At 32.8% G+C, this 120,058-nt stretch overlaps 5 protein-coding genes across 13 annotated transcripts; 4 read left to right on the forward strand and 1 right to left on the reverse strand.

The window, feature by feature from the left end:
• Window positions 1-5,126: 5,126 nt before the first annotated feature.
• LOC139486162 (multimerin-2-like) lies at window positions 5,127-7,552 on the reverse strand. The gene is made up of 3 exons (XM_071270938.1): window positions 6,688-7,552; window positions 5,874-6,062; window positions 5,127-5,589 (listed from the first exon to the last, which is right to left on the reverse strand). Exons 1-3 carry the CDS (start codon window positions 6,995-6,997, stop codon window positions 5,201-5,203), a joined length of 888 nt encoding a protein of 295 aa, XP_071127039.1. The 5' UTR covers window positions 6,998-7,552; the 3' UTR covers window positions 5,127-5,200.
• A 5,807-nt stretch (window positions 7,553-13,359) lies between these two features.
• LOC139486163 (L-fucose dehydrogenase-like) lies at window positions 13,360-33,815 on the forward strand. Its single transcript, XM_071270939.1, has 10 exons — window positions 13,360-13,409; window positions 21,986-22,085; window positions 22,489-22,527; window positions 23,194-23,294; window positions 24,006-24,072; window positions 25,369-25,460; window positions 30,818-30,922; window positions 31,746-31,813; window positions 32,464-32,560; window positions 33,182-33,815. Exons 2-10 carry the CDS (start codon window positions 21,998-22,000, stop codon window positions 33,326-33,328), a joined length of 804 nt encoding a protein of 267 aa, XP_071127040.1. The 5' UTR covers window positions 13,360-13,409; window positions 21,986-21,997; the 3' UTR covers window positions 33,329-33,815.
• Window positions 33,816-40,846: 7,031 nt separating this feature from the next.
• LOC139486164 (carbonyl reductase [NADPH] 1-like) lies at window positions 40,847-48,219 on the forward strand. Of its 3 annotated transcripts, XM_071270942.1 has the most exons (9): window positions 40,883-40,940; window positions 42,864-42,888; window positions 43,052-43,108; window positions 44,230-44,408; window positions 44,964-45,076; window positions 45,741-45,869; window positions 46,232-46,373; window positions 47,501-47,564; window positions 47,910-48,219. In XM_071270942.1, exons 1-9 carry the CDS (start codon window positions 40,920-40,922, stop codon window positions 48,005-48,007), a joined length of 828 nt encoding a protein of 275 aa, XP_071127043.1. In that variant the 5' UTR covers window positions 40,883-40,919; the 3' UTR covers window positions 48,008-48,219. The 3 variants fall into 3 exon arrangements, with proteins under 3 accessions (XP_071127042.1, XP_071127043.1, XP_071127041.1); XM_071270941.1 differs by lacking the exon at window positions 43,052-43,108 and having other exon boundaries at window positions 40,847-40,940; window positions 42,864-42,945; XM_071270940.1 differs by lacking the exons at window positions 40,883-40,940; window positions 42,864-42,888 and having other exon boundaries at window positions 42,989-43,108.
• Window positions 48,220-55,347: 7,128 nt separating this feature from the next.
• Window positions 55,348-97,018, forward strand: LOC139486165 (carbonyl reductase [NADPH] 1-like). 7 transcript variants are annotated; one of them, XM_071270944.1, is made up of 8 exons: window positions 55,348-55,507; window positions 63,111-63,192; window positions 64,569-64,747; window positions 65,387-65,499; window positions 66,466-66,594; window positions 67,014-67,155; window positions 68,921-68,984; window positions 69,788-69,973. In XM_071270944.1, exons 1-8 carry the CDS (start codon window positions 55,487-55,489, stop codon window positions 69,883-69,885), a joined length of 828 nt encoding a protein of 275 aa, XP_071127045.1. In that variant the 5' UTR covers window positions 55,348-55,486; the 3' UTR covers window positions 69,886-69,973. The 7 variants fall into 7 exon arrangements, with proteins under 7 accessions (XP_071127045.1, XP_071127044.1, XP_071127048.1 ...); XM_071270943.1 differs by lacking the exon at window positions 68,921-68,984 and adding an exon at window positions 69,041-69,104 and having other exon boundaries at window positions 55,349-55,507; XM_071270947.1 differs by lacking the exons at window positions 63,111-63,192; window positions 64,569-64,747; window positions 65,387-65,499; ... (2 more) ...; window positions 68,921-68,984; window positions 69,788-69,973 and adding exons at window positions 88,374-88,455; window positions 89,926-90,104; window positions 90,781-90,893; ... (2 more) ...; window positions 94,029-94,092; window positions 96,831-97,018 and having other exon boundaries at window positions 55,353-55,507.
• A 16,326-nt stretch (window positions 97,019-113,344) lies between these two features.
• LOC139484304 (uncharacterized) lies at window positions 113,345-117,067 on the forward strand. Its single transcript, XM_071268040.1, has 6 exons — window positions 113,345-113,443; window positions 113,733-113,870; window positions 114,777-114,917; window positions 115,446-115,554; window positions 115,975-115,983; window positions 117,043-117,067. Exons 1-6 carry the CDS (start codon window positions 113,392-113,394, stop codon window positions 117,065-117,067), a joined length of 474 nt encoding a protein of 157 aa, XP_071124141.1. The 5' UTR covers window positions 113,345-113,391.
• Window positions 117,068-120,058: the final 2,991 nt, after the last annotated feature.

Below are 120,058 nucleotides of genomic sequence, written 5' to 3' on the forward strand. Positions count from 1 at the left end.
TTTTATTGTGTTCATTTTGCAAAATACATATATTTGGTGCACTGTCTGTTACTGTGTGAAATGTGTGGAGTGAATTAAGAAAAAAATTGAGGTGTGATCAATTTTGGTTTAGGAGGGAGCAGTGTTCTAGGATTCCCATTACCCGTTACCCGGGGTAAGTGGATTAGGACAACAGGTAAGTCATTTTTTAGCCTTTGTCACCCGGTGGTAAGTCAATTTTCAAGTTCGGGGAAGCCGAAAAACTCTTGAAATTTCCCGGTCCTCTTCAATTTTCCCATATCTGCTTTTTATTTTTATTAAATCACGAGAAAAAACTTTGATAAAAGATCGAAGATTTTGTCGATGTCTATCGGCGCTTTTATTCAAGCACTCGTTTACTAGGTGTAATCAAGCGCAAAAGAGACCACATTCTTCTCCTATCATTCTAAAAGTCGGTCACGGTGTCGGTAAAATCGGAAAATCCGGATTGATAACTGGTGCTTAAATCGGGACATAAACGATTTTTTTTCTTGTCATCAGAGGAAAATAAACTTACAGTTGCATTTAGTATAGCTCTTAATAAATGACATAGTAATAACTATAACATATTTGTCAAATTTAGTAAGAAATCGGGTTTTTTTAAATTTTGTACAAAATTCAATCGTATCCGAATCCAGCTTTGTTCAGACAAACTTCACAACACATAATTTAAAGCATGTCATAAAAGTTTTTTGAGCGGCCACCAGACCCCCGCCGTCCGCATTGGTTGGCGGATTTAACTTTTAGATGTGGGTAAGTAATTTTTTTATTGATCTTACCCGTGGTAAGTCAAGGTGCCAAAAAAATCCTAGAACACTGGGGAGGGGATGGGGTGTCATCACCAAATCTCAATATTTAAATGGTTTTCTTTACAGTTGTCTTTAATCCCTTGTTGTTGGTCCTGTTCATCTAAATTGTCACCTTTCCATCTTTGATTATATAGGTTATATAAGAGAGAAAGAGAAACTTTACCTAAATTGTTTAATATTATGAAACCATATATATGGGTCAATCATTGTCAATTGAGGGCATTTTTTGTTATTTGTGATCCATATCCTGCCTTCACTTTTTTTTTCTCATTCCAAAATCAAATAGTTTATTTTATGATGTTATGGTTGCTGTTTATGTGTTTATTTATATAGTTAATTGTTGAGATATTATAAGTCAAAAGTGGATATGAGTAAAAATTTGAGATGCAATAGAACATGTTGTATGTAGATGAAACTGTGGTGAGAGTTGTGTGTGTTGTTTTGTTAATGTCTGTTTTTATGAGAAGAATGCTGAATTATTAAATTGGTATAAAATATGAATGCTTGCCATATTTGTGAGTCATAAATTGTGACTAATTGTAAATATAGAATTGATAAAATGATGGGAAAGCAAGTAATTATCTTTATTATCATTCTGCCTATGATTTCAACAGCTGATGATGAGGAAGCTAGCCATGTAAAATAACTCTATGAAATTGAGGAACAATCTTCAAGATTAAAATCACTTTTAAACTCTGTATCACAACCAACTTGAACTATAGAATCGAAGATTATTGCTATGATTGCCAATGAGACAATTATACACAAGAAACAAAATGACATAGATGTCAGCTATTAAAAGCCTTCAACACTGAACAAAACCCAGAATGCATAGCAATCTAGAAAGGCACAGGTAATGTCAAAATGTATAACAACTGATACTAGAAAAAAAAGATATATATATTGATTAAAGTGAATTGTTTCTCTCTGTATTACACCCCAGTTCTATTATACTTAATAGAAAACTTCATAGTCTAGGAATAACAATTGATTTTGACCACAGGCTGTGACAAGTGGGGTTTCTAGAAACCCCTGCTTCTAAATTTCTGGATTGATATTCCAGCAGACTCTTATTCCAATGAGTACTAAGTGTGCACCACTACAGGCCAACTTGTTTTTGTACTATAAAGCAGAACTCATACAGAAATTTCATCAAGACAAAAGAAATAACACCTGGCAAAGTTTGTTTATGTCACTTCAATGTACAATATAAGGTCAATGTCAGAAAAATATAAACTTTTTTGTATGAGGTTAAGAAACTGGGGAAGGGCAAGGTTCTATCGAGCCTTCCCCAGTTTTGCGCAGGGTACAAAAATGTTTATATTTTTTTACCTTGATCTAATATTGTTTTTATACTGCAACTTAAATTAATACATTGATAGCTTTTTAAATCGTATTAAACTTATTTTCATCCCTTAATGGACCCCTGTAGAATTGTGGAGAAAGTTTTCATGATGGATTTGACATTACAATTTCCTCGATATTTACACAGATGGATGATTTCTGACTAGAATCTATGACAAGTATGATCAATTTAACTTTCCAATGATTATCTTCATATTTCTCAGCAACTATATTGTCTTTAATAGCTTCATATTATCTCCGTATACTTGTATATGTTTACACACAAAAAAACTTTGTTATCAGAGATTTGCTCATAACAGATGAAAATTGCCAACAGATTTATGAGAGAAAAATTGAGATCTTAACATTCATAAGATTTTACGGTCTTCATCATCAGGCCATTGGTTAATAACCTTACACACTCCTGATGCAAGAATGTAAAACTTCGATGTTTTGGTTTGGAAACTACCAGATTTCTCGAAAATAACAAGTCGTTTCTGATCAATGAAGAAAGGAGATTTAACCGTAATAGCCATACGCAGAAGTGTTTTCTACCTCAGGAATAGATTACCTTAGCTGTATTTGGCAAAACTTTTTGGAATTTTTGGTCCTCAGTACTCTTCAACTTCGTACTTTATATGGCCTTTTAATTTGTTTTTGATTCGAGCATCACTGATAAAATTGAGAATGGAAATGGGGAATGTGTCAAAGAGACAACAACCCGACCAAATAAAAAACAACAGCAGAAGGTCACCAACAGGTCTTAAATGCAACGAGAAATTCTCGCACACGGAGGCGTCCTTCAGCTGGCCCCTAAACAAATATATAATAGTTCAGTGATAATGAACACCATACTAAACTCCAAATTGTACACAAGAAACTAAAAGTTAAAATAATACAAGACTAACAAAGGCCAGAGGCTCCTGACTTGGGACAGGCGCAAAAATGCGGCGGGGTTAAACATGTTTTTGAGATCTCAACCCTCCCCCTATACCTGTAGCCAATGCAGAAAAGAAAACGCATAACAATACGCACATTAAAATTCAGTTCAAGAGAAGTCCGAGTCTGATGTCAGAAGATGTAACCAAAGAAAATAAACAAAATGACAATAATACATAAATAACATCAGACTAATAGCAGTTAACTGACATGCCAGCTCCAGACTTCAATTAAACTGATTGAAAAATTATGTCTTCATCATATGAATATCAGGCACAATCCTCCCCGTGAGGGCTTTAGATATCATACCATCGTAACATATATGAGAAGAACATAAACCGTGTCATGCCAACAACTGGTTTATTAATAATAAATGTGTTTAGTTCCGATGCAAAGACCCTATAAGTGAATCAATATTAACGCCAAAATATGCAATCGTTAATGACCTGACCAAAGTATCGTAAAAAAACCAACTCTGACTCAATGCATTTTTAACCTATTGCAATTAAATGTTGAATGTTATTTATATATTAAAACATCCGCATGCATATAATTGCGTTTGGTTTCCCCAGTCCTTACGATAGATAGATAGATAATTTTATTAACCAATCAAGGTGCCCAAAATTTGAGCTATACAATCAAATGAATTACAAAATAAAGCACAGAAAATGATTAGAATGATTAAAGTACATTTAAACAAAAAACCACATGAATACACATTTACACTAATTAACCTGATATAAACCAAGTTATTGACAAAACATAGTTGTTATGGGTGCCACTGTGACCTGGAGAAATTACATAAATCTTTATAGTTCTAGGTCTATGGGAGACAACTCCTGATCAATTTTATTTCCTATATATATATATCTATATATATTTTTCTTCTATTTTTTTTTCAAACAACAATATTTTCTATAATTTTTTTTCGTTCTTCAAAAAGGGAGTGCAATAAATTAGATAAGTTTGAAGTAACAAACAAATTTTCAGATGAAAGAATCCAAACAAATTTCATTTCATCAGATAATCTTGAAATTTTTTTGAATTTTGAATTTAAATTAGATAGATGTTGAGATCGAGTATCTTTTAGAACAGGACATTTTAAAAGAAAATGAAGTTCGTCTTCAACTGCGTTCTTACATAGCTTACACTTTCTGTCTTCAGCTTTAATTCCAATATACCTCCCTCTTTCGATTTCAAGATCATGACAGCTAGCTACGATATGAAGATGACGGAAGGCGGTTTTCCTGGTATACAGGGGCTACTGTTTACAAATGAGCTACTTCGTCACGTGTTGAGTTGAAGTCATCCCTTCATTTTGTACGGACGTCGATGACCGTTATTAAAAATATCTGCCCAACAGAAGACCTAGGATATGTTCCATTTTTTGTTTACCCAAATTGTAACATTGCCAAATACGACTTATCATCAAACTAACGTAGGACGAGTAACTCAACGAACATGATTTCTTATCAGCAATGGAAGTAAATACATAAATTTTGTTAATCAGTAAGTTCGAGTATTTGTTGATGCAATATCATAGGAATAAACTCGACGTTTTATGTGCTTGTATTTGAGTATTTTCTTGTACTTTATTAAATAATCGAGATTTAAAATGGAAGGGTTGATTTTTTTCAAAAAAATGTCAAACCCCGTCAATATAATCGAGACCTAAGCAAATGTCATACAAGTGAGACTTAGCTAGCCATAAAACCAGGTTTAATGTTAAATACACTATTATTTGATTTTACATAGTAAGTAAATGCTCTACCACGTCAGGAATATGACAGTTTGTTTCAATTAGTTTAATGTATTTGACAAACAATGTTTGAGCTTATGATTTTGCCGTTTGTCTTTCCGTTGGGAATATTCCTTGAAGTTCGGTATTTTTGTCATTATACTTTTCACATATGAATGTACCAACTTTACTTCTATGATCTGTAGGTGCCTATTCTTGTTAATGTGTTACTGCCTTGTCCAAATTTACTGTATGGTTTATCATTAAAGAAAAATACAATTAAAATGACATTTATTCATTAAAATGACATTTATTCAGTAAATATTGATTTAAAAATTTGGTCGAATTTTTATCAACCTGATATTAAATATCCAGAAAAATAGCTGTTTTTATTTGCATGAATTCTTGCAGCTATGCTCCTGTGTTGAATGTACACCCGGTCGCCTTTTTTAAGATTCATCAAAATGAGCGAAGTTTCAGTGTTCCAATGTCCTCCACTACTCGTTGTGCCATATGAGTAAATGCTTCCATTTTTCATAACCAAATAATAAAATTCGTATCCCGCAAACCCCATTATAGTACAGGACATTTGATAAATTCCTTGCTTTGGAGCTGTGAACACTCCTCTCGAAGGGTTAAAGGCACCCCCTTTATTTATCCTCACATCAGCAAATTTGAGTACCTCACTGCCAACTGCATACAGGTCATTCTTTAGGAATGCAAAGAACGCTATTGAACTTCCTGAAAAAATAGTTATATTCGTAGTAACAATAACACACAATGTAATGTAGTATCATGTTCACATGGTTCATTCAATAACAACGTTACACGCAATGTCTTTGCATCAATATTTCAACTACTGAGTTTATTGTTGTTTGTTGATTTAAAAAAAAATCAATTGTGTAAAGAGAAATGAAGAAAACAACTTATATCATACAAACTCTTATAATATTGAGCGATTCTTTTGAAACTTTTTTTTAAAGTTTTTGTGTGCCTCTATATTTTTTATTAGTCAATATACTCACTTCTTAAATTCGTCATCTGCGATTGAATCTGTCGAACATTTTGCTGAATTGTGCGTACTTTATTTTCGAGTTGTCCATACTTTGCTTTCTTAACCATTCCATTTTTAATGACATCTATCTCTTTCCGAAACGAATCGAGTTCTTTTCCATTTTTCGCTGCAATGGACTCTATCTTCTTCAAACCATTTTCTGCGAGAGAAAAAAGCAACTAAATTTGACGTGTTAATGAATACAGGTCTAAATTGTTAATTGAATAACATCATCAGTACTATATGGAAAACAAAGACGAATCACACTTCTATTTTTTGGTGTGTGGCTGGGCTGTCAAAAACCCCCGTATAAATATATTGAGGTCTTTGTGAAATCACGAGCCATCTTTACAATTTCATGGCAAAGTATAATAACCCATTCACATATTTCTCGGTTATCACATTCGTATGTATACAATTCCATACATCTTTATTTGATTTAAAAGGATAAAACAGCATACATTTTGATTTCCCGTTCTACAGTTTATCTTGGGTTGTTGATAACTTTTAAAATTCAAAAAGGAGAGTCCCTAATCAAATGGCAAAATCAAAAGCTCAAACACATCAAACGAATGGACAACCGTTAAAAGTTCCTGACTTTGTACAGATATTTTCTTACAAAATGGCGGATTAAACCTGGGTATATATCAAGCTAAACCTCTCACTTGTATGATTGTCGCATATAATGTTAATAACTAATCTATACAAACCAATTGGCGATGATTTATGAGTTATGTCATTTCAATATTATATTTTTTAAACATAATAAGAATCGGAATACTTACTTTTAAAATCTTCCATCTGCTTAATCAATGTATCATTATCATCTTGAAGTTTAGAAGTTTCAAAATTTGATCCAAGTTTCGCAAGTTTATTTTGCAGAATACTGTTTTTTTCCTCAGCGGTTTTTCTGTTTTCGTCAACAGCTTCTCGTAATTTTCCCAATTTTTTACCTATTGCGCTGAACTGTTGTAGGATGAACCACGTCATAGGATCACTCTTCCCATCTTTGCTCAATCGTTTGACCTTTGAATGATCAGGGTTCGAAAAAGTAAATTGGACGAAAAACAAAACGATCAAAGCGGAAATCTTCATGTCGACTAACAACACAAAAATGAATTAACAAAGCGAATCATGATATTTTACTAAATACCTGTTCGCGTGAGAAAAGCAACCTTGGAACAAATATACCAGAAAATCGAAGGTATCAAAATGCTGCCTGTTCGTTATTCAATAACTTGAACCATTGATCCTACGTAGAAATCGTAGAGTTATATTAAATCTCAAGAGCCTGCATCGCTCACCTGTAATGTTTTGCGTACATCTTTTATCAATGAGTATTTTTGCTTTTCTATGTATATTTAGGAGGCTACGAAATGCCATTCAAACGTTCTTTGTTTCTTTCATATTTTCTTCAAAAGCAAAAACAAAATGAATTTAACCCCTTTATTCCATTATAGTCATAGTGGCTATGTTTCTTGACGTACAAGGGGGAAAATACAGAAATGTAAATTAGATACTCTTAATTCATTCAGCCTTTTTGGTTGAATATATTTAGCTGACATGTTTCAAAGGAGAATGTTTTTAAAGTAAGCCAACGAGATGAACAAATTATGAAACATGTATTTTAAAGGCAATAACTTCTTAAAAGGGATCAATTGATAATATTGGTCATCCAAACGTATTTGTAGGTCTTACTTTGCTGAACATTAATGTTGTTGACGGTTTGTCTTTACATTCAATAATATTCAAGATAATATTGAATAACTGCAAAATTTCTCTTTGATCTATTTTTAGCCATGGCGGCCATGTTTCTCGATGGATCAAATCTTCGCATACAGTTTATAAACCAAACACCCTGAGGCACATTAAGTTAAAGTAGTTTCATAGAAGAAGATTCTTGAAATAGTTTACGACTACAGACGATGACAGACGACGACGACGGACGATAAGTGATGACATAAGCTCACATGGGGCCTTTCGGGTCTGGTGATCTAAAAAGATATGTTCATTTATTCAATTTGATTTAATTTTATATATCAATGGAGCGAACATTTATATTTCATTTGATTTTGATATTTCGTTATTTTACCATCTTCTAAAGCACAGTTATACATATATTAAAACTTCAAAATTAATATAAAATTAATGTAAACTGAAAACATGTATTGGTAAAATACATGGCTATATCAAATAAAAATATACCAATAAAGTATAATATTACACCAGAAAACAACAGTTTGAACATATCATAATACGTAATATAGATTTATGGATCGATCTTCCGTTTCTGTATCCTTAGAAGCACTGTTGATCCGTTTTGTATGTTATAGTCTCCCAGAGAATGATTATTTCCCAATTGTTGTCCTGCGAATAGAAGGCACTGTTGGTCAACTGGAATACCTTCCCTGTTCATGACCTTTTCTTTTATAGATTCTATCGTGTTTGACGACTCAACATCCAATCTGCATGTGTGACCAGAAATCAATTTTAGAAATATCTAATAAAGAGTAAACATAATAATATAAATTCAAATTTATAAGATTGGGATCCTAACAATAAATAAATATAAATACAGAATGTATAATTATAGATAATATACTAATGGTTTACCGGTATGTGCACATAATTAATATGATCTGAAGGAGTATGCGTCAAGCTTGCATACACATAAAAACATGGCAGAAATGTATAACATAGATTTAAAACTTTAAATGAGAAACTTCTATTCATATAACTAGGTAAGAAGCTTGAGTTTTCATCTGTTTTCTTGCTAGTATTGATGAGGTTAATATTATCTATTACATTTTAGATTTTTTAGATATTTCATGACACGGCCCACGACATTGACCGACATAATGAACTGTGGTGTACATCTGCGGATATTTAAAACTCGAATCAGAAGCATGAGTGAAGAGATCGTGTGTTTGTCCCATGCCTAGTCAAACCAAATACTTGAATTATTATTTACTGCTTTTCCGCTAATCATTTGGTATCTAGGAGTAAGATCCTAGACTGGTCAGCTCAGAGTAAAAGCAATGTGCCGGGTTGAGTAACATGTATTTATGCTGACTGAACACTACCCCTTGGAAACTAGCACGTTAAAGGACCCGACTCAGTGTGTCGCCAAAGTCCAAAGCAGTGTTTATATTCTTATCACATTAACATGTTCTCGTCCCCAATTCGTCTTTGATTTGCCGGTGGACGTTAAACACCCATTAATCAACATCAATAGAAAATACAAACCATCATTGCCATTACCAATACTACAAACAAAAAGAAAAAAATCTTAACATATTAATTTTTTTCATGCATTATAAACACTGACTTATCATGTAAACTACGGTTTGATATAAATACCGAAAGCGACTTTTCATCGGATGTTAAAAAATGTATTTCTGTTTATGTATTTCTATATAATCTCTTGTTGTTTCTTGCATTAACCCCAACCTAATCCTAGTGCATCTTAACAACAATGTTATAGTTACGCTAACTGCTTAGTGACTGTATTAATACGTTTGTAATATAAGTAAACGTATCACAGACTGCAAGCTTACTATCTATAAATTATATTTTCTTACTAGTAAAAACGAGCATGTAACCCGATTGTGTGAAATTCGGATGAAATTCACGACGAGATACAAGGAACACACAATACCGAAGATGTCACAAACACAAGTCTGTTCTAAAGAAAACCAGGTCGTCTTTTTACTTTACTCCATAGAACTGACGTAAAATGCGAACAGAGGCTCTACATCTATAATACTAAAATTACGAGGTCCAATTTGTCAGCCGTCATCACGTAAAAACGACGAATCACAGAATTCAACTTTATATATAACTAATATAGTACAAAGGTGTAGATTAAAAATTACACCACTCCAGGCCCTTTTGTTTTCCACGTAATTTATATTGCCAATAATGAAGAAGTTCCGGGTCGAATCCGTTACCGATACCAATAGTATATTCACCTGTTACCTATTTACCTTATCTGTACGTTCCGCATCTGACAGGCGCACCACCAAACGGTGTATTCAGGATTAATATGCTATATACACGGGTCATAACCACAGGGTTGACACTACTAAATTGTCAAATTGTTACCTATTGTAGTATTTTAATCAGTTAGACTTTCTAAGATAACAATACGAATACTAAAAATCTGGACTAAAAATAAGGCGTATAGGTACAGTTTTCAATTTGTTAGTGGGCATGACGTAAAACAGCGAGGCAAATAATTCAACTTTACTTATAACTTATATAGGACAATGCTGTTGATTAAAAAATACTCCATTCCAGGACCTTTTGTTTTCCAAATAATTAATATTACCAATAATTGATAAGTTCCAGTTCGACGGGTTCAAACAGAAAGACTTGAAAGCAGAGAAAAACTGTGTATCTTATAATCGGCATGACTTTAACAAATGACCATACTAATACTAAAATAAGGCTTGCGCATAGTTATATATACTTTAATTCAATCACGGACCCGTGATATCACGGGTGTGTTCTAGTATAAACTAACAGTACACATAAAAATACAGGAATCAGAAGCATTTAATTTCACCGTGATTATAATTCCTAAGTTTAAACTACACATTAATTTAAGATGATCAGAAACAAAACATAACATTAATTCGAAATAGAGCTGTAAGTATGAACTATACATTATGACATTGTTAGTCCGTATAAGACTCATCAATTCAAAATTTTAAAAAGTTTAGAAATTTTAGATTTTTTTAAATTTTGGTCTAAGTTTTTTTTAAATATCAAAATTTCAAATTTTCAAATTTTTAATTGATAAGTGTTACACGGACCATTGTTGTCAGAAGCTCAAACTTTAACCTTCTCGCACTATCATTGTAAGCAGAAACTCTACGTTTAAGCTAAACATGATATCAATGAGTTATAAGCTTAAGATAATTTCAATGTATCAAGAAACTCTAAGAATAACTAGACATGATTTCCTTGTGATCAGAAGCTCTATGAATACTACTATAACAGAAGCTCCAAGTATAAACTACACTTACGACACTATTCTCATAAGCTCTAAGTATAAACTACACAGCCACCAATGGGGCGTCAACACAGCGACACTGCAGATGCTGTCAAAATGCTCAGAGGCTCTAAGTATAAACTACACATAATGTCATTGTAGTCAGAAGCTCTCATACTGTCACTATAAACAGAAGCTCTAACTTTAAACTAAACGCATTGTGACTCACTATGAACAAACGCTCTTTAGTATAAACTACACATAATTTGATAAGTTTCTGAAGATAAGCGACGGGAGCCAATTGTGGAGCAGGAACTGCTTCCTCTTGAGGAGCACCTGGAGATCACCACTGTTTATGGTATGATTTATCCCCTATTTCTTGTCTTATGCAACAATATAAATGCATCCTTAATAAAAGTCAGTTATTATATTCCCTTTATCTTTTTATACTCACATTTTATTGTCCCTTGTTTGCTTCGTAACAATCTTTTACGTCAAATCAATCATAAATGAGGGCCTGAATGGGGTTTACAAAATAGAATTATGGACAAGAAAGTACAGAATGAAGAGCAAAAGGATAAAGAAAAGAGAAAAATTGGTAAAACAATCTAGAATAGAGAATAATTGGGTATTTAGATATAAAAATTCAGAATAATTGGCAAAAACATTCATAATAGAGAAAAATGGACTTAATAATGAAATAATATAAAAATGAAGAGCCCCCTCCACCAAGACCGTAATATATATGCGGTTTTTATTTGATCGTTTTGATTCCGTTTTGTTCGACACGATAATAATCATTTCCTGTAATCTTGTGTAAATAAAAACCTTATAAGACAATATATGAAAAAAATCTGAATTATTAAGTATTCAACGTTTCTTTATTAACCTGATACTTTTATAACGCTTATATATACATGTAGTAGTCTCAGGTTGAAGTCATCATTTTTTCAAGAGTCAGCAACCAAACGACCAGTAAATTTCAATTTTATATTTTAACTTTTTCGTCCGATGTTTGTTTTTATGGATGATTGCTATTTTATCTTAAAGTTTCAAATGTCTTTTTGTCATTGTTTCGTTTCACTTATCTTGAATCGCGGTTTTCTGATTGTTTGGCTTACTTGACGATAAGCAATATTGTATTTCCCTTCTTTATGGACCTTATAGTGACCGAGTTATCTACTTACAACATATAGGTCAGAAAATTTAGAGCTTAAAGTTAAAACTTTTTGCACTATCACAATTCTAATGATTATATGGAACCAAGTCCATGTACATGTCCAAGAACAAAAGTACGAATATAGTCCCAGAGGTGTAGCATCTAAATTTATATTGGTACGGCAGGACATTATGATGGGTCGCGAAGTGACTCATTCCACATCTCGGATGTGGTGATTCGTGGGGGGGGGGGGTTCGGCCTCCGACAAAATTTTGATAAAAAGTGCAAAATCCAGCGTTCTGGTAATCTCCTAACACACAAATTTCGTGCCTCAAAACCCCAGTTTTTGGATAAACAAATTGACATATGACTTCTTTTTTTCTAAATCAACAAAATATAGAAAAAGTGAGAATTTAAAACATGAAATGGGTTCAAAAGGCAATAATTAAACTTTATAAAAAAAGTAAAATATCTTAGCTAAATATACTACTTAAACTTTGTGTCAGACACAAACAAACATAACTTGTTTTAGGTAAAGAAGGTAAAGTTTAGTTATGTCACAATTAATGTAGGAAATGCATGGTCCACCTCACGTACTGAGAATCTTAGTTCAGCATACCCCTACACCACTGGCATCGTTTGAAATATACAGAATTTTAATTACTTAATATACTCAAGACGTGAAAAAAAAACATATGAAGATTCTCCAAGCTTGTTTTCTTTCAGAAATTATTTGTTCGGATGATACATTTTTGTTGCCAAAAACATGATTTTTACGCATATACATATATAGGAGGAATTTTCTATTGAAACATACATGTTCCTTAATCTAAACAAAAGTGTTTTTAATTTCAACATTCCCGAACACTTTCAAAACCATGTCTTGTTACATCTTTTTGCAAAATAAATAAAGGATATTTTAGCGGTTTTTGCAACTTTTACGATAAAATCTTTTAGAAATGACTACGGATTTGTAGCGCATTTCAAGTTTTTGATTGCGCTGGTACACTTAAAATTTCATTTTTAACTAGTGTATAAATTCGAACAATTATTTTAATTAATCTTCAAAAACTCACTGCACAGTTATTGAAAAAAGTGATAATTCTCTCCAAAATAATGAATTTCTATGCACTTCTTTTGGAAAATATTCTTTAAAATTCGAAGAAAAGAAAGATTTATACAGAAAAAAATAAATGCATGTCAGAAAGAGGCGACTTAACTATAAACTGACAATGATAGAAGTTTGATGCACATTTAATCACATTGCTGGTATTCTGAGGATTAAATTGAGCCCTCAACTACATTTGTACATCAGCAAATGGCGCAAAAATATATTAAAATTTGCTTCACAGGTAAGTTGTACCGATGTGGAAGGGAAAGGGTTAATAATGTAGGGAATAAGCAAAATCACAAACATACTGAACTCCGAGGAAAATTCAAAACGGAAAGTCCCTAATCAAATTGCAAAAATCAAATGATAAAATACATCAAACTTATGGACACCAACTGTCATATCCCTGACTTGGTACAGGCATTTTCAAATGTAGAAAAATTGTAGCAAATGGTGGATTGAAGCTGGTTTTATAGCGCTAAACCTCTCACTTGTACGACATTCGAATCAAATTCCATTATATTAACATCGTGTGTGAACAAAGTGTCACAAATAAGGGTACAACAACAACACAAACCCAACCAACAACTGGGATTGATTTCAGGTGTTCCTGAAGAGTAGGTATATCCTGCTCCATTTGTGGCACCCGTCATGAAAGTTTTTTTGTATATATAGAAAAATAAGACCCAGATATTTCAGGGGGGAAAGTTGGTAATCGGGGAAAAAATACAAAGAGTTGGATGCGTTTTGGGAATATAATTGAATAGCATTTTCCTATAGCGTAAAACGGACTTGTAACTCGTCTAAGACCAGCCCTGGCTTCAGCAACTAATTGTTTGATTTTTATAAAAAGAAAATTACTGTCAGTGGCCAAAATAACTAGAGGCTCTCAAGAGCCTGTGTCGCTCACCTGTATGTACTTTGGTTTTTGAAATCATATAAAAAATGATAAAAATTCATAAAAGATACTTGAATAGTGATTGAGGCCAAATTTGGTTTAACATTCCATTCTGTGGTTCTATGAAAGAAGATATTTGTATGTATTTCTCATAGGGTCCTATGTTAAACTAAGTCCCCCGCTGGCAGCCATCTTGGGTGATGGATCGGCTACAAAGTAACAACACTTGGTCAACATCTCATAAGAAACATTCATGCTATGTTTGGTTTCATTCCATTCAGTGGTTCTCTAGAAGAAGACATTTGTATGTGTTTCACATAGGGTCTTATGTTAAACTAAGTCCCCCGCTGGCGGCCAACGTGGATTATTGATCCGCTACAAAGTAACAACACTTGATCAACACCTCATAAAGAACATTCATGCTATGTTTGGTTTTTTTCCATTTAGTGGTTCTCTAAAAGAAGATATTTGTATGTATTTCCGATAGGGTCCTATGTTAAACAAAGTCCCCCGCTGACGGCCATCTTGGATGATGGATCGACTACAAAGTAACAACACTTAGCCAGCCAGCACCTAATAAGGAACATTCATGCCATGTTTGGTTCCATTCCATTCAGTGGTTCTCTAGAAGAAGTTCAAAATGTAAAAAGTTAACGACAACGACGACGGACGACATGCGACAGACGTCAAGTGATGAGAATAGCTCACTTGGTCCTTCGGTCCAGGTGAGCTAAAAATGAGTCACTGATGCTGGTCTATCATTATGTACTTTTTTCTTTTGTGATCATGCAAAGGTTGGTACGTCTACTATGTGACTGTTGGATTTACATCCCCGGCGTATATTCGTAACACTGGCTTTCAGATTTTAGCGTCACAGAACGCTAAATGCTTTCTGCTTTTTTTTTCGAACATCAGCAGATTGTAAATTTGTAGAGTGTTAAACTCCAAAATTACAGAAAATAACATACAACTAAGTGCCATACACTGAACATTTGAATAGGTGGTCTTTTACTTTTCTGCATTGGCTAGAGGTATAGGGGGAGGGTTGAGATCTCATAAACATGTTTAACTCCGCCGCATTTTTGCGCCTGTCCCAAGTCAGGAGCCTCTGGCCTTTGTTAGTCTTGTATTATTTTAACTTTTAGTTTCTTGTGTTCAATTTGGAGTTTGGTGTTCATTATCACTGAACTATTATATATTTGTTTAGGGACCAGCTGAAGGACGCCTCCGGGTGCGGGAATTTCTCGCTGCATTGAAGACTTGTTGGTGACCTTCTGCTGTTGTCTTCTCTATGGTCGGGTTGTTGTCTCTTTGACACATTCCCCATTTCCATTCTCAATTTTATTTTTGTTTTAAATTTACTTTATAAAGCGATTACTAAGTGTTAAATGAAGAACAAATTTCCAATACAATAAAGAGAAAAATTACAAGAGAAAATTACCCCCATTCTGTTTTTTGTATGTTGTGTTCAAAATGAAACATTCTTTGCAAACACTCTTTAACCTCTTAAAAGGAAAATAAAAGGCATGTAACAAAGCACATGAGCAAAAACGAAATACAAACTTACCATTGCACAATGATGGGATGTATAAGTACCGAACCACGTCAAATGGATATTACCAAAAATTGGGTAATTGACTAAACAGTAAAAGTGTGTATGGTGTTGCTGTAATCGGTTTATATTCCCATCGTCCTGGTGACGAAGCATAACGTGCAGATTAACCACGATGTGCATATGCGTTGATCTGTCCCGGTCTCGGGTAGATCGGTCCGAAATAAGATTGGGACAACTCGCCTATCGTCTGTTAATGATTACTTAAACTTTATGGTGGTTGCAATGTGACAGACAATATTTTTGTTGCAAAAAGTAAAAATAACAAATACACCGAACTCCGTATGACAGTCAGGGGCGGATGCAGGAATTTTCGAAAGGGGGGGTGCTAACCCAAGGGCACCCAGGGCAAAGGGGGGGGGGGGTGCAAAACATATGTCCCGATACAAATGCATTGATCGGCAAAAATAAAGGGGGGTGCGCACCCCCGGAACCCCCGCCCCCCCCCCCCCTGGATCCGCCACTGACAGTCCACAGGCACAGTAGAATAAAATTCCATGCTTGCCTCACAACGTTTGTTTCTTCATTGGGAAGTGTTAACTTTATAGTTCTTTCAATATTATTGATATTTAAACCAAAACAATCAGTGTGGAAAGCCATAGATGGTGCTATTGATTGTGCAATGACTGTTCATGATCTTGATCTATTAAATTCTTTTGTTAGATTAGATTTATCAGTAAAACAATGCCGTATACTTTGATTGATACCAGGTCGACATGTTCGATACCTCGTGTAACCTATACCGCATATATATAACAGTTATACGCGTTATCGAATTTATTAATGAATCAATGTATGTTGTATAATATTATTAATTCGTATATTTTAACAAATTTGATTCGTTTAGGGATAGTCACATGTTAAACTATATTTTCGAAGGTAGAGAGAAAACGACGGATAGCAAAAAGCATATTGACCGACAAAAAGCATATTGCACGGTTATTTTTAGAATATCTAAAAACCGATATACTTTGTGACGTCTTGTAATGAATTTCAGGATATTGTTTAACGTTTTGAAACAAATGATATCTGTGATCGATTATTTGACGAAAAAAAATCTTCAAATACATAAGATGTCCAAAAAAAAAAGTAAATGAAATAACAACTAATATGTTGTTATTGTCAAGGAGACAATGTAATATCTATAAAGTTCCAACAAACCTAAATGACGATTTTGATACAAACATGGTCGGAAATTAATAATATAACAAATATAGCCTTTGTATGAGGTCAATACAGGATATATCGACCCAAAGAAGTATATCGACCTCGGACTTCGTCCTCAGTCAATATACTTCTTTCAGGTCAATATATCCTTGTATCGACCTCATACAAAGGCTATATTTGTAAATTGCTATGACTTCCATATGGGATTTTCTATCTGTAAAACAACAGTATTATTTTCTGTATATAATATTTTCTACGCCCCTACAGAAGAAAGTAGAAAATTCTTGTTTCATATAAAATTCTTTTTTAACATATAATTTTGTAATTGAGAGTTTTATATAGTCTATTCATCTATAAATATATCTTACATTGATACCAGTGGATTATCGGATTTATCTAATTGGAATAACAATGTAACAATCTGTTTCTCTACCATGTCTACTGATTAAAAAATACATTTACATTTTTTGTTAAACCAAAACCCCTTTCGAATGCCTTCCACATTTCACAAAAGTTGTCAATTTCATTAACTTACTTTATTGAAAAGCACTTTACGCGAGACTTTACGCCCATATGTTAGCACATTTTTGAGCTGATAAAGATTATGACCATTAAATTCATCTAATCATCTTCTGAGATCCACGAGGGAGGCAAAAACGTACCCATTTTAATATATATGAAACATTCACTGAAATTTAGTACCTATAGTTATATAAATATTTAAGAAACAATGACCTATATTTATATACAATATTTAAAATATGACCCATGCTTATATGTCTTATATATATAAGCACTCAGTAACTCATCATCACTCCCTGATAATTCATGAATATACCAGCTACCCTTAAGTTTTTATATATGAATTGACATCGTTTGGTGCACATTTGGGAACTTATTTGAAAGGTGAACTTTCAAATGAATTGATTCAATTTAATATTAATTGACCATTAATAATGTACGATTCTCAATACCGGTAGCATATTTATATAAATAATTCATTTAAAGTTTATATAAAAACAAGCTCTAAAAACTACTTTGAAAATTTGATACATGATAAGATACAAAACATTGATGAAAAAAGTAAACTTTATTTATATAAGAATCTTAAACAAAATTTACGTTTTGAAGACTATTTAAGAACATCAAACTTTACATATAGAAAATTAATAACAAAACTAAGAATTAGTGACCATAATTTAAATATAGAAAAAGGCAGACATACTAATATTCCTAGAGAGCAGAGATTATGCCTTAAATGTAAAACATTAGAAAACGAAAAACATTTTATATTAGATTGTAAATTAAATATTGAACTAAGAAATAACTTTTTTAACAATTTGGATTTTAATTTTTCTGTTAAAGATTTATCTGATGAAGAAAAGTTGATTTTTATACTCAATCCATCAACACCCTCACAAGTAAATAAATTGGGGTCATACATCAAAAGGTCATTAGAACTGAGGACAGGGGACACTGGAATATTTACTGTAAATGAATGATTGTGTATATATATATATGTGAAATATAGTTATATTGTTTATTATTTTGTATGTCACAAACTTAATGTTTAAAGTTTACATGGCAATAAATATTTGAATTGAATTGAATTGATATATATGATATGTAGATCATACCCCAAATCAATATACAGTTATCAAACGTAAATGCATTTTAATATAGGATGTCATTAAAAAGGAGGCCCATTTTTATATAAAATCTCGCAAAATTATGACCCATATTTTTGGCACATCCCCGTATACCCAATAATAGGAAGTTACCCCCCCCCCCCTGTGCTGAGGTCACCGACAACCACACGTTGATTAAATTTATTTGTACAATGAGTGCATGTGTGCAGAAAGGTATAAATTGTCAAATTATTCGAGACGGAATTCATTTTATCTATGCTAATTTCGTGACCGATATCTTACTCGTCTCAAATAGTTATGTAATTTGGGTTCACAAATAATGTAATAAATCTATATTTATATTTGACATAAGAATATACATGTAGCTGACATAAACAGGTAAATAAACTCATAGATACCAGGACTAAATTTTGTATATACGCCAGACGCGCGTTTCGTCTACAAAAGACTCATCAGTGACGCTCGAATCCAGCTAAGGTAATCTATGCCTGAGGTAGAAATGCCTTAGTTTTTCAAAAATTCTAAAAATTCTAAATTTTTTAAACAGTTTATTTATAAATATATGCACATTCGTAGTACACAATAATTCAAAATAAATTGCTACATATTTTATTTTGCAAATAATGTTTAATTATAAATATTAGGTGCTTTGCAATATTTATTATAAGTTATTTTTCTTTGACCAATTTAACATGAATATTTACTAGTATTTAGACATTGTCGAAAGTCGGTGACCTTTGAGGGCTTTGACTTCAAACTAACATATAATTATTTAGACAGTCAAACATTTTCTACACTGTCTAAATAACCATGTTTAGCCTTGTAGTTGGGTCAAAGTTTAATATCATGTTTATGCGGTTATGATTTAAAGGAAAAAAATCCACATCAAAATGATAGAAAGTAGGACGAGTTTGCAAACCGGTAAAATTGCTCGATTTTTCAGGAATTCCTTGTGGGATAGAATATTCATTTTCATTCTGCTATACATAATTGGACAGACGAATAATTTATTGACCTTATCATATATTTCGGATAGTTTTCCCCACCTAATCACATATTTTCAAAATGACAACCCCATCACGCGGTTTATAGGGAGTACCAACCTGGCAAGTTACTGATGCAGATCTTGTGCACAATGCCATTAAAAAAAAACAAGAAAGAAAAAAAAAACAAAAAAAAAAACAACAAAAAACAATGCCCTTACTTTGTAAACGGCTATCGGAAACACAGAACCTTGAGAGAAGGATACCCATTTTCTTAATATTTCTTTTGTATTTTAATTTTATCCAGTAAAATTAATTATCTAAATCATTAAACTAGAGGCTCTCAAGAGCCTGTGTCGCTCATCTGTATCTACTGTGGTTTGTTGTTGTCCATTAGTTTTAACATATTTATTTATAGTGGATTGGGAAACAAGTTTTGCAACTTATATTAATCCCTTTCCACTTTGCGGATGCGAGTGCTGCTTTGTAGCGGCATTAGCCTGCTCTTTTTCGAAATCTACAAGGGTGTCTTTAACGTGCAAGAGATATTGCTCTGTCTTAACACGGGTCAGCCATTTATCGTCCCCTTCCGACGGACTATCATCGTTTCCTCGAGACCATACCCGCAAATGGTGTCAAGGGAGAGCCGAAATTTCAGTTCCTGAAATTTTCATCCCAGACAGAAATCGAACCAGGAACCTTTGTGTTAGTCCATTTGTTTCATGTGTTTTGTCATTTGATTTTGTCATTTGATTTTGCCATTTGATTAGGGACTTTCCGATTGAATTTTCACCGGAGTTCAGTATTTTTTGTGATTTTACTTTTTGGAAATCATGAAAAATAAGATTTAAATCATAATAAATAGTATATATATAAGATACCCTAATAATGATTGAGGCCACGTTTGATTTAATTTGGCCAAGTATGTCAAATTGACTCTAAAGGGCAATAACTTCTTTTAAAGGGGTCAACTAAAAATTATTGTCATATCGACTTATTTGTAGATCATACTTTGCTAAACGTTATCACTGTTTACAGTTTATTCTATCTATAATGCTATTTAAAAAAACTGAAAATTTTTCTGAAAAATTACCAATTAAGGAGCAGAAACCCTGGCAAAAAGAGGTTGTCTGATTCGTCTAGAAATCTCAGGGCAGATAGCTCGTAATCTGGTGAACATTTTTACCCCGATGTCAAATTTGCTCTAAATGCTTTAGTTTCAGAGATATGAGCCAAAAACTGCATTTTACCCCTATGTTCTATTTCTAACCATGTCGGCCATGTTGGTTGGCAGGCGGGGTCATCGGACATTTTACCCCTATGTTCTATTTCTAACCATGTCGGCCATGTTGGTTGGCAGGCGGGGTCATCGGACATATTTTAAAACTAAATACCCTAATGATGATTATGGCCAAGTTTGGTTAACTTTGGATGAGTAGTTTCAGTGGTTTTTTTTAAATGGATGGTCGTTTCCCTAGCGCCTGTGATCGAAAACCAAATACTTTGAAGCATTATAATAACTTATGAAAACTATTTTACGAAGGAAATATGGTATTGCAAAAGAGAAGTTAGTTTTCGCTAGATACCAGATGCTCTTCAACTTTGAACTTGTTTTGGCTTTCGAACTGTTTTTTATCTGAGCGTCACTGGTTAGTCCTGTGTGGACGAAACGTGTGTCTGGCGTATTAAATTTTATACCTGGTACCTTTTGATATAGCTATTATTCGTGTGTTTCTCTGTCCTATATGTTATCCCATTTATTTGAATTGAAGTCATGTCATGTTATGTTATCTATCATTGTAATGTTATATTTAACATTGCCATAAAAGCGGGAGGTTTGACTAGCCACAAAACCAGGTTTAACTCACCATTTTGTTTTCTTAAAATATCCTATACCAAGTCAGGAAATTGGCCATTGTTATATTATATTTCGTTTCTGTGTGTGTTACATTAGTGTTGTGCTTCTGTTGTGTCGTAGTTCTCCTCTTATATTTGATGTGTTTCCCTCAGTTTTAGTTTGTAACCCAGATTTGTTTTTTTCTCAATCAATTTTCGAACAGCAGTATACTTCTGGAAACCGTGTATATTTTTAATATTAGGTTAGTTGGGAGCTTCGCTCTTACCCCATATGGAATTTACTGACCCCATATATCCCGTATTAGGTCACTAGCACATTATGTCACTAATAATATCTGTGTTCCCTTTGAGAAAAATATGCAATTAAAAAGAAGGAAAATTATATGTACAAATTCATGAGATGGACTTTCTGCACTCAAATTATTAAGCCGAAATCTAGATCAAATGAACAGAAAAAATATATTGGGTGTATATATATAATATAAAAAAGAAGATGTGGTATGATGGTCAATGAGACAACTCTCCAAAAATGACCAAATTGACAAAGACATTAACAACTATAGGTCACCGTACGGCCTTCAACAATGAGCAAAGCCCATACCGCATATAAGCTTATAATGATGTTTGCGTTCTTGCATTCTTTAATTTAAGTATTCCAAGGATATGGCAGAAAGTAAACGATTTGTTGGAAGAGTTACGGTTGTTACCGGTGGATCACGTGGTATAGGCAAAGCTTGTGTCAAATTATTTGGTGAGCGCTAACAGTATGTTCTGCGGCAACATGTTTGTTAACTGGCAACAGTGGTATTTATGACATTTTTGTAACAAACAGTGTTTATTGTGTCATTATTGTCCCTAGCAACAAATAATTTATTAATTTTACATATTTCATGTGTTTTATATTTAATTTAAGGTATGTTTTGCGATACCAGACATTCAAATGTTAAGAAAATAATAAAAAAAAGACTCGCATGAAAAAAATCCATGCTTCATCCTGCAGTTTGCAATGATATTTCAAAGGAATCTTTTAATAAGTTGTGTAACTGTACCCGTATTACATTCTTTTTTCTCTCTCTCGATACAATATCAATGCGCATGCTTGTCATGGTTTAAATGTTATTGTTTTACATGTATTTTTTATAAATTATTTTTAGCGCAACATGGATCCAGTGTTGTCTTTTGTGCAAATGAGGGTATGTTTTTCTAGTATAATGTCACGTATTGATCGATACTAATGCAGAATATAATAATGCAGCACTGAATGATTAGTAAATCCAATACAATCAGTATGACATCAACATGTGGAGCAGGATCTGCTTACCCTTCCGGAGCACACGAGAACCCACCAGCTTTTGGTGGGATTCGTGTTGCTTAGTCTTTAGTTTTCTATGTTGTGTCTATTTGTCTTTTTATTTTTAGTCATGGCGTTGTCAGTTTATTTTCGATCTATGAGTTTCACTATCCATCTGGTATCATTCGTCCCTCTTCTTAAAGCAAAATCTGTTAAATTTTTTTTTTATTTTCACTTGAAGGATAAATACATTTGCAATAATTATTTACAAAGTTTTTGGTTACTTTAACTGAGATGATGATGTTAACGACGATCATTTCGCTGTTCTATGGTAAATAAAAAAACACCCAAAAATACAACAAACAAACAAACAAACAAACAAACAAACAAACAAACAAACAAACAAACAAACAAACAAACAAACAAACAAACAAACAAACAAAACAAAACAAAACAAAACAAAACAAAACATAAAACAAACAAAAAACAAACGTGAAGGCGAGAACACAAAAAGTCAAAAGCCATATCAGATCACCACACATAACGTTTTTGTATTGTTGTTCCATAGAGGATGAGGGAAAACAAACTGAAAAAGAACTTCAAGAAGAAACTGGCAATAACGAGATTACATTCGTGTATGGCAACGTGACACAGGACGATGATGCCAAGGTAAGTTTTTTTTAAATTTATTTGATTTACGTTGATAAACTTGGGGAAAACACTATATGAATTAATTGCCTTCCAACTAATTCTAAAACGCTTGAAGTAATGCTCAAAGAGGACTATGTGGCAAGAACAAAGTAATATAAAGCAATGTGTGATTCAAAGGGGGACCGCCTCATTGTTTTATGAAACCTAATTCCAAATGACATTGTTTGTCTATCTATATTTTGTTCCGTATTGTTATGGGTCCTTTAGCGGGACAATCATGTAAAATAGAGTAAGAAGATAGCAAGTCGCACACAACTGAGGGTGAGCGCAAATGTTTCTGGAGGGTACGGGTACTTAATCATGTCCTTCTTGAGCTGGCCAATCATCAGTTCCATTCTGAAAAAAAAGTCATTACAGAGAAATTAATGACGGATATTGAAAAGCCATCTTATAACAAGATATTCTTTAACGATCGACCAAGTCGTCACTTTTTTAAAAGCACCAGACCGTATTAAAATCCGCGAAGGAAATGCTGTTGACCCACAATTGACATTCTAAAAATAAAATAGATAGCTAAATAAAATATGTTATAATAATTTCTTGATAACAACAATGGTGTAATACTACGTGTTATATTTAACGTACTGTAATAGATATAAAACGAAATAATTGCTTGAAAAACGACATTCCATCCTTTTCATTGTGAATAATAAAGTTTTTCTTTTTCAGCGGATTATATCGACAACCATAGAGAAATACAAACGACTAGATTGTCTCATCAACAATGCTGGAACACGTAAGTATCAATCAATCAATCAATCAATAAATTGATACTATGAATTTGATTTATAAATATAATTGGAAATCAAAGACTTAAAAACATTTCATTTGATGTCACTATAACACTTTAAAAGTAGATTTTATCTTGACTCGAGTGAGGTCAAGTAATTAGGTATAACGTATCATTGCGGGGTATACACACAAATGAGTCAGCAACCAAACAACAAAAATACGATACATAGATATAGGAAGATGCGGTATGAGTGCCAATGAGACAACTCTCCATCCAAATAACAATTTATAAAAGTAAACCATTTTAGTTCAAGGTACGGCCTTCAACACGGAGCATTGGCTAACACCAAACAGCAAGCTATAGAGGGCACAAAAAATGATTAATGTAAAAATAATATGCTAATATATTTCCTATAGTATAGATACTGAATCCCCAACTGGAGGAAATGTGCCTGATTTTCATATGACGATGACTTGTTTAATTGAGGTCTCATGATAGTAACTGCTAGTAGTCCTTGGCTAATTTATGTATAATTGTCATTTCGCTTAGTTTCTTCTGTTACCTATTTTAACATCGAACTCGGACTTCTTTTAAAATGAGTTTCAGTGTGTGTAATGTTGTGTGTTTTTTTTTTATAATTCTACATTGGCAAGACGTATATGGGGAGGGTTTAGATTTTTTTTTTGGTTATATATATGTTGTGCGTGGTACTTTTATACATCTGATGAGTTAATCCTTTTCAACTGATTTTTATAGTTCGTTCTGTTTTGATGTTGTACTGTTACACCACTGTATTATGTTAGGGGGAGAGCTGGGATCTCGCTAACATGTTTAACCCCGTCACATTCTTGTATGTGCCTGTCCCAAGTCATGCAGGAGCCTGTAATTCAGTGGTTGTCGTTTGTTGATGTGTTACATATTTGTTTTTCGTTCCTTTTTTGTACATATATTAGTTTTCTCGCTTGAATTGTTTTACATTAATTTTGTCATTTCGGGGCCTCTTACAGCTGACTATGCGGTGTGAGCTTTGTTCATTTTTGAAAACCACATGGTGACCTATAGTTGCCAATTTCTGTGTCATTGGTCTTTGTGAAGAGTTGTCTCATTGGCAATCATACCACATCTTTTTTTTATATTAACCCCCTCGCATTGTTTGCGCCTATCCCAAGCCAGTCTTGTATGTATTTTAAAAAAAATAGTTCATTTTTATATGTTTTGAAGTTTAGTGTGACGTCCATTTTCGATGAACTAGTACTGATTTATGTTTAAGAATCAATCAATCAATCACTTATGTTTCAGACCCACCACATGCAACTATAGATAATATATCATCTGAGCAGTTTAATTCCCTGATTAACATCAATCTTACTGGATACTTCAGATTTTGCAAGGTAAGGTTATGTCGCCAAATAGTGACTTATAATGTAGCTTTTTTTGACTTTTGAATACTATACCATGTATACGGTCTTTTGATTTTTGTGTAGAAATTTTGCTGCATGTCATATAACAAATGAAGTAAACAGTCAGGATTCTTATTATTTTATTCTACTTCGTCAAAAATTATTTGACCATAACTCCAGCTAATTTTTATAATCGTAATAATGGAAGCTATATTGCTCTTGAAAACCGAGGATGAAAATTAAGACGGGAGTTTTCAGTAAAAAAAAAGGGCAGGATGACCAACTTGGCCAAAAAAGGCAGGGATAATTTATGTTAAAAAAATCATGATAAACTAATTAAAAAAGGCGCGACCGTCTAGAGTAAAGAAAAAAGTCAGAACAGGGATTACAAATAATAAAAGGCAAGACTGGGCCCAATTTTTCATCTTATTTTATTTCAAATACTAGTATCTTGTCTTTGTCTAAATGTGTAGGTGTGTAAAACTGGTAAAATGATTGCACTGAAGTTCCTACACCAATAATGAATCAGTAATATTATCATAACCTCTAGTTTGTGTAGGAGGGCTTATTAGATGAATATTTCTCAATGTTTCTCGTAAATCATACCCTATGCATGGTTATAACAGCCTTATCCAATGCTATCATGCACTGAGCCATAACGAGTACAGTCATCATGATGTAACTTGTGGTGGTTTAAGTGACTGGTGGAGCTCTTATAATGTTTTCCTTTTATTTATTTACTTCCTCATTGTAGGAAGGATTTTGCTAGAAATTTCTGAAATTTGGTTATTTAAACCAGTGGAGAAAATTAAGTCTATATAATAGAAATACCGCCTATGCAAAGTATCTAATGGGGTTTAAAAATGCAAATTTATGTATAAAATATATCTTTATTGTCAAAAAAGAAATTTATAATTTGCAATTTGATCAATATTAAATATTTTATCTTTTTAATTTTATTTAAATAAAGTTAATATCATTTGCTCTAAAAATTGTAAATAGGTGTATTCAAGGGAGGTAATCATTTTTGATTATGCGGTTATTTGTGTTTTGTTAAATTTATCAATAACTCTACTTATAAGTTTTGGCTGTCAACTATCAGTAAGGGAAACATCTTGAAAGGCTATTATAATTTTTTTCTTTGACGCCTTAGTTCGAGATTGTTTCTGTCTGACTGACATCAAGTGACAAAATATGCAAGCACTTTCTGAACAAAAATAAAATTTAACGATAAACCAAATTCGATCTGTTTAGTGTTAGGACCACCTGGGATAAGTGCACGAATTTCACAAGCAACTAGAAAAAAAATCAGAACTCAAGGGAACATGTTTGACGGGGGAAGTGAGCGGGGAACAAGTTGCTCTTGCTGCACAGTCCTCCTATTCTTGTATACGGAGTCCTGCTCCATGGGATCTGTAACGTGTATAGTACTAATGATTCCATCAGATTATAGTACTGCAACCAGACTTCATTTTTTAAAACTTTAATGGTCCGGAAGAAGACACACCTATATGACCTATATGTCCTACATTATCATGATTATATGTCGATTGAACTTGAGAGGAATTAAAACGTTTACAATACGAAAAGTCAAGTTGGTCGTAAAAATCCAGAGAGGTCACATTTTTGTGAAATTGAGGTCAAAGGTCAGACCTAAAAATATCAATATTTCAACCACAAGGACAAAAAGGAGAAATTTTCTGATATTTATTCAATAGAATGCTACAAAAACGATTCAATCATAAGCATATGCTATAAACGATGTTAAAACGACAAATTTGACTACTTATATAGAACAGAACAGAACAGAACATATTTTATTTCCAATTAATGGCCCACAAGGGGCATACAGAGCATACATGAATAAGGAAAAAGAATATTGATTTGCATAGATACATAAATAGAAACATTTTTTTTTTACATACAGTTAAATTTTCACAGTTAGTTAAAAAATGGATTTCATCTTCAAAACAGCCAGAGGAGCATTTTTTGCAAATTCTTTCATTTCGTGGAATATTTGAAAAACGCCCAACTTCAATTTGAAGCTTATGAGCAGAAATACGTAATTTGCATATAGATCTTCTAAAATCAAAGTTCTTAATTAAAGAAAGATAATTTTCATAACCAAAATTCTGCTTAAATTTCACATAATTAAACAGTTTTCCATCAGACGCTTTATTTTGGCTAGCATACCAATTGCTTATATATTTTGTGTGAATTAATTTGCTAGATATGTTCAAAAATTTATATTGTCCGAAATGTTTTACTTCTTGTTTAATTTCAAAAACTTCTAATACTTTTTTAACAAATGAGAACCACATAACTCCTGAACGGTAAAAGTCAAAATCGTCATTCTTAAACTTGACCTTCATTTTGTTGTCAGTAACATCTATAATACTAAAATTACGAGGTCCAATTTGTCAGCCGTCATCGGGTAAAAACGACAAATCAAAGAATTCAACTCTATATATAACTAATATATGACAATGGTGTGGATTAAAAATTATACCACTCCAGACCCTTTTGTTTTCCACATAATTAATATTGCCAATAATTAACAAGTTCCGGGTCGAATCCGATACCGATACCAATAGTACTATATTCACCTGTTAGCTATTACCTTATCTGTACGTTCCGCATTTGACAGGCGCACCACCAAACGGTGTATTTAGGATTTTGCTATATACACGGGTCATAATCAAAGGGCTGACACCACTAAATTCAATCATTGTCAAATTGTTCCCTATTGTAGTTATTCAGCAATCAGCAAGACTTTCTAAGATAACTAATATAGGACAATGCTGTTGATTAAAAAATACTCCATTCCTGGATAGCCAGGACCTTTTGTTTTCCAAATAATTAATATTACCAATAATTGTTAAGTTCCAGGTCGACAAGTTCAAACAGAAAGATTTGAAAGCAGAGAAAACTTTGTATCTTATAATCGACATGACTTTATCAGATGACAATACTAATTACTAAAATAAGACTTAGGCATAGTTATATACTTTAATTCAGTCACGGACCCGCGATATCACGGGTGTGTACTTGTCATATTAAAACTTTAAAAGCTTTGGGTGAACGGTTCATGAGTAAATGTACGGACAACATTTGGTTGCCGACCGACCAACCGCCCGACCGCCCCGACAGCCCGCCGTACATCCCCAAATCAATAGCCGACATTTTTGTCACAAAAATCCGGTTAATAAAAAAAAATCTAAAATTTCAGAATTTCATTTGAAAAAAAGAAAATTGTAATAAGTATATTTAAGGTAGCCTAATCGTTATCAATTTTGCAGTTATAATCACAGCAAAGTGGTTCACTGTCAACCGAGATTACTTTATAGACTATTACAATATAAAACCTCATTTTATTCAATTTTCGAGCATTCATCGTTATCAAAATGTTAAAAGGAGGAGCCGAGTGATATATATGCCGTGTTGTCGCCATTTGGAGCTGACATGTTGATTCTTCGGATGATCCTTGAGGACATGTCGACCCTTTTAAGATTGGGGCGAGCAGCTGCGACATTCAGTACCCTTATCCTAGGATATATGCTTTCGCATTATCTTTTAATCATTTAATAATTTAAGCCGATATGTTAACCTTTTCGTATATTTTGGAATATTATAAATGATACTTATGTTACTTATTTGCCGTATTTTTTGGACTAGACCATGTTTGTTTCAAAATGATTAAAAAAAAATCACAACATTTATTTTTAAATTCCTACTGAGTAAGATTTTATTTCACTACGTACCTTCCGATTTATTTTTGTTTGTTTGTGCGGAAAATTATTACACAACCGTATAAACCACGAGGAAAGGATGCACTAGATAACCACTAGATATCTAGTTAAAATATAAAAAAAAATGAAAGAGCTTGCAAATCTGATTTTAAAATTTTAAATATACTGTTACACCACTGTCCCAAGGTAGGGGAGGGGGGGGGATGCCGCTGACATGTTTAACCCGCAACACTCTGTATGTAAAATATATGTTCCTGTCCCAAGTCAGGGGCCTGTAATTCAGTGATTTTCGTTTGTTGATGTGGTACATATTAGTTTTTATTTATTATTTTATTGATCTATTTTAAAATAAGACATTGAATAATATTATAATTTGTTAAAACACAGGCATTGAGCTTTGATACTATGTTTTTTAAAGAAAAGATTGAAAGACTTTTTGATAATAGCCCTAGGCCTGATGTGAAAACAAATTTGGAAAATGGGTCGCTGGCAATGCCACCTGTTTCCATTAACCGTGCATTATAGAATGTTGGTTTCCATTATGTTCTATGTACACTAAATATACGAATAAAAGTACAATGATAAGTAAATACATAAAATAACGTATAAGAATTGAAACGAAATTTCTTGGGTGTCTGCTTATTTTCCTGTTGTTTAATTATGCATTTATGGGGGAGGGGGTCATTCTTGAATTAATTGCTTAATTGCTTTATTAATGATTAATGTATTTTCATCTTTTCTATAATAGTTAACTATGATTTATGTACATGTATAGGTGTTGAATAGATACAATACATATAAAACATTGTGGTTTTGTGATGTATTATATTAAGGTTGATAACAGTAATGTATCAATATACTTCTTCACCAGTGATAACTTAGAATCATATTCAAAACAGTGTACATGTAGCTGTGGCCATTGATTGACACATTAAATTCATCCATTGACTGGGACAATTTAGGTGAACGTTTGTATGTAACGACCACTGCTCACTATGTACTTTTTAAAGACACTTAAACTATGGGGTCGCCAAAGGTTCTCAACACCTTAATAAAGTAATTCGAAAAATTAATCAGAAATAACACGATGTTTAGATTTACATCAATTATATAAATCAAAACATAAAGGTTATTCCTGATTAATTTTTCGAATTATTTTATAATTAAAGTCGTTAAGAAACCTTTGGTGACCCCACAGTTTAAATGTCTATCGTAGGTACATCGTGAACAGTGGTCGTTACAGACAAACATTCACGTAAATTGTCCCAGTCAATGGATATATTTAATGTGTCAATCAATGGCCACAGCCACACTGTTTTGAATTTCATTCTATATTAAGGTTGATAACAGTAATGTATCAATATACTTCTTCACCAGTGATAACTTATCACGAGCAGCGATTTATTTTATCAGGAATAACACGACGTGTGTCACTTCTAAAGCAGGAACTTGGAATCATTTTAGAGCACTTTTTTATTCATTAACTCGAAGTAATTTTTCCTGTTTTTTTTCCCCGCATTTTTCTATTTTGTTTGGCCCACTATTTTACGTTCTCAAAAATTAATTTTTACCGTCAATCATGTGATTATTTGTTTTCAGTTCTCATTACCAGCTCTTAGAAAGGTACAGGGATGCATCATTAACATGGCCAGTTTAGTAGCGGAACTAGGAGACTATCACGGGGTTGAATACAGTGCGTCAAAGGTTAGTTACATACACTCTTTAATCACTGGTATGAAGTGTTTTGATTTATGTGTTTGTTCTCTTCCATTGGTGGTGTCATCATGTGAATGTGCATTATAAGGTGGTTCAGTCACATGGAATAAGCGAGAATAAATATACCAAATCTCTTAGTTATTTGAAAGATGCAAAACCGTATTATTTATAACATTTAAGTGAATTTTGTTTGACAATTATTTGAAATGAGATGTAACGAAATATTATAATACATGTATCAATTACCAACTTTATTACAAAAAAATGATAATGATAATAACAAGATTAATCATGAGAGCCGTGGTGTAGTGCATCGGACTACTGACACAAAGGTTCCTGGTTCGATTCCCGTTTGGGATGAAAATTTCAGGAACTCAATTTTCGGCTCTCCCTTGACACCATCTGCGAGTATGGTCTTGAGGAAGCGATGATAGTTCGTCGGAAGGGGACGATAAATGGCTGACCCGTGACCCGTGTTAAGAGAGAGCCATATCCCTTGCACGTTTAAAGACATCCTTGTAGATTTCGAAAAAAAGAGTAGGCTAATGCCGCTACAAGGCAGCACTCACACCCGCAAAGTGGAAAGAGATTAATATAAGTTGCAAAACTTGTTTCCCAATCCACTATAAATAAATATGTTTAAACTAACAAGATTAATTTTGAACCTTCCTTCTATACGGTAGTTGGCCTCTGGTGGAGAGCTGTCTCATTGGTAATCAAACCACATCTTTTAATTCTATATTTAAATCACCATAGATAACTGATAAAATGAGATTGGAAATTACAGAATTTCCTACACTATCTTTTTTAGGGTGGCATTGTTTCAATGACAAAAGCACTAGCCGTTGACGAAGCTGAACATCGTGTTCGTGTTAATTCGTGAGTACTTTTTATTAGCTCACCTGGTTTATAGATTCTTTATAGGACAACAATAGGAGCTAGTTAAAAAGCGTAAATTGTAAAAATAAGCATAAGAAATACACACATAAATTTTGCGACCTCTTTTGAAGTTATTGCCAATAAAATATTGACTTTAACTGTTTTTTGCTGTTGTCTAAAAAAACCTAGTATGATTTTGAGGAAAATGGTTCATTTTGTCATGAGAACACGAAAAATGTAAACATGTTTTTTCTTTGTGAGAAGCCAACAACATGTAGACAGCCGTAGCCTTTAATTTGAATTCACGTGTGGATAACTATTCTTAACTAACCTGGGATGTTTTACGTTTAACAAAGCGCATTAATGCTTAAAGTTTTACTATGATATAATCAATCGGGGTCATTTTTTGAATATATTTTACACTTGTTTTCATCTTCAAAGATTCTTTGAAAGCAGTACAAATTTCACCCTGCTTTGAGTATTATAAATACCCAATATACACAATGTGACTCTTTCCAACTAACACTTTACCTAGAGCGGATACCAACAACAAAACAGTGCATTACCAACACCATTCATATCAAGTATGACTCGAAGATTATTTATCCTGTTTCATCATATTCATAGCAATTAATAATTCATTGTTTCAGAGTGTCTCCTGGAAATATACGTACTCCACTGCTCGATTACATGTGTTCGTTAGAACCTGACCCAAAAAAGGCGCTAAAGGATTGCGACAACACGCAGGTTGGTTAATAAATAAATATTAAAAATCCTCATGGGTTGTTTTTTTTTCACTTTAATAATTTTTGTAGACGTCGAGATTTTTTTTTATTGCAGTTTTATATTTTTTATTATTTTGTCTACTAGTATATCATATGCATTTAAAATATGCAAAAATGTTAAATGATTAACTTCTTGAGAAATCATCATTGTGCCACACATGAAGGTTGTTTGTAAATTATAGATCAGCTTGGATACAGAAAGAACCCTTAAACTTCTCTGAACTTAAAAGTCCTTATGCTATCTTCGGATTTCTAAGAGGTCCTTGCCAGGGTAGGCCCCAACTGTAACAAATGAGATTCAATATACACGGTGAAGGCTAGTGCAGTTAATGAAAAACAACAATAATACATTTTATAGTCCAAAGAAAACATCGCTACTGACCACTTCTCATAGAGAGAACAATCATGCCATAATGATAAACATAAAATATATTTTAACCTTCTTTGATTGGCATGCTCAAGCACCGACTAAAATGTTTTTAAAAACACACAATTTTCTCTTAAACTTTAAGCCAAAAAAATCACTAAATGATCGCAATTATAATATCTAAAAGCTGATGTTAATTTGTTTTCCTTAAAACAGATACTTGGTAATATTGGAGAAGGGCGGGATGTTGCCATGGCATGTTTATACCTAGCAGCTGATGCTCCTTTTGTAACCGGAACAAACTTAAATGTCTCTGGTGGTGCTGAGGTTGGCTTCGGAAACAAAAGTGAACCATGTGTTTGACTAGAATTTAATCTTAGAGTCATTGTACAACACGACTCAGTATTTTTTAATTTTAAACTGTGACAGACAGTGTCAGCACTTGCTTTCCGTCGACAATTTATGTAGTTAAACTTTAAAAAAAAATCCCAAAACGTCTGAAATGTAAAATTTAGTATACGAAATAAGGGAGAGGCAATATAAATCCTTTTGTTTTGCATTTTGAATGATAGTACCCTCTCTTTCGAAAATTAAAATGATTCCGATCGGGAACGACGTTAGCTTAATTTTTTTTTAAAGAAAACATTCAGAAAAAGCAAATTTATACTGAAATATACAACATTTGTCTTCATTGACGAAAACGCTCATAAGTTTTTATTCATCATATGACTTGCAAGTGAATAATTCCGCTTCTGAAATTCTTCTTGAATATATCACTGAAATATGTGTTATATGACTTGAATTTGATATTTTTGAATGATGGTAATTAACTTCTATTTGAAATATTATTGTGGTTTTCGTTTGCTATGTTTATTGACAAAAGGTGTTTTAATAAATGTTTGTATTGTTTTTAATCATTTGTGTTCGTTATTAGTATACAAATAAAGAGAAATTTAATTCACTGTGAACAGTAACACAGAGGTCCTTGGTCGAGTCCTGGTGGAGACAAAGATGATTTTGTAAACGAAATAAATCAATTGTTCGACTGTTTTATTGGCGCTCAACTATAAAACTAACAATGGTTAGAGAGAAATTTGAACAAGGTTATGTGCGTGTGAGTCCTAATGGTATTATGGCTCTTGAGATGGGGGAAGTGTGAAGAGATTGCATCTCTTAGTAAATTGGTAGTGAACTGTAAGCGGTGGAGCCAATGCAGGTATTGCTTAGCTCAGTTGTCATACGCGCTGCCTTGTAACCAACTGAGCTAAAGAAGTTTCAATGTATCTCCACCGCTTACGATTGAAAATCCAAGTTAATTTAACTTATTAGATTTGTCATGAAAATCATGTAAATTTCGGCTCATTATCAATAAATCTTTGGAATCGAGTTAAAATATTTGTAAATTAATCAAATAAAATTGAGAAAGGAAATGGGGAATGTGTCAAAGCGACAACAACCCGACCATAGAGCAGACAACAGCCGAAGGCCACTAATGGGTCTTCAATGTAGTGAGAAACTCCCGCACCCGGAGGCGTCCTTCCGCTGGTCCCTTAAAAATATGTATACTAGTTCAGTGATAATGGATGTCATACTAATCTCAAACTCAAAACTCGAATTATACACAAGAAACTAAAATTAAAAATCATACAAGACTTAATTACTAAGGCCAGAGGCTCCTGACTTGGGACAGGTGCAAAATTGCGGCGGGGTTAAACATGTGTATGAGATCTCAACCATCCCCCTATTTGAAACACATTTGAAATTCAATACAACTTACGATCAATTACAATCGGAAAATATTTTGGTGAAAAGAGTCGCTGCCAGATTTTTTCTCCGTAAGATTTTTTAGTGAAACTAGTCGCAGGTCATCTGTGCAAGTAAATCATTTCCTTTGGTTTGTTAAATTAAGCCAACCAGCATACAGATTCAGCTAAATCCTTCAAGTTCGTATCCTGGCTGACAACTGATCGGACAACAAACACCTGGACAACTTGCATTGATACACAACCTGTTACATGATAAAATGTGTTTGCTGTCATATTATCAAAAATTACAATCAATAATCATTGCATTTTCATAACAACTTATCTTAATACTGCTTCACTGTTTATTTTTATGCCCCACCTAGAATAGTAGAGGGGCATTATGTTTTCTTGTCTGTGCGTCCGTCCGTTCGTTCGTTCGTCCGTCCGTCGGTCCCGCTTCAGGTTAAAGTTTATGGTCAATGTAGTTTTTGATGAGGTTGAAGTCCAATCGACTTCAAACTTAGTACACGTGTTCCCTATGATATGATCTTTCTAATTGTAATGCCAAATTAGAGTTTTTGCCCCAATATCACGGTCCACTGAACATAGAAAATGATAGTGCGAGTGGGGCATTCGTGTACTGGGGACACATTCTTGTTTTCATCTATTATAAAATCTGCGGATTTTGATCAGTAAAAGGTTTTGATTTCCATTACACATGTATTTTTTTTTATTTTTTTTGGGGGGGGGGGGGGGGGTAAACAAATATATGCCTTTTTAATTTCATTTTTTTTCAAGCCGTCCCCCAGTCCCCCCCCAATTTTTTTTTTTTAAATAAATGGATAAGTCATATTATTTTTAGTCTTCTGATTTGAGGGTAGCAGCTTTCATGCGTTTCATCCTTTAATTTGTAATTAGTTTTGCCATTCTATTCTACGAATGAATATCCCTTGAATAATTGGCACTTATTAAACAAAAGTAGAATTGTGTTTCATTCAAAACCTTTTTATATGTGGAGTTTAACATTCATTTAGCCAGGATATACTCTTTTTTTAATTTTCGTTGTGCATGTTGTAATGCAGTTAAATTTGTATACAGCTTTTTGAATAATCAAATGTTTGCGGCCATGTTTTTGATTTATTATTGATATTGTTTATTTGATTATGTATTATTGGTTCAACCAATTGTCGTTAATAATGTTTGTCCCTCCAAATATTTGTTGAAGGATCTATGATAATATAATTACTTACATGCTATAGGACCTCGGGGTTTTGAAATATGGCATTCCAAGGAATCTTACGTCCGTCAGTAAATATCTGTAAAAGTGGGGTTTCTATTTTGGTTGTATGGGATGTATAAATAAGTAGCTAAGCCCCTGTATGAATGGGTTCACTTTGGAGATTTGTATACTCTCTGTGTATTAAGGAATCTTAATTAAAACTCTCTTCATGGTCCATCGGTGCCCTGTTGCAAGGCATTTTCAGTGTATGTAAAGTGCGGATCCTAAAATATCATTTTCACTGTATATGCCAGAAATTTTTGATGTAGAATGATAAATAAACAGACGACTTTTTTTTTATTGTTGAAGAAAATAAAGAAAATTAGTTAAAAAGTATATGTTAAGAAACACATAATACTAATAAAACAAAGTAAGAGATGCGAACGGGGTTTTTTTTCGCGCCTAAATCCAAATAGCTGTGAAATATATACCAAAATAGGTGAATATTTAGGACATTTCACGAACAGATCGTGCAGGTGTTTTATAACTAACAGGTAAGATGTTGTTGCAGAAAAAATATTCATTTCAACACAATTATTAAAGTTGTATATCGTAGAATAGGTTTTGTCATTCAGTTTTTTCATATTGAACTGAATTCCACTATGATGCTTTCTTTATGCGAGTCATGTTTACTGTCGAATAATGATACTATTTTTTCATTTTCACTGTAGAGCGATTCATTAGTATTGTATATGCGGCGCATTTTCACTGTATGATATATATATTTTTTTTTTATCTATTACAGCGTATTTTTTAAGCATGTAAAGCAAGACTTTAGTTAGCGTACTTGCTTTGTTTTTGTTTTGTACAATCATTATGATAACACCCAATTTAATTCAAATATAATAATTATATAAATACAGGTTAAACTATGCCGATACATATTGTTTAAAGATGTCAATCTTATTTACAAAGTTTGTATAAACAATTATACAAACTAAGCAATCAAGTCAACCAAAGTTTTGCTTTACATGCATTAGGAAATTAGCTGTAAAGCCTTAATTTAGCCGACTTGCTCAAACAATAGATAAAGTAAGAGACGGATTTGATAAAATTTAACTTACGGAGGAAAGTTTGGTTCTAAAACACTCTAAATAAATTCAATAGAAATAACATTTATTTCAATGTATTCCATTTTTTAAATTTCTTATGAATCGTATAGGGATCTTTATCCTTGTTTTTTTTATCCATTTCCATATCCTTGTTTTTTTTATCCATTTCCATGACACTTCACCACTAATTACGTACATCTTGATAAAGATTGAATCGTTGGTTTTCCCGTTTAAAAGATTTTACACTGGGGCCCTTTATAACTTGCTGTTCGGTGTGAGCCAAGACTCCATGTTGAAGACCGTATTTTGACGTATAAAGGTATACTTTTATAAATTGTGACTCGTTTTGAGAGTTGTCTCATTGTAACATATGACATCTTATATATCTGTGGCTCAACCCGAAACAAGACGGGATAAAAAGGGATAAAAAACACACTTTTTTAATATGAGTCAGAAAAGAGTAGAATAGTGGGTTGCGTTGGGGTATAAGCGTGACGCGGAATTGCCGATTTTTTTGTAAGCGTGACACGTGATAGTCAAATGATTGTGTCGTGAAAACGAGAAATAAAGTATAGCGAGACACGGAAAATTTAGAAAAATGAGAACTGCATAGTATAAGCGGGATACGGGAATCTGATAAAGCAGTAAGCGAGATCAGGGATCAGACCCCCCCCCCCCCCCCCAATGAGACCCCAGAATAAGATATTTTTTTTATCTTCATCCTATTGTTACAGTCATGCCTTCAATAACAAATGTATCCCATGCATGCATTTTCATAGACGAAAGACCTTATGGATATTTGGGGTTCTTTGACATGCTGAATCTAACCTTGTATCCAGTTTGGGGATTTTTACCAAGTTACCGAAATAGCCCACATAGAGGTCCAAAGGGTCTAAGATCATCAAACATGAATTGTAGCATGCATGTTGTGTACAATTACCCAAATGTGCATTGTTTGACCTCTGTGGTAGTATCCACTCGCGGATCTAGAAATTTTTATAAGTAGGTGTCCAATGACTACCTAAGAGGGGGCCTGCTCCAGTGATTCCATATAAAAATAACCAAATGTTTTCCCAAAAAGGGGGCAACCCCCTGTCCCCCTAAATCCTCCTCTGGTATCGAGCTGTTTATTACGGATAATTTGTTTTGTATCAAGGGTGCTCTACTTCACGTACCAATGCAAACAAAAAAGTTCGCCCACACCTTACATTTCATGTTTTAATGACTGTTAAAATCATACAAGCAACAATCGAGTCAAGAACATTTGTTCTACCAAAACTGTCTTTTTCAGAATATGGAAATTGAAGCAGTTGAGGGTACAACTGGGAAAAGTTAATCTTTTATAAGCTTTTCTGTCACCATTGCGTTTCAAGATGCATATTTCTCTGTTCGCAAGTGTATTTATTGCGTGGAAGATAACGTCCTCAAATGTACTCGTCTCTATTTTACACAGACTGCACTTAAACTCCGCAATATCAATCTTTGACTTCAAAAAAATACAGAAATATCTTTTAATTTTTTTTTTAAATCAAGGAAAAACGTAATTTGAAGAATACAATATGACATTTTGAGAAGCGTTTTTGTTACAAGTTTGAAAAGCTATATATTTGATAAAGAATGAATGAGGAGTTTGTATTTCAATTTGAAAATACATTTATCATCAATTCTAAAGTCATCAACTAAGTTTTTTCATTTGTTTCCAGTGCATTTATCACATAATTATACAATAAAAATTCCTCGCATCTTCGAAAATTCCACATCAGAAATGACTGCACTAACAGTGATAATTCATCGCATCTATAGTTAAAATGGATCGCTTTCAAAAATCGATATGCTATATTATGTTGCTTTTATAACACTTATTTGAACTTTAATGCTATGTTTGTACATAATAAAGACATATCACAATGAAAATATGTAAAAACTTTCCTTCAAATCAATAAATTTGGTATTTTCAAAACGTAAACAAATACAGTTTTCCCATGATCCTTTATTCTACAATAGACATACCCGCATATGACAGTGAAAATGAACTAGCTGGATTCGCACTTTATATACACTGATTTTCGTCAATTTATTATTCTTTTTTGCCATTGGTTGACTGCCTTTTTTGGTTTATGGTTTTAATCTCCTCGCCCCTTTGAAACCAAAGAGTTTTGGTAAATGTTTTTGAGATAGTATGTGCAATAAAATAATCCTTATTTTTAAATCAGTTCCCGATATCTTGGTATAAGTTGTAATGTCTAAAGTATTGAAAAGTTAAATAACAAAAATACTGAACTTTAAGAACAAATATAAGTTTTCTTATGATCAAATGGCAAAATAAAAAGCTCAAACACATCAATATGTCAAATAGAAAGAAAAATTATTGCTGACTTGAAACAGACATTTCCTTATTTAGAAAATTAAAAAAAAATGATTCACAATAGAAATGTATTTTTGATAACATTGACATAAGGCTTTTCTACCTCAGGAATATAGATTATCTTAGCTGTATTTGGCAAAACTGGTAGGAATTTGTGGTCCTCAATGCTCCTCCATTTCATACTTTATTTTATCATTTTTTAACACCTGCTTGGTTCGGAGTATCCAATTCAGATGAATATGGCTATGTATTTTGTACTCCTTTAAACAGACACTGTAAACTACTCCGACGCCTACATATTTGTTAACGAGAGATTAATGAAATACTGGACAACATTTGATAAATATTTATCAAAGGTACCAGGTTTATTAGTTGATACACCAGACGCGCGTTTCGTCTACATAAGACTCATCAGTGACGCTCATATCAAAATAGTAAGAAAGCTAAACAATGTCGAAGAGCATTGAGGACCCAAATTCTAAAAAGTTGTACCAAACACGTCTCAGTTAATCAATGCTTGGGATAATACAGTCCTACAGTATTTCGAATAATTCATACTTTTTGAAACAGATAATTAAAAAACACAACATATAATTGATATGCATGTCAAAACCGAATCGAGATATGATTGGTTAAAGGACTACACGTGGTGATTATGTATATTTGATATAGGGTGTCCTAATAAATATAAGGTTAGCAACCATACATGGTAAGTTACCCTATGGGGTTAGTAAGGAGTTACTTCCCTTTCATAACAAAAAAAAAGAAATCTGAAAGGATTCAACAGACGAAGTAATTAAAAAAATGTAAAGAACAATTGAAATTGATTCATAAAACAAATTTAAAGCTAAAAAGTTGCTATTGTGGGCATTTGTTTTCTGTATAGACAAATGGAAATTATGGGCTTTAGACTTTGATAAATTGTTATACACAGTTATACAGACCTTTTTTTAATACGCCTCCAGATTTTGAGCTGAGTTTTGATATGTGAGACCACCATCATGTTTGTGTCCACATGTGTTATTCAAATTGCATATTTTTTCAACTTTTTGGGACGGGGCCATTCGTGTCGCTTTGACACATCTAGTCCCATCTTAAAGATATGTTTCAATTTATTTTTTTATTATATAAATACACAAACATGGTAAAAGTTATAAGTGAACTGTGATTTTTTTTAATCCTAGCCATTTGCTCCATGAATATGTTTTGTAAATAGCCTAATGCGGTTGTTATTTCACCTTTTGATACGACCCCTCTGTCTCAATTTTACCTGTACTCTTACCTGAAGTTAATGAAAAGGTCGAATAATAAAGACCAATCAACATTCTTTAGACTTTTTGATGAATTAGCTTGTTGTTAAATGCATAGTTTATTAAACGGAATATTAGCTTTAGGGTTTAAATTCTAGAACATGACCTATATATAGATATAATAACTTTATATATAGTATCTGTTGTGAAAATTTGACAACTTTAAACAGAAAACAGTATAGTTCCTCGCTCGTCCAAAAATCATGACAAAAAGAGTAGCAATTGTAAGTCTTTGCATACTATTATTATTGTTATTTTTTTTTTAATTTGCATTATGTAAATGGGGGTTATTTTTACGGCTCATCTACTATAACTTATTTCAGTGGTGTGAATTCATTTGCTATGCAATATTTTATTGGCATTAAGTACTTCCATATTATACAAGGTACAAAACTAATATTAGTAAAATTGAGAATGGAAATGGGGAATGTGTCAAAGAGACAACAACAAGACCAAATAAAAAACAACAACAGCAGAGGGTCACCAACAGGTCTTCAATGTAGCGAGAAATTCCCGCACCCGGAGGCGTCCTTCAGCTGGCCCCTAAACAAATATATACTAGTCCAGTGATAATGAACGCCATACTAATTTCCAAATTGTACACAAGAAACTAAAATTAAAATAATACAAGACTAACAAAGGCCAGAGGCTCCTGACTTGGGACAGGCGCAAAAATGCGGTGGGGTTAAACATGTTTGTGAGATCTCAACCCTCCCCTATACCTCTAACCAATGTAGTAAAGTAAACGCATAACAATACGCACATTAAAACTCAGTTCAAGAGAAATCCGAGTCTGATGTCAGAAGATGTAACCAAAGAAAATAAACAAAATGACAATAATACATAAATAACAACAGACTACTAGCAGTTAACTGACATGCCAGCTCCAGACTTCAATTAAACTGACTGAAAGATTATGATTTCATCATATGAACATCAGGCACAATCCTTCCCGTTAGGGGTTTAGTATCATACCATCATAACATATATGAGAAGAACATAACCCGTGTCATGCCAACAACTGTATTTTAGAATAAATGTGTTTAGTTCCGATGCAAAGACCTTATCAGTGACTCAATATTAACGCCAAAATATGCAATCTTTAATTACTTGACAACAGTATCGTAATTATATCCCTTCTTAATAATTAAGAAGATCTATTAAACTTATTTTTTTGAAATTTTACAATGTAAATTTTCTCAACAATTTTGGGCAGAAACATAAGAGTGGACTTTTTTAAGAGTTGTTGTTGTTGCTTTTCTGACTACAATATTGAGAAGTCCTGTTTACTACAGTTCGAGATAGATAAAATCACAATTGATCAGCTAAAAAGATTTACAAAAATATCACCTTGGACGAAATTGTCAGATAATTTCCAAAAGCAGAAATTTGCTACATACATTTTTTACAGAAGTTATTCGGGTCTTAGCCATTTAACAACAACCATTTCAATTTATAGAATAGTACCTTTTCGGACAAGTAAAGTTCCAATTGACCAACTAATTTTAGAGGTCGAGTAGTTGTTTTAATGATAATGGACGACTAAAAATGACAAGAGATGTCAATGTCTCAAATTGGAAGGGTAGTATAAAACTCATCAATGATAATAGCTTAGCTAAAAGGTTTAAACTTTTTATAATCAGCATTTTATTTCTATATAATTTTATTTCTATATAATTTAGCTGCAAAAGATAAATGACTGTAATTGGCTAGAAGAAAGATAATTTATCAATGATTTTTAAAATAGTTTTCAACCATAAATAAAAAAGTAAGTCTTAGACCTAAAAAGGGATTTATTTTTAGTATGATGCAAAACATGTACCTGATATAGGCGGAGGGCAGTATGTCGCTCCCTTTTTCTACTGCTATCAATAACCGCTGTGGATAGTAGACTAGCAATTGGTAGTAGATAACAAACACATGTTGTTTTAGTACAAAAATGTATATTTATGTAAGTAAAACACAGAAAATCAAGAAGGTTATTGAAGTCAAAACAAAACAAAAAATAACAGAAAAAGGGGAGTGCAAAATGAGTTGATCTGTCTTCAACCACCTATGAGACCGTCCGACCGAGAATTACCCTTTGCATATATATATCTACATACTACTAAACTGTGTAACATAAGAGTTTATTTATGTCCAAATAGGTGACCGGAGCCAACAAAGGGATAGGTTATGCTGTAGTTCAGGCGCTATGTAAACAGTTTGATGGTGATGTTCTCCTGACAGGTAAGACAAACAAAGGGATAGGTTATGCTGTAGTTCAGGCATTATGTAAACAGTTTGATGGTGATGTTCTCCCGACACGTCACAGGTAACACAAACAAAGGGATAGGTTATGCTGTAGTTCAGGCATTATGTAAACAGTTTGATGGTGATGTTCTCCTGACAGGTAAGCAATTACAATTTGATCCGTTAAAGGTCGGTAAAATTCAATGATATATGTATTAAATGTACACAGAAGTTCCATGCATGATACAACTGCTATTATAGAAATAAGAAGATTTGGTATGATTCCCAATGAATTAACTCTTCACAAGTGACCAAAAAGACACAAAATTGACAACTTTAGTCTGTTGTATTAGGTCACCGCACGGCCGTCAATAATGATTAAAACCCACACCATACCGCATAGCCAGCTATACATGTTATTGGAATGACAAATATAAAACAATTCATTATTTAGTGGATTTATACAAAATATATGTACAAAGTTACTGTAGTTCTATATTCGTGACAAATGTAACCTGGCTGATTCAAAAATGAAGAACAGTAACACCCCAATGACTTATATTTTTATTGAATTCATGGCTTATTACTATTACTGCAATAAAAAATGTAAATATTTTACAAGTATCACATTCAAAAAGAACAAAATTGATATTAAGATTCGTCAGGTATAAACTTATCTTTTTATAAAAGTACATATGTTTTTGTTATTCTTTTAAGATATGTGCTACCATTAACATGTCATGTTTTTATAGAATGAAATTCAAAACAGTGTGGCTGTGGCCATTGATTGACACGACACATTAAATTCATCCATTGACTGGGACAATTTACGTGAACGTGTGTCTGAAACGACCACTGTTCACGACGTACCTACGATTGACATTTAAACTGTGGGGTCACCAAAGGTTTCTTAACACCTTTAATTATAAGATAATTCGAAAAATTAATCAGGAATAACCTTTATGTTTTGATTTGTACAATTGATATAAATCAAAACATCGTGTTATTCCTGATTAATTTTTCGAATTACTTTATTAAGGTGTTGAGGACCTTTGGTGACCCCATAGTTTAAGTGTCTTTAAAAAGTACATGGTGAGCAGTGGTCGTTACATACAAACGTTCAATTTAATGTGTCAATCAATGGCCACTGCCACACTGTTTTGAATTTCATTCTATAATTTTGTTTCTGTCTATTCTGAGGCACCGCAATATTCAACTTTTCAAAATTATAAACTGTGTGGCATAAGATTGATGTAAACCGCAATGTTCACATTTTTGTAGGACGAAGTGAGGAGAGATGTAAGGCTGCTGTTGCAGAGCTGCAGAAGCAAGGGATGTCACCTAAATATCACCAATTAGACATAGATGATCAAACTTCCATTAACAAGCTGAGAGACTTTGTCAAGGAACAATATGGTGGAATTGATGTCTTAGTAAACAATGCTGGTATTGCATTCAAGGTAAAGAAATTGTATATTTTAATTTTTTATCACTAAAAAACAGGAATGCATTTTAATTGAAAGAACAATATATATATATGAGTGTCTGGAAGGGGGTCCTTTACTTTTATATTCTTTACTTGATTTGCCCATATTTCTCTCCGTTCTTTATATTTTAGCAACCGACCATTCGTTGTTCTTTTTTTTTGTGTATAGTTTTGATATTTTTCATTTTTCATTCTATTTTCTTTTTTTCTTTTCCTTTATTTTGCACGTTTTGCCTATTATGATTCATTCTGAAACCAAATCCCATATTACACCAAGAAATCAAACCCCTACAGTCTTGCATAACAAGGAGTTAAATTTTGATTAACCTAGAAAAAATCCTGAATTAATAATTTTAAAGAAGTAAATTCATGTAATTTTATTTATTGTAAAATAAGAAAATCTAAAATATATAGGCATTTAGATAATAATTTGATTTGGAAGTTGAGTGATGTACGTCCAGTGACAAATATTTGATGGAGGTTCAGGACGATGCATTGCAATCATACCCGTTTATTTTTTATATTGTAGCAATCCGCTACAGAATCATTCGGTGAACAAGCAAGAGTGTCGTGTGGTACAAACTTTACTGGTACCCTAAATGTATGTAACACACTCTTCCCTCTACTGAGACCACATGCGAGGTAAGTCGTCTTATTGAGATTTATTACTGGTTAATACTCATTCAGGTCATTCTAACATATGTCAATGATAACCCAACATGTGCTTATAAAAGTATTTTGTTGGAAAACAAAAGAAAAGACGAACGAACAACGGACGGACGGACGGACGGACGGACGGACGGACGAACGAACGGACGGACGGACGGACGGACGAACGAACGGACAGACGGACGGGCGAACGGACACACAGACCAAAAAACATAATGCCCCTCTACTATCGTGGGTGGGGCATAAAAATGACTTATTTTCTTTAAAAGGGTAAGTTAATAATGTTGTGATTCATTCGACTCTTTTGATAATGCATATACTATTTATTTTTGTTGTTTATTTGGTATTTGAATACCAAAACGTACTCTTCTACGCAGAAGGCAGGTAAAATCTACGTGTGTTCATTTGAAGAGGGGATGCAGGCGGTTGGAATGTGGGATATTGGGAGTAAGTGGTGACAATTCGAGATGGATATGGGGTAAAAACTGTGAGATATAGAGGGAGTGGGATCTGAGAAAAGAATGAAAAAGTGGTAATTTATAGTAGATGGATAAAATATGAATGAAAACGTGATTTAGGAAATGAACACCCCATGTCCCCCTCTTTAAAAACTCAAGAATTTTCGTTTTATTTGCAGAGTATCAAATGTCTCTAGTTTCGTATCACAGATGACAATATCCAAATGTAGCAAAGAAATCCAAGAAAAGTTTAAGAACCCTAGCATAACTATGGATCAACTGAAAGGCCTTATGCAACAATTCATTGAGTAAGTAAAACATAGAACATAATTTTTTTTAGACTGTAGACTACGTGCATAGTGGAGAAAAGGAGCAGTTAAAGTGTTGGGCAACATTGATTCGAAACTTAAATGTTATTCAAAATTTCTATAATTTGAATCTTTGAACTACAAAAAAACGTTTATGTTTTATTGTAAAACATTCTATTTTGAGAAGATGTTCAGCAACAAAAATGCGTTAATTGCAATGATTAGCTTGATATGCCTAAGGTGGAAGGTGGAATTCATCAGAAAATTTAGAAATTTCCTAGCATTTAGCTATAATAGAGCAAAAAATTATAACGAAAACAGTTGCACTTATTGTTTATGTAATCAGTAAAACCCTATTTCAGTGCTGCACAAACTGGGAGTCACCAAAAACAAGGATTTGCTGACTGGTCGTATGGAATGTCAAAGGTTGGTGTTACTGTGATGAGCTTCATACAGCAGAGAGAATTGAACTCTGACCCTAGAGAAGATATTGTTGTGAATGCAGTAAGTAAATGCTATTTAACTGAACTAGCTGTTCCTAATATTTTTATGTCCCATTTATTGGCATTTTGTTTTTTGGTCTGTCTGTCTGTCTGTCTGTCCCGCTTCAGGGTAAATTTTTTGTCAATGTAGTTTTTGACGAAGTTGAAGTTCAATCAACTTGAAACATAGTATACTAGTACACGTTCCCTATTATAAAAAGTAAAATCACAAAAATACTGAACTTAGAGGAAAATCAATTCGGAAAGTCCATAATCACATGGCAAAATTAAATAACAAAACACATCAAATATGATCTTTCAAATGTTAATGCCAAATAAGAGTTTTTATCCCATTTTCACGGTCCACTGAACATAGAAAATAAAAATGCGAGTAGGGCATCCGTCTACTGGGGACACATCATTGTTGGTCCTGTTTCTGATTCACCAACTTTTCACCTGATAAATTTCATGTTATTTTTTGAAAAGTTAGAGTTTTTCTATTCTTGTAGACATAGCCTACGCAACATGATTGTTAAATAATAAGTTACAGATCACATGCACATGAGTGATATAAAACTACATATATTTGACGTATGATTCGTTTATGTTTTAAAGGAATCGCTTTGGCTCAGGCAATTCGATGATTATTGTCTAGAAACCAATAGATCCATCACAACTTTCTAAATAACCCAACGATAATACATGATTATAGACATAAACGAAAAAAACAATATTATATAGTGTATGTAGTTTTTGACGAAGTTGAAGTTCAATCAACTTGAAACATAGTAAACTAGTACACGTTCCCTATGTCATTTTTGCGCCTGTCCCAAGTCAGGAGCCTCTGGCCTTTGTTAGTCTTGTATTATTTTAATTTGAGTTTCTTGTGTACAATTTGGAAATTAGTATGGCGTTCATTATCACTAAACTAGTATATATTTGTTTAGGGGCCAGTTGAAGGACGCCTCCGGGTGTGGGAATTTCTCGCTACATTGAAGACCTGTTGGTGACCTTCTGCTGTTGTTTTTTTCTATGGTCGGGTTGTTGTCTCTTTGGCACATTCCCCATTTCCATTCTCAATTTTATGATGTAAAACATAATTGTATAAATTGTATTTTTAAATATTTTTAATATTTTTCCTATTTTCAGTGTGACCCTGGATATGTTGATACTGATATGACTTCACACAAAGGAACTAAAACAGTGGAACAAGGTAATCATACTATCTATATGTCTTTCAACAGTTGTGTCATGTGTTCTATTGTTTGTCTGTTTTTCTTTTTCATTTTTAACCATGGCGTTGTCAGTTTATTTTCGATTTATGAGTATGACTGTCCCTCTGGTATCTTTCGTCCCTCTTTTATCAAAATATACACTATAGGTCAATGTTCAGTCTTTAACACGGAGCCTTGCCATCTGTATATTCATGTCATTGGCCTACCATATATTTTTTAACATTTAACAAAAGTGTTAAAATGCAAATAACTATTATCCTGACTATGAAAATTCAATATACTAGTATAGTCTTATACTTATGTTTCTAACTTTGTTTTCACAGGAGCAGATACACCCGTGTATGTAGCGATGCTTCCACCTGGAACAACTAGCCCGAAAGGTGACTTCGTCTCTGATAGGACCATTAAAAAATGGGGATGAAGATCTAATTGGCCATAGTGCATTTATACATGAGCAAGGCTTGTTTATAGTAGCCGCAGTAGGAAGATATTCGTATTGTGAAATCTGGCAGCCTCAGTTTTGAAAGATTATTGTGATTTTTATATTTATATTTGACTATTATATACTTGCAAAATCGCAATTTTTATATTGTTTTTATCTTACAATTAAAATTTATTTTACATCCCTTTCAATACTGTTTTATTATTAGACGAAACACCATATAGCTTTTGTTCCTTGAATAATAGGAGTCCTGAGTTTTCACTATTATAAATTTATGATAGCTCAGATCGATGTTCTTACATGCACCAACCTAGTGCGGGAGTGGGAAAGTTTTATTGAGGCGTTCAAGTGCCCTACCATATATAGTCGGCATACCATTATTTCCATGTTCAATCACTGTATTAATTATACTGCTAGTGTGGAATGCTAGTATCTATAAGAGGACCGTCAGCTAAATAGTCAACATGTCGGAACTGTTACAATCGATACATGTAACTTATCCGTTAAACTTGATATCGTTGATAAATCAATTTAGATATTATGAAGAACAAAGGCGTCAACTCCCTCAGGCAAAGTGACCATAGATGTATTTTGCCTATCCTTAATGTTACTATTGGTCGTTAACCAAGTATTTAACACTGTGCGGGACAAATTTGCTGAATTGGCAAATATGACTTTGCTGTTTTACAAGATATCAAAAATATTTTTTTGCCCAAATGATTTTAAACATTCCTGCATGGCTAACAATTTTCGGGGTTTGACCGTTACATCCATAAAAGGTCTTGTCGGTCAGTCATCCGTAGTCAATCGACTTCAGTGTTAAATGTATGGACGTCATCTTCAGTTTTTTGGGGGGTATTGATTTCGTTCTATATCTGCAAGGTAATTTTACTTTCGAGAAGCAAGGTTCTCTTGACTTCAAACATGAACGAACATGTTGTTGTATTATAATGCATAAACCTAACAGATGAGACACAAGTTACCTCTTCCCAGCAATGAGACCAAAGACTTCATATCGGGATGTACAGGACAGCTATATATAGATTGATTTCCTTTGAAATGACACCAGTGACCATTATTAAAATTAAACATATAAATTGGTTGTAAGTACGGCTTATTGTGATATTATTAAGAAAAACAATCCTTCATGTAGTAGTACATGTCGATTTTACAAAAGTATAAATTTCGTTATAACCCATAAATATCAAAATACCGACATAGACTGCCCGTGCCTGTGGTGTATGCCATTATATTTTCTCAGTTAGGGATTTTTGAGCTGTCTTCATACATGTATTTCATTATCATGATTAATGGCCATTTGGTCTCTTGTGTAAAATTGTCTCATTGGCAATCATACCACATTTTTTTTATATTGACTGTCAATTATCTTCGCACTGCAAATTTTGTTATTTCATTACGTTTTGTTAGAGAAATAAGGAGATATATATATGTGAAAGAATGATCAATTATACAGCTATCAACCAGTGTCCAACTGACGATGGAGTAACAAATTATAGGATACTGCGATGCCTTCAAAAATGAGCAAAATATATAGTGTTTAGTGGGAAAAAAAATCCCGATAATAACGAACCACTTACATACAAAATCCCGACTTTGGACAGACACATAAGGAATTAATGTGTCGGGCTTAAACATGTTTGAGTTTTCAGTCCTCTGTTTTCGCTGTGACAGCTGTGAAGATGTGAAGCATAATTACGAACAAAATTAAACTTTTATAATCAGTTTGAAAAGGCTTGACTTACAGACCAGCTTTAAACATGCACGCACGAAACACGAACAAACATGTCATTACCGATGACCGAACCATTTATGCCAGGTTTCATTGGCTTTCGTGCTGAGCAACTAGTATTGCGAATATTCCTTTTTGTGTTAATGTTCATTTTGGGATTAGTTTTGCGGTCTGCGTTTAATCTGTGTCGATTTCTTTGAAACTTTATAAACTTAGAAATGAAACAGAAAAAACTGGTATACGATGGTCAATGACAACAATTTTGGAAGCTCTCGAGTTTGCTTATGACATATGTTTATTATCATCAAGCCGAATAAATATGCAGAACAAAGTACTCTCAAATCTGTACGTTATGTCTTTTTGTTGTTGGGATATACAAGTACCCGGCCACGTCCACTTGTATTTTTGTCCATCTGATTAGCTTAGCCTTTTTGAAATGATTTTTTTTATAGTTCATGCTTATGTCGTACTGTTATACCACTTTCCCAGGTTAGGTGGAGGGTTGGGATCCCCCTAACATGTTTAACCTTACCACATTATGTATGTACGTGCCTGTCCCAAGTCAGGAGCCTGTAATTCAGTGGTTGTCGTTTGTTTATGTGTTAACTTTTTTTTTCTTTTTTTTTTGTACACAAAAAAGGCCGTTAGTTTTCTCGTTTGAATTGTTTTACATTGTCATTTCGGAGCCTTTCGTAGCTGACTATGCGGTATGGGCTTTGCTCATGGTTGAAGGCCGTACGGCGACCTATAGTTGTTAATTTGTGTGTCGTTTTGGTCTCTTGTGGTGAGTTGTCTCATTGGCAATCATACCACATTTTTTTTTTTAAACATAAAGACTGCATGCGACGGTTTACTCTGTAGGACTAAAGCTTAAGAGTAATACAAGGAAGACAAAGGTAATTAGCATAAACGACAAATCTACGAAACCGCACATAACACTAAAAGGAGAAATTATTGTAGAAGTTGAATATTTTACTTATCTTGGCGGTACAAGCATCAACCATGCAGGACCATTGAAATGGCAAATAAATAATGGCAAGGAATAGCAAAGCAAATAGTATTATACTGTTTTCTGACGAATACAAACAATATGGGAGGTAAAATTAATATGCAGGACCACAAAAATAAAAGTTTACAATAAGACAAATTAATGTGAACATCACAACGACATATAAATGCACAAATTAACAAAAGTCGATGGAAATGGCTTTGCAATGTTTTCCGTAAAGACAACTATGAAACAAAGGCACAATTAAAGAGTGGCAAAAATGGAGGATTTTGGAGATGGTCTCGTGTGCAAGTAGGTAGGTAAAAATTAAATTAGATTGGAAGACTACTTGCAAAATCTAAAAAGAAAATAATACTCGTCAACCTAATTTAAACAAAATTCCTACATGCACAATCTAAAACAAAATAATAGTGTTCAACTTTTAACAAAATTCCTTCTTGCACAATCTAAAAAGAAACTTGATAACAGTGGTCAACTTTTAACAAAATTCCGTATAAGTGACCATTACTTGGAAATTTAAATAGGTCGATACAAGAAGATTCCAAGAGAAAAACGTGTGTGTAAAAGTGGGAAAATTTTAAAGGACCGAGGAGGAACACTTTTTCCTCCGTTGCCAAAAAAAAAAAAGAAATATTAGAAATCCCGTAATAAATGCAATTAAAATCCATCATATCCTTATTTCAACCAGCTTGAGTCAAACTCTAAATTTAAAACTATTTATGATCCCAATGCAGATTTTTTTTCTAATGTTGAGGGCTTTAAAATACATTAGTACACAATTTTATTAAGCTGAGGACCACCTCGAGCCCCGGGTGCGGGATTTTCTTGCTGCGTTGAAGACCCATTGGTGGCCTTAGTCTGTTGCCATGCTCTTTGTGCGGGTTGTTGACTTTTTGCATGTGTTTTATGTTGCTTAAGGACATGTAATGTTTGTATTTTACTTTTCGCACTAGAATTGTATTGTACGGAAGCCGATAAGGGCCATTCAAAAAAAATAAATTATGTCGTAATTACGACATAGCATGTCGTAATTTCGACATAACATGTCGTTATTACGACATCGCTATGTCGTAATTTCGACATAACATGACGTTATAACGACATCGCTATGTCGTAATTTCGACATATCATGTCGTAATAACGACATCACTATGTCGTTAAAACGACATAGCTATCGCTATATATAAAAGAATATGTATTATGATTGCCAAGAGACTAAATGACACAGAAATTAACAACTATAGGTCATCATAATGCCCCCAATAATTAGAAAAGCCCCACATAGTCAGCTATAAAAGAGGGAGGAAAGATACCAGAGGAAGAGCCCCCCGAAATGCTGTGTGGCAGACAGTGTTATAATTAATTATTAGCTCCCTTGGTAAAACTCCAAATTTTATATTTAATGTATTTCATTGTTAAATAATTTACATGAAGCTTAATAAGTACATATTTGTGAATTGCATAGACTTTGCTATTTGAATTCATTGGTTAAAGATATTTATTTATATTGTAAAGTTTAATATTTGCATCGTCGCAAAATCTTTGGTTACCTTCTTTGAATAGATTCAGTGAGAAACTTATATATTTTATAGATCCCATGTGATTACACCGACCCGACCGTGTATGTTAGGTCTAACAATCATTCCTACCAAGGCAAGCTAGTCAAGCTGTTCAACTCCCTACAAATAAGTGCAAACTTCAAGGCTTTTTGTTAAAAGTTTGAATTGAAGTCTTGATTGCTCTATTTCTACTTTCAAACGTTGGGCACGATGTTCCTACAACGCCTATGATTTAAAACAGAATCTTCGAAATTTCATTCGCAAAACAAAATAAAAATAAAAATGTTAGAAAACACGAAACAATATTGTAACAAATTCAGTATATGTTTTAAATTATGTTTTTACAGCTCTTGATCATATACTAAGTAATATCTAGTTTATTTGAGGATTAAAATAAGAAAGCTATGTGAAAAAAAACGGATGTCCAACGTTACATTTAAGAAAAACTGTTTTAACTCTTATGTATAGTGATCCTATTTCTTATTCTCTGATCTTCTTGATTCTTGGCAGGAACAACGACATTTTATAAAATGACATCACAAAACGAACAGAACCAGAATCAACCAACAATATAAAAAAAAACGAATAAAACTTGCAAAAATTAGACGAAGTCACAAACCCTCTTCGACACCGCAATGTGAAAGTGTAACGTCGTGTTGTAGGAATGTCGTGCCCAACGTTTGAAAGTAGAAATAGAGCTATCAATACTTCAATTCACCCTTATTACAAGAAGCCATGTAGTTTGCGCTTATATAAAGGGAGATGGAATGATTGGCATGCAATGTCAGTCCTCATATATTTCCACGTCTTATTTGTCTATTTCAAAGTTGTCTGACTGAACAGCCCTTCCACGGCAGGTATCTTATAAAACTTAAATGTGATTTTAAAAATATATAAGTTTCTCACTGAAGGTATCCAAAGAAGGTAACCAAAGATTTTGCGACGATGCAAATATTAAACTTTACAATATAAATAAAAAACCTTTAACCAATGAATTCAAATAGCAAAAGCTATGCAATTAACAAATATATACTTATTAAAAGAGGGACGAAAGATACCAAAGGGACAGTCAAACTCATAAATCTAAAACAAACTGACAACGCCATGGCTAAAAATAAAAAAGACAAACAGAAAAACAGAAAAACAATAGTACACACGACACAACATAGAAAACTAAAGAATAAACAACACGAACCCCACCAAAAACTAGGGGTGATCTCAGGTGCTCCGGAAGGGTTAGCAGATCCTGCTCCACATGTGGCACCCGTCGTGTTGCTTAAGTGATTACAAATCCGGTAAATAGTCTAATTCGGTAGGTCATATTCATGAAAGGGAAGGGGATTGTAGTTACGACGTAAGGAACATATCCGATATCATTTGTGAAACGGTTATTCCATAACGGTCAACCAACTCGTGATGGCGTCCGTAAAATTTACGAAGGGATGATTTCAACTTCACCATTTGGAACTCTTGGTTTAATAGCTTCCTTGTGAGCAGCAAACCTCTATCAAGAAAATCATGATAGGAAATGCAAGCACGGGAATATCGTATCAATTGGGAGATATTAAGCTTCATGTAAATTATTTAACAATAAAATACATTAAATGTGAAATTTGGAGTTTTACCGAGGGAGCTAATAATTAATTGATAACACTGTCTGCCACACAGCATTTCGGGGACTCTCCCTTTGGTATCTTTCCTCCCTCTTTTATAGCTGACTAATCGGGGGCTTTTCTAATTATTGGGGGCATTATGATGACCTATAGTTGTTAATTTCTGTGTCATTTAGTCTCTTGGCAATCATAATACATATTCTTTTATATATAGCGATGTCGTTATTACGATATAGCTATGTCGTTTTAACGACATAGTGATGTCGTTATTACGACATGATATGTCGAAATTACGACATAGCAATGTCGTTATAACGACATGTTATGTCGAAATTACGACATGCTATGTCGTAATTACGACATAAAATATTTTTTTTTAATGGCCCTTATCGGCTTCCGTCATATTGTATGTATATGAGATATTACTGCGAACATAATATAGAAATTTACCGTCTTTACTATTTTATTTTCAATGTTCCAAATCATATATATATAATCTTACGGTGTCAAGATATGGGTTTTCGCTAAAAACTAGCTGAAACTAGAAAATTTCTTAAATTATTTCAGTATACGGATTTCGTTTAAAAAGTAAAATGACTGGCAAGTATACTGAACTCCGAGGAAAATTCAAAACGGAAAATCCCTAATTAAATGGCAAAATCAAATGATAAAACACATGCATCAAACGAATGAACAACAACTTTCATATTCCTAATTTGGTACACTGTGGCATTTTGAAATGTGAAAAAATGGTGGATTGCAGTGGCAGATCCAGAAATTTTCCGAATTTCAGTGGTGGCCCACTGACTGCCTCAGAGGGGGCAATCTGTGGTCATGCTTCAGTGATTCCCTATATAATCAACCAAATTTTCCCCTGGGCCCCCCTCTAAATCCGCCTCTGGATTGAACCTGGTTTTATAGCGCTAAACCTCTCACTTGTATGACAGTCGCATCCAATAAAAGAGACCATATTAAATAATATTTTTTCATAAATTGAAATTGTTGTGGTTTAAAAGTGCATTTTTGTTAAAAAATCGATAATAACTGGAAATGCGATATCGATAGTCAAAGTATAAACAAGTCGATTGTTAGTTTTCTTTTCTTTCTATTTCGACATAATAACCAGTCTATTTATATTACATTATTAAACGGTTTTAAATAGTTGCATCATTTTTTTTCAATTTTGATTTATGATAGCAATGTGCGGTTTACTATCCATCATATCAAATTAATATTGATGCAAATGTTAAATCGTTACTACTGTAAAACATATAGACTGGACATACGAGGGGGGAAAATGGATATATATTTTTTTAATCTGCTTTTATAAAAACGACAAAGTTGTGGTTGTTGTACACCTTGAGATACTCCCTAACAAAAGGTTACCGCCATTTTGTCAACTTTACCGTAATGTTGTCTTTCACAATCCGATTTGATTCGGAATTTATCTTTTGAGTTTAAATTCTAGAACACGAACCAATTCCTTGACGCCTTGACAAACAGAAACACAATTCAAGCTCGTTCAAAATGGCAAAAAGAGTTGCAATTGTAAGTCAACATGATAACTGAGATTGCCATAGCAGATAGTAGTCTTATGTGATACTTCGTCTTCTTAAAGCTTACAGAATAAAGATATTTGATTTGATTTGATTGGTAATGAGCACAGGCACTTGTCTCAGATTTTTTGTGATATATATATGTAACATAATATAACTTGTTATGTTCAGGCACGTAGCTCCCTCAGGGGTTAAAATATGTTCTTACAGCTAACTAGCCCAGGACTTTTTGGCAGCAGGATTTTACTAGCCCTGTTCGAAGAACTGCTAGCCCATAAAAACTGACCTGCTAGCCCATCTATGCCTTACAAATCAGAGTTTGCAGCATAATACAGGGTGGGTGTCATGTTTTGAAGGGGACATTATACACTGTATTAAACTAGTTCATTTTTATCTGTTGTAGTACTATGGGTCATCAGGCAGAGAAAACATGTTCATTGGTTTTATCGTGTGGTTTAATTATTATATTTGTTGTCCACACATTCAAGGGAGACCTTTTATTGGCGTGCTCCGGAAAACACAGGCAATATTCGCAGAACATGGTCTCGGATTTTTCATCCTGGCGCCACAGCCGACCTTGCCCAGAGGAATCTTTCTGTCCATGTCACTTGATATGTTCTTTTCCGCTTTTCCCGATCGTATTTTACATTTTTTTCTGGATGAATTTTCAGCCTCATTAGTACCCCCTTCATCTACCGATTTTTGCTTTGAAACTAACGAAGTTCATGGGATGCCCGTTCTCAAATATTTTGAGATATTTTGTTGTATTGTTTCGTGTTCAACAGTTTTCCGACAAGTCCAATACATAATGACCGGTACCGTTAATTGAAAATCTCGACAAAAGCAATGTACATTACCCCCTGTTCTGAGAAATCGATATTGAAAGTGTAAAATATTGCGATCAATAGATGATACCAAGCCACCCTGAGTTATTTGTTCTATTTTTAAAACCTGTAACTGTAGAACAGGGTTGTGTTCAATATCGTAGAGGCTACGTAGTGCTACATAGATTTTTGTCTACTGAACGAGTAGCTAGCCTAGCTGCTATCAATATCTATGTAGCAGCTAGGCTAGCTATACGTTCAATAGTCATAAATCTGCGTAGCCCTAAGTAGCGGCTACGATATTGTACGCAACCCTAAACCTGTACAAACCAGTTCAAATGCTTTGAATCCCGGTTGACGTAATTGAATCTGATTGGCTAAGATAGAATAGAGATGAAGGGGTTTTCTACTATCTGTTTTGGAAACGCCAAGATTTTTTTGTCACTAGTCCGTCGGGCATATTGGGATAAAAGTTTTGATTGCCCGAGGCGTAAATGCTCTAGTCCCGGGCGTCGGGCTAGTGGATTTTTTAACCCCTGTCCCTATACGCTAACACGCAGTTGTGTGCACATCAATTTGGCATAAAAAAAAAATGGCAAAATAAAAATTTATACATTAAATGTTTAAAGGAAACACATAGATCTATATGTTGTCGCTTTTTAAACAATGTAATCATGGTGATGTCATTAAATAGCGGCATTTGGTTTCAAAATTAAAGCTTTATTGCAGATGACAAAAAAACAGACAGTAAATTGAATTTATTAAAAGATTAGAATTTGTTAAACTCTTGTCGTTTTGGAGAACATTTTACAGAGTACGGGTTATCTGTTTGGAATGCGATATACAAATCGGCCATTAAATTTATCAGAACCCTTAGATATCGTTAATTATGCTGATGCAATTTGTTCAACAGACTAACAGTGCCAATCACTCTGCAATCATGCTAAAACAGTATTAGAAAGTCTAATTATATTGTGCGTCCATAGACCACATGATAATGGAACTGGAGTCACGTCTGATATCATCAGAAAATTCACTGCTTTTCCCATTATCTGTCTACTGGTGTTGTAAGAAAAACAACAAACGAATAAATTGCAGCATTGTTTGAAACATACAAAACTGACCTGTCATGTAATTTCGACAAATTCAATTGGGATGTTGCTCGATAGCAAACATGCTGGATTTACACCTTGCCAGTGCTACCGTGGAAAGATCATTCAGTGAACTACTTCTGTTGAAAATATATGTACGATTAACCACGGACAATGACAGTTTATCATCGCTAGCATTGCTGCATATTCATCGGAATTTTTGTGTGAATATTGACATTGAAAGTAATAAAGAAGGTCTTTTCTGCTAAGACCTGAAGAGCAGATTTTTTACAATTTTGAGTATTAATTCTGTATTACAAAAATGTGTTGTTTATGTATTCATTAACCATGCTTCAATCTATTTAGATGATATATTCAGAAGTTTTCTAAATAGTTTTGCATTCATGAATTGTGTATAAGTCCTATGTACATGTAGCTCCTCTTTTAACTGTCCTATGACCAAAACCTTTTTCTGGGTTTTGGTCATAGGACAGTTAAAAGAGGAGCTACATGTACATAGGACGGTTAAAAAAGGAGCTACATGTACATCATTTTTACATAGGACTTATACATAATTCATTAATGCTTGCACATCGCTTCATTCTAGCTATGCCCCTGATGTTAACATGATTAAGGTAAATAAAATTAAATTCTGAGACATGAAGTGCCTGTGGTAATGGGGGTGTTGATTAGGATTTTTAGAAAAGAGAAAATGGACATAAATATAAAAAATAGAGAATAAGAAGGCGCTAAAATATAAACACGATAAAGAAAAGAGAATAATGTGCAGAAAGAATAAAGAATAAAGAATGACGGGCAAAGAGTATAAAAAATAGAGAATAATAAGGTGCTAAAATATAAAGAGAATAATAAGGTGCTAAAATATAAACACGATAAAGAAAAGAGGATAATGTGCAGAAAGAATAAAGAATGATGGGCAAAAAGTATAAAAAATAGAGAATGATGGGCAAAAAGTATAAAGAATAGAGAAAAATGACCTAAAAAAATACACTCTCCTTTATGTACAGTAGATACAAAATGTACATTATCAGCATTTTTCTAATTCAACATAAAAAATTATTCTAAAGGACAGAATTGATTATAATAATTAACAATAAATAAGGTTAAATATGACTGTCAACAAATATCTACACATTTATATTTTATATCCATCTGAAATGTATGGAAAGGGAGGCAACTCTAACCAACTTAATATCAATCTCTAGAAATTACTACAAAAATGTCTTATCCCTGGATATCAATTAGCTACCAGTTCTTTTGTAGCAGACCAGATTTATTAACTTCTGTTTTTGTATACATTAATGATAGGGGACTGTAAACAAAATAGAATTTCCTTCTTAATATACGGCCTAGCCAAGATCAGATGTGCATTTCATATTGGGTCTATTATATGTTATAGGCTTGTAAAGACAAGAAGATAAACTTTACATAAGTAATACATCTTTGAACTGAAGAAGAGAATGTAGGGCTTCACAATGAATATCAAATATCATGTATAGGTGTTACCGTTTTGAAAAAAAACACTAAAATACACGCTGAAAATGGGCAAAATTTCACGTTATGTTGTTTCATTTAAAATTTCGCTGTTTTTATCAATTGATAGTTAATAAGTGAACTTAATTTGAACTATATTATTGGTTCATTGCTATAGACAATTTATTCATCTTTCTTTTACTGTTTGTTGCAACAAAAAATCTTCAGTGGTTACAAAGTTATGATAAAAAGTTGAATACTATGCGCTTGTTATGAAATTTTGTACTTTTGTTTTTAGCTTGCTCAGTGTAGTGATAAAAGAGAAAACTAAATCAAATTTATGCTATTATGTGTTTTGTTTTCTCTTCTAGTATATACATTATCAAAAACTACCTCATTTATCAAAATTGCAGTACCTTAGCTGGAGATATATGCCATCAAAGTTGGATATACATGTACAAATAAAGTGAAAAAATGTCTTGTCCGTAGACATGGATTCCCTAGTAAACTGGAAGCATAATTACATTAATGTTGCATTGCTAAGTTCCTGTTCTTTTGTAGATATGAAAACACTACTAACATTTTTTTCTACCATCTATTAATAGAGGAAAAAATTCAAAAATATGTCAGAATGTCTTGTCCATAGACACATGTCTTGTCCGTAGACATGTCTTTTTATCAATATTGCTTGGCTTTATGGGTCTTAATTAGTCCTATGTGTTGTTTAAACTTAGAAATATCTTATTTTTAATAAATAAATGGTAATTTAAGTGTTCTCAATTTTTGTAAAATTACTTTACAGGAGTGGATTTTAAAAAGTGTCAGATTATCAGTCATAAAAAGCATACCTTATTTTACTTCAATATTGTTTATTCCAGTTGCTGCATACCTTAAAAGATTAACTAAATCAAATGAAGAAAAAGTATTTCTCTCTCTCTAACTTTATCTTTTGGATTTCAGTATTAACAGCAGATGAGGAAGTGTCTACGGACAAGACACTTGTACATAACAAGTATTAAATTTAATTATTTGTCTGCTATGGAACTTAAATCTTATTTATAGGTGATGAAAGTTATCTATTCAAATTAAAACTCAGTATTTTCAACATAAATATAGTCACAATTAATTCTAACAGATTTTTTTTTTAACTGAAATTGTCTTGTCCGTAGACATTACCACAATATATTTGTATCCAATTTCCTTGAGTTCAGCCTAATTTGATCAGGGTTGGCAAAGTATTACCCACCCTGGAATTCCCGTGCGGGAAAACCCGGGTTTTCCCGGGCTGGGCAATACTCCCAGAAATGGGTAAAAGTGGGCATTACTGGGCAATATGATTTTTTAAGCTTATATTTTAACACAAAATAGTAAAAACTTATTATAGTTTCATAGTATAACAGCTAAATATATACTTTTTATACAGATAACCATTGACAGTCATTTCTAGAATATTCAATTTCATTCTCTTCTCTATCATGTCTATTCATTTGAAAAGAAATGATTTACTTGCTGTCTATTTACAGTTTGCCAATCTAGACAAATGCTAAACAAACAAAATAGGGTATAACTATCTTATTAAATGTATTGCATTTGTTTTTATCACTGAATCCTCTTTAAAATTCAGACAAATATTATATATTACCCAGTATTGCCCAGTATTTCCCACTAAAACCCAGTAAAACCCGGGTTTTCCCAGTATTTCCCACTGGGCTGGGCAATACTCATAAAACCCGGGTTTTTGCCAACCCTGAATTTGATAGGTAAAATGTATGTTATTTTTTTTCAAGAGAACACATTCAACTATGTCAAAATAGAGTTTTAATAATAGTTTGATTGTTTTAAACAGTCAGATATATGGATTTCAGTTTAAAGAATGTGTCTTCATTCTGGCTTAATCAATAAATTATTGAGATATGTAAAGAATTATGGGTACATTTTTATATTTTCCAAAATTAAAAAACACCGCTTAAAACTTAATTAGTAACTTTTAATCTTAACTTTAACAATCATCTTTGAAAGCATTTAATTGAATATCAATAAAATGTCTTGTCCGTAGACATTATCAAAATGTATTTGTTTCCATTTTCCTCGAAGTTAAGCATCATTTGATAGATAAACCTGATAAAATGTATGTTTTTTTTTCAAGATAACACTTTCAGCTATATCAAAATTAGGTTTTAATAATGCATTTCATTAAATATGAATACAATGTCTTGTCCGTAGACAAAATATATAAATTGTATTGCTAAGTTTGATTGTTTATTGTAAGAATATGCATTAAGTTATTTTAATGTTCTATACACCAAAAGAAAGGGTTCTTTTGGAAGTTTTGTTATTTATAGATAATTTTAGATACAGTTTTATCAGATAAGATTAATGATCAAAGAAAGCTACTGTTGTTTGAAATAACTGTGAGTCAAACATGTTCTTGTTATTTTTTTTTCAATTAAAATGTTTGATATTCAATAGTCATGATGGTTCTAAACATATTTTGTTGTCTTTGTCATTGACCAAAAATCTGTCACTGGTGACCATGTCTTGAAGGCAACCATTAAAGAAAATTATACAGTTTTTAAACACCATTTATTTAATAAAAATATTAAATATTTCTTTCAAAAACTGCATGTAATTATATAAATGCTTCCAGTGTTAGCCTAACGATGGCAATTTTTTTATAATTTAAACCATTTTTGAACCAAAATATCAAAAGAGTTTTTCCCTGAGGTGATACTCATTTTTGACTTCATGTGAAACACAAAATGCACATCTGATTGTGGCTAGGCCGATAAGTTCCAACTGAAGAAATATTCTGTAATCTTGTTTCAATTGAAACAAATATGAGAGTATTTGTTCCTTACAGAATAAAGGGTGTAGAATATTTGTTCCAACAGAAACAGATATTATTACATTGTTTAAAGTTTCCAGGTGAACTTCAGTGGCGGATCCAGAATTTTTCACAAGTTGGGGCCCACTGACTCGCTAAGAGGGGGCCTGCTCAGGTCATATTTAAGTGATTCCCTATATATCAATATATATAATCAAGCAATTTTTTCCCCAAAAAGCCTGGCGCCAACTATAAATCCCCCTCTGAACTCGAATAAATTTACGTTGATAAACCAACACAATATTTTATTGGTACAGTTTAAACTTTTATTCGCTTCATGTACCTACATGTATATAGTTTGTTCAATTTCAATTAATAGTTATGCTACATATGTCTATGTTCCAGACCATATGAGTATTTGTCGGTCCGGACTCCGACTGTATTGTATACTTGTACGGTCCGACCAATATGCGTACGATTGGACCGTATGAGTATACGAGTATGGTCCAGTTCGAGCTGACCATACATATTATTGGATCATATGGGTTAAATCTAAACAAACATTTATCACAATCTTTATTTTTAGTTTTACTAAATGTTATTATTACAATTAGATGGATGAACAAACCAACAATTGAAATTAAATGTGTGTTTAATTTTATATCTGAATCCTATTTTAGTACTCTCACGGCCCAAGGTTACACTTAAGCTTGCTACCACAACATGCACAAGTAACGTAATATTTTTTACATTTACATACTTGCAGTTCATGCATGTTCCTTTGCATTTGCATTTTTTTATAAAGTTGCTAAATATTCTAAACCAATTGTCTTCCCGCATTATGTTTACTTCCGATATCTTCAACTTCAGTGATCATGATTAAATAATAGTTAATGTATTACTGATCAACATGCTAACTACAAGAGATTAACAGATTTAATTAGCATGAATCTTTTAAATAGTTAAAATATAAAGTTTTTATTTCAATTACAATTGAACTTTTTTATATTAATTTGAGAGTTAAGTTATGTTGATCTGTTATATACATGTACATGTATGCATTTGTTCTAGTAAACTTGACCAACTTCTTAATGTGTACGGTCTGACTATTTTGAAAAAGTACGCATACGGTCCAAATACTCATACGGTCTGGAACATCTATACAACTGAATTTTGAATTTTGAACTTTATGCATTTTTAATGCATTTTTTATTTTTATGTATATTATTTTTTTAACTTCTCTGTAACCTTTGTACTTGCATGGTTTTATGAGAATAAACTATCTATCTATCTATGATAATCTAGATGAACTGACAATTAAATGGTAAATTAATTAGACCAATATTTATATCATTTATACAGGTGACCGGAGCCAACAAAGGGATAGGTTATGCTGTAGTTCAGGCGTTATGTAAACAGTTTAATGGTGATGTTCTCCTGACAGGTAAGACAAACAAAGGGATAGGTTATGCTGTAGTTCAGGCGTTATGTAAACAGTTTAATGGTGATGTTCTCCTGACAGGTAAGACAAACAAAGGGATAGGTTATGCTGTAGTTCAGGCGTTATGTAAACAGTTTAATGGTGATGTTCTCCTGACAGGTAAGACAAACAAAGGGATAGGTTATGCTGTAGTTCAGGCGTTATGTAAACAGTTTAATGGTGATGTTCTCCTGACAGGTAAGACAAACAAAGGGATAGGTTATGCTGTAGTTCAGGCGTTATGTAAACAGTTTAATGGTGATGTTCTCCTGACAGGTAAGACAAACAAAGGGATAGGTTATGCTGTAGTTCAGGCGTTATGTAAACAGTTTAATGGTGATGTTCTCTTAATTTTAACAGGTAAAAAAGCTGAGCATGAATAAATTATAAGTAATGAATAAATGATTTACACAAAATTGTTCATCTCCTGAAAATACTACATGCAAAAGGTCTACTATAATCATGATAATTGGTGTATGGAATGATTGGAAGGTGTCCATGTCCGACCAACAGGTGTCATCTGACCTTGATCTCATTTTCATCATGTTCATGGTACTGTGGTTAAAGTAAAGTTTTTGTGTTTTGTTTGTTTTTCTTATCATGGTTATACTGTATGAAATAGATCATCTATATTTATTGTATGTAAATATTTTATGATGTACATGTCTCATTGGTTGTCTCATTGGCAATCATACCACATCTTCTTTATATGTCAGTCAGGCATGTTTAATATGACCTTGACCTCTTTCTAATGGTTCATTGCCCAGTGTTAAGTTTGTGTTTTTTTTAACTATTTTTCTAATACTTTAAGCAAAAGGTCATCTTAGGCTATATTTGGTGTATTGAATGATTTTAAGGTATACATCTGTCTGCCAGGATTCATCTGACCTTGACCTCATTTTTATGGTTCATTGATCAATTTTAAGTTTTCCTAGTTACGTTTGTTTCTTAGATATGAAATACATGTAGGTCAACTACATGTAAATTTAAAACATTTTTGGTGTATAAAATGACTGTAGGTGTATCCTGGATATAGGTATTTCAGTTTGTTTATCTGACCTTTGACCTCATTTTCTTTGATTATGTTAAGTTAAGTTAATGTGATAGTTGTAGTAAAACTTTTTATTTAGAACTACATTGTATCAACATAATATCAATGATCAGTAAAATAGGTTAGGCATTTCAGTGTGTGCACTCTTGTCTTATATATTATTAAAAAGTTTAAAAAAAAATGTTTTTATTATAAGTTATAATACCTTTTGTACCTTGGATATATAAAACATGTGCAATGCTGGGGAAATTAGAACTCTGTGCTTTTATTCATAAACAAATAATTGTAGGACGAAGTGAGGAGAGATGTAAGGCTGCTGTTGAAGAGCTGCAGAAGCAAGGGATGTCACCTAAATATCATCAAATGGACCTTGATGATCAAACTTCAATTAACAAACTAAGAGACTTTATTAAAGAACAATATGGTGGAATTGATGTTCTTGTAAACAATGCTGGTATTGCATTCAAGGTAATACTATGAAATAAAAAAATACTATATTGTATATATGTACATACTAGTAGATCAATAAGATCTAAATTTTTATCCCATTTTTATTTGTCGTTTATTTTGCCTGTTGATATGACACAAACCAAAGAGAAAATAACAGACTAGTAGGGTGATATTGGAATGCTGATACAGGTTTCTTATGCAAATCTGAGTGCCTAAATTAGTCTTCACATGCAAAATCTGAATCAGCACTCACACGCAAAATCTGTATAAACGTACATGCAAAATTTATTTATGCTATCACATGCAAAATTTGTATCATGCAGCCCTCACATGCAAATCCATATCAGCCCTCAAAAGCAACATCTGCATTAGTCTTCACATACAAAATCTGTATTCGTCCTCATGTGGAATTCTGTATTAGCCCTCATGTGCAAATTCTGTATACTGTATTAGCCCTCATGTGCAAATTCTGTATAAGGCTCACATGCAGATTTTGTATCAGCTCTCAATGATGTGCAAAATCTCTTTACAACCTCATATGCATATCTGTATCAGCCCTCAAAAGCAAACTCAACATAAGCCCTCATGTGCAAAATTATTAAAGTATATCATGAAATATACCCCGTGTAGCCCAAATGTTATCATTTTATATTGCAGGCAGCGTCAACAGCACCATTCAGTGAACAAGCAACAGTGTCATGTGCTACAAATTTCTATGGTACACTGAATGTGTGTAACACACTTTTCCCTCTACTAAGGCCACATGCTAGGTAAGCCATCCAATGTCATGTGCTACAAACTTCTATGGTACTCTGAATGTGTGTAACACACTTTCCCCTTATTTTTTTAGGGAGAGGGAAAGTTGGGGGCGGGGTGGGTGGCTAGGATGTAAAATTTTGTCTTTGTTTTTTTTTAGATATTATCTCTGTGTCCTGCCTTTTATTTATGTAACTGATTTTGAATATATATATAAGACATAATGTATATAACAATTGAAATAACATTAGTTATTTTTTGAATGACCTTCTTTTCTATGATTTTTTTTTCATAGGAGGATTCATGTTGTCCAGAGATATCTTACTATTGTAGAGGTTTAGTAGATGATTGTTTTTTTGATATGTTCTCTTTTTTCAAATTGTGTTTATCTGTCATTAGTTAAAGGTTTCTTTTTAATATGATTTTCATGGATATTTTATTTCGCGTTATCCCTTACTAGACTATTTAGGGGAAATTTGATTTCGGACTTTCTAATTTGCTTGATGAAGTTAAGTAAGGAAAGATTAAAGTTTCCATATTAGCAAAGATTTATATTTGCATATTATAATGCTCCTAAAAGTCGCCAAAATGAATCACACATGAAAATAAGTTTGTTTACAGTTTTTGAATTTCACAGAAAGACATATCCTTTCTTAGATATAAGAAGATGTGATACAAGTGCTAATGAGATAACTTTACATCTAAGTCACAATTTGTAAAAGTAAACCATTATAGGTCAAAGTATGGCCTTCAACTCACACCTAACAGCAAGCTATAAAGGGCCCCAACAAATATATACTAGTGTAAAACCATTCAAGCAGGGAGACCAACACCCTTATCTATGTAAAAAAAAAATATTATCAAGAAACACTTATGAACCACGCCAACAAATGACAATTACTGAACATCAGGTTAGTTTATATTTCAAAGGAAGCATGAAAAAAAAATAAAAAAAAATATAAGTTTCAATTTATTTACAGAGTATCCAACGTATCTAGTATGTCATCACAAATGGCTATAGCAAAGTGTAGTGATGAAATTAAAGCAAAGTTCAAAGACCCAAAAATAACTATGGACCAGCTAAAAGCTCTTATTCAGCAATTCATTGAGTAAGTACATAAAGTATGTAGGTAGGTACATTTGGAATTCAGACTGCATAGGTTAGAAATTATATCAATTCACCTTTTCAGAATCTAAAGGACTGTAGATAATTTCATTGTTCATACACCAAAAAGAAATTAATTTCCTGTCATTGGATTGATTTCCATTGTTTAGTACGTTTTAAACCAAACACAAAGTTTTGGTGTATGCTATTGAAAATATTACCCAGAATGCATTGGTTCTGAAACAGCAAATTTATTTAGAATTCAATGTTATATAAAAAGTCTTTTGGTAAAATTCCATATAGAATTTATTCACTGTGTAGTCTATGGTGAAGTTTTTTTTTGAGAGGTACAACTTCATTTGTGCAAACCAAATAAAAAATAATATTGTATTTTGTTATTATATTGTAAAACACTATTTTCAGCGCCGCACAGACTGACAACCACCAAAAACAAGGATTTGCTTCATCAGCCTATGGAATGTCAAAGGTCGGTGTAACTGTGATGAGCTTCATACAGCAGAGAGAATTGAACTCTGACCCTAGAGAGGATATTGTTGTGAATGCAGTAAGTAAATAAGTTTAGCTCACCTGGTCCCAAAGCCTATGTCAGGTTGGAGTTATTTCCCTTACTTTCGTTAGTTTAAACACATTTATTTATAGTGGCTTGGGGAACAAGATCTGCAACTTACATTAATCCCTTTCCACTTTGCGGGTTCGAGTGCTGTCTTGTAGCGGCATTAGCCTACTCATTTTTTTAAATCTACAAGGGTGTCTTTAACGTGCAAGAGATATGGCTCTCTCTGAACACGGGTCAGCCATTTATCGTCCCCTTCCGATGGACTATCATCTTTTCCTCAAGACCATACTCGCAAATGGTGTCAAGGGTTAGCCGAAAAATGAGTTCCTGAAATTTTCATCCCAAACGGAAATCGAACCAGAAACCTTTGTGTTAGTAATCTGATGCACTAACCACTTCACCATGGCTCTCTTACTTTCATTCTACTGTGGATTCATTTATTTTCGTGGATACCAATTTTCGTGGATTGTTGAAAACTTGCATATTCGAGGATATTTGATTTAGTGTTTGTACCAAACGCTTTATATGAGAAAGCCTATTGATAATATGTTATTTGTTGAACACTTGAATTCGTGGTTGACCTGTACACAAGAAAATTGATATCCAACAAATAATAATGAATCCACAGTATGTCATCAATTTTTGATCTTTTTAAAGACCCTTTCTGCTCTGACATTCCTAGTTTAAGAGAAGGGAGGAACCAGAGGGACACCCAAACTCATAGATCGAAAATAGAGTGACCAAGCCATGGCTAAAAAAGAAAAAAAACAGATAAATATTAGTAAACAAGACACATCAAAGAAAAATGACACCAAAATTAATTACAATAATTCTTATGCGTGTTATGATTGTAATGCAAATCTAGTCCCAAATTTACCACTGATCCCCAAAATGGTGTTCCTTGCTAAAATTAGAAAAATTATGGAGAAGACTAGCAAAATGACAGTTTAGTTAGTAGTCTTAAATAAACAAAATGATTTGAGACAAAAAAAATGTAAGAATGTTTTAGGTTACAAATCTATAAAGACCATATTAAGTTTAATATATTATCACCTTTTTCATCTGGTGCATGTTAAGGTATTTCAGACAGACAGCAGGATGGACTCAGTGGACCAGGTTACTAATATTAAAAAGATGATGTGGTATGATTGCCAATAAGACAACTCTTCACAAGGGACCTAATGACACAGACATTAACATTTATAGGTCACTGTACAGCTTCAACAATGAGCAAAGTCTGTACTGCAAAATCAGCTTTAGATTGATTGATTGTTGGTTGCTTAACGTCCAGTGGCAAATATTTCATGCATATTCAGGACGATATCATCAGCTTTAGAAGCCCCTTGAATAACTAATGTAGAAGAGAAGAAAAATTAACCACCTAGTTTATGTAACGATCAATGAATGAAAAACAAATATGTAACATAGAAACAAACAACAACCACTGAATTACAGGCTCTTTATGAGGGATAGTAACATAAATACAAAATATGGGGTTCAACATGTTAGTGGGATCCCAACTCTTCCCTAACTGGGGATAGTGATGAAACATCACAACATAAGAACGAACTATAAAAATCTATACCTACTGAAGATGTTGGGGCCACAGCTTCAAATAAATTAAAAAAAACTCCCACATGTGTTATATTAAGAATGGTGCTTTTATGCAATAGTCCTGATGTGACCTTTTTAATGAATATTAATATTGCTGTTAACCAAAAGTTATGAAATTAATATTCTTTCCTATTTTCAGTGTTGCCCTGGGTATGTTGATACTGATATGACATCTCATAAAGGACATAAAACAATAGAACAAGGTAATCAAATCAATCATGTCTATCTTTAGATATACAATTTATTTTTCATATTTCAGTGTTGCCCAGGATATGTTGATACTGATATGAGTTCTCATAAAGGAACTAAAACAATAGAACAAGGTAATCTATGTTTTAAATTTTATTATTCAGTGTATCATAATTTCTTTTAGTACCCTTTTAATCTCTAGTCAGGTTACATCCATGTCACTTTAAATGAAATTTATAGAAAATATCTCTACAAAATAGAAGAAAAATCAAGATTTGCTCTTGTTTCTTGATCAATTCCCAAATGCATATATGTAAAAAAAAAAACCATACACAAGCATATAGTTTTCTGTTTTACTTTTACAGCTTTAACAAATGTCTTGCAATTTGTAAGACCTATTTTTAATAGAACAATTAACAGAAAACATACTTGCAAATATTCATAATTAAAAAAAATGTCAAACACATCATGCATGTATTTATATATTTAAGTTTGGTATGATTTTGAAATTAAAAGAGTAGTTTTACAGGTTTTCATGTTCAAAATGTAATAATATTGCATTTGACAATTAAATGTTTTCGTTTTTAAAAGTAATTAAGATTTGATTGCCATTTTGGTTGTGCTGAGAATACTTTCTTTGTTGAACAAACCACACAGTCCCTAAAATTAAATACATTAAGGAAAACATGTGAGCCTAGGACAGGAGAATGGTAAGCAGATTGAAAAAGTTATGATTAATATTCAAATTAAAAATACATTGAATCATCTAATCAATTTAACCTTGTTGTATCTATATGCTTCTACCTTGATTTTACAGGAGCAGATACACCAGTGTATTTAGCAATGCTTCCACCTGGAACAACTAGCCCAAAAGGAAACTTTGTGTCTGACAGAACCATTAAAAACTGGGGATGACTATCTAATAAACTTTGATGGGCTAGGTTAATTAGCCTTTCTTGATATAAATTTATTATTTAGAAACATTATACATCATACCTCTTTGTCTCAGTATTTTTTTTTAATCTCTGAAATTCCATTTCTCAATAATGAATTTTTAAGAGATTTTAATAAAGGGAGTCATTGGAAATATATGTCAATGAAAAGATATACATGAAAAAAAAATAAAGGAATATTGAAATTATTGCACAGACAGCACAACAGACCAAAACAACAACTTATTCTATACAACTTTCATAGTAAGAGGTTAAGCTATAAATCCAGGTTTAATCTATTATATATACAAATGGAAACCCCTGTCTGAAGTCAGGAATAAGATAATTGTTTTCTATTCGTTTGATGTGTTTGAGCTTTTGACATTGCGATGTGAAAATTGACTTTTTTGATTTTTCCTTTGGAATTCTTTATTTTTGTTATTTAACTTTTTACATTAAATCCTCCAAAGAATGGATGTATTAACAAAGACAAGCAACAAGTAACAACATTTGGTCAAGATAACCTGACTTGCAATAGTACCGGCACAAAAATTGTTGGGTTAAACTAGCATTTGTCAATAGTTGCAGAAAGAGGGATATAGAAATGCTTTCGTGGCAGCGAACAGATTATCGAATACGGGTATATTGATATGAACCATATTTTCCCCAAGGTTTAATGTTTCACCTCGTCTTCAGTGTTACCCTTTAATGTGTCCTTTGTATATGACCTCATATCATACTTGAAAGTTTCTTATCCGAGGCATAGATTTCCATAACCGTATTTATCACAACGTTTTTCGATTTTAAAGTTCTTAATGCTCTTCATTTTTAACTATTTTAATATGTTTATGTAGACGAAATGCGTGTCTGGTGTATCAACTAAAAAGCCTGGTACCTTTGATAACTATTTATCAAATGTTGTTCAGTATTTCACTAATCTCTTGCTTACAAATATGTTGTTGTCGGAGTAGTTTACAGTGCCTGTTTCAGGTGTACCAAATACATAGCCATATTTATCTGAATTGGATACGCCAAACCAAGCAGGTGCTACAATAGGCCAAAAGTAAAGTACGAAATTGAAGAGCATTGAAGACCAAAAATTCCTTAAAGTTTCGCAAAATACATCTTAGATAATATATATTCCCGATGTAGAAAAGCCTTACTTATGTCACTGTTATCAAGCACACTTTTCTATTGTGAATACTTCTTCAAAATTTTCTACATCAGGAAATGTTTGTTCCAAGTCAGCAATATGGCAGTTTTTTCCATTCATTTGACATGTTTGATGTGTTGGAGCTTTTGATTTTTTTGTTTGATCATAAGGAACAGTGGCGGATCCAGAACTTTCCCTAAGGGGGGGGGGGGGGGGGGCGCTGACTGACCTAAGGGGGGCCCGCTCCAGTCATGCTTCAATGATTCCCAATATAATCAACCAAATTTTTCCCACGAAAAAGGGGGGGGGGCGGGCCCCCCAGGCCCCCCCCTGGATCCGCCTATGAGGAAATTTCCGTTTATAATTTTTCTTGGAATTTCGGTTTTTTTGTTTATTTAACTTTTCATTATCTTAAACATTACAAATTATATCCGGCTATGGGACTGTTATAAAGAAGTTTTATTTAATTGTACATACCATCTCAAATACATTTTTCCAAAACTCTTCGATTTCACAGGGGCGAGGCAATTAAAACCATAATCCGAAAAATGCAGTCTAGCGAAGGAAAAAAAAGGTCCAAAAAGTATAGCCAAATCCCTGGAAGGAATCAGAGCTTTGCATGAGGGAGATACATTCCTTAATTTATAATAAGTTCTATCATTTTGTAATAGCAAATTTTAATAACACAAAAAATCCGTATTTTCATGCCAGTACCGAAGTACTGGCTACTGGGCTGGTGATACCCTCGGGGACTAATAGTCCACCAGCAGAGGCATCGATCCAGTGGTAGTAATAAAATTAACGGTACCAATTTTCTTGCACCAGATGCGCATTTCGACAATACATGTCTCTTCAGTGATGCTTGTGACTATATATAACACAAAACTATGCTAATTCATACTATCTCCATCGGAACTTTCTCCACATAAAAAACTTTTATGCGTATTCCGTCTGATTTCGATTACATTGTTATATATACATTCTCTTCAATTGATGTTCATTGAATAAAAAGACAAAAAATACCAATGCAATTTCTTTTATAAGTTCTGGATGAATTCTTTCAAAATAGGCGAAATTTTGTATGGAAAGCATATACAATCAGAGAAAAAGATTCTTATATGTGTCTATATATAATCTAATCTCTTATTTTAAATCCAGAGATTAAGGGTTTCCCTTTGGTAAATGTGCAAAACGGAAGGACGTCTCCAGGTTCGGGAGTTTCTCGCCGCATTGAAGACCTATTGGTGACCTTCTGCTGTTGTCTTTTTGACACATTTTATTTCTGTTATTCATTATATTTGTTATTTTGATACTATTGCGGTTTGAAAACTAGCTACAGCAGAGATCATAAACCTTAAGCAAAGTTCGTCTCGAGTTTTTCGGTCTTTTCGATCTAGTTACATTCAATGTTTACATCGAAATAGGGTCCGTTTGATTTTGCTTAGTAACTTAGTTTCAAAAGTGCCAATTTTGCTGCATATCTTTTGATTAAGTTGAGCCTTCCAATTGATATTTATCGTGTGTTTTTCTGTGTGGTGGTGTTATTCTATTGTTTCAGAAAAGGGAGAAGGTTTTGTATCGTTAAAACGTTTAATCCCGCTGCAAATGTTTGCACCTGTCCTTAGTGATCAAGAGTCTGATGTACAGTAGTTGTCGTTTGTTTATGTAACTTATACGTGTTTCTCGTTTCTTGTTTATATATATGTGGTAATGTGTTAATTTGGATATTTTTAGTTATGTACGATTCTTTGATATTGTGATATTTTTATATTTAGTCATTAGTGAGTAGTTTCTAGTTATGCTCCACTGGTTATGTTCATAGTATGATCTTTACATGGCTCAGTGAGTTTTGATATATTGGTCATTTGTTTACTTTTTTGATTTTACCAGTTTGTATTGTGGAACTTTCTCTTCTTTGTGATAATTGGCTAATTTAGTCATATGGTCATTTTGGAGGGAAATTCTATTGTTAGCTCAGATTTTACTCATACTTTGAATTGAATAGTTGTGTGTTGTTTGCTTTGATATATTTATATTTGTGGACATCTCTGATTCTGTTATAAGGTCAATTTTCTCTACTTAATATTTCACATTCATACTAAAATACTGATATGAATGCTTTTGTATGAATGGTCAGAATGAATGATTTCAGAGTAAAAGGTGTATAACATAGTTTAAAACATATAAAAATATATTAAATATTGTTTAAATCAGTTTAACTGAATTGACACAGTCAAGGAAATCATTTTGTAAGTATTTCAGCCATAAACAGTAAAATTATATGAATAACTCAGTTAAGTGAAAAGAAGTAATAGTAAGAGATAAAATAATAAATTTGTACGTTAAGACGTATTTTTAACTACTAAATGATTGGATAATTTAATGCGTAAACTATAAACACAAATAGTTATGATAATACTTTTATTACAGATATTTGAACCATACTGTTCGTATGTCATGTAGAAATAGAAGATTCCATATAATTGTAAATATAGGACCTATGTACCTCATACATGGTAGGTTTTGTATTCTGTTTATATGTGTGCATGTTTTGTTGCTTAACATTTGTCTTGAGCATGGCTATAATATTTGTTGTAATAAGCTTATTGTGTTATGTTACTGTACGCTTTGCTTTATGTGTACTAATTCAATGTAGTTATTAATTTGAATGGAATGATCCGTAAATGACTATGTAAATGTAAATCTAGATGGCCTTTTAATTAAAATGATCAGTCCATACATATGAAAAGTAAGCTTAAATGAAATTAAACGTTGCTTCAAACACGTGCTGGTGGTGTTGCCACAGGTTTGTGTATGCGCCTAGTGCAGTTGGGAGTCATAGACTCTTAAACTGCCGCTGGATAGCTTAAATTCATAGGGGGAAAAGAAAGCCGAGTGGGTAAGTCTTTCCTGCCAGTACATAGCCTCTACACTAACAAGACTTCTACAGTGCCTCCCCGCGACAGCACACGGTAACTAGGACCTTGTACGTGTCTTAGGCCTTACTGTAGAGGATCTCGGAGTAGCATGGACCCTAGAGATGAAGTGTGTAGTCCCACCGGCGTGTGGATACGCCCTAGCACTCATCAACCTTGCCCCAGCTATGGGTTAATAGCCGGCTAGATGAAAGTCGTCAGCCTTGAAATGCAATTCATATAGGAGAGGAAAACTCTGATATAAAATACCGGGTAGATTTGACTCGTCAGCCTTGGTCGGCAATGGATCTATAGGAAAGAAACCTTGAGTAAAGATTCTCTGGTTCTCCAGGTTGGGGATTGAGCGTTAGGCCAACAACCTATCCTTGTAAAAAACTTTAAAGTTACAGAAACGCGAAATGGAAGAACGACTTTTCTGATGGGAAATACCGAGGTGAGACCAGAAAACAGAAATCAGTTAGAAGGTTTAATGAATGATGTTGGCCAAACCCAGAATCAATTGGAAGCAAACATCAGGAGAGAACCTTTGGTTCATCCTAGAAAACAGATCAAGGTCGGATACTGGAATGTTAGAACAATGTATGCACCTGGAAAGACATACCAGGTAGTAAATGAAATGAACAACTATGGAATTGGTGTATTGGGTATTAGTGAATGTCGTTGGACCGGAACAGGAAAGATCAACCTCAGAGGAGGTGAGACTATGCTATACTCAGGACAAACAGAAAGACATGAGTATGGAGTAACACTTATTATATCAAAAGCAAACAGAAAAACACTCATGGAATGGCAACCTATTAATGAAAGAATAATAACAGCTCGATTTTTTTCTAGACATATAAAGTTGACCATAATGCAGTGTTATGCACCAACGAATGACGCTTCTGATGAAGTAAAAGAGGAATTCTACCAAACCTTGAACGATGTAACAGCAAATGTTCATAAACATGATATGATAATTGTAATGGGAGACATGAATACAAAGATAGGATCAGATAATGTTGGATATGAAGATGTAATGGGGAAGAATGGGTATGGTGTTATCAATGAGAACGGAGAACTATTTCGGGATTATTGTCAGACTAACAACATTGTAATTTGCTCTATCATATTCCAACATAAAGATATTCATAAATATACATGGACGTCACCAGACGGAAACATCAAGAATCAGATTGATCACATCACGATTGACAAAAGGTTTAGAGGATCTATGGAAGATGTACGGTCATATAGAGGTGCTGATGTTGGTAGTGACCATGAACTACTTATATCCAGAGTTAAGCTTAAACTTTGTAGACAGAGAGTAAATCAGGGACAGAAGAAAATATATGACATAGATAAGCTAAAGATACCAAAAGTTGCACAAGAGTTCAAACTTGAGTTAAGGAACAAATTCCAGGTATTGGGAGAAACAGAAGGCATAGAAGAACAGTGGATAGATATTAAACAAGCAATATGTGAGGTTGGTGAGCAAACATTGGGATTCAAAGACAGAAAACAACCAGAATGGATTACTACCAACAGTATCCACAAAATACAAGAACGTAAACAGATAAAACAAAAAATCAATGCTACAAGATCACAAAGACAGAAAGAAAAGCTTGAGAAAGATTATAAGGATAAGAACAAGGAGGTAAAATTTAGTACCAGAGATGATAAGAGAAAATATATTGATAATATTGCAAAAAGTGCAGAAGAGGCTTCAAATAGAGGAGAGCAGAACAAGCTATATATGCTGAGTAAGAAAATTTCCAACAGCAGCATGAGAGGGAACAGACCTGTAAAGTCAAAAGAGGGACATGTAATAACCAACGAGAAGGAACAGTTAGAGAGATGGAAAGAACACTTTGAAGAGATTTTAAATGCGAAAGATCCACCAGTACTAGCCGATATTCAGCCTTCAGATGTTGTCGATATGAATATTGAACCACCAACCATAGAAGAGATAATAAAGAGTATAAAGGCACTCAGTAATGGTAAGGCTCCAGGTATTGACAACATACAAGCTGAACTATTGAAAACTGATGTAGGCATAATAGCAAAAGTCTTTTGCCATTTATTTACAAAAATTTGGAACAGGGAAGAAATACCAACAGACTGGTAAAAGGGAATTACAATCAAACTCTCAAAAAAAGGAAATTTAGAAGAGTGTGAAAACTGGAGAGGAATAACCTTACTATCTGTACCTGGGAAGGTCCTCTGCAGAATCATCATCAACATAATTAAAGATGCTATTGACAACATACTACGTAAAGAACAAGCTGGGTTCCGAAAAGGTCGAGTCTGTATCAACCAAATATTCATCCTAAGAAATATTATAGAACAATGCATTGAATGGAACAGCCCCCTATTTATCAACTTCATCGACGTCAGAAGAGCATTTGACACTATCCATCGAGAAACCTTAAAAAAGATCATGGCCAACTATGGAATCCCAGGTAAAATAATCAGGATGGTACAAGCATTTTATGATCACTTCAGTTGTGTAGTCGAGCATGAGGGTAAACATTCGGAATGGTTTCACATTAAATCAGGAGTCAGACAAGGGTGTGTAATGTCTGGATTCCTTTTCTTACTGGTTATAGATTGGACAATGAAGCAAACAACACAGAAAAAGCGTGGTATCAACTGGGGAAGACTACAGGTATTAGAAGATCTTGATTTTGCAGATGATATTGCTCTCCTATCAGCAACAAGAACACAGCTGCAAGCTAAAACAGATGATATACAAAAGATAGCTAAAACAACTGGCTAAGAAATAAACAAGAAAAAGAGTAAAATAATGTGTGTAAAGGCAAACAACATCCAGCCTATTACATTGAACAACGAAGAAATAGAGATAGTAGACAGCTTCACATACCTTGGATCGGTCATAGATACCAACGACAATGCAACAGCCGACATAAGGAATAGAATTAAAAAAGCAAGAGCAGCATACTATAAGCTAAGAAAAATGTAATATCAGTGTTGCTATATGGGGCAGAATGTTGGAAGATAAGCAAGAGAGATGGAGATAGACTTAACACCGTCAACACCAGGAACTTGCGTAGAATCTTTAAGATATTTTGACCAACTATGATATCCAACGCAGAACTGCTACAAAAAGCCAACATGTGCAGCATAACCAACACCATTAAGATCAGGAGATGGAGTTGGATAGGTCACATCCTGAGGATGGACCCATGGAATGATTGTAGAATGGCCTTGACATGGACACCACCAGGAAAGAGAAATGTAGGAGACCAAAAGAAACTTGGAGACGAATGGTAGATAAAGAAAGAACAGAATTTGGATGGAGAACATGGGGAGAAGCACAACAAGCAGCAGCAGACAGACTCAGATGGAAGGCTTCCATTCGCGCCCTATGCGACACATGGCGCTAACGGGAGTTGTAAGTTGTAAGTAAGTCAAACATGTTACAGTGGCTTTTAACGCGTTAAAGTTGTTTTTAACGCCTCAAAGTCGCATTTAACGTGTTAAAGTTGCATGTAACGCATTAAAGTTGCATTTAACGCGTTAAAGTTGCATTTGACGCGTTAAAGTTGCATTTAACGGGTTAAAGTTGTATTTAACGGGTTAAAGTTGTATTTACCGGGTTAAAGTTGCATTTAACGCGTAAAAGTTACATTTAACGCGTTAAAAATGCTTGTCACGCGTGTAAAGTTGTATTTTTCTTATCTTTTTACCCAGTAACCTTTCTTTAAACGCATAAAAACCTCTTTTAACGCGTAAACCTTCGTTAATTCTTATTCTGTTGAAAATCATTGAACTTTATCGCGTCAATTGACAAAGTTATGCCACATGTGACCATTTCATTTAGTAAGTTTCGAGCAAAATCTGACGCATTAAAACGTTGTTATGGCGAAAGAAGAAAGTATTTTCGGTCATTTTTTGTAGTTTTGTGCTTAACGTGTTAAATAATTGAATAACGCGTTAAAAATTATCTAAACGCGTTAAAACTGTATTTATCGTGTTAAATGTGATTTTATCGTGTTAAATGTGATTTTATCGCGTTAAATATTAACGCGTTAAATCTGATTATATTGATAAATTCATTATTCGATCACATATATATGCATGTAAAAGAAAGGTTGTTACCGCATGTTTGTTCTCGTAAGGTTTTTTTTCTAGGAAATAAGGCGGTCCAGTTCTACAATTGTCTAGCATCGATGTTAATTGTTGTGTTTTAAAAGTTATAATCCAAAAAACTTACACTTTGCGTACCAAATATACCTAATCTACTGTGTGTAAGTAAACAGTAGGTCCCATGTGACGAAGCCAATGCCTGGAATATCATAATTTGTATGGCTTTATTTATGGGCAATACACTTATTATACTCAGGTATAATTCAACATTGACCTTGTATTTCAATGGGCATCTAGTTCAGTCTGTAAACTGAATATATGTATAGTTCCTAGTGTCGTGCAGATCAGTTTGAGATACTTTAGCTATATAGTACTGTATTCATAAGTATGAACGGATTGACGCATGAATAGTTTCGTTACAATAGCCTCTTAACTATTTAGCCTTATTTTTACGGAAATGTTGTTAACCGTGCCCGGAAAATTAGAAATGATCCATGTAAACTTGTCGCTCCTTTAAATAAACTTATTCTAAAAGGTTACATATTCAACACTGTAATAAGATCATTGAATATTGTTTTTATTGGTATAAATATTGATTTTGTTATCAGTAAAAATTAAAAGCTAACTAAATATACATATTCATGGAACTATGGAACTACAATCTGTCGATAACTTGGCATTGCACAAGGTCATGTTTTTCTCTGGCTGTTTATGACGTCTTTACACTAAATCCATTGGATGTTGGATGTTTACGGATTGATAGTTTAGTCTTAGTTGCATGATTTTTTTTTATTAGTTGTTAGTGGCTTTGAACTAGCTGTCAGGTAACTGTGAGTACTCTCAGATCTGTTCATTGTGTCTTTTTGTGTCGGGATGTATAAGTACCGGGCCACGTCCACTGTATTTTTGTCCATCTGATGAGTTAAGCCTTTTTCAACTGATTTTTATAGTTCGTTCTTATGTTGTACTGTTATACCACTGTCCCAGGTTAGGGGGAGGGTTGGGATCCCGCTAACATTTTTAAACCCGCCACATTATTTATGTATGTGCCTGTCCCAAGTCAGGAGCCTGTAATTCAGTGGTTGTCGTTTGTTTATGTGTTACATATTTGTTTTTCGTACATTTTTTTTTAAGGCCGTTAGTTTTCTCGTTTGAATTGTTTTACATTGTCTTATCGGGGCCTTTTATAGCTCACTATGCGGTATGGGCTTTGCTCATTGTTGAAGGCCGTACGGTGACCTATAGTTGTTAATGTCTGTGTTATTTTGGTCTTTTGTGGATAGTTGTCTCATTGGCAATCATACCACATCTTCTTTTTCATATTAAATAAAAAAAAAAGACAAACCGTCCTCAGCTATAGGCAAATATTTGTAATTGTACATGTATCGTATAGACAGAAAACGAATAGATGAAAATTGGCGGATTCGTTTTCTTTTTCTTTTTTTAAATAACCTTATGCAGGTGTTATTATTTTACTCTTTGATACGACCCCTCTATTTTACCTTATTCTTTTACATGAATAGTCTCGATTGCCCAGACGCATATTTAAATATAGCTCTTCTTTGAAAAATTAAGCGGCTGGATGATCGAGACTATTACCTGAAGTTATTGAAAAGGTCGTATAAGAAGACAAATCAAATTATTATATTCTTTAGAATCTATTGTTGAATTAGCTTGTTAAATGCATAGGTTATTAATCGGAATATTAGTTTCGGGTTTAAATTCTAGAACATGACATTTTATGAAACTTTATTTAGAGTAAATTTGACAACTTCAAACAGTATAGTTCCTCGCTTGTTAAAAAATCATGACAAAAAGAGTAGCAATTGTAAGTCTTTGCCATTAATATAGTTATTGTTTTATTATTTAATTCATATGTAAAAAGGGTTAGTTCTTCTGTTTATCTTCTGTTTATTTCAGTGGTGTTAATTCATTTGCAAGGTCATATTGTATTTGTATTTAGTACTTCCATATATATAACATACATAATGTATAAAATATTTGAGCTACCTTATTTTGTTTAGATTTTAAAATGTAGACGATTTTTCTTACCAATTTTGTAGCAGAAACCTAAGAGTAAACAGAAAAAAGGGGTCTGACTTCTGAAAATTACAAGCGATTTTTTTAAAAATTATTACAGTTTAACAGTCTACCAGTAAGTTAATGTCCTCTTTCATTTCATTTAAAGTCATAAGAAACAATCATGTTCTTCCAATTCTTGAACCAATGAATACAAACATCATAAACTTAGTCTTCTGTGAACGAATTTATCATTTTCTTCGTGTAAATTTCGTATAATCGTTAATTTATTTTCAATCGGTCAGTGTTGTGAAATATGGCAGGGTAATTAAAGTTCATGATTTGAAGCCGAAGTTTAACGATTGTCGCCTGTTGGTCAACAATCGACAAAAATAAACAAAAGAGCATGGAAATTGAGCACGTGTTTAATATGTAAATTCAGATAATAGTTTATTTTAAGGACATCCATGCGTATTGTGATCACCGGATGTTTACAAGATGGGTCACACTGAGGTCACTTTGCATACGGAAAATATGTCGGGGGGAATTGCTTCCTTAAAATAAAGTAAACTTCTTCTAAATATGAATAAATTAAAGAATTTTCTTAAGAAAAAAGTATATGTACAAACGTTTTACAATGAAAACTATCCATTGAGTTATAAAAAACGTATGCATTATTTTTTTTTGATTTGAGGTTTCTTATGACTTAAAAAAAATAATTAAAAGTCAGTGTTTCCTGAGGGTTTAAGAGGTGTTGTTTTGTCATTTCTGGTTTGAATGTTACGTTATACTACAGTTAGAGATAGATAACATCAAAATTGAAAGTGTTACATTTTAATTATATCATCTTGACTGAAATTGTAAGATATTTTCCAAAAGCAGAAATTAGCTACATGCACTTCTTCTATACAGTCAGGATTCTACTTGGTCAAAATTTTCTCCCCTTTACGCCAGTTCATTTTCACAATCGTAGAAATGGAAGCCATTGTAGGGATAACGCACTGTCAATTTTGCTCTCGGAAACCGATAAATTTATCCACATTGCACCAATACGATCCTTATATGTCAGTTGTATTTTAAAAGACAAATGTATCAATTAGCTAATGAGCATCAGTTAAGAATCTTGTCTGCATTAATTTAACCTTAAACTATTATCTGATCGGTTTGCCAGGTGTAATTTTCGAAAATTCATAAACATTTAAAAAAATTCTAATTAAATATTTCGTGGAAAGGCAGACTAGATTTTTTTAGTGGTTGAAGACTATAAACCCTAGTTATCACACACACAAAATTATAACTTTTTAAAGATATGCATTTTCATCATCCAACTTGAAAGACTGTCGTCAAGTACTTTCGGTAAAAAACATAGCTATTCGAACACACCTACTCTGTTTTTGTGATTCATTAGATATGTATTTTAGTGCGGTGACAGAAGTGTAAAAAGTCGTCTAGATCGCGAGTTTAATCTCCCCAAATAACACACGGCTAAAAATGGTCTTAACTTAAAGACAAATATGTCTTCTTTAGTTTTTGCCCTGTCGTCAGAATTTCGTACGGTCACTTTTTTCTAAAAAGTCGTTTTAATGACTGGTAGTATATTGGAGAGTTTCAACCCCCCTTTTTCAAAATGAAAAAATGTGTATGTTTGCTTACATTTAATTGAAATAGTTTTTCCTGAAGCTATTTTTATATGTCAAAATATTCCATTCAGTATTTTATTTTCTTCTAATCTATAAAATTTGCGAAGTTTAGACTATTTGAAATTGAGGTAATTTTAATTGCAAATTCAGACTCAAACTTTAGTTTCCTCTTCATAGTAGTAATAAAAATTATCCAATATTATTTTAAGCATATAATATTTAATAAAACTAATTAGTGATAAAAATTTCGGAACCAAAATATGAAATAATCTTACGAAATCAATGGAAAAAGAATGGAGTAAATATCTTAATTTCAACACGGAACTCAATCACTTGCCTTCCGTCACATTTTGTGTATTAGTCAATAATTTGCTCTCAAATGATATGAAATTACTACCTTTTTCGCTATTATATACACATATTTTCAATTACAGTGCACTGATATATGCCACATACTTTGTTTGTATATGTTTATATTCTATGTTTTTTCGTTATAAAACACCAAATATACTTTGTCAGAAAAGTCTTATTGTAAAATCAAAATAATTGACGGATAGTTTCAGTAAATACTCCGTGATATGTCAAGTCCTTTGCAACTTGCTCCATTAAGTTCAAAGAAAAGACAAAAGTTGTTAAATTTTATGCAGTGCATAATATGCCAAATAATAAAACCTCGATTGAAATTTTGAGTCAATTTACCAGTTTAGGGAAGTCGATTTTTGTATCTGCATTGCATAAAAGATTGGATGAACATCAAGCTGTTTCATGCAATAGCTGTTAATTTGAAAAACTCCGTGCAGGCAGTTATTCATCGTTCATGCTACAAAACTTACACAAGTAAACATATTTGTTCCCCCTTTTAGAGCGAGGAAGCTTCTTGTCTAATATTTAATGACGACATACCATTATCTGACTGTTGTCCCTCAGTTTCGGGTATTTGTACACGTTCTAGAATGCAGTCGTTCAACTGGAGCGCTTGTATATTTTGTTGCAACAAAACATTTTAGAAAGTAGAAAATTACTTAAGTTTGAATCAGATGAGCGTAATAAAAATGTTTTATCCGTGTCAGATAAAGTTAAAGTTGAAATAGTTTCCCGTCAATCTTTTAAACTTCAATCACTCTGTCATTTTGGTTGCATTACAAATTATTTGCTTAAAACGTTAAAAAAAAATCCAAACCCGTGGAAGCAGATATCTCAAAACACGATACTGCTTTTAGTAATTTTATTTTGGCTATTGACAACGATTCCTCATTGGTCATTCCTCATGACACCGTTACTCGATAAATATAGATCATTTCTTCCGGCTGATTCTAATTTAAAATATTCTACATGTAAAATGCAGTCTAAACTAATTTATTTCTATAGAAATTCAGTTGTCAAACAACTTCAACAAGTTCAAGGCAAATGTAACATAATATTTAATAGCAAAATAACTATTTAAGATGCCATATAAGCTTCTAGTCAATTGAAAACTGACCTTAAAATTTCAATGTCAACTGTAATAGACACAAATAACGGACAGATATTTCATTCCGCTGCAAGTTTACTTAGAAAAGACATCGAAACTCTAAAGAAGACTACCCAATTTCGGATGAATTGTCTCTTCGTTCTTAATTCACCCAATGCCTTGGTATTTATTGCAATTCATTCTATGGTTACTCGATGAAAATGCATACAGCCAAGACTATTCTCAGGAAATAGCACCAGAGAAATTGTGGAAATGCTAAGCAATTGTTGAGGCAATCGTTTTTGTTTTACTCCTTTTCATTTAGGATTGGCTTTACAAATGTACCATGAGTTTGGTTCAAAACATCTTGTTGAAACATTGAATGCCATTGGATTTTATGCTTCTTAAAGTAAAGTGCGACGCTATCTAATGTGTTGCCAACCATGAAATTGAGCGAATTCAAGATAGTGCGTACGTCTCGTATAATGTTTCCCCAGCATCTTTGCAGACAAGCATATGGATGTCATCACACCTTCCTAAACCCCCTTTTAGATCTCTTTTAAAATCTTGGATGAATTGATAGGGATGGTTTGAAGCTGGTATTTTTTTAGGAACAAATGTGTTCGGACTTCCTACAATACCTTGTCTGTACTTGTAAAGAAAAACTCAAAATAAAGTGTTTGCTTTGAGCAGAACCTTTCATGTGCAGACCTGTGGCCATGAGTGAAATGTGTAGAAATATTAAAACATGTCTTGTGACGGTTGATGAAAATGAAGATGATGGAGATAACGGTTGGTTTGATATAAAGCTTGTTGCACTGGTACACACGGTTCCAGTCCGAGGTTAGGGGAGTGTTGAAGTGCCCTTAAAAAAGTTAAACCCCGCCAATATCTGTATGTGTCTGTTTCAAGTCACGAGACGGTAATGCAGTGTTTCTATATACTATATTTGTTTCTTTCTTATTTATTTTGTACATTAATCAGGTCGTTAGAGTTTTTGTTTGTTTTACATTATTCTTTTCGGGAATTGAAGACTATGCAGTATGAATTTTACTCATTGTTGAAGCCCGTACGGGACCTATAATTGTTTTATGTCTCATTTGGTCTCATTTGGAGAGTTGTCTCATTTGCAATCATATCACATCTTCTTTTTTTTTATATGGAATAATTTTGAAGTTTGGGGTACGTTGCAAGGGATAAAAGGGGGGATATAGTTACAAAACCTATAATGTAATAGATATTAACCAGAGTTAAATACACAACAAAAGATAATACTATGGTAGCAGTAATAATTGTGAAAAAAAACCCAAAAGCAACGTGTAGTCTATAAAAAAAACTGAAGTATCCGCAAATTCAATTTGAGGTCATATTTGACTGTAGTGTACTATGGCTTTGTTTTGATGACTCACCCACTATGATAGTTTAAAAAATAATTTTAAAGTATTGTCCTGCATGACACTTGATTTTTACCTGAAATTGATATTTTTCATAAGGTTAAGGTGCTTTAAACATTTTATAGGTTGAAAACTTGATTTTTGAAGTTTTGTTTATAAAACGTCGTTTTAGGATTTTTTTTGATAAAAAAATCTCAATGATTAAGGTTTATGTATAAAAACAAACATTACTAAAGCCAAAACAGTATCATTTATATATAGGTAGAGTTTAGAAATAGAAAAAAATGTCAAAATTGAAACCCTCCCAAACTTTCACAGATTTTTACATATGACCTTTGACCTCAATTTTTAAAAAATGTGACCACATCAAGTCCTGACGACAGGCATATTATTATAGTACACGATTTCCTCTTTCCAATGATATATTATGTAGGTGTGTGTTCGGTGGGGAGATTAAATTCCAAAAAATCTCCCTTCAGTCACCGCACTATTTCACTTGACCCATATATTTCATCTTTTAGTACTGTGATTTTTTTTTATGTTATAAGTCAATCTGTAGCTTTGATATATAAAAATGATAGAATCTGAAACGAGACGATGTATGAAATATTCTTGCTTTGTACGATATCAAGACAAAATATTCAACTAAAAACGCCCTAACATAGAAAGGTGCACTCGATTTTCTCTTTTCGATACAATTGTTACCCATTTTTTGGATTTTTTTCTTGAGTCACATAATAGAAGGGCAGACACGAAAATTACTGAACTAATAGATTGATATGTTTTCCGTCCGTGGTAAAAAAAATTTGCCGATTTTTTGTAAGCGTGACGCGTGAAAGTCAAATTATTGTGCCGGGAAAACGGGAAATGAAGTCTAACGGGACACGAGAAATTACATAAGAATGAGAATTGCTTAGGTACATGTTGAAGCGGGATACGAGAATCTGACAAAACAGTAAGCGGGATCCGGGATCAGAACCCCCAATGAGACCCCAACTAATGACCGGACGATTAACCTGATAGTGATTTCATTACATATTTGGAAAAACTTTTAAAAACTAATCCGTTAAGGGAACACAACTAACTGTGTGTGCTCCAACGTTGGAGGGATTTACATAAAGAATAATAATAATAAGAAGAAGTGACAGGACGGTTGACCGGACGACATATAAATACTGTTATTCGGTAGATTTGTTTAATATTTATAGACCTTAAAGATATTAAAATATATTTTATGAAAATCAAACAAAATTAGTGAACAAATATTTTTGAGCAAATAAAGTTGACCGGACGGTATTCACGCTCGCCGTTATACGCTATACATATATGTATAATCAACGTGTACATTGACGAATGTGAACACCGTCCGGTCAATTTTTTTGTCAGAAAAAACATTTTTGGTTTACTATAAATTTATTTACAAATCTTACAGATTTTTAAATTTCTTGGACAAAAGAGATATTAACACTTGTTGCCGATCAATTGAATATATGTACAGCGTATAACGGCGAGTGTGAATACTGTCCAGTCAACCTTATTTGCTCAAAAATATTTTTTCACTTATTTTGTTTGATTTTCATAAAATATATTTTAATATCTTTAAGTCTACGAATATTATACAAATCCATCGAAAAACAAAAAAGTTATGACTATTTATATGTCTTCCGGTCAACCGTCCTGTCACTCTCCGGGCAATCGTCCTGTCATTGGTGCAATTCAGCAGATAGTAGTTTTATTTGATACTTCGCCTTCTTTGTATAAGCTTTCCATGAACATGATTACCTCTTCTTCTTCTGACATAATTTACTGTTAATGGCATTTTTCCAATACAAGTGTATCTAACATAAGGATGAATATAATTAAATCATAATGCTAAATTTAAATAGTCAAAATTTTACTGCAAAAATAAAGACAAATATAATGATTGATACTCAAAAAGAATGTTGTTCCTCAAATTAACATAGAAAAATCAGTCTGCTTGGTTAATTTTCCCTCTTAACCATGCATACCCGTGATGATGATCATTTGAAGCAATTTTACCTGTTGTCAATTATATAAGTCTTATTTACAAACTGACAAAGATGCTGTACATTCAGTGCTATACATTTTGATAAAACAAAAGGTTTTTCATGCTTTCTCTATTTTACTCCTTAGGAGTCCTGACCAAATTGAATCATGAAATATTTGCCAATTGACTTTAAGGAACAAACGATCAGGCAATCTAATATATATTGCTCTTTTAACTTTGTCATTTCTTAACGGACTTTCACCAATCTTATCAACATTTCCTTCCGAAAGAGTTTCACAGCCTCCAAACATTTTCATGATCCAAAAGACGGGGGAAAAAAGTGACAAACGTTAAAATAAATTAATAGAGTTATTCCTCTTTGTACTGGCTCTCTCCTATCATGTACATATGAACATATTTTTTTATAAATTATAATCATGTTTCAATATTTGTTATAAATCATATTTAATTAGTAACAATCAGTATTTGCATGTGTCGTTTGTGTGAATATTGTATGATCTTTGTGATTTGTGTTGATTTATATGCTCTTTATGCCTATATGGGCCAGCCTTTGATCAGGAATAAAGATTTTTGATTTGACCTCAAAGGTAATGAGTACAAGCACTTGTCTCAGATTTTTTTTTATATGTACCATAATATAAGTTGTTATATTAAGGTACATAAAATCAAATTCTGAGACATGAAGTGCCTGTGGTAATGAGGGCATTGATTTGGATTTATAGAATAAAGATAAAATGGGCGTAAATAAAAAGAATAGAAACTAATGAGGTAGGTACTAAAATATAAAGAAAAGAGAATAATTGGCAAAAAGATTAAAAGGATAAAGAGTGATGGGCAAAAATTATAAAAAAAGACGAGAAAAATTCCCTGAAAAAGAAATGTATACATGATATATATAAATATATATACTCACCCTTGTTAACATTGATAAATAATCAGCATTTTTCTAATTCAAGATATCATTAAAGGACAGAATTGATCATGATAAATAATAATAAACTAGGTTAGATATATACATGACATACAGTTACAAATGATTGACATGAATAATTGGCATTGATTCTGTAAACAAATATTTACACATTTTATATCTATCTGAAATGTATGGAAAGGGAGGAAACTCTAACCAACTCAATATTCATTCTCTAGGATTTACTACAAAAATGTCTTATCCACCGATACATATCCCCCGATATCAATTACCTACCTGTTCTTTCATAGATTTATTCACTTCTTATTTTGTATATATATGCATATATGGTAGGGGACATAACTCATAACCTGTAACGAAATAGAATTTCCTTCCTAATATAAGTTCCAACTGAAGAAATATTCTGTAATCTTATTTCCATTAGAACAAATATGACGGATTTGTTTCTTACAGAAAAAAGGGTGTAGAATATTTGTTCCAACATTGTTTAAAGTTTCCAGGTGAACTTCAGTTGCGGATCCAGAAATTTTCACAATTGGGGGCCAACTGACTGCCTAAGAGGGGGCATGCTAAGGTCATTCTTTAGTGATTCCCTTGGCGCCCTCTCTAAATCCGCCTCTGAACTTCTGTCAGAACAAATAACTGTTGATAAACCAACACAATATATTATCTTTCAGATTTAGTACAGTTTTTCATTGGCTGCATGCACCTATATAGTTTGTTCAATTTTAGTTAATAGTTATGCTACAAATGTCTATACAACTCCATACTAAATGAACTGACAACTAAATGGTAAATTAATTAAACCAATATTTATATCATTTATACAGGTGACTGGAGCCAACAAAGGGATAGGTTATGCTGTAGTTCAGGCGTTATGTAAACAGTTTGATGGTGATGTTCTCCTGACAGGTAAGGCAAACAAAGGGATAGGTTATGCTGTAGTTCAGGCCTTGTGTAAACAGTTTGATGGTGATGTTCTCCTGACAGGTAAGGCAAACAAAGGGATAGGTTATGCTGTAGTTCAAGCCTTGTGTAAACAGTTTGATGGTGATGTTCTCCTGACAGGTAAGGCAAACAAAGGGATAGGTTATGCTGTAGTTCAGGCCTTGTGTAAACAGTTTGATGGTGATGTTCTCCTAACAGGTAAGAAAGCTCAACATGAATAAATTTGAATAAATGAATAAATTATAAACAATGAATAAATTATAAATAATGAATAAATTATAAGTAATGAATAAATGATTTACACAAAGTTGTTCAACTCCTGAAAATACTGTATGCAAAAGGTGTACTATAATTGGTGTATGGAATGATTGTAAGGTGTACATGTTCGACTGGCAAGTGTCATCTGATTTTGACCTCATTTTCATCATGTTTATGGTACTGTGGTTAAAGTTTTTGTGTTTTGTTAGTTTTTCTTATCACGCTTATACTGTATGAAATAGATCATCTATGTTTATTGCATGAAAATATTTTATGATGTACATGTCTGTCAGGCAGGCATGTTTAATAAGACCTTGACCTCATTCTAATGGTTCATTGCCCAGTGTTAAGATTGTGTTTTTATGCTCCATTTATGGGCATTATGTTTTCTGGTCTGTGCGTGCTTTCGTCCATCCCTCCGTCCGTTCGTCTGTTCTTCTGTCCCGCTTCAGGTTAAAGTTTTTGGTCGAGGTAGTCTTTGATGAAGTTGAAGTCCAATCCACTTGAAACTTAATGCACATGTTCCTTATGCCTCTTTTTAATTTTAATGCCAAATAAGAAATTTTCTCCATTTTCACGGTCCATTGATCAAAGAAAATGATAGTGCTGATGGGGCATCCGTGTACTAGGGACACATTCTTGTTTTGTTTATGTTTCTAATACTTTAAGCAAAAGGTCACCTATATTTGGTGTGTGGAATGATTGTAAGGTATTCGTCTGTCTGGCAGGATTCATCTGACCTGGACCTCATTTTTATGGTTCATTGATCAATTTTAAGTTTTTCTGGTTAAGTTGTTTCTTAGATGCATTAGGTCAACTACATGTAAATTTAAAGCATATTTGGTGTAAGAAATGATTGTAGGTGTATATGTATTTCCAGTTTTGTTTATCTGACCTTTGACCTCATTTTCTTTGATTATGTTAAGTTTATGTGATAGTTGTAGCAAAACTTTATATTTAGAACTATCAACATTATATCAATGATTAGTAAAATAGGCAAGGCATTCCAGCGTGTGCACTCTTGTCTAAGATATTAATAAAAAGTTTTAAAAACCTAAATTTTGTTTTTAAGTTATTTCCTTTTTTACCTTGGATATATAAAACGTGCAATGCAGAAGACATGGGAACTCTGTGCTTTTATTCATTACTCATTGTATTTTAAACAAATAATTATAGGACGAAGTGAGGAGAGATGTAAGGCTGCTGTTGCAGAGCTGCAGAAGCAAGGGATGTCACCTAAATATCATCAAATGGACCTTGATGATCAAACTTCCATTAACAAGCTAAGGGACTTTGTTAAAGAACAATATGGTGGAATTGATGTTCTTGTAAACAATGCTGGTATTGCATTCAAGGTAATACTATGGTAGAAAAATTATTACTAGTAGATCGATGATTTATTTTGCCTTGCTGATTATATGATATAAATGAAAAAGCAAATACGAGACTAGAAGGCTGCTATTGGAATGCTGATACAGGTTTCTAATGCAAATTGGAGTGCTTAATTTAGCCGTCCCATGCAACATCTTAATTAGCTCTCACATGCAAAATCTGTATCAACCCATAAATTCTAAATCTATATAGGCCCTCGCATGCAAAATCTTTATCAGCCCTCACATGCAAAATCTATTTATGCCATCACATGCAAAATCTGTATCAGCTCTCACATGCAAATCCATATCAGCCCTCACATACAAATCTGTATCAGCCCTCAAAAGCAAAATCTGCATCAGCCCTTGCATGCAAAATCTATATGTCTTCATGTGCCAAATCTGTATTAGCCCTAGTTCAAAATCTGTATACTTGCCCTCATGTGCCAAATTTGAATAATCTCTCATGCTAAATCTGTATTGGCTCTCATGTGCAAAATCTCTTTACACCTTAATATGCATATCTGTATCAGCCCTCAAAAGCAAAATTTGCTTCAGTATCATGGGCAAACTCAATATAAGCCCTCATGTGCAAAATTATTCAATTATATCATTAAATCAATACCCCCTGTAGCCCCAATATTATCATTTTATATTGCAGGCAGCGTCAACAGCACCATTCAGTGAACAAGCCACAGTGTCATGTGCTACAAACTTCTATGGTACACTGAATGTATGTAACACACTTTTCCCTCTACTGAGGCCTCATGCTAGGTAAGTCATCCTGTGTTATGTGCTACAAACTTCTTTGGTACTCTGAATGTGTGTAACACACTTTTCCCTCTACCGAGGCCTCGTGCTAGGTAAGTCATTGACTGTCATGTGCTACAAACTTCTATGATTCTCTGAATGTATGTAACACACTTTTCCCTCTACCAAGGCCTCGTGCTAGGTAAGTCATTGAGTGTCATGTGCTACAAACTTCTATGGTACACTGAATGTATGTAACACACTTTTCCCTCTACTGAGGCCTCATGCTAGGTAAGTCATCCTGTGTAATGTGCTACAAACTTCTTTGGTACTATGAATGTGTGTAACACACGTTTCCCTCTACCGAGGCCTCGTGCTAGGTAAGTCATTGAGTGTCATGTGCTACAAACTTTTATGATACTCTGAACGTGTGTACACTCTTTTCCCCCTACTGAGGCCTCATGCTAGGTAAGTCATCCAGTGTCATGTGCTACAAACTTTTATGGTACACTGAATGTGTGAAACACACTTTTCCCTCTACTGAGGCCTCATGCTAGGTAAGTCATAGAGTGTCATGTGCTACAAACTTCTTTGGTACTCTGAATGTGTGTAACACTCTTTTCCCTCTACTGAGGCCTCGTGCTAATTAGTCATTGAGTGTCATGTGCTACAAACTTCTTTGGTACTCTGAATGTGTGTAACACACTTTTCTCCCTACTGAGGCCTTGTGCTAGGTAACCTTAGAGTGTCATGTGCTACAAACTTCTTTGGTACTCTGAATGTGTGTATTAACACACTTTTTCCTCTACTGAGGTCTCATGCTAGATAAGTCATTGAGTGTCATGTGCTACAAATTTCTATGGTACACTGAATGTATGTAACATACTTTTCCCTCTACTGAGGCCTTGTGCTAGGTAAGGCATCCAGTGTCATGTGCTACAAACGTCTTTGGTACTCTGAATGTGTGTTACACACTTTTCCCTCTACTGAGGCAACATGCTAGGTAAGTCATTGAGTGTCATGTGCTACAACTTTCTATGGTACTCTGAATGTGTGTAACACTCCTTCCCCCCTACTGATGCCTCGTGCTAGGTAAGGCATCCAGTGTCATGTGCTATAAACTTCTTCGGTACTTTGAATGTGTGTAACACACTTTTCCCTCTACTGAGGCCTCGTGCTAGGTAAGACATCCAGTGTCCTGTGCTCCAAACTTCTATGATACTCTGGATGTGTGTAACACACTTTTCCCTTTACTGAGGCCACATGCTAGTTAAGTCATTCAGTGTAATGTGCTACAAACTTCTTTGGTACTTTGAATGGGGCTCAGATGTAAAATTTTGTCCTAATTTTTTTAAGTTGTAATCTCTGTCCTGCCTTTTTATTATGTAACTGATTTTGAATATATTTAAGACATAATGTATATAACAATGGAAATAACCATAGTTTTTTTGGATGACCTACTTTTCTATGATTATAGTTTTTTCATAGGAGGATTCACATTGTCCAGACATATCTTATCATTGTAAAGGTTTAGTAGCTATATTCATGTATAGATAACTGTTTATTTTTTTCAGGGGTAGTTTGATTTCAGACTTTTAAATTTGCTTGATGAAGTTAGATAAGGAAAGATTAAAGTTTTCCATATTAGCGATGATTTATATTTGCATTATTTTAATACTCCCAAAAGTTGCGAAAATAAATCGCACATGAAATTAAGTTTGTTTACAGTGTTTGAATTTCACAGAAAGACAAATCCTTTCTTAGATATAAGAAGATGTGATATGAATGCCAATGAGACAACTTAACATCCAAATCACAGTTTGTAAAAGTAAACCATTATAGGTCAAAGTATGGCCAATAACTCAGAGCCTTGGCTCACACTGAACAGCAAGCTATAAAGGGCTCTAAAAATACTGGTGTTACTGTAAAAGAATTCAAACAGGGAAACTAACGATTTAATATATATATAAAACTTGAGAAGCAAGAAACTCTTACAAACCAAGCCAACAAATGACAACAACTCAACGTCAGTTTAGTTTATCTATAGGTCACAGGAAGTGTGAAAATACAGTAAAAAACATATACTCTTCAATTTATTGATTTATTTACAGAGTATGCAATGTATCTATTATGATATCACAATTTATTGATTTATTTACAGAGTATCCAATGTATCTAGTATGGCATCACAGATGTCTATAGCAAAATGTAGCAATGCAATCAAAGCAAAGTTTAAAGACCCAAAAATAACTATGGACCAGCTAAAAGCTCTTATTCAGCAATTTATTGAGTAAGTACATGAAGTAGGGGTACTTTAGGAATTTAATTCAGAAAAGGTATCAATTGATTCAGAATTCAAAATGTAATAATAAATCTTTACGTAAAATTCAAATAAGAATTTAAGTACTGTGTATTCTATCTTTTTTTTAGAGTATAAATACTTCATTTGTACAAACCAAATTAACAAATGATATTGTATTTTGTTATTTATTTGTAAAACGCTATTTCAGTGCTGCTCAGACTGACAGCCACCAAAAACAAGGTTTTGCTTCATCAGCCTATGGAATGTCAAAAGTTGGTGTAACCGTGATGAGCTTCATACAGCAGAGAGAATTGAACTCTGACCCTAGAGAGGATATTGTTGTGAATGCAGTAAGTAAATAACTTTAGCTCACCTGGTCCCAAAGTCTATGTCAGGTTGGAGTTATTTTCTTCACTTTCTATGTCATCAATTTTTAATATTGTTTAAGACAATTCTCCTCTGACACTCCTAGCTATATGATTTGATTAAGAACCAGTCCATACTGCAAAATCAGCTACAAAAGGCACTCAAATGACAAATGTAAAAAAAATTTAAGGATAAAATTAATTTAATTGAAGAAAAAAATGAAAGAAAAACAAATATGCAACACACAATAATCACTGAATTACAGGCTCTTAATGTGGGATAAGAACATACATACAAAATGTGGGTTTAAACATGTTGGTGTAACATTACAACATAAGAACGGAAAAAAAACTTATACCTACTTAACTTGTTGGGACCACAGCTTCATATATATATCCAAACCCCTATATGTAATAATCTTTATGAAACCTAAATGAATATTAATTTTGATAATAACCAAAAGTAATGAAACTTATTCCTCATGTTTTCAGTGTTGCCCTGGGTATGTTGATACTGATATGACATCACATAAAGGACATAAAACAGTAGAACAAGGTAATGAAATCATTCATCTCTATTTTTATCTATACAATTTATTTTTCATGTTTCAGTGTTGCCCAGGATACGTTGATACTGATATGAGTTCTCATAAAGGACCCAAAACAATAGAACAAGGTAATCTATTTTTATTAATTATTCAGCCTAACAATTAATACCCAGTTTAAGTTATGTATCAAAGGGACATTCACACTCATAAGTCAAAAATAAAATGACAACAATTTGGCAAAAAAAAAAAAGACAAACAACAGTACACAACACAACATAGAAAACTAATAATAACATGGGAAAGAATACATTTTTTGTTAAATGCAGGCCTCTACATTATCATTTTTCCCAACTTGTCCCTTTTTGTCCCGACCCTTTGGACAAGTTGCAAGAAAATCAACTTGTCAGAACTCTTAACTCACTTGTCCGAATTGATAAGTAAAATCTTACATATTGATGATATTTGCATGATAAAACTCAGCAGTGGCGGATCCAGAGGGGGGGGGGGGTGTAGAGGGCCCCTTTGCTGGGACTTTTTTTTTTTTAAATTTGTAAAAATGATTAATCAGACTAAGACTTCGTGAAATTTGCCATTTCCCGTGTATTTTGTTTTTATGAGACAATTCTTAAATTATAACAATATTTTTTGCTCGTAGCTACTGTAATATACTATTGGTTATGTCAAAGTCATGTGATTCAAAACGGTGGAGTTAACCAGTGCGTCGAAAAAAACGTCATTCAGTCATTTTGAAATTCAGATTACAGTTACACTTGCTTATGCTGAGGGTGACAAGTATGACACCTTCAAAGCCACAAAGGATTGAGCAAGAACGTACGGACTTCTAATTAATAATTCCACCAAACAGAACGTGTGTGGCCGCCACGGCTAAAAATAGAACATAGGGGTAAAATGCAGTTTTTGGCTTATAACTCATTTAAAGCATTTAGAGCAAATCTGACGGGGTAAAATTGTTTATCAGGTCATGATCTATCTGCCCTGAAATTTTCAGATGAATCGGACAACCCTTTGTTGGGTTGCTGCCCCTGAATTGGTAATTTTAAGGAAATTTTGCTGTTTTTGGTTATTATCTTGAATATTATTATAGATAGAGATAAACTGTAAACAGCAATTATGTCTAGCAAAGTAAGATTTACAAATAAGTCAACATGACCGAAATGGTCAATTGACCCCTTAAGGAGTTATTGTCCTTTATAGTAAATTTTTAACAATTTCATAAAATTTTCCACTGAAACTACTGGGCCAAGTTTATTATAGATAGAGATAATTGTAAGCAGCAAGAATGTTCAGTAAAGTAAGATGTGCAAACACATCACCATCACCAAAACACAATTTTGTCATGAATCCATCTGCTTCCTTTATTTAATATTCACATAGACCATGGTGAGCGACACAGGCTCTTCAGAGCCTCTAGTTCCTTCTCATTATATTATTTATTTAACTTGTTAAATATATTACCATTATAATTATTATTTGTTATTTATGATTAGATCCTTCGTATTTCTTTAATTTTTTTTTTAAAAGTTTGAATTGTACAACAGAAAGAGCACACATTATTGGCAAAAACGTTTTAAATGCCTACAAATAAGCTCACGGCCATTCAATTTTAATTGCTTAATGTAACCTGTGTTTTTTACATAATTTCATTTTGTACTCCATTAATCTCTTTCCTGCAAAGTCAGGTTATATCCATTATAGGAAATTTATAGAAAATATCCCTATAAAAACAAGAAAAAACAAGATTTGCTACTATTTCTTGTTTAATTCCCATATGCTTATATCTTTTAAAAAAACAAACACACAAGCATATAGTTTTCTGTTGTACAATTACAGCTATAAAAAGTGTCTTGCAATTTTTAAGGCCCAATTTTTATAGAACAATTAACAGAAAACTTACTTATAAATATTCATAATTTAAAAGATTTTCGAACACATCATGCATGTATTTATCTATTTAAGTTTGGTATGATTTTTAAATAAAAACAGGAATTCTGTTCAGTTTTTCACGTTCAAAATTTATAATATTGAATTTAGCAGTTGAATGTTTTCGTTTTTAAAAGTAATTAAAATTTTATTGCCAGTTTGGTTGTGCTTAGGATACTTTCTTTGTTGAACAAACCACACAGTACCTAAAATAAAATATATTAAGGTGGTACCTAACACTACAGGGAGATAACTCTGTAAAATCAGCAGAACGTTTTAATGACATAGTGTTCATAAGGGAATATTAAGCTTCTCAATGATCAAAATAAGTGTTTGTCAAACTGCTATATAACCAGTGTAATTTTTCTGATAAAACGATTGGTTCAAATTTTTTAAATTTCTTATATTTATGTCAAAGGGTCAAAGTAAATACTTTGTCAAAATTTTAAGAAAATTAAACGAGCCAAATTAATTTTAGTTGAAGTGTTAGGTACCACCTTAACGAAAAATTGTGACCCTAGGACAGGAGAATGGAAAGCAGATTGAAATAGTCACGATAAATATGCTAATTTTAAATTGAATTCATCATAGATACCAGGATTAAATTTTGTATTTGCGCCAGACACAAGTTTGATTTACAAAAGACTCATCAGTGACGCTCCAATCCCAAAAAGTTAAAAAGGTCAAATAAAGTACGAATTTGAAAAGCATTGAGGACCAAAATTCCGAAAAGTTGTGCTAAATACAGCTAAATCAACCTTAATTCAATTTAACCTTATTATATGTTTCTACTTTCTTTTTTTAGGAGCAGATACACCAGTGTATTTAGCAATGCTTCCATCTGGAACAACTAGCCCAAAAGGAAACTTTGTGTCTGACAGAACCATTAAAAACTGGGGATGACTATCTAATAAACTTTGATAAGCTAGCTTGTTTAATCAGCCTTTCTAGATATAAATTTATTATTTAGAAACATTAAACATCATACCTTTACATGTATGTCTTAGTCTTTTTTTAAATTTCTGAAATTCCATTTCTCAATAATGAATTTTTAAAAGATTTTAATAAAGGGAGTCATTGGAAATATATGTCAATGAAAAAATATACATGAAAAGGAATAAAAGGAATATTGAAATTATTGGACAGTACAACAAGTAATAACACTTGGTCCAGATAACCTGACTTAGGGAGCTACCATTTGATTTTTATGGGGGGGGGGGGGGGGGGAGGGGGGGGGGGGCTAGGATGAAAAATTTTGTCCTGCATTCTTTCTTAGCTGTAATCTCTGTCCTGCCTTTTTATTTTTCACTCTAATCGGTCCTGCCTTTTTTTTTTAGTTTATCCTGACTTTTTTTTACCTAAATTGTCGTCCTGACTTTTTTTTTTTGCAAGTGTCACATCCTGCCTTTTTTTTAACTCAAAACTCCTGTCCTGCCTATTTTTTTCAAATTTCATCCTAGCCCCCCCCATAAAAATCAAATGGTAGCTCCCTTATACAATCGTCCAGGCACACAATTTGTTGGGTTAAACTAGCATTTGACAAAAGTTACAGAAAGAGGGACATGCAAATGCTTTTCTGGCGGCGCCAACAGTTTATCGAATGTCTATATAAGCCATATTTTTCCGAATGTTTAATATTTCACCTCTTTTTCAGTGTACTCCTGTAATGTGTTCTTTGTAATATGACCTCATTTTTATGGTTCAGGAACATTACCAATTAATCAAAATATAATCGGTTATTTCTTACATTTGAATTGAACGTCCAATTACATAAAAAATATAATTGCCAGTTTGGATAAGACGTTGAAATGGTTTTAAGATATCTATTATATGTTGAAATAATGTCTGGAACTTATACCCACTTGTGCAATAAAACAACAGAGATATCCTAAAAGAACTATAATATAATGTATAAAAGCAATTCAGAACCAAACCAAAGTTTAATACATTCTGTCCCAGAAGACTAATATCATGCTACTATTTTTTTTAACGAAGACAGGATAATGTCTTGTTTAACCACCAGCCCAGTAGTCAACACTTCGGTGTTGACATGCATATCAATTATATGGTTATTTTAAAATCATCTGTTTGCAAAAGTACAAATAATTCAAAATACTAAGGACTCTTATCCCAGGCATAGATTACCTTAGTCGTATTTGGCTCAACATTTTGGAATTTTGGGTCTTCAATGCTCTTCAACATCATACTTGTTTAGCTTTCTTACTATTTTGATATGAGTCTTATATAGACGAAACGCGCGTCTGGTGTGTCAACTAATTACTTTGTACCTTTGATGACAATTTATCAAATATTGTCCAGTATTTCATTAATCTCTTGCTAACAAACATGTCCGTGTAATTTACAGTATCTGTTGGAGGTGTACCAAATAAATAGCCATATTAATTTGAACTGGATACTGCGAACCAAGCAGGTTACAATAGGACAAAATAAAGTAAAATGAAGAGCATTGAGAACAAAAAATCCCTAAAAGTTTTGCAAAATACAGCTAAGATAATCTATATTCCGGAGGTAGAAAAGCCTTATAATGTTATATGTGTCACTGTTATCAAAAAACATTTCTATTGTGAATCCTGTCTCAAAATTTTCTACGTAAGGAAATGCCTGTTATAAGTCAGTTATTTAATAGTTTTTGCATTTATGTGACATATTTGATGTGTTTGAGATTTTGATTTTGCCATTTGATTATAAAGAAATTTCCGTTTCTAATTTTTCTTGTAGTTCGGTATTTTTGTTATTTTACTTTTCATTATCTTAGACATAACAAATTATATCAAGATATGGGACTTATAAAACCAAGGACTATTTTATTGTACATACTATCTCAAATACATTTTCCAAAACTCTTTGGTTTCAAAGGGGCGAGGTGATTAAAATCATAAACCGAAAAAGGCAGTCAAGCGAAGGCAAAAACGAATAATAAATTGACAAAAATGCCTTGTAACAGGATACCGATGGACTCTGAAGAGAGTTGTAATTAGGATTCCTTAATGCAATGAGGGCATACAAATCTTCAAAGTGTACCCATTCATACATGGGCATAGCTGCTTATTTACACATCCCATACAATTAAAATAGTACCCCCACTTTAACACAGATTTACCGATGGACGTAAGACTCATTGGAAAACCATATTTCTATTCCCCGATGACATATTTTATAATACGAATGCAACAGCAACAGCAGCTGCAAGTAATGCTAGTATAGGCTTACTAAGCGGTTTTGTTATTAACTTACTTTGTCATTTTTACAGAATAAGGCCCTGATAAACAACAAAAGAGATGGAAAACGAGGTGTCGTCCGATGCTGGTAAAAAGAAGACATATAATCGTCCCTTCTACTGAGGCTCGGTCACATCCGAGCTGTGTCAATTATTACAGAAGTGGAATCAATCCCAAATTTCGAGTCATCTGTTTCTCCTCGTATGATAGGTTTTTGAAAAACATGACTGTGTAATTTAACATAAAAATATCCCAATTCATACTATCTCAATCGGAACTTTCTCCACATTATTCCCTCTGATATCGATTACATTGCTTTACATCCATGTTCATTGACCAAACAGACCAAAATTACCAATGCAATTTCTTTTCTGATAAAATACTGGATGAATTCTTTCAAAATAGGCGACCAATTGTTTGGAAAGCACATAATATCGGGGAAAAAGATTCTTGCTTTTGTCTATAAATCATCTAATCCCCTCTTTTAATTCAGAGATTTATCTTAATAAATAAAATGTGAAATTATTTTGCCTTAAATGATGTTGCTTAACATAATGGTCACTGAATTCGTTTTTATGGTAAACATCATTCAAATTGGTGAAAGATACTAAAATACGTCGAAATAAGCGTAACATCAGATAGGTAATAGATTGGTTAATTTATAAAAAAAAGAAGGGAGTGACTATGTTTTTGTATCTAACGAATACCAATAAAACGGAAACGACCAAAGCAGATACATATATTATTGTTCTATGACAAAAAACGACTATTATTCAAACAAAATTCTCGGAAAATGACATTATCAAAATGCTAGATTTCGCAAGCAACACATTTGTTACTTTCAGAGAGCGTGTTTTTCAACAAACAAACGGAATTCCCATTGGAACCAACTGTGCTCCTCTCCATGTTGATTTGTCCTCATTCGTACAAGGCAGATTCAATACAGGAGCCTTTACAGAGGAATGAAAAAAGCTATCATTATCGTTTCGTTATCAATAATGATGCCCTCTCTCTAAACATTTCAAAGTGTGGTGACTAAGTTGAATGCATCACTGATCGAACTGGCAAAAAAAGATACAACAGTTACAGTAAAATCTGCCTCAAAGCTGATTCGTTATCTAGAAATTTACAATAAAGGTCGGTTGAGATCTAACTTTGACAACAACAGCAATGATTTCCTCCTCCAAATTTTTAAATTTAGCATTTATACATGTTATATCTATCAGCATTGGATAACTTGGTACATATGAAGTAAATATCTCCAAATTGATACAATATTTCATAGATTATGTTTCCTATCATTATTTCCTTGATAAAAGGTTGATGCTTACAAGAAAGCTACTAGTATCAAAACAAGAGTTCCAAGTTGTTAAGTTGAAATTTCCTATTCGGAAATTTAACCTTCACCATCAAGTGCTAGTGACCCGTAATAAATTCTCTTTTTATCAGACGGAAATGTTTCAATTGTCGTTATCACAATAATGTACTTCTATATTGTATACTTAGACAATTTACGTATAGTGTCTTGAAATATGAAATTTATTTGTATGATGCTTAGAAATGGGAGAAATGCGAGGTTGTACCGAGCATTTTCCCGTTTCTAGCCGAATAAAAATAAATTTCAAACCTCAATAATTATTGTGTCAAAACTACTACAGATGTAATGAATAATTGAGATAGGCCATTTTGTACATATACCAAGGTGAAACTTGATGCAAAGCATTATTATTTATTGTTTCATTGCATTTAATAGAAAAAGAGTACTTTGTGGCAAATAAACAATGATTTTTATAGAAAATCCCACAGCCTTTTAATTCAGAGCTTTTTGTTTTAAAATTTGAAACAAAGATTACTCACTTGCTTTTCTATGATGCGCTAGTGTTTATTTTTTACACAAAATTCTAACCAACTTGTAAATTCCAAAATACCTCGTGCTGAGTCAATAAATTCGAGCGCACCCTAAAAGGTGTACTTGATTTGGTCCATGTTTTAATCTATTTTAACCAATAGCTACACAAATATACTCGTTTTTACGGAAATCAATGCTAGCACTGCATGCAATAATCTTATATCTTTCAGTCATGAATTGCCAAATATGAAGGTACAAGGATAAATGCTGTGGATTTTCTATAAAATTTCCGTATGTTTAGCATTTAATCAACACAAGGGTACATAATCCTTAAAACGCGATTGATGTCACCTGTGAAGCAGGGTCTGCTAACCCTTACAATTGGTACCATCATATCCGGTTTGTGTTACTCAGTCTTAATAGTGTGATATCCAGTGATCAAAAACAAAAGAAAATTAAAAAAACCTTTCCAGTCACCAATTTTCTAAGTGTTCCAAAAAGTGTTTAGCATGTTACAATTTCCCAAAGTATGCTTATTTTTAACCCTAAGTTATCGAGCACGCCGGTCTGTTTTTGTCACATGTACATTTAATAGAGAACTATTGTCTCTTCGTAAATATAGATATTTTAAAAGTCTGTCTATGCAGGTTTAAAATTAAAGAAAACCAATTTTATAAAGTAGGTATCTTTCTACGATTTTGTATAGAATTTTAAGAAAAGTTCGTCTACGTTCTTAGGTCTACTAGATCTATTTACATTCAATGTTTACATCGAAATAAGGTCTGTTTGATTTTGCTTAGTAACTTAATTTCAAAAGTGCGAAACTTGCTGCATATCAATCGAAATTTTGTCCCTGAATTTATCTGATCTAGCTGAATATATATACAAATAATTAGCATGTTCTAGAGAGGTATACAGACAGTAAACGAATTAATTGAAGTTGGTTCTCCAAAAAATCATTTGCACAGCAACATTTTTAACAATTTTTACTCTATAACCTGCTGCATTCATCATTTAATAATGATTATATTGAGTGGAAGTATTATTATATCTATTTCTTATTTCTTTTTTTGCTATTTACCCGAACGTTTTTACGTAAATCATTAATTGATAGCGACATTACTAAAATGTGAAAAGCATAGAGAAGATAAAGTTTACAATATTATATCACTTGATTTCCCACTGTTTTCTATATTGTGTTGTACAAAAAAAAAATCAAAAACAAATGGACAAGAACTGTCATATTCCTGACTTGGTACAGGCATTTTCAAATGTAGAAAATGGTGGATTTAACCTGATTTTAAAGCGCTAAACCTCTCACTTTGATGACAGTTTCATCAAATTCCGTTATATTTACAATGATGCGTGAACTAAACAAACTTAATAAATAAAATAGTCAAAATATGGGTACAGCAGTCATCATCGTGTAACAGTTTTAAAAGGAACAATTTAACAGAACACAAACACATCTATTTACAAACACATTCATTGATTCGCGTGTCTGACGTCAGAAAATTGTATACGTCACATAAATTTGTCGTTCAATGTATATACAAACAATTTAAAAATTTCACATGGGCAATGTTAGCTTACAGGGTTGAAAAATCAAAGTATGTAAGAATTAATTTCAGAAATAGACCGAAATTTAAAATAGTTCAAAATTTATATACTAGTATATATAAGAATCCACTTCTTTCCAATCTTTCCAATCTTGACTACACTACAATAATAACACAACGCAATGCATTTAGCCGTGCAGACTAACAGAGCTGGCGTTTAATGTATATTTTATATTATAAATACATATATGTAATACAAATACATTCCAAATGAGGTACACAGAAAGATAAAACGTTTGTAAAAGTCTACTTTGAATCAATAATATACCCATATAGCCTTTGCATGAGGTCGATACAAGGATATATTGACCTGAAAGAAGTATATTGACTGAGGACGAAGTCCGAGGTCGATATACTTCTTTGGGTCGATATATCCTGTATTGACCAAATACATAGCCTATATTTGTTATATTATTAATTTCAGACCATTATGCATATTTGTATCAAAATCGTCATTTGATTTTGTTTGAATTTTATAGATATCATATTGTCTCCTTGACAATAACAACATATTAGTTGTTATTTAATTTTTTGTTTTGTTTGTTTGACATTTTATGTATTTGAAGATTTTTTCATCAAATAATCGATCTCACTGTCAGATATCCATTTGTTTCAAAACGTTTAACGATATCCTGAAATTATTTACATGACGTCACAAAGTATATCGTTTTTTAGATATTCTAAAAATAACCGTGCAATATGCTCTGTGCAATATGCTTTTTGCTATCCGCCGTTTTCTCTCTACCTTCGAAAATATGGTTTAACACGCGACTATCCCTAAACGAATCAAATTTGTTAAAATATACGAATTAATAATATTAGCCCATATATATCTATGTATGTATGTATATATATATCCGTCTTTAACGTAACCTCGTCGTCCAGGAAAAACCACCAAAACTTTACAAAAAAACATTGATATGGAAACCTGTGTTCGGAGCAAGTGCAAGGCCAAACTTCATAAAAAAAAACAAAATAATATATAATACTAAATATTATGAAATAAGTTTATCATATTGACTGGATCTTTTAAAGTACAGAGTCGCGTTATAAGTACCAAAGAAACATAAAAAGTCACATATACAAAACACATTATCAAAAATGAAAGATAATACAAACACATTGACGGGATGTTTAAGTAACGAGCCACGTTAAACGAATATCACATAAAACAATCCAACAGAAAAAGTAATTTTAATAATAGAACAAAGACAAATGAAAGAACAATATAACACGTTGTTAAGATGATAAACAACATCAGTACGCAGAATCTATACACCAAGACCATCATGTATTATTTGTTAAGTTGATACGGAATATTTATCAACAAGGTCTTGGTACCTTCCGATGAACTTTTTTAGAAAAAGGACGAGACGTTCTTTGACACACCCCTTATTCATCAACTTTCGACTCAGACACTGATGAAAAAGTCTGAGTAGGATCTGCATGCTCTTGAATATCGAATAAGTTGGGAAATATATATTCCATTTGGAGGTGAAGTTGGTATATTGCTACTAAGGTGGGGAAAATTTATAATTTCAAAATCAAAATCTTCTCGTTTGTCATAGATTCTGGTACTGAGATGACTGTGTAAGTCAAATTCGAAATATAAGTCTAAAAAGGAGGAAGCCGTGTCTGTTGTTTCTTTAATTTTTAGTTCTGGGGGATATATAAATGGAACCCAATCAGAAAAGTTCTGATTGTTTATGGAAAGAACATCATCAATATATCTGAAAGTGAAATTAAATAATCTGGCTTCTTTGATCCTCTTGTTTTTGACAAGTGTCTGAAGGAACTCCGATTCATATGAAGAAGAGGTCAGCGAGAAGAGGCGCACTGTCTGTTCCCATAAGAATGCAGACAATTTTTTGGAAAAGTCTACCTCCAAACTCAACAAGTATGTTATTGATAAGCAACTCCAGCATACTGACCACTTGTTCTTCTGTGAAGCATATGTTTTACCTTTATGTTTGTCACTATTAACGAAATATGCCTTATGATATCCCAAAGTAATAAATTTAAAGCGTATGCTACCATTTTTATGTTGAAAGACATTGTGGATAATATCTTTAAGGCGATTTTTTAATTTCACATGGGAAATTGTGGTATACAGGGTTGAAAAATCAAAAGTTTTGATAGAACTAATTTCAGAACAAGACCGAGATTTAAAATTGTCTAGAAGTTCTTTAGACTTTTTAAGAATCCACATATGGTTAATACCACTACGCGAGTTAACAGTTTCACAGTATTTCTAGAGACCCTCTTTCACTGCGGACAGAATTTTAGTCAATCTAATTGACAATTCTTTAGTGGAACATGAAGATGAGCCAGCAATATATCGTTGTTTGTACGGAATTTAATGAAGCTTTGGTATCCAATACAAACAAGGTAAGTCCTCCGATTTGGTATTCAATGTTATGTTTATTGAAACCATGATGGACTTATGATTTGCTAAAATCTCATCCTTGTCAAATGATATGTGGGACTACCCGAGTGCTCATTTATACCTAATTCTTTTACAAGACATTCGTAGTAATACGATTTACATACACAGACAATATTATTCGAAGCTTTGTCCGCAGGAACAACAACATACTTATCATGTAGAGATGATAGACATTCCACAAACTGTTGATTGAATTTTTGTACTATATGGATTATTATTATCACTGGTAAACTTGAAATAACTTAATAAGATGTTATTAAGAAATATTAAAGTGGTTTACAATTCATCGAAAAAACATGTTCAATGGTAGGTCTGTTAATAATATTTACAGCAAACATCCTTTATTAAATATACAAATCAGGACAAAAACACGAAATTGGAATAAGAGAATCGAAAATAAACAGAGCGAGACCGATTGCGTGGACATGTTAATAGATATCAAAGGTACCTGGATTATAATGTAACACGGCAGACTCGCGTTTCGACTAGATAAGACTCACCAGTGACGCTCAGATCAAAATAGTTATCAAGCCAAACAAGTACAAACGTCTACCAGCAGTGGCATTTACCCAGTGGTGTAATTAGTTATCAAAGGTATCATGATTATAATTGAATACGCCAGTCGCGCGTTTCGTTTACATAAGACTCAGTAGTGAAAACGTCACATACGAATGCATCATTGTCACGCAAAATCATGTACCCTCAAAATATTAAAGTACGGTACAAGACACATAGATGATTTACATGTAAGGCGACAATTTTAATGTGTAAAGATTTGATATCTCTTGTTGGATGAGGTACAGACATATCGCATAGGGTCATCCAATTCTTACACATCTGAAGCGTCATTTTTAGTTTTGGTTATGCATACATCAATATTACATTATTAGGTTTTTGTTTATTTGTTGTGGACCATATACTTGTTCTACCCACCTCCTTTGTTTGCTTTTAAAGCCATTTTATTTTCGAGCGTACTTCCAGAAAGACCCTTTTTCGCAGACGATTTGTTATTTAGAACCAAGAACTATTTAAAAATGCAATGATAGTACTATTTTTTTTCAATCGATTAATACAATATGTTCAGTTAGTATTCTATTCACATCATTTCCTTTTTTGGACCAAAAAAATTCTGCTTCAAGCTTCAAGAATTACGCTTAACCTGGACATGGTGGCTTAACGTTAATTATTATATCATAAATTTAAATGACAGACATTTTTGAACATTCTAGCAGCACAGTGTTTCATGGTTTTGTCCTATTCAATCTGTCAGCTACCAGTCAAAAGTTAGCTTACCATAATCAATTATTACATTGCTATCGGTGCCGAGATCGAACCTACATTCAAAGTATATCAAAGAAAACAATCTGTAAACAACTGTCTACCAATGTTGAATACTGTATAATAAACTTTAGATGTTTAATAATTTGGATCTCTCTTGGCTTTAGCTTACCTTTTCATCGAAAGATTAGTACAATTGATAGATTCAAAAAAAGATATATTAAAGGTACCAGGATTATAATTTAATACCCAAGACGTGCGTTTCGTCTACATAACACTCATCAGTGACGCTCAGATCAAAGTAGTTAAGCCAAATAAGTACAAAGTTATTATACACTTGGTGAAGACTTGGTATTTTGAAGATTGTCTTTTTTTAAAACATAATCATTTGCACAGGTTTACTCCATTGTTCTGTCATATTTAAGTTGACATTGATTGAGTAGGTTTCCGAAATGTTTTAGTAATGAATCAAAATATTTAACATTTTCATACTCATAATACAGCATGATACATGATTTCTTGGAAGTAGCACTCCAACTAAGTCACACCTCAATTTGGGTTTGGGGGATTTAAATGTATGCGCTTGAACAGATGATATAAATATCAACAAATAAATGATTCAATTGTAAAACACATCAAATTAAAAATAAAAAACACAAAAACAAGAAGGGGTGTTTAATAAGGATCGAAATTTAGAAAAAAATAACATACAAATAGAAAAAGAGATAAACCACTGAAAAACATAGAAATGTTTTATGTTTTAAATATTTGAATGTTTTTGACTCGAGCATCACTAAAGGGACATGTATATATTACTAGTATTGCATTAAGTACCGTCAGTGTTATTTGATGATGGCCGTTTTGTGCATTAAGTACCGTTAGTGTTATTTGATGATAGCCGTTTTGTGCATTAAGTACCGTCAGTGTTATTTGATGATAGCCGTTTTGTGCATTAAGTACCGTTAGTGTTATTTGATGATAGCCGTTTTGTGCATTAAGTACCGTTAGTGTTATTTGATGATAGCCGTTTTGTGCATTAAGTACCGTTAGTGTTATTTGATGATAGCCGTTTTGTGCATTAAGTACCGTCAGTGTTATTTGATGATAGCCGTTTTGTGCATTAAGTACCGTTAGTGTTATTTGATGATAGCCGTTTTGTGCATTAAGTACCGTCAGTGTTATTTGATGATAGCCGTTTTGTGCATTAAGTACCGTCAGTGTTATTTGATGATAGCCGTTTGGTGCATTAAGTACCGTTAGTGTTATTTGATGATGGCCGTTTGGTGCTTGAACCTTCAATAATTATTAACCGATAATTTCATATAGTCAAGACCAGGAAGATGTCTTAATAGTACAATGCATTTACATCTCGTCAACAGATGTTAACAAATCAAGCTCAGCGTGTAACAGTAAAGGTGTATGTGTTATTTGATGCATTTATTGAAGATAAAGGTCAATTGATTTAAATAAAATACCAATAGTTAAAAATATAACATAACAGGATTGTGAAAGTTCAATTCTGAACGCAAAGATATCAAATCAAAATGCAAAATACAAAAAAAAAAGAAAACCCAAAAAGGAAAACTACAAAAACCAAGAAATAGAAAGTCGTTTTTACCTCGTATTTTCCATTTATTTTAAATGTACTAAATAGTTATCAAAGGTACCAGGATTATAATTTAGTACGCCAGACGCGCGTTTCGTCTAAATAAGACTCATCAGTGACGCTCATATTAAAATATTTATAAAGTCAAACAAGTATAAAGTTGAAGAGCATTGAGGATCTAAAATTCCAAAAGGTTTTGCCAAATACGGCTAAGGTGATCTAAAATTCATGGTCTTATAATACAGGTGTTTGCTTAATACAGGTGTTCTCTAAAGTAGGTTTGACTGTATCCTGTATTTTATATGTGCTTCGTGTCAACTAAATGTGTCAGAGTTGTTTTGGACTGTCTGTCAATAGTTTTGCAGGTTGACGTATTGTTTGTTCCCGAATGCCATTACTTCAGTTTTAACTAAAGAAATTATTGCTTTCATGACATTTGCTGTTTTTGTGTGGCAGTTTATATGAATTAAACATGTTAAAGACTATGTCTCCTTCATTTATAATTTCGATTCCATATCCCGATATGGTTAAATCTGGTTTTTAATTAAATAATAGCTTCCCGTTTTTTTATTCGTTTTTTGATATTTGAACGTTTTTAATCGATAATCACTGTTAGGGCATGCATTTTTATTTGTTGGACTGGCCGATAGCACCAGAGCGCCTGAGATCACCCTCAGTCTTTGGTGGCGTTCGTGTTGCTTAGTCTTTAGTTTCTTTGTTGTGTGTGGTGTTCTATTATTTGTTTGTTTGCTTGTCTTTTTCTATTTTAGCCATAGCGTTGTCAGTTTATGTTTGATCTATGAGCTTGATTGTCCTTGTGGTATCTTTTGCCCCTCTGCTATGCATATTGTCTGCTCTCGAATGTATCAGTTCTTACATATGTAAACCCCATATTGTATTTATGTGGAAGTTATACAGAATTCATGACTACGTCACCATCGTGTATAACCCTGATTCAATATCCGAATGTGGAAAGGTCCTTTTTATAAATGTTTCATTTTTGTTTTAAGTTAACGATATCAAATGTTTGAACTTGAGTATCACTGAAGGGACATGCATTGAGAAATGTGCATTTGTTACCGTTAATGATATTTGATAATGGAGTGTAGTGCTTGAATAAATTAAAATCAGTAACAGATAATAAGAAATGTTGTCAATCCAGGAAGTAATGGTTAAAAAACAATGCATTCAACATTTATCAACAGATGTTAGCAAAACAAATTTGACGAAAGGTTTATTATTTATATTCAGAGCATGATAAGTAAAAGTATATGTATCTGATATATATATGAATATATAATCTATAACTTGGTGAATAGAGAAATATTTACAAGTTCCCATTTATTGATTATATTTTCAAAATGTATTAGTAATAAAGTAAAATATATAACATTTTCATAATCATAATTAACAATGTTACAAGATTTCATTGAAGTAACATTCCGAATTAAGTCACATGTCAATTTGCGATCGTGTTGTTCTACACGTATGCATTTGAACAGATGAAATTAATATAAATCATCAAATAAATGATTCATTTGTAAAACAATCAAATTACACATAAAAAACACAAAACAGAAAGGGATGTTCAATGAGGATCGCAAAAAATAAAAATAACATACAGAATAGGAGAAGAAAAAAATCACAGAAAAATTGAGATTTGTTTTAGGTTTTGGTTTTTGACTCGAGCATCACTGAAAGGACATACATTGTCGAAATGTGCATTTAGTACCGTTAAATCTTTTTTCATGATGGCAGATTGATGGTTGAATCTAAATTAATCATTAACCGATAATGTCAAATATTGTCAGACAAGGAAGATCTGCTTAATAGTACAATGCATTTAAAAATCATCAAAAGATATTAAAAAATCAAGCATTGTTTGAAACTGTTAAAGTGTATTTGTAATTTGATGCAAATCCGATTGATCTACAGATGTTACCAAAAATGTTTGACGAAATGTTTTTTTTTTATATTCAGAGCATGAAATAGTAAAAGTATATGTGTCAGATATATATATAAAATCAATAACTTGATAAATAGAGAAATACGCAGAGAAACTATATGAAAAAAAAACGAAACCTAAACCAGTTATGATGTTCAGTTGGATCAAATACAATAAAATCTACGGTCATATCGATGAAAAGAAAATACTTCGACTGTTAGAAATAAACTGGATAACAGACGGTCGATTTTAATCCCCAAATTAACAAAATAATTTATAAATTAGATAAAAAGAAGAAATAAAAGATTCGAAAAATTCGAACTTTCAGATTCTACTTCAAAAATAAATTGTAAAACTACTATTAACCTCGTAGTTTTCAATTTTCACTTATTGTATTAAAAAATAATTCCGGCCTATTCATTCCTATATATTATGCAGTAATTGTAAATTAATATCTCGTATTTTATATGAGCTTGGTGACAATAAAATGCGTCAGAGAAGTTTCGAACTGTCTCCATTTGGTGAACTGTGGTCGATACCTCTGCAGGTTGATCGTTTGTTCCCGAATGTATCAGTAGTCATTACTTCATTGATTTGCATAACAAAAAACGCATATTTTATCATGAAATTTGCTAGTAGTTTTGTTGAAGTTATTTTAAATTGAAAACTATATTTTGTTTCAAGTTTGGGTTATTCGAATGTTATTGACTTGTACACCACTGAAGGGACGTGTATTGTTGAAATGTGCATTTGTCATTATTAGTGATATTTTATAATGGCCGTTAAGTGATCGAATAAACAAAAACATACATTTACAAAACGACATATGGTCTATCAGTCTAGATGGTATAGTTGATAGTACATTTCATTAAAAATTCATTTACAGATGTGAAAAAAAACCAAGTGGGAAGTTTTGTATAATATTCACAGCATGAAATAGTAAAAGTATATGTCAACATATTATACAGCAATCAATAATTTAATCAATAAATAAATACGCAATAAAATTATGTGGAAATAAAACATGGAAACTCATATGTAAATCAGTAATTCTGAATAAACAGTAGTATGATCTTTATTTATAAATTTATTGATAAAAATAAATACATGAACAATATTTTTATAGTTTGAAATAAAAAAAAACTAGATAGCCGAAGTATTAATACTTGGACATGTTAGATAGACAATACCAGAAAAATGATAGATATCCTTAAAACAAAAGATTCTAGCTATCAGAACTTAACTATGAAAACTTCTGTCGGTATTTTATAAAGCAAAAAATAAAAAAAGATAACATGAAACAATGGAGCAACGACATACCAGAGAATAATAGACATAGAACCATTACAAATGAGACAATTCTGAATCTTTATATACGTAAATAAACAAACGCTGTGTCAAAGTCTCATTGGTGGTCTTGGGCTGTTCTCTGCACTTTGGTCGGGTTTTTGTCTCCTTGACACAATCCCTTATTTCCATTCTCAATATTATCAAAAACTGTAGGTCGAAATTATTAAGCTTTATATAACCAATTAAGGAAAATATTTTTTAATGAAAAATATCAAAAGAGTGTGCTTTATGTGAATGCACAGATAACTATCAAAATGTTTTCAAGGACTGTGAATTTGAATCTGTAAAAGACTTAAGGAATAAAATTGCACAGGCAATGAGGTGTAATACCACCAAATCATAGTACGTCACATCTGGTTGCATACGAAAATGGGTCGAAAAAAGGTCCCCTGAAATTGACAGTTGTAAGAAATTAATCTTACATCTCATCACAGTAAAACATTTCTTGATCATCAACATATATCTTTGTTGTTTCAAAGCACCATTATTTTTTCATTTGATGTTTATATAGAATATTTTAATAACTTGAGGTTACATGGTTACCAAAGTTTGTATACAGATTAAAAAGAGAAAATTTGATTGGTTCATGTGATGAGTGTTTTCTTATATGCAATGACATGTCATATGAAATTTTGTTTCCAGTACCGGATAAAGCTCTTTACACATGCCAAGTATTTCTTTATTTGAAACAAAGATAAATTCTGCACAATTTTTTAAAAGTGCAAATTTTACAAAGACTACAAGGGGAAATCAATGGTGGTAACTCACCTTGAAAATCAAACATTTTTGTAAGAAAGTACCACTTATATACAAAGTCTTTGGAAATAAATAAAAGCACCAGTTGTAACCCTCTTTTCAATAGTAATAAAGTGATAAAGCGAGAAAAAAAATACGAGTCAAAACCAAAACCGAGATAAATACGTAAATACAAATTTACTGTGTAGTCTATTTTTGGTTATATTCTTTTGGTGTGGTTCGGTAATTATGCATCCTTACAATCTGTTATTGTCATGTGGTCATTTTTTTGTGATCTTGTCTTTCATTTTTGCTTATATGCTTTTTCAATATGCAATTTTGTTTTTCTTTGTTGACATATTTGTTTGTTTTATAACGATCACGTTTGTAATACCACAAAATATGCCTCTTTGTTTTAGTCCCACATTCTTTCCAATATGAAGTATTAATTGCGACTGTCATACAAGTGAGAGCTTTAAATAGCAATAAAACCAGGTATAATTCACCATTTCTTACAAAGGAAAATGACAGTACGCAGTCATTTGATATGTTTGATTTTAATTTTGCCATTTGATAATTTTCCTTGGATTTGTTTTTCATCGTTTTTCCTTTTAGATGATTTGCATTCATATATGTATGTATTTAAGAATTTAACTACCTAACAAGTTAGTATATAGTAAGTTTTATCTTAAGAACATTCTATTCTTTAAACTATTAATATCACAACGTACATTGACTGTGAAAGCTGTTGCAAGTCGACTGGTAAGTGAACTGCCTTTAGGTTAAAAAAAAATAACTATTATTGTTTAAAAAAACAATTATGGATTCAATCAAATAATCTAGCTTTTGTAAAATATAATACCCGACTGTTATAGGACAACGAATTATTTCGGTAATAAGCAAAAAGGAGTAGAAAAACGTTAACTTTATGATTAAAATTCGTAAATTCTATTTTGGTATATAATTCAGGAAATAATATGGTGGGACCACATGGACTCAAAATTGGCGCGAAAACCAGATGCTTTACCAGAGTAATTGTCCGCAAATGCGCATGCATTGATCTTCATGCAGATCATATGTTATAGTGTTCTTCGTCGATCACTATCTGGTCACAGACATTGAACACGCCTATCATAATTATGTACTCCTTCGCTAAAGACGTATGGATCAATCAAAAACCAACAGCAGCATCATGTATGGTCCATTGGCCACGTGGTAATGACATGACTCATTCAGATTATAAAACTATCACGCTCGTTATTTCACTCATTCTTGTTGTAAACCTCAAAAACAAATAACATGGGGAAAACTTCTCTGTTCGTGGTGCTTGTGGCTTTCATTGTAACTAAAGGTGAGTGATTATTTCCAATGACTTTTTTATAAGATGAATGAATCTATCAAATATATAACAATGTGCAGAGGTTGTGAGTTAATTACAAAATTACTAAATACAGCTACTACGATCAGTTTCTGAAATGTATGTCAAAGCTTTTAAATAAATATAGAACCATTGAATACAATACATATCTGATTTTTAATGTTTACATTTGTTCAAAGTGTATTTCATTTTTTTTTAGATTTGCATGACACATTTGTTTTTTTTAACAATTACAATTACACTGATTTGTTTCAAATTACAGGTGAGGCAAACTATAATACATGTACCGATGTTTATGGTGGGTATTGTTCAACCTCTAAAACATGCAGCTCGTTAGGAGGGAACGTGGAGACACTGCCAGTAAGATGTCAATGTGGGAAACCATGTTGTAAATGTACTGGTAAGTTACTAATTTAAAAAACATTATCGTAGGATTTCGTACCGTCCTATATAGATATTGATTATGTGAATGTCCTGAATTTATGAGGGGCCCCTCTTATATGCCAGACGATAGACTGTTCAAATACTCAAAATATCACATTATACAATGTTATATTGTTACCAGAAAAGAGAGAAGAAGCAACTGCTGTGTCAATATCAAGGGCGGTATGTTTTGATAAGTAAATTTTGGACAATAGTTTTGCTATATATTTTTAACAATTTCTTTTTCAAAAAACATGTATGTGATCATCATTATAAGGGTATTTATTTGCTGTAAAAATATTTAGAAAATCTCTATTTCAACGCTTTATGACGACTGTTGAATGAATCTAAACATACACACTACAATATATGTTTATAAATAATAAGAAATTAAACCGATTACAAATTAGACAATGCTCCATCAAAGAAGAAACATGTCCAAACAATTACAACCCGAGCAAATGCCATGAATGTAAAAGAAAAAAGTTAATATGAAAGACAACAACCAACGACAAGTTAGCCATGTTAGTATATCTACCACTTTTTTTTATGAATTCATCTTTTCATTAGAGAATGATCATTTAACTTCAAAAGGGTATGGTTTTTCCCTAAAAAATATTCTGATCTCCAAATTGAAGAAAATTAATATTCTGTTCAAGCAGAGGACAAAAAAGATATTCTAAATCCAGATTTCCCCCATACATTATAGTGTTCAATTTTGAAAAAAAATAATTTGATTGGTAGCGTTGAAAAAGTAAATATAGTTATTCTGACTCATACAAAAAACATGACCTCTCTTGAAGTTAAATGTTTGCTCCATTATTAACCACAAAGCAGTCGCCACTGTAAGAAATCTGCTAATCACACAACATTTTATTCCCAGACACATGTCCTGTTGGTTCTACATGTATGAGTGAAGGTGAAACATGTGATGGAGTGAAAGATACACACGGTTGTTGTGGCAACAGGTTTTGTTGTACACCTATTTCGACAACGACACCTACAGTAGATACAACTACAACATGTAAGTAATTAAATTATCACAGATTCTTAAATAATTTTATTTTTATTAATAATCGATCAAAAACCTGGACGTAAAAAATTGATTATCCGAAAAACAATATACAAATTTATCAACAATGCAAGCGGCACAACAAAATTTATTTTTTATATATATCATGGCTAAATGAATCTGAATTTCATCAGATAAAAAGGTTTGAAATGAATCATAATTCTACTTTTGTTTTATAAATGCTAAATATTCAAGGGATCATCATTCGTAGAATGGTAATACTAATTACAAATTAAAGCATGAATCGCACGATAGCTGCTAACCTAAAATCAGAAGACTAAAATAATATATGGGGAAACGGGAGAACGTTTTGAAAAATTTGAAAAAAAAACCTTTCCTGATCAAAGTCCTCAGATTTTATCAAAGATGAAAAAATAAACAATGAAACAGTATTAAAGATCAGTTGTTATGAAAATGCAATTATTATTGATTGCTATGTTTTTATAACATGATTTGCAAACACATTCCATTGTGTTACAGGTGGTGTTACCACTTGTCCAGAAAATTTCGAATGTTGTCGGGGGCGTTGTCCGCCAGGTAACGAACAGGAAGAATTTTGCTGTGCACAATTTGCTGACTCTGTATGCTGGTAAGTTTAAATCATATCAACTCTTAAGAGACTCTTTTGACCAATTTATCGCAAGTTATACTGAATTTCAAATGTGTTTAATTTACCAATATTTTTACTCGAATTTCAAAGATTTATTTTAAAAAAGGGCCGAAATTAACATGATTTTCATAATAGATCCAAAGTAAATAAAACGGTCCTAACTTTACGGGTACCATCGGCATGTCTGTAGAAAAGATTTTACTCTTGAGTTTTTTGTTAAAGAATTAATGTATCACATACTTTATATAAACAACATACCTGGCTTGATACCACTTAATTTCGTAAAGCTATTCTCAGAGAACGCGTTGTTTAGCGATACATTTGACAATCGTGATTAATTAAATGTAAATTATGCAATATCTGACAGTCAAATAATGATAGCATATCTTCTATTTTTAGCACAGAGTGGTATGTTATATAATATATAGAGTCTTTCGAAGTTCAGATATAGTTGTATCATTACATACGTATACATTAAGATATATATAACCAAAACGATTCATCAAACGATCGGTACTATCGATGTTTTGTCATCTGGCAGTTGCTATGGAATTTAAGATTGTATGTTTTCAGTTTCGAAATCCTGATTTTTTTCTCCTCTGGAAAACGCAATATATAATTTTCAAGACCAAACTGAGATTTAGAAAAATGTTCGCAGCGCTAAAAGTTATCCATCTAAGTAAACCACTTTCGAAGAAACTGATCTTGAAAACAGATTTAAAAGTTAAGTAACCAATGTATTGGTTTAAAAAAAATATAAACTAATCCTAACTTGACAAATATAGATTTCACAAATGACACTCATTTAAATTCATAAATAGCCTCACTATGAAATCTGAAAAAAAGTTTGTATTTAGAACTAATTAGTGCATGATCAATATTCAACTAATATAAAGCTTACAAAAATACCTGATTTTCTGTTTTAATTTTAACATGAATACTTATACCTTACATTTTGCCATTTCCTATCCATGGAAACATGTATATAAACATTAAGGTTATAACACCGTGTTTACTGCTGTGTCCCATTTTTTGATATGTTTACCTTTTATGCCAGTTTTATCTGGTCACATATTGCTATCAATATTATGGAATTTCATGCAAATGCCATACAAATGAGAGGTTTAGCTAGCTATAAAACAGGTTTACTTCACCATTTTTACCGTACGGAAATTACTGTACTTAGTCAGGAATATGACAGTTGTTTTCCATTCGTTTAATGTGTATGTGTCTTTGATTTTGCCATTTGTTAAAGGACTTTTCGATTCGAATTTTACTTTTAGATTGGTATTTGTTTTAGTTTACTCCTTTCATATAATTTTGGTCCTTTTTGTTTTTTCTAAGCTCTTCAAATTAAAACAAAATGGATTTTCAAATATTAGAATCATCGAATTTGCAACTTTTACATTAAAGCGTGTACCGTAAATGTTATGATATATTTTAACAAGACAATGTTTATCATTTCAGTCGAGGCACTGACCCAGGGATTTGAATCTTGAAGCCGAAATAAAAGAAGTAAACAAACTGTTAAATATCTACAATCTTTTATAATAAAAATAATACAGATTGTATTTTATTGATTATTGTGCGTATGACACATGTTTCCCGGATAAATTTCGACAGCAGAAACGTTATGAATGGATAATTCACAACAAAAAGGCAAACATGCAAAACGCTAAATCGTGTTATTGTCAAAATGGCATTTTTTGCTTGTTTACTGGGTGTGTACATGTTTCTCCAACAGTTGATATTTATGAATACAGGTAAATAATTTGTAGTTTGAGAAACTTGATTTTTGTTTGACGATAGAGATTAAGGTTCTTCATAAGGAATTGAAAAAAATGGCCGTGTTTACACCACGTGGTTTACACCTGAAAATTTCCAATGAGTACAGACAACCTGATAAATCTAGGAAAGTTTTAAAGCATGGCAGGAACTAGATATGTAACAGTTGTATACGTTTCAGAAAATTAAAAACTTACCTGGATTTTGATGTGCAATTTTCCATTCAGCAGAAGATAGCAAAATAAACAAGCACCCGATTTTCATTTGATACGACCCACTTAGTTCCACAGTTTAAATCACCTAATTTTTGCAGATGTCTATTGTCCATCTATTGTCTATTTAAATCAATACTACTCACAACATCTATTATACGAGGGGAGATTCTCTAACCTTTTTCCCAACTTAGTTTATTTTGGCACCTTCTGCAGGAACGAAAAAAACTGAAGGGCAAAATCTAGTAAAGTTTATAATTTTCTGAAACATGAAATGCATTTGAAATATAAACATCTAGTTCCTGCCATCCCTTAAAACTTTTGCAGGTTTGTCTGTACTCAGATCAAAATTGTGATGTAAAAACGGCCATATTAGCCAAAACGTTATGATGAACCTTCATGATGTTCACCTGTAAATAGAGTTATAGTGAATCAAGCTCAAATTAACTACTATAATAATATGGCGTATTGAATTTTGAAATAAAAATTGGGTCAAAATTTACTCACAAAAGAGCACTTATACATGTATAAAAGTCAGTGATTAACAACGACATTTGTTTTAAATGGTATAAAATTATCAACCATACTGATTGACTGGGAATCCGGATTGCCATTGTTCTTGGATAAATACAATCGTTCTCACCGGGTACTTTGACTTATTCAAATTATAACATGACCGCCATATTTAATCCAAGAGTGCTGAAAATGGAATTAAGCACCAGCAAACTACATAAATACTGCAATCACACGATTACGTCTGCTTTTACAATTAATTAGATACTTAAACTGTTGGAATTGATATATAGGATCCTTGTTCTTCTGTCAGGATTCACCTAACCTTGACCTAATTTCGGAATACCTGAGATCATCCAAGATTTTTTTGGATATTGAGTTGCTAAGTTTGAGTTTCTATGTTGTTTTATGTGGACTAATGTTTGTCTTTTCGTCGGTTTTCGTTATTCGCCGTGTCGACCTTGAGTTTCATTGTTCCTTTGATATCTTTTCTCTCTTTTATAAATTTTACCCCTCTTTTAAAAGGTACAGACACGTACTGTTCATGCAGGAATTTGTGTACAGGTAAAAATAAATAGTGACAACATATTTTTGAAGAGGAAAAGTTATGATTGTTAAGCTAGGTTCACACTACCGATCAGACCAACTCGATCAATCTCGTACAAGACAAATTAAGCGATCGGCAGACTGATCTGTCTTAATCGACAAGAATGTTCGGGTTTGTCTACCTTAGTCGTCATCGATCTGACTTTCTACCCGAGAGTTTTTGACATTGTCAAAAACATTCGAATAAGGATCGAGAAGCCAGTCACTCGAGAAGAGATCGATAATTCGTCGAGTAGCGGTTGAATTGATCGGGAAAGGATCGTGTAGATATCGAGGTTGGTCGGAATAGAAATAGTTTACCGATCAGTACTCGATCATTTCGATCTATGTTCGACTAATATCCGACCATTTCCCGATCAACGACAACCTATACGATATGTGGTCAAGATCAACTCGACCAATGCCCGATCACTTCATGATCACTGCGACTATATTTTATTTTTATCCCAGACCAACTCCACCAATACCCGATCTGTACGCGACCACAGTCGACCACTCTTCGATCTATACTCGGCCATACACGAGTATACATGAGTGATACACGATTCTCTAAAAATATGTGCAGCTCTGATTAACTTTCATAGTTTTGCTTCTGCAAAAATATATTGTCACTATTTATTTTTAACTATACACAAATTCCTTCATGTACAGTACGCAAGGAGGTATAAAACACAGATACAAAAGGAACAACCAAACTCAAATGTACCATCAACACACATGACACAGTTATAGCAAAAAACGGAAGCCGACGAGAAGACAAACAGAAGTCTACATAACACAACATATACAACTAAAAACTTAGCAACACGAACCCCAATAAAACCTGGGATGATCGCAGGTGTATCGGAAGGGAAGTAGATTCTGCATTTTTGCCCCAGAGGATTTTTCAAATATAAAATTAATTGTGTATCCAAGTTCATTATTAGACAGCTGATGACTAATGTAGCCTTCAAAGTTAGTTTTTAAGAAATCAATATTATATTTTGGCTGTTCAATGGGCTATTATTGTTTGATTGTCCGTAATTTCCGTATGTCCAGAATTTTTTTTTAGTATACAAATAAGAAGATGTGATATAATTGCCAGTGATACAACTCTCCCCATGACACCAAATGACACAGAAATTAATAACTATATATGTTACTACACGGTCAAATATTAACAAACACCTTTTTCATACGCTTTTAATACAATTTTATTTTTAAAATATGAGACTAAAGACAAATGCTTTTTATTTGAATTCGTGATTGATATATGAAAACAGTTTCAGGAAAGTTATCCTCATGGGGATTGAAATTCTAGATCTATTTTTGACCATATTTGGGAAAACGTGTGAATCTTTACCCTCTTTTAGCAATATTATTAGTAA

This window comes from Mytilus edulis, chromosome 8 (assembly GCF_963676685.1).
Source record: "Mytilus edulis chromosome 8, xbMytEdul2.2, whole genome shotgun sequence".
Classification (NCBI taxonomy): domain Eukaryota; kingdom Metazoa; phylum Mollusca; class Bivalvia; order Mytilida; family Mytilidae; genus Mytilus; species Mytilus edulis.

Excerpts from the sequence above, each read along its gene's own strand:
- LOC139486162 (XM_071270938.1), bottom strand. The coding sequence starts at position 6,997 with ATGAAGATTTCCGCTTTGATCGTTTTGTTTTTCGTCCAATTTACTTTT. Across the intron at positions 6,063-6,687 it reads GCAGATGGAAGATTTTAAAA|AAAATGGTTTGAAGAAGATA; the intron begins GTAAGTATTCCG and ends TTTCTCTCGCAG. Across the intron at positions 5,590-5,873 it reads GCAGATGACGAATTTAAGAA|GAAGTTCAATAGCGTTCTTT; the intron begins GTGAGTATATTG and ends CTATTTTTTCAG.
- LOC139486163 (XM_071270939.1), top strand. The coding sequence starts at position 21,998 with ATGGCAGAAAGTAAACGATTTGTTGGAAGAGTTACGGTTGTTACCGGT. Across the intron at positions 23,295-24,005 it reads CACAGGACGATGATGCCAAG|CGGATTATATCGACAACCAT; the intron begins GTAAGTTTTTTT and ends TTTCTTTTTCAG. Across the intron at positions 30,923-31,745 it reads TTGAATACAGTGCGTCAAAG|GGTGGCATTGTTTCAATGAC; the intron begins GTTAGTTACATA and ends TATCTTTTTTAG.
- LOC139486164 (XM_071270940.1), top strand. The coding sequence starts at position 43,003 with ATGGTGATGTTCTCCCGACACGTCACAGGTAACACAAACAAAGGGATA. Across the intron at positions 45,077-45,740 it reads CTACTGAGACCACATGCGAG|AGTATCAAATGTCTCTAGTT; the intron begins GTAAGTCGTCTT and ends TTTTATTTGCAG. Across the intron at positions 47,565-47,909 it reads AACTAAAACAGTGGAACAAG|GAGCAGATACACCCGTGTAT; the intron begins GTAATCATACTA and ends TTGTTTTCACAG.
- LOC139486165 (XM_071270944.1), top strand. The coding sequence starts at position 55,487 with ATGGCAAAAAGAGTTGCAATT. Across the intron at positions 67,156-68,920 it reads AGGATATTGTTGTGAATGCA|TGTTGCCCTGGGTATGTTGA; the intron begins GTAAGTAAATAA and ends TCCTATTTTCAG. Across the intron at positions 68,985-69,787 it reads ACATAAAACAATAGAACAAG|GAGCAGATACACCAGTGTAT; the intron begins GTAATCAAATCA and ends TTGATTTTACAG.
- LOC139484304 (XM_071268040.1), top strand. The coding sequence starts at position 113,392 with ATGGGGAAAACTTCTCTGTTCGTGGTGCTTGTGGCTTTCATTGTAACT. Across the intron at positions 113,444-113,732 it reads GGCTTTCATTGTAACTAAAG|GTGAGGCAAACTATAATACA; the intron begins GTGAGTGATTAT and ends TTCAAATTACAG. Across the intron at positions 113,871-114,776 it reads ACCATGTTGTAAATGTACTG|ACACATGTCCTGTTGGTTCT; the intron begins GTAAGTTACTAA and ends TTTTATTCCCAG.